The sequence below is a fragment of the Anabrus simplex genome, chromosome 1 (genome assembly GCF_040414725.1).
Source record: "Anabrus simplex isolate iqAnaSimp1 chromosome 1, ASM4041472v1, whole genome shotgun sequence".
Taxonomy (NCBI): Eukaryota; Metazoa; Arthropoda; class Insecta; order Orthoptera; family Tettigoniidae; genus Anabrus; species Anabrus simplex.
Window position 1 is genome coordinate 176,778,830 of NC_090265.1, and position 144,179 is coordinate 176,923,008.

Genomic DNA, 144,179 nt, shown 5'->3' on the forward strand with positions numbered 1-144,179 from the left:
GGACAAGTGAGGATGAAAAGAAAGGAAACTCCGACTGCGTAATGCTGGAGAATGTCTGATCTGCCAATAGATTTTTTTAGAATCGTCTAAAGTTGTGAAAATTTTCTGTTTGACGATGTTTAGGCTCAGTCCACATCACCAAGTATTCAGCACTAAGAATCAATTAAACTTAATCAGTTTTGAAGGTGGCAATAAATTAAACTCGAAACCAAGGCCTTGAAAGTTTTCATAGCATGCCATCACTCAACATGCCGAAACAGGCCGAGTATTAAAGTTTCCAAAAACAAGTTTAGTAAATGATATGTTTAGCTCACCAAAGTCCTTTCAGAATAATTCCATCAGCTCGTAGGGAAGAAAATGGCGCAGCACACGGCAAGCCGTGCGAGGTCCGTAGTCCCTCCACACACACACACACACTATTTACAAAGGATGATGCCAGTCTGCCGAAGACGGGCCAAGCAGTCCAATATATACACGCCCGGAAGCGAAGACTAGTTCATTCGAGAAAGATCAAATGACGTAGCAGATGACGTAGTAGGTGCGAGGCAGACAGAAAAACAGCGGTCAGTGTGTCGAGAAAAGTCGGAGGGTAACGACAGGTGAGCAAAGTAAGGTAATTCTGATGATAGGAAGAAGTATTGATAACCAAAGCAGACAATAATAATAGCATTATAGTCTTGTAGAAACCAGTGGCGGCGCGTGACTTTCATCACTGGGGGTTCAAAAGAAGAAAAAATTGCCTCCCCCCCAACCTCTCCTCTTCCCATCTCCGCCAGCTTCTCTTCCATCGTGGGCCGTAACCTCCTAAACTAAGATGCCGTAAGTTCTAGAAAGTGATCAAATACAAGAGGAGCAGAAAATACGGTAGGCCTACATGCCGAGTTTTACCACATGCGAAATAAGAAATAACTGCTTCATTGAAGTCCGCAGAGTCTCGAACAAAGTTCCTTTCAATTGACAACATAGCAAGAGCAATAAGTCTATCCTCGGCCATTGTGCTGCGCTAGAAAGTTTTTATTCTCTTCAGGGTAGAGAAACACCTTTCTGCTTCCAATGTCATGGGAATAGTAACAACTATATTTTAAAGTTTTCATTGGTATTACCTTGCCGCTATTCTTTGCCTCAATGATTTTTGAGTTAAGTTCCTCTCCAAAAGGTAATTATTCCAAAGAAGCCAAATTAATAGGTGTTTAGTAAGTAATAATATATTTGGGACAAGATATTAATTAGAATTTGACAGTTTAATGCGACTTTTGGTAGTAACGATGCTTTTCAACACTAGCGCTAGTTACGTGTTCTAATCTCTGTTGCCTAGTCAAATTCCCGTAAGGCCAACAGATGGCAGGCACATACCCCAACCCCAACAACACGACTAGCTAGTCTTGAGACAGTGGCCTATTGCGCATGCGTAAAGAACAGAGATCCGTTTCTGCGATATCCTGGTCTTGCCTTAGTGCTGGCTTTCGTCCCCCCGCACCTCGCCACTCCCTTCGCCTATGTACGGACGGAGAGATCGTCTTTGCAAGGGGGTTCATTCCAGACAAGTATCCAGCCACAGACCTTGCGCAGCTCACATGAATTGAAAGCCAGTACGAGTATATTACGGATAGAGGGACTTAGCAAGAGCTTCGAGATTGACAAGGGAGTTATGAAAATTACGTAGCTGAGTACAATTTGATATAAACTGGAGGTTCATTGCTCCATTGCGCTATACCAGAAACCGCCACTGGTAGAAACATAAACTTGTAGAGTATGTGGAGATGTACATGCGACGAAGTTTGCAGAAACTCGTAGAACGTCGATGGAGAGGTTATGGTAGTAGCACGTTACAACTACTAGGACAATTGAACAATGGAAAATAGATAGATGTGGCTTTTCTAGTACTGTATATCTCACCAGCCACCATCATCATCATCATTTCTTCGCTCCAGCAAGCCGGGTGTGGTTGTGTACGAGCCTCCTCCAGTTTGTTCTATCCATCCACAAATGCTGCTCATATATGCGACACCAGTTCGCATCTCTAATTTCAAGGTCCTTCATTATCTGTCTTTCCCAAACATCACGAGGTCTTCCTCTTGGTCTCTTCCCAGGAACATTGTAGTCAAAGTATGTTCGAGGAGTCCTATGAGGGTTCATTCTTTTCATGTGACCATACCATTACAATCTCTTCACTTCTAGAGTCTCCAGCAAGCTTCTTTCTAATCCAAGCTGTTGTCAGATATCCACATTCCTTATTTTATCCAATTTTTGTTTTTTGTAGACAAGAACGGAGAAACTTAATTTCTGTTGCCTGAAGATGACTCTTTGTTGGTTCAGTAAGTGTTGCTGCTTCCAGGCCATACACCAGTATAAGTACTAGATATATTTTGTACAAGCTGATCTTGGAAACTAACGGAAATGTTTGATCCCAAAGTATTTGACGTACAGCGTGATAGAATTTGGAAGCTTTCTGTATTCTGTTACTAATCTCTTGATGTATGGTATTGTCTGATGACAGAACACTATCTAAATACTGGAAGTTGTCTACAATATCCATTTCCTCATCTTCAATTCTTAGATGAACAGTTGGAGAGTTTCTACTCAACTGTCCTCCTTTTGCTGATTTTGAGACCAAAGGTTGTAAAAGCTTCATGCCAGAGATCTAGTCTAGTTTGTACTTCCGCTTCTGTCTCACCCCATACCATTACATCATCAGCAAAAACTAGGGCATTAGTTGTTGGATCCTTTCTCTTAACTGCTTTTAAAACTTCATCGATTATGATTATGAAGAGAAGTGGTGAAAGAAAACTTCCTTGCTGGACTCCACTCTTCGTTTCAAACCAACCTGACCTTCCATCCCAGACCTGGACACAACACTTGGTTTCATCATATAATCGTTGTACTCATGCTATGATGTCATCGGGCACTTTCTTACGTATCAAACATCCCCATATATGCCTGCGTGGTACATGGTCATATGCTTTCTCGATGTCCAGAAAAATAGTTATAAGTGTTTTACCTTTCTCCCAATACTTCTCATAGAGCATTCTAGTGGCAAAAATGAGGTCTATAGTTGATCTATGAGGTCTAAATCCATGTTGTTCCTCCTCAAGTGTAGGTTCAACATATTTTCTAATCCTGCTCTCAAGGATGGATGCGTAGATTTTGAGGCCATGTGACAGCAGAGTTATACCTCTGTAGTTGGTACATTTCTTTCTATCACCTTTTTTCAACAATGGGATGATGACTCCTTGCTTCCAGTCATGGGGTATTACATTCTCTTTCCAGATTCTATTTAGTACCCTGTACATCCACTGTTGTCCTACCTCTCCTAGTGCTTTGATCATCTCAACACTTAATTCATCTGATCCAGTTTATGTGTTGTTTTTCAACTTAGATATTGCTGTCTCTACTTCCAACCATGTCAGATTAGTGGTATTTGACTTCCAAAATCATAAGGTTCGTCGTCTAATGGGGTGACATTTTCATAACAGTTCAGCAAAGTTTCAAAGTGCCTTAGGAACTCCTGTAATATTTTGGTCTTATCCCTAGTCACCTCACCATTAGGAAGTTCTACAGATTGGATAGATTCATTTTGAGTTCTTCTATTCTTAACAATACTTTATAACAGTTTTTTATTTCCATCCTGCGTTATTTTGGTAGCCAGATCTTCCTTGCATTTCTGCTTTTCAGCTACAACCAACTGTTTGACATGTAATTTTTTCTTTCTTAATTATCTACAAGGTAGATCATTATTCACCTCTTTGATCATGTTAAAGGTTTTAAACGAAAAGTACTACTGTGGGAAAGTCAGTTCGTGAATAAAGGCAACACATTTACCCACTTTGACTGCAGAGTTGTGTCTAGCTCCAAACTATTCTGGTAAAACATAAGAAGAATATAAAGAGGTTTTAATGTCACTAGATGACAAATTTGAGAGCAGGTTTCATGATATTCAGGCATTAGAAAATAATCTGCAGGTGTTCACTATGCCCTTTTCAGTGGACGTGCAAACTCCTAGACCAGAATTGCAGCTGGAGCTGATTGACTTACAGTGCGATACTCAAATGAAATGTAAGTTTGCAAGCACAAACAGTTTGACTGAATTTTATGTTTGTTTTCCACGGGAGAGATTTCCTAGATAGCACAAATTTAATGCACATATTTTAAGTATATTTGCATCAACTTATTTATGTCAAAAGATGTTTTCATTAATGCAGATTTGTAAATCTAGACACAGAAGTCAGCTCACCAATGAAATATTGAAATGTGCTTTGCGACTTGCCAGTACGCAAACGATAGTGCCAAACATTGATACAATACTATCTAAATGAGCCCAAAGGTCCCGTGAAGGAGGAGTACACCAGCGATATGTTTTAGTTGGTGTGTTTAATTTGTTGTCATAGTCATAAATGCCATACAAATATTGAAATGTATGTTAATAAGAGTGCAAAGAATGTGTACAAATCACACAAATTGTATTTTCTTTCAGTAAATGTATGTGTCCCAAAGCTTCAGTTAATTGTGAAAATGTATTTATTCAGGGCATATTGCACACTGCCGTAAATTCCTTCATCAACAAATAATTTTCTTGTCCTGTTATACTGTGTAATCTGTGTCCTTTTCGACTCACATGATACATGTTCCAAATTATTATTATTATTATTATTATTATTATTATTATTATTATTATTATTATTATTATTATTATTATTATTATTAATATATTATATATTATTATTATTATTATTATTATTATTATTATTATTATTATTATTATTATTATTATTATTATTATAGCAGTAGTTGTTCACATGGTAACATTTCCGAGCGGGAAGTACAGTACGACCACAGTAGGCAACCCGCCTGACTGCTGCTCTCTTGTTACATGACAGACAGCCATCCAGAGCAGAGCAAGTAACACCTCCTCCCTAGAGCAACTACCTGATGACCAGTGCTATAACCTATAACAACAATAAATCAAATTTCTAACATTCCACGTGCCAGCTCACACAATGTCAGTATTCACCTTTTCTGATGATCGTCCCCTCATGAAGTCCCCACTCAGAGATCCGAATATGGGACTATTTTACTGTTTTACCTCCAGCATATCTTACCTTGGAGAAAGCTATCAGTAGTACAGTACATCATTCAATCACACAGAGAAAGCTGGATGTCCTCGGGAATTACAGCTGTTGTTTCCCTTTGCTTTCAGACATGTAGCAGTACCAACATAGCTAAGTCATGTCAAGTATTATTAAAAGGCCATATCATTCAATCATCCAGACTGCTGCCCTTGCAACTTCTGAAGGGCTGCTACTTCACTTTAGATGAACCATTCATTAGTTTGGTCTCTCAGTAGATATCCATCTTGTATGGTTTCACCTGCGACTCTGCTACCTGTTCCATTAGGAAGGACTGCTGCAAGGCCATGTGCTTCACAGGAGACATATATTTCAACAAATATATATTCTGTATTTATACAGCACTATTAAAAAACATAAGCAAAACATTTTACAGATTAATAAATTATAGTAGTCTGGAATGGTGGTGCAAAATTTATTATTTTACAAAATTTATGAACATATTGGAGACCATGTCTGAAGGCCAGGCAGACCGCCATATTTCGAAGGTTTTTAAAAAACTGTAGAAAATAGTACGTAGGTTGCAATTATAGCATGTATATATCATCAAAAAATTAAAATTATCTATTCTACAGATTAAAAAGTTGTTTTAAGATCTATTGAATACTTTTCAGATTACACATTTTCCAATGGTACGCCTTTTGCAGCAACAAAAAAAAGTCTGACAGCAAAGTCTTACACATGATGAGCTTAAGTGTAGAATAGTTTGAAGCATTCAGGGACACAAAGTGCTACAGAACACATTGTATACCACGAGCATGTCTCTTTTCTCATTACTTTTCCATTTTCCGCTCTTCCTTTATCTGCACAGGCTTTGTAAGTGCATCCAAATCACCAAAAGTACGCAGCGAATGTGAATCATCCCTACCTTTGAATCATCATCGCTTCCGCCACTTCATTCTAAATGAATCTCCAGTCATATGAAGATCATGAAACATTAGCTAAATAAACTATAAAGTGCAAAATCACACCTGGGTGAAATATGATAGAACAAGTTATAAATACCTTCATCACAACAAGAAGTTTGAAATCGGGGTCAAGATCTGAATCATCTATCTCTTCTTCTGAACCACTGTCATAAAAAATCTCTTCTAATCTCTACAATTCCACTTTCATTCAATGATCCAATCATGATAGCAGAAACAAAACACAGTCTAAACACTTCGCACGATGTAAACAAAACTCTGAAAGCGTGTGCCTTGAGCAGCTGGAAGCATGGAGTGTAGAAGCGAACTTGAGCAAAAATAAGCTGCTATAACTTTGAGAAAATAAAGACAGAGGACATGAGCGCACGGTATAGCTGTTATAAAAGTTCTTTAAAGTGGTATCTATAGTTTCCGCCCGATTCTCGTCCTGGCTGTGTTGACAATATAGCAAATACATGGGCCCGAGTTAGCCTCGGGCGCGGTCAGTCTGCGCTCTTACCCCACCCCGATACACACTCATGCTCAGTCTCCAATGTGTTAAAAACAAACAAACCATATATCTAATTAAAATTTAAAAATTTAGATTTTCAGAAAATTTGTTATCCATATTCATACAGAAAAATTTCCTACTTTTTATATGATAAATTCAATTGTTGTATTTTTCACATGCTTAATTTCATAATATTTTGGATTTAATGGGCTGAATTTTCAAAAACCCAAATGTGCCGTTGAAATCTAGCAAGTTTTTTTTTATTTCGGGGAGGGGGTAGGGTTGAACCACTGTGACACTCCCTGTAGGTACAACCTTATATGAGCGACAATATACATTTATTTGGCAATAAATACAAAAAGTCAATAGTGATTTTATCTGATACAAATGTTGACATTCAAAAAAAAAAAAAAAAAAAGATATCACTGATCATGCAAAAACACGATCAATAACACTAGAAAAGTTTTCATTAAACCTTGCTCGAGTTTTAATATCAGTACGAATAAGATTAGATTGCTCAGGAGCATTTTTAATCACAACAGTGAGACAATCCTCAACTAAATGAAGAACATCCTTGTGGACAGCATCTGATTCATTCCGGTTGACAATCTGGTTGGAATTACTAGTAATGTCATACAGCATTCTAAGCAGCATACTGATCAAAATATTGAAGTGGTGTGCTATTCGTGATTCACATTTCCTAAAGTAAACTTGTAGAGCCTGTAAACAGACGAACCAACAAGAGTAAACAACAGAACAGTATACAGTAATAATATCCTATACATATACATGTGTTAAAATGTGTGCCCAGGTGGCAGATTTCCTATCAGCTGTTTACTTAGCCTTTTCTTAAATGTTTTCAAAGAACTTTGAAGTTTATTGAACATTTCCCTTGATAAATTATTCCAATTCCTTATTTCTCATCCTATAAATGAATATTATTTATCTACACAGATCTTTCCCACTTTTAAGGTGACACTCCAGAGATAAAAAGATATTTTTACCTAATGCATGGATTTTCATGAAACTTTGTGGGAATGTCACCTACATAAAAGTAGAGATATCACAGACATTTCTTTCACATGTAATTAATAGTTTTTCCAAAATCTGTTTTTGAAATTTTTAATTCCATTTTTTTCATGAAAGTTAATCAACATGTTAATGTTAATTTGTAATTAGGTAGATAACACTTCTTTTAAAAGCACTACGTATCGATTTTTCTGTACATAATTTATATAGGAGGATATAATTCTGCAATCAAAAATTCCTTATGCAGGTTTCTTAATATAGCTGTGATACATATAGCATACCAATTTTGTTACATTTGGAAAAATATTACAAAAGGAAAACGTGATTTAAAAGTAAAATTACAAATTGCACTCAAAGCATTATTACAGTGATAAATTGTTTGAATTCAGCGAAATAACTTCCGTGACAAGAAAAAAAGAAACTCAATCCTTTCAATTTCAGTCATTAAAAAGCAATTCTCCAAAATGACCAAACTATTAATTTTTATCTAAAAAAAAAATCACTAATCATGCTAAAACACGATCAATAACACTAGAAAAGTTTTCATTAAACCTTGCTCGAGTTTTAATCTCTTTATCAATTATTTCAATTTTAACTGTTTTAATATCAGTACGAATAATATTAGATTGCTCAGGAGCATTTTTAATCACAACAGTGAAACAATCCTCAACTAAATGAAGAACATCTTTGTGGACAGCATCGGATTCCTTCCGGTTACAATATAATTATTAAAATTAATGTTGTAATTATCCACCTTTCAATACTGTAATATGCAATATTCTAAATGACATTAATTAGGGACTAGTTTTGGCCGGGGCTGGCCATCTTCAGCCTTAATGTAAAACATGTAAAACATCTTATAACTAAACAAATGTACACGCACACAATTGACAAATCAAATGAAACAAATATATACAAATTGACATTAAAAACTGGGATGAAATTATGAGTAAATTTGAAAACAACTAGGTTCTAAATTCTTGCATCTTGAGTATGCTCATCATCGACTCTTTCATGTATTAATATTCACAGAACTGTTAGTTGTAGTTCTAGAACTAGTTCTAGTGACGTGTACTTCTAATGAGAACTGAGCTGGTTGTTCCCTCAATGACTGAACAGCAACGACCTAATCCTGAAATGTGGTCACAGGAGAAGGATGCAAAGGAAACAGTACCACTAAATAATTGTGTTATACGGTTCATAAAATCATTATCAGGTAACACCATATGTTTAAGTACAACGTTAGCTTGATGTTGTAGAAAATAAACCAAACCATTGTGGCAACATGCATTAAAATATCCTTTCAACCACTTTCCAAGCAAAATGTTATGCTTGGCAGTGCATAGAGATTTTATTTAAGAACCCTACACCCAACAGTTCAATGGAAGTTTCATTGTAAATGTCCAGTTCCATGGTTAAAGGGTTAGCATGCTGGCCTTTGGTCACATGGGTCCTGGGTTCAATTCCTGGCAGGATGGGAATTTTAACAATAATTGGTTAATTCCCCTGGCAAGGGGACTGGGTGTATGTGTCATCTTTCATCATCATTTCATCCTCATCATGACGTGCAGGTCGCTATCGGGCATCAAATCAAATGACAAAAAATTATTAACTCAACGCCTAATTTGAGCTGGGACACTCGCAATGCTTTGTAAAACACCGCACCTTCTTGGACATCATCTCCTTGCAATAGAATTCATTTCACATTCCATGACAGAAAATCTAAAACCATACGTGTGCTCTCCAGAGCTAAAAATGACAAACAGGGTAATAATTAGGTTTCTGTTAGGTACCATATGCAGTTAAGGACCCATAAAAGCAGATTTTGTAGGATAGAAACATAGGTTAACCAATTACAAATAATTTGTCCTTTCATTAGAGCATCTGAAATGTACCAAAAACATAAATTTGCTCCTGAACACTATGAATGACAAACATGAGCAATAATTAGGATTCTGTTGGGTGAGTGAGGTCAGTTGTATGCAGCCAAGTAACCACAAAGAAAAGAATTTTCATTCCAATCATCCTCAACCTGCTCATTCATATGTTTTTATTAAATCTCAGCCATAGACGCCCAAGAGAGATCCGGTTTACTCTGTCTGCCATCTAGCGGACCTAGAGTAAAACGGAACATCGAAACTGTCGAGCAGACAGCCAGATGGCGTCAAATCGAAATGTCTGCACACGGTAGCTGAGGCCATACGATTATTATTATCACTAAAGTACTTATAGCCGTCTTATCTCTATGGAGATATTTGATACCTTTGGTGTACTTCGAGGTTGGCAGATTCTTTTTTCTCCCCAGGGAATACGAAAACTACTGCTTGTTTGAAACCTGTTATTGATCAAATTATCAGTAGAAGAGAACATTCAGTGTCATCTACTGTTGAATACAAATACATCACCCCAAGCACCATATTTTGTGAATAAATAATTATTTCTAGGTGACTTACTGAAAAAAATCTAACACTTCTGAGATGGAGACCTTTCTGCCGATGGATAATACATAGGGATTAGTATGCGGTTTTCTCAAAATTTTGTGTTGCACATTCAAATTGAAGGGGTCGGGGCAAAAGAGTGCCAAGCAACATTTTTGACAAAACTGAGCTGTCGGTGCCATTTGTTGAGGATTATGATAAGCTATCAGTAAACACTGGAAACTTGCATGGAAACACATTCAAGTGGCACTGGATGTGACTTTCATCTTGTTGCCCCCAACAGTTCTTAGAAACACTCGGAGAAAAACAGTGTCAAGCAACCAGGAGATCCAGATTACCATGGATTGTAGGAGGAAGCTTGTGTTTTCGAGTGATTCTGAAGAATATCTCAGTGATCCTGATGTAGACCCTGACTATCTTCCTCACATAGCATGTGAAATTTCCTCTCAAAGTGAAAGTTAGGTAAGTGTTGCTTGGCATTATTTTGACCATAACTAAAGTTTTCACCATTGTTGCTGGGGTTATGTAACTTATTAAGTCATTAGGTTATGTTTTAGGAACCGTTATAACACACTCTTGGATCTATAGTAAGTGGCTTTGTCAGTTCAAAGTTTACTCTGGTTAGTTTAAGGCCTTTTTGACCAACATTTGCAAATATGCATTGTGTGGCTTGGCACTATATTCTTCCAATTTTAAATCTGTTGCTGTCAGTCATCATTTTTCTCAAGAAAGGTTACATTGTCACTTGTAACCAGAGGTTTATACAAGGTAACAGAAAAATAGTGCATAATTTTGCAGCATTCTTGTTAAATTAATCGTTATTAGTTACATAACAGAGGATACAACATGGGTATTTCTCGTACTAAGACTTGGTGTTTTGCACTGTTTAGGATATCCTGCATCATTCAAGGACACCGTTACATTCGCCTGAGAAAGGCCCAAATTCTAGGAAGAGAAATAGACACATTAAGAAGATACAGATGAATAAGAATAGGCAAAGCGATGGAAGAGAATATGTAGCACGTAAGACCAGAAAAGTTGTTCCAGGAACAAAAGTTGGAGATCTATGTCGCTGTCCCCTGAGATGTTTTGAACTTGAAGAACAACAGATACTGTCAATATTTAATGGGTTTTAGGATCTCGCTGATTTTGATAAGCAAAATGCTTATTTATTTGGATGTATTGAAACTATTCCTGTAAAACAGAGATCCAGGACACCTGAAGGAGAGCCAAGCTATGGAAATTGTGGACATACAATGTAGGCATTCATGACTGTGGTAAAGACTTAGGGTGGGTGTTTTTGTGGGATGAGAGTATTGCAGGAAGAGGCAGTGACAAAATAGGTAGTGCAGTTTTGAAGTGTCTGAAAACAAACGCCATCGATGCTAAAAAGCTTGTGATTTTTTCTGATAACTGCGGGGGCCAGAATAAAAACTGGAATATAATGGCACTCTGGCCGTATTTTATTCATACTAAACGATTTAATGAGATCGAACACTGCTTTTTAACATCTGGCTACACATTCTTGCCATCAGATAGAGACTTTGGCAAAATTGAGAAGTACCAATGAAATCAACCGCAGTTGTACGACGCTGCCGACTAAAAACGTATCATTCAAGAATGTGGGAGAAAGAAGAAGTTCAGTGTAACAGACATGAAACAAGACGACTTTTATGACCTGGCAGCACTAAAAGTTGGACTCCTGGACACCAGTAAAAAAACATGTGTAAGTGGCATGGAAATTAAATTCACAGACGTAATTTGATCAAATCTGAAGCAAGTAATCCATGGTTTATCAAACTAAAATCAAGAGTGAATATGGATTTTGAAGACTGTAGCGTGCAAAAAAGTGGCAACACCACAACGTTGAGGCTGTAACGAAAGTACACTACTGTGCGAAAAATAAAGAAAAACAAACTGCAAGATGTGTTGAAACTCCTGGACTATGTCCCACCTGTCCATCATCAGTTTTATCTCAGCTTGATTCCTGAATCTGAAGACACTAATGAAGATGAAGAAGTGTAGGAAAGGAGCAGCTGATCCGTTCGTTTTAATGTTATGCATGTGCAGTTATAAGTTCCTAAATTCCATATTTTGAAAAGAACAACATAGTTAAAAGATACAGACCTTTTTCCGTGACGGATTTATGTTGATTTATTTAAATTTTTTTCAGTTGCCAGATCTACCCCGATTTCCACTGCTACCAATTCAAATATCATTGGTGGAAATGTTATTTTAATTGAAGATTGGTGTTAGTTTTCATTTCTGACTAAAATAGTTGAAATATCATTGTTTCATTATCATAAAATAATATTCCTAAGATAAGTGTCACTCCCATTGGGGCAATAAAATGCCAAGCCACAGTATTCTGTGATGTGGTATTAAAAGTATTGACTTTTGACCCTACAAATAGCAGTCCAAAAGAATTTATGCCTGCAAATCATATACAGTCGAACCTCCCTTCTGCGGACACCATCGGTTCTGAGGAAAAATGTCCGTTACGAGAGGTGTCCGCTAAAACAAGTTCGTAAAAATAATCGAACATTTTAACGGCAAAGAACATCCACCTTAAATATAAGCATGCATATCTTTACTTTTATTATTCTAAGTCATTTCTGTGTTAGTATTTCATAGAGAGTTGTTATAAGTGATTTTACATCATTTACAAACATTACAGCTTCGTGAAGTAATCCATTGTTACTCATATGTAACAGACAACTGAAATGCTACGGTATTTCTGTCTCACTAATTAGCGCCTGTACTGTCTCTTCCTTCTCAAATTGACTACCTGAGCTCGACCTTATCAGCGACAATAAGAGTTATGAATAGAATGATGCAAGAAGGGAAGAAAGTCCCCAGGTAACTTGTGAGTCAACAGTCTCTGGCAGCATTTCTGGGCAATTAGAATTCTCGGAAAAAGCCTGTACACCACTAGGTAGAACTGCATTCCGATGTACCTCCTCTCCCCTTGCTCTCGAAATAGTACAAACATTCAAAAGATATTTCCTTATGTCTGAAGAATGGTTTTAAAAGAAAGGATGACATGTGGTCCGGCGTAATAAATTGTCCGGCAACGTGTAAAGCGCCCGCTTAAGTCAAGTGGACGGGACAAATTATGATGTCCGGTGTCCGGAGTTCGAGGTGTCCGCTTAAATGAGGCCAATTTAACACTTGTCTTATGTAAAATAAAATCGGTTCCAAGGAAAATTGTCCGTATAGGGAGGTGTCCGCTGAATAAGGGTGTCCATTAGGGTACGTTCGACTGTACAATGAATATCACTGAACCTTTCAAAGCTATTAATACATCATTCCCGTGAATGGTACAATTTCAAGATTTGAACAAACTTTCTAATTGCTCTCCCTTAAAATTAAGAAAATGTTGCTTGGCACTCTTTTGCCCTGACCCCTTCAATTATACAAATATAAGACAGATGATACATGCTGATAGCAGATTTAAAATTTCGTGCTGGGCTGAGTGGATCAGATGGTTAAGATGCTGGGTTTTTTAAGCCCAAGTTGGCAGGTTCCATCCTGGCTCAGTTAGGTGGTAACTTATTTGAAAGTGATCAACTATGTCAACCCCATGTCAGTAGATTTACTGGCATGTTAACACATTGGAAGACGCTGCTCGTAGAAACTACGGGCAAGCCATTTCATTGCTGCTGACAGAGCTAGGAGAATTTATGGGCACGTTTTCACTATAGCTAAAAAATAGTAGCTGCCATTTCAGCAAGCTGTGACTTCACTAGAATACTGTTGAATGCTTCTATAAGCATACAACATGTACTAGTTATGAGCATAAGTTGGGAGCTCTTCTTTCAAGGCATTGATAACACAGCCACGTTCCTACATAACCTGGGGCTGTGTCATCGTTGACTCACAGCTGTGAAATGGGCGGGAAAGGACGTAGGGTACATGCGGACAGGAAGAGTGTGTGTTCCAGAGGCAGGATTTTTGTGTAATTCTTATGAATATTTAGCATGTCTAATTCAAGTGTACGAAATTTTGACAACAAATCCATTATGGATGTTCTTATGGAAGACATGAGTTCTGAAAATGAGGATGGGGATAACAATTACACACTAAGTAAACATGATGATTCTGGTGATTCAGGCAAGCAAATGTAGATAATGAGCTAATTTCAAATTGGTGTGAAGTGTAATGTAGTTTTATACTGCTTCCTGAAGTGGGTATTGTAATACTGTTTTATACCCCTTCCTAAAAATGTAGATGTTTCCCCGTGTACAGGTGACAACTTGCAACAACTCGATGCAACCCCGTTGTCAAACAAGGAACAGTGAGAAAGCAAATTCCTGGTTGTAAACAAGGATACCGGTGCCAGTTGAGCAATTAGGTTAGAATCTGTATTAGTGTGTTTCAGTAGATGTGTCCAAATTATTAGACAGATTTCGAAATATTAGCCGACAGGCATCCATAGCTGTGTCAGATTTTTTCTTTTTCGTTTGTAAAAGTTATTATCTTCATTAAGTGATATGTAAAAACTGCTGCACTATTATGATAATTAAAACTCATTTTTGTGTAGAAGAAACTGTGATCTTTCTAAATATTCCAAAAGTTGTTATAATCAGAAACCATTAAAAATAACGCAATTTCTGGAGGGTAGCACATTCAAATATGGCCATCTCCAATGTGTTAAAGAACTCCTGCGGGACAAGATTCCATCACCTTAGCATCTCCGAAAACCGTAAAAGTAGTTTGGGTCATAAAAACAATATTATTATTATTATTATTATTATTATTATTATTATTATTATTATTATTATTATTAAAATTTCATATCATCTCCACACTGAGTAAAATGAAGTCCTTGAGCCCTTTTGTCTGTCTGTCTGTCTGTCTGTCTGTCTGTCTGTCTGTCTGTCTGTGACGGCTAATCTCAAGAACCACTGGATGGATTTTGATGCGGATTTCACCACTCTATAAAGCATTTTTTGAGAAAGGTTTATATATAGAAACATTCTTCTATGACCAAAGTAAGCTGAGCAGTAATGATTTCAGTGAAGCAAGTTGAAGGAAAGAGGACTGTCCATGCGACCTTTTAGCCTACGCTGGCTAATCCATTGGAGATATATCTATGCCATGAGGCTAAGAATTTTTTGGCCTAAAAAATTCTAGAGAAAATTCTGCAAAAGCATATATCTGTCTTTAAAACATAGCCCAATATAAGGGTATTTATGTTACAGTTTGCAGTAAAAAACCAACGTCAAATTTAGAAACAAATTTTTTAATTAATCAATTAATAATCATCAAAACAAATTGTTTATTCACCTCAAGTATATAATGTAGCTTGAAATGACATTTACAGTATGTAATTTTCATCTATACTTTAGGAGATATCGTAGTTTTAAATTTTCCGCAGAATTTCAGTGAAGCAAGATGAAGAAAAACTGGGCATCCATGCATCTTTTTAGCTTATGCTGGCTAAACCGTCAAAGCTACATCTATACTATGTGGGAAAGAATTGTTCAGCATAATTTCTACGAGTAGTCCATGACAGCATGTATGTATCCTTAAGACATAGCCCACTAGCTGTTTTCATAAGTTAGGAGCGTGTAGCCATGAGCATACATTCGGGAGATAGTGGGTTCGAACCCCACTGTCAGATGCCCTGAAGAGGATTTTCTGTGGTTTCCCATTTTCATACACATCTTAAATAAGGCCATGGCTGCTTCCTTCCAACTCCCATCCCTTTCCTATCCCATCATCGCCATAAGACCTATCTGTTTTGGTGCAACATACAGCCAGTTGAAAGAAGGACTGTGTTTGTTACAGTTTGGAGTAAAAAAGTCAAATTTAAAAAGAATTTCTAAATTAAACAGTAAATTGTTATTAAAATAAATTGTTTAATCACTTCAAGTAACTAATGTGGATTAAAATTCCATTTACAGTACGTAATTTCCATCTATACTTTCGGAGCTATCAACGGCTTTGACCAGCAACAGTTGAGTAAAGACTTCAGAGAGGAGTGGATGTGTTGCGAGTTTTTGCTATTAATTCGGATCACACAGTCTTATCTGAATTCCATCTGTGAACAGTTTGTTCCACAGTTTGTTTGGAATTTCTGAGGTAATTTGATGCACCTTTGAACATTTCGTTCCACAGGCTATACAGTCGAGTTGATATTTGGGTGGATGTGGGGGTGTGTTTGGAAATTCCCTGGTAATTTGGTGTACCTCAGCATTTTTTCACTCTGTCTGTAAACATTTCCTTGCACAAGCTACACAGCTGAGTTGAGATTGGGGGGAGGGAGGGTATGTTTGGAGTTTTGCTGTTAATTTCATGCACCAGTGTTTTTTAAATTCTGTCAGTGAACATTTTGTTGCACATGCTATGATACAATAATTAATAGTTTTCCAATGACTTTTCGTTATATCTATATAAAATCTATAACAACGCACGTGGCCTCCAGAGAGGCCTGGTGCAAGTCTTTTGAGTTGACGCCCTACAGGTGACCTGTGCATCTGTTAGGATGGAGCCCTACCTAAAATGAATTTTAATCATGAAGATGGCACAAATACCCAGCCCCCGAGGCAGAGGAATTAACCAAGGAAAGATAAAATCCACATCCTGTCTGGGAATTGAACCCAGGACCCCTTGGACCAAAGGACAGCATGCTAACCATTTAGTCATGGAGCTGGATTATAAAATCTATAACAACCCATCATGCCAAAACAGAAAGTGAATATACAGGTAGGTCTTAGTACATTGCAGTCAAGAAAAGTGCATTTATCACGAAACAATGAAACTGACCAAGAAAGATAATCTTGATTGTCACAGGACAGCAGAAGAATGACTTCACAGAGACAAAGGGTGTTTTTTTTCCTTTTTCTTTACGTCGCAACGACAGATAGGTCTTATAGTGACGATGGGATGGGAAAGATCTAGGAATGGGAAGGAAGCGGCCGTGGCCTTAATTAAGGTACACTCCCAGCATTTGCCTGGTGTGAAAATGGGAAACCACGGAAAACCATCTTCAGGGCTGCCGACAGTGGGGTTCGAACCCACTATCTGCCGATTACTGGATACTGGCCGCACTTAAGCGACTGCAGCCATCGAGCTCGGTGACAAAGGGTGTAATATTTCTCCAAATTCACTGCCCAGGTTCAAATATATTACCCAGTTGACACAGTAGTTGATAGCGAAGAAGCTGTTCATTACCCTATAGAATTTCTAAATTCTTTACATTCTTCCAACCTGTCACCACACAAGCTGATTTTGAAGCAGGGGTGCCTGATATATTGTTACATAATCTATACCCACCAAAGTTATGCAATAGGATGTGACTGGTAGGGAAAAATTTTAAAAATTGTTTGATTGAAGCTAATATTTGAACTGGCTGTGGCACAGTAGAAACTGTTTTAATACCGGACCGAGAATCTCTATGATTCCTTCAGATTTGCTTTTCGATTTCAAACAACTCCAATTTCCAGTAAGAGTTTACTTTGGCATGATAATAAACAAAGCGTAGGGTCAGACACTTAGCATGGCTGGAGTTGATTTCAGTGGAGAACGTTTTTCTCCTGGACTGCTTTACGATTTCCTATCACGCGTTACACCAAAACAAAATCCTTTTATGTTCATTACCAGAGGAAAAACAACTAACAACGTCAAATACAAGGAAGTATTATAAGTTCTCAGTTAAAAGTACGCCTAACCTGTCGTCTTAAATTAATAACTGCTCCCGTGTGAAGCTGGGACAGGTAGCTAGTTACAAAATGAATCATCTCTCTACTCTGTCAAACTGTTGACCACAGTCGTTGGAACAGTGCTATGCATAAAAATTGGCAAAACCTGGTCTACACTTTGTAACTAGAAAACATAAGCCAGGTAAAAAAACTAACCAACAGCAGGATAAAAAAGTTAAGGAAGCAATGGAGAAGAGTAGCTTACCAAGTAAGAATAAGGAACTGATGATGGTGACTGCTGCTGTTTTTAAGGGGAAGACAATACATATAAAATTACGGTACATTTTTGGCTCAAAAAATATTTAGACTCTAAAAGACTCAGAATCAAACTTTATACACCTTGTCCCATAAAACTATACATACTGTATATACATTAGTCTAGCACAGGAAGTGTATTTTAAGACTTCTCACTTCTGCTCACAGGCCACAGGAATCTCCAAGCGAGCACCATATGGCTTGTGTCAAGCTAGGTGTGTGTCATATAGCTTGTGTTAAGCTTGGCGTGATTAGAGCTTTTGACAGCTGGCGCAGCAGGTCGCTAGTAACTATTGGACTTTTAATGTGTGTTGTGAGGTTCTTATCATGATGGTTAAGTAGGCTACACTACAGCGCAGATAATATTTTTGGAGTTTTATTTGCACAAAAAGAAGAAACCCATTAAAAAGTGCTTTAAAAAATTCCATAGACAGTTTCACAGTACTACAGTACCATCAAAACATTATGTACAACAGCTCATACACAAGTGCCATAGTACTGGTTCCATACCTTATAAAAATAAAAAATACAGCAAAGAAGAACAGCTCTCACACAGGAGAGTTCAGAATATATACAGGCAAGACAAGTCAATCACTTCAGAGAGTAACACAGGACACTGGTATTTCACATTTGTCAGCATGTAATGCAACAAAATTATTACATTTATATTCTGGACTCATTCAGTCCATAACATACAGTCTACAGATTTAATTGCAGGAATAAGATTTGCAATTGGCTAAGGAACAATGTTCACGATAGTATAGTGGATCCGAATATTCTTTTTATGAATGACAAAGCATGGTTTCATTTGAGTGGATATGTCAATTCACAGAACAATAGGATTTGGGATAGAGAACCCACACATTTTACAGCCGATACCTCTGCACGATGTGAAGGTGGGTGTATTGTGCGCTATTGGTGCCAGACGATTTATCGCTCCATAATTTTTTTAAGACACGATTACTTCCGACCATTGTATTTACAACATTATCGAACCATTTTTTGCTGAACTGACTGCAGAAGAAAAAACATACGGCTATTTCCAGCAAGATGGTATGATAACCTATATGGCGCATAGCTCTATAATACATTGCGGGTAGTGTTCGAAGATAATCAGATCATCAGTAAGGCTTATGCCCCCACCCCCCTCATTTGCCTGATTTAAGCACCTGCAACTTTTATCTATGGGGAAATCTCAAAAGAAAATTTTACAGGAATAATCCTCGAACTGGAGAAGAATTAAAAATCAAAATTAGGAACATTGTGCTTTCAATCGGTGTTCATGAATTGCAAAGTGTGTTTCAAAATATCATAACAAGATGTGAAGCTTGCATCGCAGCTCTAGGAGATCACTTTTAACATCTTCTGTAAACACTGGTGAATTTAGTTCCATTTACTACTTTATTTGTTTGCTTTATTTATTTATTTACAGTATTTATTTATTTATTTATTTATTTATTTATTTATTTATTTATTTATTTATTTATTTATTTATTTATTTATTTATTTGTCCTGAGCATGTGTATAGCGGGTGAGTTCAGTTTTATTTAGTTTCTACAGGTGTAATCATGCCGCTTCTTCGAGAAGATTACGTCCGCTCACCATAGCGGGCACTGCGCTCGCCATCACTGCTTCTCTGCACTCCCATACCTCAGTACTCCACTATGGTCTTAAATTATACTCCCAGTACAAGGCTACTTCACCAATGAACTTGCATATTCTTTTGTGTCTAGAATCTGACAAGCAGCATTTAGGGGCAATTTATTTCAAATGTTATCTCATACTGTTCTAAAAGCAAGGAAGTGCATTTATTATAGGTCAAGTGTCTATAAATATTTGTGTATTAGCCAAGAAATTTCTGTGATAATGTGCTCCTTCCTTTCAGTCATGTTTGTACTCAGCTGATCTTTTTTTTTTTTTTCCAGGAAGAGAACATACTGCAACATTTAAAAAAAATTTTTTTTAAAAATCACAAAGAATGTCATATCATATTTCCAAAACTTACCAAAAGAGCATATTTGGCTGTATTCATGTCAGAATAGGCAGCAACCTCCAAGTATTCTTGAATTACACGCAGTAGACGTTTACTCCATCGGACTAGGTTTAGTCCCATGGATTCAAGAAGTAGTGGAAGTGATTCAATATATGCCAATCTTAGATCACAGCGTTGTTCCAGTTCCATAGTTTGTAAGATGATAAAAAGTGTATCATCAAACCTTGACCACTGCAACAAAATATTTTGATATAATTCATATATTGAACAAATAAACAAACAATTCTTGAGGGTATAGTTGAGACCCTATGGAAACCCTATAGGTGGGAGGAAGTGCTGTTGTTCCATAAAAATAAAGTACAAACAGAAAATGAAGGGTATCACAACTGAGTTCATGTATGTTGTTTATATTATTAGTATCACAGTTCAGGATATTATTATATAATGTTAGTATTAATTCTGTCCACTATCTGAAGCATAATACTACTGTCCATCTCTCTGAATTAATAAAATCCTCTACATTCACTTAGAGATAATTTCCTACAGCTCATGTCACATATTAGAATCTAGATGTTTTGCTGACATCTGTGGAGCAGTTATACAATCTTTCTCTATTGAAACTGAAAACCTACAACCTGTTTTCCAGTCATTGACCGGGTCAGGGATGGAAATGAATGAAGCAGATATAGGCTATTAGTACGATGGGGTCGCCACTCCCAAAGTGATTTATTAATGACTGATAGATGCTATGAAATGAGAATGGAGAGTGTTGCTGGAATGAAAGATGACAGGGAAAACCGGAGTACCCGGAGAAAAACCTGTCCTGCCTCCGCTTTGTCCAGCACAAATCTCACATGGAGTGACCGGGATTTGAACCACGGTATCCAGTGGTGAGAGGCCGATGCACTGCCGTCTGAGCCACGGAGGCTCTCTTTCTCTATTATAAAACTAATATCCACTTAATGGAAACAAATTACAACAGTCACTGTGGCCAGCAACTTCTATGATGCACTGAAGATCTGCATGACCTCTAAAATTTTAGCGATGATATCAAAGTCAAGAGAAAAGATGCCATACTGTTCACAAGTTGTGATCTGCACTAGAGAATTGTGAAATAGACCGCATAACCAGAGTATGCCCGACCGGTCAGGGAGTGACCGGCAAGTTCACAGATCCGGTCAAATAGTCGAGCTTCCAGTCTTACCGTTGTGCAGGATATTAGCAGTTGCATGAACTCTTCTCCCCTTTAATAGTGAGAGACACTAGGAGGAAATACATGTTTCAACGTTTGAAGTGGTTATATTACATGACACGAGTGCTGAGATACACCAGCATATTTTATTTTCATTTCATACCTATGTTTTTGGGCTTAAAAGATGCGAGAAAGAGTTCATATCCACAATTCTATGCTTTTCTATGTAGCTGAGTTATAACAACGTATCGATAACACTACTGACCTAGTGTACATAGATTATGAACACTAGTTGCAATAGTTACAATGATGTAGGGAAATTGATGACACTAATTCCAGACAGACCCCTAGCCCAAAACCACATCCATGTTAATTCACTTTGCCACACTAACAATGCTACTTAGAAATTAACCCTTTTAGCATAGAACATATGTATGTAGAGTCCTCAGCTCAAGACTAGTTGGAACCTCCTCAGTTCCACCATTAACTGTTGGAAGTAGTCTAGATGTCAATAAAGCAGCACATGAGAGAAATGAAGAATGAGGTTGTTTCCTGTTGCTTTCCTCATTGGGCTAGAAGGTGATGTTATGTATCAGTCTGCCAAGCCTACTGAAATGTATACACCAACCAACTCATGAACAACACTTTCCATACATCACAGGGACTAGCTGCATAAGGAATGACACTACCACCATTGTTCATGTCGCCAAAGCCAAGGATGAGACCAAGACAGAAAAATGAAAGTAACAAATTTGATCTATCCCATACCAGGAGCCACACTATTGTCTGCACACTGTACCTCACCAGAAATGGATATAAGCAGATACAACATATAGCAAAATAACATACAAAATGCCTTAGTATTTGCTCCAGGCAAAACATTTACTTAAAAGATTTACTGAAAAGAATAAAAACATTTTAACACAACATTCTCAACATCATTAGATAATATCAAATATTGCAATATATTTCAAGATATACCTTTATATGGAGGGAATGGATTTTTATGTAAATATATATCAATTTAGGAAACTAACATTATTTATATTTTGTATTATCATTGAAAACTTCAGCATTTATTTTTCCATATTTTGGAGCTTAGTACTTATTCTCCATATTCTTAGTCATTAAAATCAATATAGTCTAGGATAACCAGACATCCCGTTTTTAACGAGATTGTCCCTTCTTTCAGTAGTCGGTCCCGTTGTCTTGACAAATCTTTGACGGAACACAAAATGTCCCGTTTTTTACACATTCGTCCCAATATATCCCATTTTCTTGAGATATTTTAATTCGTGAGCAATTTTGCATACATGCTTACATTAGCAACGAGCTTCATTCTTCATGCTTAAATTATTAATTTCACTTGTTTTCTTGTTTTTCTGTAGTTCAAGATTGAAATGTTATATGAGAGATGGCGTCAGCAGAGTGACACTTTATAGGAAGTGTCGAAAATGGTTTTGAACCGGCAGCTTAACCTTTGCCAACCAACCAATACTATAATGCCCTTTTCTACGGAAAATCTGCAAATATATCTCTTTCCTAGGGTTAATTTCATAGGCTGTGATTAGCATTATACTGTACATGCCAAAGCATGAGGAGCAGCAAATTTGTAACATAACACTGTCAACGTTGCATGCAAGGAAAACTTGTATATATGGCAAATAATAGTGCTTGGTACACGAAAAAATGTTGAGATCCCTTCACATTTACAAGCACGCATCTTTCAGTACTCTTCTGTCCTTCACTGTAACGAGTTGTTCTGTACTTTTTTTTAAATCAGTGGTTGAGAATACCAAAATGAAAGAGTAATTTCACAGAAGCATAAAAGGAAAAATTTCCTATTCTTAAGGAAGATCAAGATAAGTATTGTGTACCTTATGCAAAGGTGTGTTTTCTATTGAGCATGGCAGTCGAACAGACATATCCAAACACATGCAAAAGAAGAAGCATAAAAAATGATAAATGGGTTAAGATCTTTAGTATTACGGACAGTGAAAACATTGAACAGAAATGCACTGTACCTTTGCTTTGATGATTCCAGGAACTAATGCAGCCTTTCAGTACAGAGCTTAGAGAGAGTGTTTTCAGTTATCAATTGTATGTGGTCAGATGAAAAGATCAGGCTCAATGTTGAAACTGTTAAAGCTATGATCATGACCAAGACATATTTCCGTGATGTATCTTGCAAAAGTTTCTAAATATTTTTGTTAGGACACCCAAACCTCTTGAAGGAAATTCATAACTTTTTAAAGTATGTATCAAAGAAAAACTGACCCAGATGCTGGACGTGAAGAGGTTTTCTTAGGCAAAGATTCAGTATAGATGTAATATTTTTTTAAATGTATTTGTTAAGTTGTATAATTTTTAGAATATGTTTGAGAGTGACTACTGTGATGTGATTTAAGAATTTGCAATATACCAAATCATACTTTAGTGATTAGTTTTCATTTTCAAAATCTGGTCACACTAATATAGTCCATATTTTGGCTAAAATGTGTTAAATGAACAGACTGTCTGTCCCATAATTTCATAACTTGGAAAATACAATTTATCAAAGTGTGCAAGTGGTTTCCCGATTATTTTGTAATTCGGACATTCCCTTTCATTGCTTCATACTTCCATCTACACTTACCACTCATTCACAGTTTGAATTAGCAGTGAGATGGATCATAGTGTACTTGTACATACCACTATATCTACAAGTACAGTGTATTCAGTTGTATATTGATATTCATTGAAGACCTACAATATGCCTAAAGTAGCACAGTCAACCAGTTTAAAATTAAAAGTTACATATCGGAATTTAAAAATAATGCTTTGTCAACTGACAGTAAGATATTATTTTTGTAATTTGTATCCGTACATAGTGACATCTACTCAAAGGTTCCTGGTGCAAGAACACATTCCAACCAGTAAACATCAGGCTAACAAACAACAAAATTTCAAGCAGGGATAATTGTTTCTGACACAACCAACAACTTTGACTGTAATTTCCGAGTTCAACACCGATCTCTCCTGTGCTCTTAACTCTGCCGACATCCCTCTCTTCAAACTGAATAATCGGTGGTTCAGGGAATTCCTCGAGAAATATACTAAATGAACTACACCAGATAAGTCAACATTGAAAAAAATTAATTGTTCAGCCTTATACAATGAAACTGCTCAGATACTAAGACAATAAATTAAAGACGGTTCCAATTTGTATTTCCGTTGACGAAACCACAGACAAAGAAGGCAGGCTGCTCGGCAACTAACCATTGGTTTGTTAAGTGAAGGTTACTGCAAGTGGATACTTTTACACTGTGATATTCTAGAAAAATTAAATAACAAAACTACAGCAAAACTGTTCAATGAAGCTATGGGTTTCCTGTAGCCACAGGGCATTAAGAATGATAAAGTATTACTTTTTATTAGCGATGCTGCACCTTATATGATAAAATCTGAAGAAGCATTATTTGTTGTATATTCCAAGGAGACTCGTTTAACTTGTGTAGCACGTACCTTTCATCATATGGCAGAAGTGTTAAGAGGCAATTACCTCAAAGTAGATTTGTTGATTTCTTTAGTGAAAAAAGTTTTTTCCCTAAGCCTACAGGAGGGTTCATCTTTTGAAGGAAATGTACCCAGGAATTCCACTGCCACCTAAGCCAATTATAAACAGGTAGGGTACACTGCTTCAAGCGGATGAATAGGCCTATGGTGCTGAATATCACACTCTATTAAGAATGATTTACATTCTGTCAACTCAAAGATGCACCTCAATTAAAGCTGCAAAAACAGTTGTCTGCATCACAAGTGTGCAGAATGACTTAAGATACATTCAGCATAATTTTTCATGTACTCAAAGGCTCCAAAACTCTCATTTGACACCTTATGAAAGTTTCAAAATTGTGAATAATACGGTGGAACAACTGGATCATGCTGGAGGTAAAGTTGCAGATGTAGCAAAAATGAAGATGGACACTGTACTTTCAAAGAACCCTGGATATGAAGAAAATGGAAAGGTTGCTGCAATGTTGTGTGGAGATTTGAGTGTGAAGTTAACGATAGACTTAAAACCCAGTAGACATTGTGAAGTTCAAACATGCCTTCGTTACCTCTTCTGATGTTGAACACAGTGTCAGTCGATTTATAATAATGTTACTGTGTTTAGGTTCCACTTCCTACTTTTTTTATGATTTTTGGAAATGCCAAGGTACCAGAATTTAGTCCTCCAGGAGTTCTTTTACATGCCAGTAAAGCTACCGACACAAGGCTGACGTATTTGAACACCTTCAAATACCACCGGACTGAGGCAGGATTGAACCTGCCAAGTTGGAGTCAAAAGTTCAGCATCTTAATCGTCTGAGCCACAGTCAATTTAAATCTGTCCTCAGACAGTAGATAATTCACTTTCCAGCACTTAAAGAACATTTTGTAATTCATTATTTTGGTAACAGAGAATAAAAGATTGTGTATTCTTCGAAGTTCATATTAAATTGAGAAATGCGCCATTATGTTTCATATAGATGTACAGTACTTTGTTCAGCTTCACTGAACTTTAATATTAAACAGAATGGTTGTCTTTTGTAATTTTAAGTCTATATATAATTCCTATTTAAATAAAAATCACTAAATATACAGGGACATTATTTTATCCATTCGGGGGATTCTAACTCACCCGGTTGCCTGTCTTCCAGCAAGCACTTTGCTGTAATGCAGCCAGCGCATGTTGTCACACAAGATTTCCTGTACTTTATGAAGATGATATGTATAAATACATGCTCACTTAATGAAAATGGCATTGGAACAACACACTGAGCATTAAACCTGTGAACACTTGACTAAACTGAACCATACACTGATAAAGCTCTCAGCAGACTGCATAGGAGGAGAGCTTGTGGCACCGAGAAGCACATAACGGCAAATGGCTTGGCGGGAGACAGGCTCGTAGCGCAGGTGAGCGGGCGAGTGAGAATCTCCCGAATGGATAAAATTAGGTTCCTGTACATGTACCTATTTCATTAATTATTAGTACATATAGTTATAAATACTTATAAATAACCGACTAACAAGACTACTGCCACACGGGGCAGAATGCTGGTAATTTTAAGATTGAAGAGGCCTAAAGAACTTAAATACTTTGACATTTGCAGTCGGTGAAATTAAATTATGGTTAACTTCTGGAAACTTAATTTTTGAAACAAATTTATGTTTAGAATATGCAGATCAAGTCTGAACAAACAATATAGGCTCCTGGCACTAAAAGGTTTAAATGACAGGCATACAAAATTGCTAGATAGACTAGGAATCTATTTCAATATTTCAAATTACAATGTATTTATAATAGATGATATTGAAATATATCTCTTGTTTCTATGCAAATTATTGGTGGATATCCTGCAATACATCATGATTTTCAGTGCACAATTTATCCAGAATTGCAAAAAGAATTGTGAAATACATAGATAATTTTAAAAAATTGCTATTTACATAAAAATTGGTGAAAAATTTGTAAAGTGACTCAATTCTGCAATATATTGTGACTGTAAAACAATCATAAATCATATAATTGACATAAAAAAATTACTTATATTGTTTCTACCTTACAGTTTATAAGAATTCATGAAAAACCATTTGCAAAAATAAGGGGCTCCTACTGATGATTCAAGTATCTGTTTATCTAGCTTTCTTCTTATCCAATTCATACCATCTCCAGACTCAAAATCTACAAAATGGACCTCTCTAGGAATACAGATGCCTGTCCCCCTGGTGAAGTGAGGAAATATTCAGAACTGAAAAGAAATGGATCTAGTAGAATTATAATTGACGGGATGAGAGTTCATCTGCAAGATGGCACGGAGTGAGGTGGTCGAGTCCATCACTGACTCTTTTTTCTGTTACTCTCTTCTCTCACATAGCCTAGCATTGTGCTTAACCTCTGTAAATGTCCTTTCTCTTAGTTTTCTCTCTGGTTGATACAAAGATGTTATGTTGCATGAACTCACCTGAATCTTTTTATCTTCATTATGGTAGCCTCCTTCAACTTTGTCCAAAACTGTTGCCATACATCTAATAAGCGGACGCACCTGAGCCACTTCTCTTACATAAAGAATAGGTTCCAAAGCCTTGTAAATGACATCTCCTTGCCCATACCAGCCTAATGATGCTCTTGACTGGAATGAGGAAACAAAATTAAAACAACATATTCTGCTGAAAAACAATGATCAATAGAAATAAAATACTTCGAGCGATAAAAGGGTCAAAACTATTTCAAAGAAAACTACATATACCAGAATTATTTCCCACATTTTTACACTAATCAAATAATAACACAAGTTTTCAATGTACCATATAACATTTTTCGTTTAATGACCTGCTCAGTGATTTCCTAACATTCCTGACAGGGTGATCTCAGAAAAATTTCATTTTATAAAAATCAGGTAATGGTCAATGTTTCCAAAACTGTACCATGTCTTAACTCCAATAATAATAATAATAATAATAATAATAATAATAATAATAATAATAATAATAATAATAATAATAATAATAATAATAATAATAATAATAACAACAACAACAACAACAACAAAAAGAATTATGAATCAGAAGAAACCTACACAGAAATATAGTTTCCTTTATTCATAAGAGTGCCAATGGTAACATACAGTATATATTTCATCCATTAAAAGAACATTATTAATGCCATACACTGATGTGTTTCAAGTTGTGAATATGTTCCTGCCTGATACAAATTTGGGAATGCAGCCATTTATGAAAGAGAACATTCTCAAAAACTTAGTTTGATTTGAAGTCTTATATGTGTATGAGTTTTCTCACAACAGCAATAATTAAGAACACAATGAACACAAAATATCTCATCAATTACATTTTCTGTGTTTTACATTTCTGTTGCATACATTGTATTAATTTGTTTCTAGTCTAACGAGAAGTGAAGAAACTGTACCCCATATAATTATACTTTGGTACTTTGTGATTATCCATCTATGTGGATTTATCGCTAAAATGAATATCACTTTCATACTTAACTGTGTTAGAAGGGAGATATTTTACTCATCATCATCATCGTTGACCATCTCCAGTTGCCTGGGTGTGGTGTATGAGCCCCCTCCATCTTTGTACATGAACCACTCTTCTCTTGTAATCTTCTCCCAATCTTGTCCTCTCTCCTTGACATCTTTCTTCACCAGATCGTTCCATTTTCCTCTGGGTCTGTCCACTGGTCTTTTTTTCTTTTACTTCTCAGTCATATTCTCTTCTTGCAGTCCTGCTTGCACTCATCCTTCTTACATTGCCAAACCACTTCAGACTTGCTTTCTGGATCCTCTGTAGTAGGAAGTCTCCTATTCCTACCTCCTCTCGGACTTTTTCATTCCTGAATTTCCTGGTCCTTCCTAATCTTCTGTGTCATGTTGCATAGGAATTTTATTTCTGCAGCTTGGAGTTTCGAGTTGTCTTGCCTCATTATATTATATATCAATAAGAATAAATTTCCACCTATTTAATACTATATATTTGCTTTAACCCACCAGTGGTCGCTATATGAGCAAAATGCTCACAATGATTAAAATCATTTGCTCTTTTATACAGCATGTAGTTTTGAACTTGAGCCCTGATGTACCTTCACACTGCAGTTTTGAGAGAAGGGCGGATGCACTGAAACGAACATCTGTGACCTTGAGAAGGGACAGGGAGGGAGGAATTATCAGTGACCATCAATGGTGAACATTTTGCTTCACGCACAACCAGTCACGTTGGCGCTAATGTCTGTGTGTGTTATAGTTTCGCTATTGTTGTACGTTGTTTCATAGTTGAAACAGGTTTTTGCAACTTATTGCATTAATGTGTTGTGTAATTAATGCATGACGATGGCTTCAAGTCATGACATTTTAGCTTGGTTTGATGAAATTTCTAGTGATCAACTCAAGAGCGAAAACAGTTACTCGGACTATGAAAGTGAACACAGTAAACATAATATGGATACTGAACAGTCTGAGCCAGAAGAACGTGCTAATGGAACCATACCTGGAGAACAATCTGTAGCTGGCAAACAACATATGTTGGAGGTACATGAGAATTTCATGTTTAGTGACAATGTTTTTATAGGGAAAGATAAGGTGACAAAATGGGGCAGACACTCACCACAAAGAAATCCACGCTCACGTACTTGTGCTGAAAATATAGGGTCGATTGCAGAAACGATGACTAGTTTTAAGCCTTAGACAACAACTACCTAAACAACGTTCGGTTCGAACCCCACAGTCGGCAAGCCTGAAGATGGTTTTCCGTGGTTTCCCATTTTTGAACCATGCAAATGCAGGGACTGTACCTTTATCAAGACCATGCCAGCTTCCTTCCCACACCTAGCCCTTTTCTATCCCATCATCACCATAAGAACTATCTGTGTCGATGCGATGTAAAACAACTTGTAAAAAAGTCTATGTTACGCACGATGTTCCATTGCATGAACAATATTCAGCCAGTGTTTAGCTAGATGTCCTTTCAAGTTTCAATATTGGTTTGAAAATGGAAATAGAAGTATCTTCCATGCAACTCTTTGCTTGTCGTAACCAATGACATTCGTCGGTGCGCGGCCCAAACGTTAGTCAGTTGTCATCTTCCTACACATTACACAAATATGGCTAAACATGAGCATGACTTGCCCACAGAGAAGAATATCGCTTTCAGTGGAAATGTAATTTCATAATATTATCGAGACTAAAGTGACACGCCACTGTACGAGGAAGTGTAGCATTGATTATAGTATTATTATGGTAAGTGTAATCTAAATAGCATCGGCAAAAGGAACATGAAACTATAGTACTGTTTAACCGAATGAGTTGTATAGAGTCCATATAGATCTAGCTTGCATTCTGGAGATCGCAGATTTGAAACACATACGTCATGGTTTGAAACACACCATCGCCAGCCCTGAAGATTGTTTTCTGTAGTTTACCCACGTTTACACCAGGCAAATACTGGGACTGTTATTATGGCCACGGCTCTTCCTCCCCAGACCTTGACTTTTCCTAAAAAAATAAAAAAAAATCTACATGCTATTGTGTGCTTACTTGTTGGTAAATACAATGTAACTGAATTCCTCTAGGCTAATGTATGTGACAACCCTCTGACAATCGGGACAAGTTTTCCGAATTGAATATAGTGGATATGATCTGTTATTCCAGGGAAATTATCCCAAATATAATAACATACATCGGTTGCCAAGAACTGTAGTCAAGTTGACAGTTACTGGACTGTCCCTTGTGTAGCCTCATCAATCAAGTCCCTTATGTTATCTCTTGAGAAGCGAGATCGTATTTTATACTATATCTCCCCCGTATATTTCAAATGAATTGCTGTGATTTCATAGCGGACGACCCACAGGTGGCCGTCGGACTAACCTTCCTTCCCGGAATCGTCTTAACGTGATAAAATGAATTATATGTTTCATGGAAAATAAACTATCATTCATAGTTTAAGACATACAGACCACAACATAAACACACGAGCCGCAACCCCATTACATAACAGCGCGGGCAAGCCCCCACTACCTGGCTGTGACACATACTTTCCAGAATACTCACGAGACAGCCAGGGCTTACGTCAGCCAGAAAGGCTAGGATATAAAAGGCCAAGATCAGGGCCACTCTAGTAGTGTAATTTCTGCCTGGGAGACTGATTACCTCGGATCGAGTAGGGGTATTTCAGTCGCCTTGACAAAGAATACTGCAATGTATTCGAAATGTTGGCAAACTGTACGTGATGTGCAGACAAGTACAACATGGTTCAACCCGAAAATTAAATTAAATAATTCTTCACACCATGGAAGCTTCACTTCTAAGAAACTCTCATTGTGATTCACTCTTAAAATTTGAGGTTAAACCGTGTCCTCGGCAGTGTTTAAACAAGGCCGGATGAACAACAGCTTTAGACAGTGTCTAAGTGATAAGTAACGTCTCTGCAATGCGGCAGCCATACTCAAACATTGTTTAACCATAAGTGGTGGTGGTGGTGGTGGTGGTGATGATTATTGTTTTAAGAAGACGTACAACTAGGCAACCATCCTCTATATAACACTAATCAGAGAGAAAAATGGAAGGGATCCAACACTTCAAAAAATGAAGGTATCGGCCAAAGGAAGACAAGGGCCATGAAGGGTGTGAAAATGAAAGACTCCCTAGGCCTCCATATGTAATACCGTCGGGGTCAGAAAGGAACAAGAGTTGACCAAGGGAGGTCAGATAGGACAGATGAAAGTGAGGAGCCTGGCACAAGTAAGTGGAAGCAATGCCAGGTCTCAGCTAAGGGCCTCGTGGTCGCCAACCTACACTCCAAATTTCAGAGCCCCTGGGTCCCCTTTTAGTCATCTCTTATGACAGGCAGGGGATACCGTGGGTTATTCTACCACCTGCACTAAATACCGTCTCTGCAATCAGCCAATAGTAACCCATCCTCCTTGTGTAAAGGGCATTGTGAAAGATGCACTCACTATTTCAGAAAGTTGGGAATTGTTTTTACCAGATACAATTATAACCATTTGAGATTTATTACCATTTGTAATTTTATTTGTAATTTTTAGTGTTCTTTATAACCATTTGAGATTTATTCTTATGTTCATTTAATGTGTTCATTTACGCTTGAAATCAGTTGGTATTTATTATGTAAACACGTCATATCATACCGTGAGCATTTTGCACAACACGCGACCACTCGCGTTACTTTCATCCTAGCGACCACTGGCGGGTTAAGCAAATTAATTATTTGTAGTAAACGTTTCATTCTTTAGGAACACCTTCAGCTATATTACTTTGCATAGGCCTTGGTGAAATTACAAGGAATTTCCTCTTCTCAAAAAACATCTTAAAAAGAACCTTGTTATGCTTAAAACAATATTAATTCAAAAAAGATGAAAATTATTAAAATATATTAGGAGGGTTGAATGAAGTGGTGAAGTGAGAACTTATGTTCTAACCTAATTTAAAAAAATTTCTATTCACTTGAACAGGTGTTAAAAAAAGATGTCTTTGTAATTTAACCTAGGCCTATGCAAAGTAATGTACCTGAAGATGTTCTTAAGAAATGAAACATGTACTACAAATAATTAATTTGCTTGAAGCAAATATATAGTCTCAAACAGGTGGAAATTTACTCTTATTGATTTAATGTAAATACGATTTGATACAAGAAATGAAGCTGATTTCTTTCAAATGAGGTAGTTTCCAAGTTATACGGGAGGATGGATGTATAATATATATTTTTTTTTAAATCAAACCCCATGGCACTTAACACCCTTGGCCTTCCCAGCGACCGCTGCTCAGCCTGATGGCCTTCAGATTACGAGGGGCCGTGTGGTCAGCATGACGCGTCCTCTCGGCCGTTATTCTGGGTTTTCGAGACTGGGGCCGCCATATCACCATCAGATAGCTCCAGTGTTGCCAACTTATATTTTCAAGATCCGCTAAATACTACTAAAAATCCGCTAAAATTCCGCAAACAAATCCGATCTCAAATAATGGTAATGGGCAATAATGACAACAATAATAATAATAATAATAATAATAATAATAATAATAATAATAATATAATCTGAGGAAAATTCTCGGCCCCCGAAAAACAGAAGATGGATATAGACTGAGGTCACGCAAAGTGACAGAAGAGCTTTCCAACATTGCAGCAGACATCCGCAAAAAGACGTCTGAAATGTTATGGGCACGTCCGCAGACTGCCGGCAAGTAGAGTGACACACAAAATTCTCACCTACATAGAACATCTAAAAATTATTCCATGGGTACTGGAAGTGAAGAAGGATGTGGAAAAAGCCCAGATGAACTCAAATGACACCGCGGACAGAAACCTCTATAGGAAAAAATTAATGGATGGAAAGTGCAAACAGAGAACGAAGTTAAAAAGAAGACTAGGCAAAGTGGACAGAAGAATGAAAAAGGATCCACGGAGAAAGGATGAGAGCTGTTTGGCAACTCAGAAAACAGAATCGAGAGCTTTGCGTGATCCATTGGGTCCATACACAAATGATGATGATGATGATGATGATGGTAAATGTTTGTACTCACCTGATCTGTGAGTTCCACTGGGATTAACCCCCTGCCTGCAAGCCGGCGAGCTAAAACTTGTAGGCGTTTTAGTACCGGGGGGGCAAACTAGGTGAATCCACTACCTCAAGCGCCACACACAGAACAGACCAGTTCATTAAATGGTCTTCCTTCATAGCATAAATATAAATGCTACTTTCTCACAGTTTCATTATCTGTCGACTTTCGTCAGCTAAGAGTTAAGTACCCTTTCCCCAAGCATTACAAATTTATGATACCATGATCTCATAACAACAAATCCAAATAACATGTTTTCCTCGTGTGACTGCTAGCTCCTGACAAGAAATACGGAATAGCTCAGAGACAGACTGGAGTACATTTTTTTTAAAAGTAAAATGGATAAAACGCTAAATTCCGCTATAATAAATCTAGAATTCCGCCAAAAAATCTGCTGTCTGCTTAATAAGAATGTGATACACCCCAAGTTATTGCAGAGTAAATCACTGATTTCAGAGGATAGTTTATATTGTCTCGCGTCTAGTTAAATTTTGGAAAGACTATTTATTCCCATGTAAATTTTTAGCGAGGAGGTTATCATTTCTCTACATGCGTTTGAAATGTTTTCATGATACATATACGGTTAGGTTAGCCAACGCCGTTTGAAGAAGAAAACTTAAATGTTTGCCAGAGAAGCCTCTGGAGTGATACTGCAGAGATGCCAACTTTCAAGAAAGGCAATTCGTAATGCACCCGCTAGGGCACGGGGGGGGGGCAGCCGTTTAATTTTTTCCCGAGATCTTACTAATTTACATATCATTGAAAAATCAATGAAAAACATACAATTCTACCAGATGTAACAATTTAAAGACTGGCATATAAAGAGTGTATGATTCTTGCTAAAGTAAAATGCGATCTGTAGTACATATCTGAGTGGAGGCTGAAGGATCATTTCTTTGTTGAGTACTGCACTTGCTCTTTCTTTTGATATCATGTGCATCCTCTGCACTAACACAGCACTTAGCAGTTCAGAGTTCATACTAGCATGGAATTCAGTCTTGTTCTTCATCACGCGCATCTGAAAAATCGCAGCTACACACACTACAAAACACGTGCGAATGAGATTTTGAGAAACGCAATAAACAGCGCCATACATTCGAGTATTCCTCCCTAAATTTTTTAACTACTTTTGGTTTATTACCGTACTAGTGTCACTAGTCATGGTAACGTCATTACAACGTATTTTCCTGCATAAGAAATTGCTTCATTATTTCAAACCTTTTGTATTTTGTAACATTAGCATATCTAGAAGAGAAATATATGTAAATTTGGCAAGCAAAATCGCAATAAATACTTCTTCAACAGTCACGCACACAGTATTCACAAAGAAACTGAGTTTGTCACCACTTTGACGCCAAAACAAACACAAAAGAACTCGCATACTTTGTATTATGTCTGATCATGTGACGAACAAAGACAACAACTCCGCACTTCACAGGTGCCTATTTTTTCGGTACTAGAAGCACACACTGCGTTCGGTGCGTGGAAACTCGAAATATTCTTAAACGAGGGACACAAAGGGGTTTAAATGATTACTGAGAAATCCGAAAAGAATATTCTGAGAATTTCAAGCTGTAATGGCATTCCTTGTGTATCCTTTTGAACACTTCATACAGTTAGATTTAAAAATCAACAAAAAATCGTAATTTGTGGTATGTGATTCGTACAGATGTAATTATGGTGGGTGAATCGTAATTATTACGGTTGAATCGTAATAGTTGGCATCTCTGATTTACTGTACTGTATTTCTCCGAATCCAAGATGACGTCTTTTTCTCAGAATCTCGTGAAAATCACGGGCCGTCTTGAATTCGCGGCCTAACAGTAATGAACACCACTGGCAACAAAGACTGGCACCTATTGCAATAACGACGCTGCTTCTTTTCACCCCTGCGTGCGCGTAGACAAGACTCACTAACGAACACCCACCTTTAATAGCCACGGCAACTGATTTTACAGTGCCTCTGTGTAACGTCACTGGATCTTGGGAAATGGTGAAAAGAGAATGACATTCTATCAGACTCTGCAAAAACGTTTCACAAATCTGCATAATGGCATCAAAACATGCGAGCCTTCGAATTCTTAGAAAGGCCATGGCTCAGTGGCAGAGTTATAATGCGTCTACTGTAGACCTAGCTGACGCTTAGTAAAATTCAGTTTTAAAGACATAGGGATATTTTATGATGGATCGTCGTATTGTAAATATACGTGGAATAGGTAGCCTATTGCTGGCAAATTTTCAACGGATTCTCGTCGATATTATGATGCCAAGTTTCAGGTGATGTTTATTAAACATTTAAAATCTGTATATTTTGTATTGAAAAGGTGGACTTTAATAATACATTAGTTTAACTCTATTGTATTAAACACTCGGAAATGTAGAATAATTGTGGGGCCGCAAGAAATACGGCATAGGCCTAACGAAAGCCAATATTCTGCATTAGCGTGAAGACAAAGATAACTAAAACATGCATACTGATGCATTCAGTGGCCCGCAACAAGGACGCTTTAAAGAAGTCGAAGATGAAATTGTGAGGTATGTGCTCGAAAAACGCAAGGGCCACACCACGGCGCAGTAAACTTGTTTGTTGACCTTCAACGCCCGCAATTAGGCCTATATATCGCTAGCCGCTGAAGTTGGCCGAACCTAGCTGACGTTGAGTAAAAGTAACAGTTTTATAGACAGCAAGAATATTTTCCTGATGGATCGTCATATTGTAGAGACGTGTGGAATAGATATTGCCGGCAAATTTTCAACGGATGCTCTTCGATAATATGATGCCAATTTTAAGTTAATGGTTATTAAATCCGCGGAAATAAAGAATAATTATGCAGCCGCAAAAAAATATGGCATAACTGAAGCCAGTGTTCGGTGTTGGCGTGAAGACAAAGATAGTCTAAAAATGCGTACTGAACAAGAAAGGCATTCATATGACTTACGAAGTAATTTTCAAGCCTGATTAAATTTTTTTTTAAGGGAAAAGTGGGGGTCGTATTGCATTCAGGGTCGTCTTGGATGAAATTAAACATACACTTTCACGTAGTATCGGATTTCGGAAAATAACAAACAAGGAAGCCATATTGTGGATATCATCCGCAAAAACTCTAGTTTAGAACAAACTGATTACCACTTCATAGCGATTTTAATGTGTATGGGTTTTTTCCCCGACTTTTACAAAAAATCGCATATAACGACAATCCGCTATAGTGAGTAAATTTTCCGCTGTTATGAATTAGCTATAGCGGACTTCTACTGTACCTATAAAGGCCACATGTGGTCAATTTGACTGCTGCCGCTTACTGATATATATCTAGCATCTAGGATCTGGAAAACGTGAATGTTCAATATTTAACTTTAAAACAACTTAGTTAACCACTGGGATGTATTGTATAGAGACCAATATATTGTTAAATATTAATAATTGTTCATATTCTCTTACTTCTACTAGATAACATTGAAATATTTTGGCAGACTTGCTATTGTATGCCCTTGTAAAAATTTATGATAAAAATAAGTCTCTATTTGTTCATAAGCCAATTCAGGCACTTGACAAGAAATTTATGGAAGTGATTACATTACATGAACATCTTCCACAAACTACTTTGTTGCACGAAAACAGGTGTCAGAGGTTTTGTTCTGTTTACAATTGGAGTTCACTTGACATTGTCGTCGCTTACGACTGGCACACTGGACCTGGGTCTGAGGCACAGGCTGAAGTGTAGAGAGTTCAATCAAATCAAAATCAGATCTTAGTTCTTATATTACTTCAAGAATATAATCATGCCGAGAGATCAAAATCAAAATCTCTTTATTTGCAAATGAGGTGTCTACCTCGGTGGCAAATGGTACACTAAAATACATTATTGTCAAGCACTAATATTAAATTAACAAGAGAAGAAAATTTTCCTATAATACAATATTATACAATTTATGCTAACAATGTTTTCTTTTTTTTTTTTTTTGCTAAGGGCTTTACGTCGCACCGACACAGATGTCTTATGGCGACGATGGGATAGGAAAGGCCTAGGAGTTGGAAGGAAGCGTCCATGGCCTTAATTAAGGTACAGCCCCAGCATTTGCCTGGTGTGAAAATGGGAAACCACGGAAAACCATCTTCAGGGCTGTCGATAGTGGGATTCGAACCTCCTATCTCCCGGATGCAAGCTCACAGCCGCGCGCCTCTACGCGCACGGCCAACTCGCCCGGTAACAATGTTTTCTATTAAACACACAGCTCATCCTTAATAAATTTATAATGTTTACAAAATTCTACTTATAATATCTCCTGTACTACTTACAAATATAGTCAACTGATATACAGTATGTGGAATTACTTCAAATGATACTATACAACTGGTATAAGATTAATATTTACATTGCATTTATTTATTTACCTTTTTTTTTTTTTTACCCGTTCTGGATCCTAAGTAGCATAACGACCTGCTGCGCCTTAACCATAGCCCCTTTTGCCACCACTTTTCAGAGTTCCTGAAGGGCCTTCACAGCTACCGTAGTGGTCCCAGGGCCCTCGAAGTCCCCACTGTACTTCACCCCTACAGGCAGTCTCCTACTTTGGCTGTCCAAACTCCTTAGACCAGGGGATGGAATTAATTTATTCACACATTTTTTTTTTTATTTACAATAACCTGCACTGGTCGAATGCCCTCTAACACTTCATTTATTTTCTCTGTTGCTGTTTATACTCTTCTTGAATATCTGTACAGATTTTGGAAAAGGATCAAACACTACCCCTGGTAAACTGTTCCACTCCTTCACATCCTTCCCAATGAATGAAAATTTACCCCAATCGCTTCTGCTAAAATTCCTTCTAATTTTATATTTGTGGTCAGTCCTGCCGATATAATTATTTTCCAACTGAAGCCTCTCACGGATATCTCCCCATGCTTCTTCTCCTGTACAGGCTCTATATAATCCTATAAGTCTGGTTTTCTCCCTTCTCTTACTTAAAGTTTCCCACCCAAGTTCCTTTAACATTTCTGATACACTACTCTTTCTCCTGAAATCCCCTGTTACAAATCTTGCTGCTTTCCTCTGCACACTATCTATTTCTTTTATTAAGTATTCTTGGTGAGGATCCCAAACACTGTTTGCATATTCCAATAATGGACGAACCATACTCAAGTAACTTTTTTCTTTTAATTCTTTGTTGCATCCTTTAAGTAGCCTCATTATGACATGTAACGATCTGTATGCTTTTCCAACAATGTCATCAATATGACCCTTCCAGTGCAAATTACTTTCAAATCTCACACCTAAGTATTTGCACTTGCCATCTTTTGGGATAACTACCTCATCCAAAGTATATTCAAATTCAGTTTTAAAGCTCCTGTTTGTAAAAGTTGTAACAGTTGATTCTCTGTCCCTTAACTTTCTTGTAGACTATCCATGAATTTATTGCTGCTAGATATAGAACATTGTAAAATCCAGCCCTAGTGGTGTATTTACACGCCATTTGATCAGCTACAAGCACACCATACTGTGTTCAGCTATAAAATTCAGTAGTACTAAGGAACTTCTTGTTGTCATCACTGACTTGAATGCTCGGGTATAGAGTGCTTAGCAGAAGCACATTCTTGTTCACTTTTCCTTGATATACTGTGAGAGTAGTGTGATCTTCCTTCTGAAGTATAACAGCCTCATACATATTCATAAATGCATTTTTTGACTCCGCGATTTCCTTCCTCACTCGAGTGATTGTTCCAACTATACAAGTTTCCTTCTGTTTCAGTCTCTCAGCCAACTTTACCTATGTAAAAAAGTTATCAGTGGTCACGTTATGTCCTTTCATTAGGTATGGGTCCATAAGTTTCATGATATTTTCAGGCAGTGACTTATTGGCAGATCGCATTTCGTCTTTCCCAAAATAAGGAAGCCCACTGCATACATACTTAGAATCAATGTCTACTAGTAGCCAGAATATTATGCCAAATTTATCTGACTTGTTGGCCTTGTACTGCGTGAACCTGCACCAAGCTTCGCTGGGGAAGAGTTGTTCATCAGCTCTGACAGTCGCTCCTGGTTTATAGCATGCATAACAATTCTCAATAAATCTATTCCAAATAGCAGACGCCAAAGCAAATTTATATGTATGCAAATGAGTGGACCGAGTTTTACGGAGATCAAAGCCCAAATACCTTAGTATTTCTTTGAACCTGTTTCTTGCCATGGTGTTAGTGAAAACCAGGAGACCCCATGATGAAGACCACATATGATCTACGGCTAGACTAGTTAAGTTTATAAGCTCCACGGGCGTATAACAAAGCAATACATCTAATTCTTCCAAAGAAATAGACCAGTTATTATCCATTGTCTGTTTACGAGCTTTGGTCTCTGTGCACATCCTTATAAGCAGTGATTTAGTTGGAACAAAATATTTACAGGAACTCACCTTATTAATTCAGCAATTTCCAAATGGACTCATATTGGGTGTCAAAATCAGCGGCCTCATGTTTCCGACAAGTTGTTTCATCAGCTGAACGTCTCCCCTTTCGTAGTCATGACTTGACATATGGTTGTGGGTTAAATATATGCACAGGAGGTCCAATGCTGCTTATGAAAATAAGTCCGCTTGATCTTGCAACCAGCAGCCTATTTCTCTTTTCGGTGTGGATCTCATTCATGGTACTGAAAGCTCTTTCAGCTTCTGCTGAAGAGATGGAAATGGTCTGCACAGTCTCAATTAAAGGCATCAGCTCCATTGGAATTTCCTTGGTCTTGACATACTTTCTAAAAGCATTAATGTACCTCCCCTTGTCTGACATGTGGAAAAAGTCACAAAGGTTGCCAACACTCTCATCACCATAGCAGATATCAAAGTAGAAGTGGAGGGCCAATTATTTTTGTATAGTACCTTTGAATCACTGATAACTTTTGTCATTCTCTCATGTCTCTGCTGACTAGAGCTGGAACCAAGATGAGATGATGTGGACAATTTTCCATAAGCCTCTTATTTAATTTGTTCACAAGACTTCTGAAAAACTGCTTTCTGTCAATTTTTACAACTTTTTAGAATCACGTAATCCTATGTTTCTAAACTTTTTGTTTTCTTCTGCTTTAAGAAATGCTCTGTAGTATTCTCCAGAAGCTGAGTTACACATAGATTCAAACACTTTTATAGAGCGCTTGACTGCATTTTGAGCCTCTGTCAGACTTGTCTCTCTTTTCTGCAACTCTAATGACAAATCAGTTAACTCAACAAGAGCATCATACATAATTGCAATATTTTCTAGAAATTCTACACATGTTAACATATTTTCTAGACCTTGGAATTTTTCCCTTTCTTTGGAGTCTCTCTGGTGGTCATTTCTGAGTGATAGCTTAAGTCCTGCCCCTTTAGAAACTTCTAATCCTAATTCACTTTCCTCTTTACATATATTTCAGCCTAAATTTTTATTTTCTGCAAATAACCACTTGTTCCATCAGTCTGGAAAATCTTGTTTTCAGTAGCTGGGTCCTTGAATTTCACAGTCGATGGTAGAAGGTGTAGAACCATAACCTAGATTCTCCCTTGAATCTGCATCACACGTTTCAGCAACATTTAATCCAGGCTCTGTCTTTATACTCACGTCTTTAATGAAACTAATGTTCCCGGAACGCCATTTAGTTTCGTTTTCACTTGAGCCATCTCACACCTTTTTAGTATTCTTTGATTCTTCATCATCATCCCCAGCACATTTTTTTGAAGCCAGCCAGTTCAGTAAACTCATGGTCACACTCACAACTCACTTTCACAGCCACTGGAAAACTTGGAAGGTACTACGGGGCTACTGATGTTCATTAACTGCATCATTAACAGCATCAGATTCCATAATATTTGCTTCATAGCAACACACTGAGCAAAACATAAAATAAAACTTGGATTCACACAAACCTAACGAGTGGAAGAAAGTTGTGCTCACTTCCCACTCTCCAAATCCAATAGCAGTGTAGCCAACCTTAGAGAACCAGAAAACCGCCCAAGAGTGTAAAAGCCACCGTATCTTATGAACATAAAACCGTTAGGTTCGATATTAGTCCGCTAGAGTACACCCATGATGTTTCAGTGCTATGTACAGATTATAAGATTTTCTTACTGAATGTAAAAATGTTACATCATTCTAAAGCGGGAAAATATAACGGTGTTCCGGCCCGTTCCGGTCCAACTAAACCACTGCTTATAAGCTTCAACCTGGATGTGTCAATGAATAAACGCCAGGCACTAACCTTGCTATTAGTCCCTATGTTATGCTTAGCGTGAGAAGTAGTCCCTGCTGCCTCTTTCAGTACATTCTGAGCAGCCATCCTTCCAGGGGGGTTCCCACTACTGTCGATGGCAGTCCAAACAGTTGTTCCATACTTACCATATAACTGATCCCCTGGTGCAAACGAAGAAGACTTTACCAGTTCATGACATCTCACACCTCGTCCCCTTCCTCTTCGAACAGGCTGCCCGCTGCTAAGATTGCTAAGACTGCTGCAAGACTGATCACGGCTGGTTGTAGGAGTAACTGCGTCTATTGTAGGTATGAAGTCCACTGTATGCATATTTTCTTTAGCCAAATCACTATCTCTATCTGACATTTTACCACACTGTTGAGATATAAAATCCTCATCGTCACTCATTGTGGCTATATCTGATAATGTATCTTCGACACTGATTCGTCTTCTTCTAGCTTGTCAAGTTCTGCTAATAATTGAACACGAGTAAGTTTTCTCTGCCGAGCCATTATTACGCACTATACTATACAAGGGACAGGCACTAACTCGTCCACTCGCAACCACTGCTAGAGGCATATTATTTACTTATATCATGCGCCCCTCTAGTGCCACTTTTAAATATTTCACAGGAAGCAAGCAGTGAGCAGAATAGAGCTCTCCATATCAAGGAAGTGAAGCGGTCAAAATGACCGCTTATGGCATTCCTAGGTATAAAGGACAATATCGCTGTTAACTTATCATCCACAGATGTAATTTTTGGCGTGAATGTACATAACCCTAAAAGATTAAAAGTCACAAAAGCACAACCTCGTGCGTGAAAAAGTACGAGCGTGGAAACACCTCAAAACTGGCTAACGGTCAAAAAGACCGCTCTGGCCGTTCTAGTGTTAAGCTCCAATTAAGATGTTCTATCACACCGTGTGTGCATGAGAAGTAACATAGAGGACATAGACGAATCAGAGACGAATGTGGTAGAAGAACTAAATAGAAACTAATAAAGTAAAATAAAATGCAACGAAAGACACCAGGATAGAATAGAACAGAGCTGAAGAATGAAAAGAAAGTATGTGGAGAAAACCAGAAGATGAATAATGTGAGACAGTGTGGGAGGGGGGCATAACCAGTGTACACACATATGAAAGTATGACACTTAATACATAGCTTGGAATGAACCAACTGGTGATCACGAACGTGCGAATTCGGAAAACACGCAAATGAAATAACAATATACAAAGGACAGGTAAGAAAACTACCAACGTAAATTCTTAACGGCTGGCAACCACGTATTACTTAATTGATAGCCAGTGTCCCTGTTGAAGTTGTTAGGATTTTTACGTATTTCCACAGCTTCCCATATAATCCTAGACCTGTAGTGTTCAGGGCCGCTTCACACTAGGTGACTGGAAATGGCGATCAGCTGCCCGTGTTTGTGAAACATTTTTTTAAATGGAGCCCTTCACACTGGGCTACTCAGCAGCCGAGCTACAGAAAGAAGCCCGGCGACCGACCTTGCAGTAGCTCACTCCTGCTATCGATAGCTGAGGCAGATTCCACAACCCCGGCTGGTGATATCTGGTGAACCATTGTTTTGTACCGAGGTCTTCACACTAGGCTACTGTGTAGCCCAGCTACTCGTCCTCTTTGTGTTCCATTCAGAACACCCTTCAGTGTCATTGAGCATTTCAAGTTCTATCTCGTTACGTATTCCATTTCAGAATATTATAAACTCTACTAAATAAATACGGCGTAGAGCTAACCACTCTACCCCATCAGTGCCGAGGTTAACAATGGTGGAAGCCTTTACCTTCCACTCCTCCAATGGCCTTCATGGCCTGTACGGAGGTGACTTTGCTTACTAAATAAATATATTACATTTAGTATGAATGATTTAATTATACAAACTGTGCAGTGTCCATCTGGAACTTAAACTGTGACGAGTAGGCTATAGTAATAAAGCTGAGAACAGAAATGATTAGTATGAAGTAAATTAATGACACAGGTTTTCAGTGACTTTAAAGAAAGAACATCCCAAGAAAGAAATGAGCTTGGTAATTATATTACTAATGTAAGCGATATCACTTTTGATAATTGTTCAATATAACTGAGATTTTGCTGTCCGATTCGTTTCGCTGTATGCTCAGCACAGCGTCCTTACGTCCAGAGGGTCCTGGGTTCAATTCCCGAACGAGTCTGGGATTTCTTTTTTTTACAATTTGCTTTAGGTAGCACCGACACAAATACGTCTTATGGTGACGAGGGTGTAGGAAAGGGATAAAAGCGGGAGGGAAGCGACTGTGTCCTTAATTAATGTACAGCCCCAGCATTTGCCTGGTGTGAAAATGGGAAACCATGGAAAACTATCTTCAGGACTGCCGACAGTGGAGTTTGAAATCACTGTCTTCTGAACGCAAGATGATAGCTACGTGGCCCAAACAGCGCGGCCGTTTGCTCGGTCGGGGATTTTAATCTTGTATGATTAATGCCACTGCCTCAGGCACTGGGTGCTTTTGTTTGTCTATACACACAACACACCACACTATCAACCATATCAGATACATGCAATAGTGAAAACATCACTCCGTAAAACTGATACAGATTCACATAAGGCACCGGCCTCAACTGATTGGGAAAAGGTCAGGCAGAATAAGAAGATATGGAGATTTTGCCCAATTAAGTTGTGGAGAGAACCATATTTAAGGCACCTTGTTGCGGGCGTTCTTGACTTTTACTTTAAAAAAGAGGGATGAAGGGAATCAGCCAATAATTTTCAAAATGCAGCTGTGTGTACGAACAACTCTACAGTACCATCTTCTCAGTAGTCTACAGAGAAAAATGATATACCAGTAACTAAAAGGTTTGGTACCATCACCACATAAATCATTAGATAGTTTATAGAAAAGTCCTTTATAGGCTGTGAATGAAACCTAAGAAACTTTCATTCTTTCTTTTCGACAATAAGGAAAGCAGCTAGAGACACTCCACTGCCTGAGAAATCATGATGAAAACTGACACTAGGCTGGGGAAGGCGGTTAAGTAGCGCGGCCAGCTACTGCGCGGCAACACAGAATTCCCGAGCTACTCTGTAAGCGATTCTGGTCGCCAATTCCAGTCATCTAGTGCAAAGTGGCCCTTAGTGCGGGTAAGAATTCAAACATCTTGAAACATGACATCACGACCTGACAATAGGGCATGCTCAGCTATTGTTGACTTGCCTGGCTGGTTGAGATGGATATTTCTTTGGTGTTCCTCGATGCAAGTCCCAATGGACCGGCATGTTTGGCCACTGTATACCTTGCTGCAAGTACAGGGAATTTTGTACACCCCACAGTGTAATAGAGGGGACAATTTATCCTTGCTTTTACCTAAACAGTGACCAATTTCATTGACGGTGTCAAACACTGTTGTACTTGCGGAGAACCTTGGCAATTTGGTCTGTGGTCTTGTAAATGTAAGGCAGGTAGGTAGTTCCCTTCACTTCTTTCCGTGAGCTTTGCTTAGTTGTTCCTCCTTTAACCTCACTAATCCTCACACATGTTGACTATGTTAGCCCAGTAACTGTACTGAGCTTTCCAACACAAGGTCCCATACTTAAGCTCTAACCTTTGCCTTGAACCTCAAGCATGATGTCAAAATGTAAACCTTTATTAACCTCCATTTAAATAACAAATCATCATGATTTTTTTTTTTTTTTTTTTTTACATGTTACTTTACGTCTCACTGTTACAGATAGGTCTTATGGTGACAATGGGACAGGAAAGGGCTAGGAGTGGGAAGGAAGCAGCCATGGCCTTAATTGAGGCACAGCCCCAGCATTTGCCTGGTGTGAAAATGTGAAACCATGGAAAACCATCTTCAGGGCTGCCGAGAGTGGGGTTCGAACCGACTATCTCCCGAATACTGGATACTGGCCGCACTTAAGCGACTGCAGCTATCGAGCTCGATTCATCATGAATTAGTACCAATAAGCCAGGTAGGATGATTTAGAATGATGTGCCTCCATTTGTTACGTCTTGGTATGCTTCTTCTCTCTCTAGGCTATCCCATGTTTCTTCTCTGTTCTCTAGGTCTTCTCTTATCTGGTCTAACCACCTTTTTCCAGAGCATCCAATTGGTCTTTGTCTCGTAGCGATCTTCTCAAAATACTTGCTTGGAGTTCGAGTCACCGGCATCCACGTAACGTGTCCTAGTCACTTCAACCTTGCAACACTCAGCCTTCCTTATTGGGAGTGCCATGTGCGACACCTATCCGTTGACCCACACTAACCTTCATTAAAAAAACTTCAACTTCGTTGGATAATGACGTCAACCCAATAACCTCAACTGGCCTGTAACCTTGGCAGATTGGCCTTTGGCAATTGACGTTAGATCCCAACCTCTGACTATTAACATTTGAGCTTTGATTTTTGACCTATACAGATTTTTGCACACCAACCCCCTCATCTAACAGTTACCTAGAACATACATAGCCTACCTACTGACAGACTATAGTCTTTAACAGATAATCAAAATTTAGCTTACCACATTATCCACAATATGATGAATGCATTCAATACCACAAATTCTGTTCTCAGGCACGTAATCATCTAAAATAATTAAAGCTGTTGGTAAGATGATATTCAGGTGGTCACTCAGATGTGGACTCTGAAAAAAATAACAAATGAATTTCAATCAGCATCTTATTAAGTATAACAACTTCCCCAATTTATTTTTAAATAACAGATCTTAAAGAAAGCAAAGAAAAAGTTATGCTATAAGAAAAGAGATTTGCTATGCACAAAAGACTAGCAAAAAATCATATTTAACAATAAATGTTCAAGATTACTGAAAGAAATAAATAAAAGTACATAATTCATATGTTGCACGCCTAGTGGCCATGATCTTTAAGGCACCAGGTCCATATGGCCTGACACCGTGGTTAACAGGTTCAAGTCCCATTGGTTGAAAAAATTTCACCATCAGAATGTTAGCCAGCACAGTAGGCAAGGTGGTGGTATACAATTCCTAATTACTAGATTGCATTCCAAAAACCTGGATTCAACTCCAAACCTCTCTGCAGTGTTTGTATGGTGTAAGGGCATGATGCTGTTGGTGGACATTCATCCATTGGATGGGGACATTAAGCCTTGAGCAGACCCCTTCGGTGCTACCGTATTCAACAGGACTAGGCTATGTGCCAGGGTCAGGTTTCACGCTCTCCCTTCCTACTATTTTACATCACGTCATTCATTTCATCTCACTAACTCCTCTGATGAGATTGCCAGTTCAAAAACTCGCTAGAGAGATTCATCTCACTTCATACCCAACATTGTAGAGAAATGGAATAATGGTTGGACACACGCATGTTATGGCAACCTCAACTACTGTAGGCTAATACATACATGGTGACATTCACAAATCCATTTACAAATGAAAACCAGTTCACATTCTAATTTTTCATCACATTTTGTATTAGCCTTCTCACCTATTCTGGACCAACCACCAATTAAGAGTCTTATCCAGGAAGAAGGAAACTTCATTCTAGAGTCTTTTTCCTGCTACTTCTAATAAAATACAGATACAGTACTTTAATTTAATCTTAAACATAACCATGTTTTTATGTAGACCTTGTCCACGATTGTGAATTAACTATTTATGAAATAATAACTGTCACCATACACAAGCTTCATTAAATTATTTACTCCACTACATGTTTCAGAGACTTTGCTCCATTTCTAGAACGTAATCATCATTTTCATTTCCCCTTGTCCAGCTCCTGCCAGGTCGGGGTTGAGACGCTCCTGCTTCTCTGTCTGTATTTATTTTCAGTTTCACACATGTTTCATTAATGTTACAAAATCTTTGCTTTCTTTCTGTACTGGTAATCTTCCACTTGATAGTTTATCGTACTGTCACAAAATGGCAATAGTGTCCCCTCTCGTACCTTTGACTTTTCTACCTTCTTGATTTTAAGTCTATTAATTATATTTTTTCTTTGAACTTTGGAGAAAGGCAAAATGGAGTCCAGAATCACAATGCTGGCCTTCTTACTATATTATAATATTTTTAATAGATTCAAATGATGATACGCTGGAGATTCGCGCAGAATCTATAATTTCTTATTTTTACTTAACTTGGTAAGTTTGTGACTATGCCCACTTTATCTTGATTAATTTCTGTGGCTTTTTTACCCTGCTTTATTGGTCGCAGTTTTGTTACTGTTCGGCCGAACATTAAGCCTTGATGGTATTGCCATATTATTTCACCCTCTGCTTGGGTTTCGCCTATTTTCGACGTCTAGCCACATTATGTGGGTGTTTCTTACCTTATTTGTATTACTTCAATGTTGTGGCACGATACAGGCTATTCCAATATTGTTGGTGTGATTGACATTTTTGTTTATACGTGCCTGGTATTTTGGATATCTTGTCGGGGATTTCATTGATGTCTTATGCTTGGCCCGTTTTAAGGTCTCTAAGTCTGCTCTGTAAATGCTTATGTGGCATTTATCATCAAAGCTGTTTTCTTGAGACGTTGTGGTGGTTATGTAGTCCGGTTTTGTACATATCTAGTCTGGTAATTAGGGCCTATCTAAGGTATTAACTCAGTACTATCATGTTGAGTGACTTTGCATTTCAGTGCATTTCTACATGGCACTTTGGATCTGTAAGATGCCCTATTCTGTATGTTTGTCGTGCGGCTGAGTGGAATAGATCATATTTAGTTACACAATGAAAGAGAAAGATTTATTTCACTTATAGTTTTTATTTTACTCTCGATTAATGTTTTATTTTGCTGACTCATCTTACATCCCATTATTGTGTGACCTAGCGGTAACCTCATCCTTTCTTATGGGTCCTGTTAGAGACAGCCATTTTATTTTCTGCGCGAATCCTTTAATTTGACACCCGTACACATGTGACGCATTTTTGGCCTATTTTATTTTCTTTTTTGCCCTAAGTCATTATTGAGGAGCCTTTTCCTCTGGGGTCTGTACCTTCTCTGTGGTGCGTTATACATTAATATGAAACAAGTTGTTAATATCGGAAATATTTCTTCTCCGAGATAAACGTGATATTATGCGAAGAGTTTTTCTGCTGATGAAAGAATGAGTGGGGGCCCTAGCCCATCTCTGGTACTGAAGAAATGTACACAAATTGTATTATCTTATGAAGGTCGCTGACAATCTTCACAAGCAAGCACTTGTAAGTAGGTACCAACTAAAAGAATGTATGATCTGTGTTTTATTTTCTTGCTATGAATTTATTTATCTTCCATTTGAACCTTTTTAATAAATGTATGTTTAAGTACAGCCATAGTAAGGTTGGTTTAGTTGGATAAATAGGACAAAAGAAGCCCAACTTCAAACAGTTTCTTGTTTGCTCCGATTGATGATTTTCGGACCTGATTACTTTTCCACCACATTTCCCCTCTAGTATTAGACTCTTGCCCTCTTTCCTTCTATTTTAGCCTTGAACACTTGTTTTCGTATCCTTTCCTCCTCCATCCTCATCCAAACCACCTCGATTTATTCTTCTCCATCCTATCACTCAGTTTCTCTACCCCTATCTTTTTCCTGGCCTCAACATTTCTTACTCTGTCTCTCCTTGTCCTCCCTACTGTACTCCTCACGAACTACATCTCACTGGCCAAGTCTCTGATACATATGTTAATATAGGGGTAGAGTACATCTTGTTCATTATCTCTCTACATTTCATAGGAATGTCTCTGTTCCACACCAGGTTCCTTACATTCTGGTAGAACGTATTTCCCGCTTGTACCCTTCACCTGATCTCCATATCCATACTTGCATCTTGCATTATTTCACTTCCAATATATTTGAAGCATTCAACATCCTCAAAGTTTTGTCTCCTGACACTAATGATTCGCTTCCATCTCTTTCTCCTCTTGTTATCACCACTGTTTTGCTCTTCTCCACACTGATTTTCATACCATATTTCTCAATACTGTCATTTAAAGCCTCTAGTTAGCTTTGCACTTCTGTACTGTTGACTCCTCAGATCACTATGTCATCTGCAAACAACATTTTTATATCCCCTCCATATCTTGAGTTTGTTTCCTTTAAAATTTCATTCATAACCATTATAAACATAAGTAAAGACAATAAAGTTTCCTGTCTTAGTCCAGTTCTGTTCTCCGCACTGGAGTCTGGACACAACTAGAACAATTCGTATACATTGCTTTCATTAGTTCCCTTGATTGCCTGCCACATCCTTTTCTTCCCAAGGTTTCCCACACCTTTTCTCTATTAACACTATAATATGCCTTCTCTAGATCAAGAAATTCTATCACCAAACCTCAAGAAGATGTCAACTTTCTTTAAGACCTGAAGATTGATCCCCAGCACAACAAAAACTGAAGTCTCTTGTTTCCATCTAGCAAATCGTGCTGCAAACTACAAACCAACAGACGAAAGCTGAGGTACAATCCTTTCCCAAAATATCTTGGAGTCACTTTACACAGAACCCTGAGCTACAAAGAGCACATCACTAAGCTTTCTCATAAAGTTGCCGCAAGAAACAACATACTGCATAAGCTCTCTGGTACCTCCTGGGGAGCCTCTGCTGATCGTCTACGTTTAACTGGCATCAGCCTTGTCTACTCGGCTGCTGAGTACTGTGCTCCTGTCTGGTTGGAAAGTGTACATATGAAGAAAGTAGACACAAAATTGAACGATACAATGCGTTGCATTACTGGTACCATCAAATCAACTCCATGTCACTGGTTACCTGTGCTGAGTCATATCCCTCCACCTCACTTAAGGTGGAAGCAAGCTCTACTAAGGGAAGCTAAGAAAATCTTTGCATCACCTTCTTTGCCACTGCACCAAGAATTCTGCCATCCGTCACAGCGGCGACTGCAATCAAGAAGACCTGTAAGTGTCACTGCAGGGCAACTCATTGTGGATGGATTTGACCTAAATGAAAGCTGGAAGCATGAGTGGTCAACAAAAACATAGGGAACAAGTGCCCACCATCTTAATCCCACAAAGAAGCCAAATGGTTCTGACCTACCAAGGAACCTCTGGTGCCGTATCAACAGGTTAAGGACTGGACATGGTTGTTGCAATTATTTCAGGCACAAGTGGGCTTGGATCAGTTCACCAATGTGAGATTGTAACCTGGAAGCATAGGCGATTGAGCACCTGGTCAAATGCTGTCCTCTTCATTTGTACCCTGGCATTCCTGATAATTTGTTCGCTCTCACACCCTGTTTATCTGAATGGCTGAGAAGGATGGACTTTAAAGTTTGATTTTGCCTTGTATATACAGTGTATATAATCACCATACGATTAAATAAATAACCAGATCTTTTCCATATTCCCACTGTTTTTCCATCAGTAATCTCATGGTAAATATAAGGTCTATCTTTAACCTGCCCTATCGAAATCCATACTGCTTGTCTTCTAACTTTCTTTCCACACTTCCTCCCGCCCTCCTTTCTATTATTCTCTCCAATATTTTGGCTACTTGTAACAACAGTGTAATTCCTCGATAATTGTCACACACCTTCTTGACACCTTTCTTAAATACTGGTATTATTACACCTTTACACCCAGCATCACCCAGCATCAGGTACTTGCCTTTTCCTCCATATACACCTCAGCAGCCTATATAATCAACCGGTCCTGCTGCCCTTTATCATTTCCACACATATTTCATCCATTCCTGCTGCTTTTCCTGTTTTTATTTGTTTAACAGCCATTTCCACCTCTGTCATTGAAATATCACTCTTAATTTCTGGATCATCCTGCTTTACCACTACACACTCTTCTGCATCATTTCTTACATTCAGAGTTTATTGAAATAATCTTTCCACCTATTTCTAATCTCCTCTGGGTCTATTATATCATTTCCCCTCACTTCCTTCACTTATTTTGTGCAGATTTTCTGAAATGTGTAGTGGAATACATAATTTAATAAAACTTGTGACTGAAAACAATTATTATTTCATAAAGAAATTGAGTTTAAATTACAGTATACCTTGGTCTCAAAAAGAGAATTTTAGTGTCTATGTCTACATCAATGATTTTCCATGTGCCCTAGTCCTGGACTGCCTGACATATACAGTAACTAACCACAGCCTAAGCGACCAACAAGCGCGGACGTGTTGAGTGGAAGGTCCCAGTAGAGTGAGAGGGGAGCGCAGGAGTGGAGTGCAGGAAAGAAGTGAAGAGTTTACAGATAATGACTGGTGTGGAGCAATACAGGGCAATCATAGGAAGATGGCAGGAAAGAAAGAAAAAAGAAGATGTGAAACCAGGAGGGTGTAGAATGCAAATGGGAATGAAGGGAGAGATAATCCTGACAGCGGCGGTGATTATAGTAATGCTATGGATTGGGGGAGTTGAATTGAACCCAGGTCCGACTTCCAGTGGAAGCATGAGTTGGGAAGATGTGGAAGTAATCAGAAGGGTAGTAAAAGAGGTAGCTGAAGAAGTCTGCCTTCGAGCAACTCAAAAATATGATTCAAGAGCAAACGAGGGAGTTCGACAAAATGAAGAAATGGTTCCGAGAAAGGGCAGCGACACAACATCCCAAGTGAGGAACAATGCCGAAGAAGTTGCAACATTAAGGGAGAAAATAGGACGATTAGAAGAGGAGGCGCTGAAACTTAAAGCAGAAGTGGAAGCCAGTATTAAGAATCGCAGAAAGAAATGTCTATTTATATATGGTGTACATGAGGAGAAGAGAGAGGACAAAGTGCTCACAATTTACGAACTGGTGGACTTAATTCAGGGGAAAATGAAAATCAATTTTAGCAAAGTTTACATAGCCAATGTGCAGAGAATAGGGGAAGTTAAAGGTAACAGGCCTATTAAAGTTCAACTATTATCCACTTTGATGGCCGATATTGTGACTGGAAATGCGGGTAACATCCAGAGGGAGAAAATATGGATTAAGATGGACGTGGGAAGTAAAGAGATCAGGAATACAAAAATTCTCAAGAAATATATGGTACAAGCTAGACACCAAGGTTTGAGAGCATTTATCAGGGGACAGGAACTAGTAGTGACAAATGGCAGCTGGAGTAGAACTTGGCCTGTGACTAAACTGATGGACCTAGAAGAAAAGATGAAACAAGAGTAAGTAACAGAGAGGAGTATAGTGATTAGTGGGGAAGATAAACAAGTTATAGACAGTAATGTTGGACAAGACGGGGAAAGTGGTAAGCAAAATATCAAAAGAAACAGTAAGCCAAGTGAAGAAAGGCAGGGAGAGGTGCTAAGTGTGATCATAAACAGTGATAAGGAAGAAGTAGTGGATAATGGGGCAAGAATAGGAAAGTCTAGGGATACAGCTATAGACACAGCCAGAGACAAGGGAAGTCAGAGAAGTGGGTGCAGTGAAGAAACGGAGGCACAGAGGAAAAAGGAATGGACAGAGGCAACCGTGAAGAGAATAGAGCTGTATATGAACGGAGGGAGGAACAGAAGCTTAAGGGTCATGTGGGGAATAAGAAGAAATTATGAGAGTATTGTAACAAGAAGCAAAAACGCTAATAAAGTTAGAAGTAAGTGAATAGTCGCCGAAGGCAGGGTGGCAACATAAGGAGTGAGAGTGCTGTCTTTATATTAGTAGTGTCAGTTGTAATTGGTTTGTAGGGTGTAAGTTGAAATTAGAAAGCTGTATTTGGTTGGTACTGTGTGTGTTAAATTATTATAGTAGTTGTAATGGAAATAAGAGTATGGTATTTGAGTGAATATGGTTTTGAGTTCGGAGATATATAGTGTGGTTTGTATTTGTATGGTGAAATTATTGGTGAATGTTTGGTATAGCAGGTATAACAAATTGATGGAGTAAGTTGCAATAGGTAAGTAGCATGTATAATTAGTATAGTAGTTGTAACAGAAATGTATAAGGAGGCAGTATTGGGGTGTGGAGTTGGAGTTTTAAAGTAATGGTAAAATGTATTTTGGGGGTGTGTATACAGCCATAAGAAGGGTATGGTATTTGAGGGAATATGGTTTTGAGTCCGGAGTTTAATGTATATTGGAGGTGTGTTTACGGTTATAGCTTAAAGAGTATATCGTGGCATGTGAAGAAGCTATAGGGGAGGAGAGGATGTGATACGGTCAAAAGAAGGGTATGGTATTCCAGTGAATATGGTTTTGAGTCTGGAGATACATTGTGGTTTGTGTTTGTATAGTGAAATTATTGGTGAGAGGTATTTTGGAGGTATGTTTGAGGCCAGAGAGAGGACAAGAATGAGGTGGAGCTGATGTTTGTAATGAAAATGGTTCAAGTCGGGAGATGCATTGTGGTTTGTGTTGGCATGGTGAAATCATTGGTGAAATGTATTTTGGAGGTAAGAATGAAGGTGGTTCGGAGTTCGGACATACACTGATTTATAGTGGAGAAGGTAGATTTTAGCATGGAGGATAATTACGAGAAAGTTGTATTGAAGAATATCTAGTTGGTGAGCTAGAGGAAAATGTGAATTATGCAGTGCGTGTTTGGTTTATTATGTAAGGTGGAATAGGGAAAGAATTTAAATGATTAGAGAATTGCCCTGACTAAGCAATTAAGCCAGTGCACTCAGCGGGAAACGTGACCTCGCCACTGTTTGCTAGGAGTAGTGCTGAATAGCTAGACTGGCAGACCCAAGCAAAATGAATCTGGGACAAGGTTGAATGTCGTATACAGTTATCGTACACCTTAGTGCAGTTTCTTACCAGATTCATGTGCGCAGTGGGCATTTCCTGATTGACCTATGGTGTTACGGGTAGTAGCCTTGCTGTACCAGGCCCTGCCTGCATGAGGGATACACAATCTGATCATAGCTGTACAGTAATCATATGGGTAGATGTGAGTCATTCACAGGGCCAGCGGCACTCCAGTAGTGTATAGACTGTTGGCCATTTATTCCCAGTATATTATAATCCTCTTTTCTTTCAATTTCTGTATGGTGTTGGTGGCTCAAACTATGATGTTATGAACTCTGTATTGGGCCAAGGCCTGTTTGGGTTCAATAAATGTAAATGTGTCAATGTAACTAACCAGGAAATATCTTTGCCCTCTAAGAACTAATTCTTCTTGCCAGTATTCCCCAAGCATATCTTCCCAAGTTATCTTTGGGTGTTCTTAAGCTGCTTAATGCAACATCCTTGGCATCAATCACAAATGTATGAGCAGCATGGACTAATTAATGCTTTATTCATAGACTTGCATTGCCATTCCTTTCAGGTTAACCTTCTTGCTAAAATTTCTCACTGCTCTTATTACTATGAGAAGCATTTTGCAACCACATCTGGTGTATAACTACTGGAGTCCAAATATATTGAAGATACCTTTCTTTATAGTTTAACAGCACAAAAAGATGTAAATGTACAGAAATTAAATTCCTGATCTATGAAGTATCATGGAAAAAGCTTCTGCTTCTTTTGTACTTTTTGCTTATTTCATACCATTCAGTATACTGTTACCAGTACCTCCTTTTGTAAGGGATTAAAATTATTTTTTTACTTTTAGATTATTCTGTATTGTAGTTTAGAGCTTTATTGGCAGAAATAAAAAATGACTGTTCTAACGCAGCTGCTTTAGTGCCTCTGAACAGTGCTTAGAATTGCTTTGTTAGATATCTTATGTGCTCTTAGTCGACCAGTATAGGTTGTCATCATGTCATAAACTTTCACAGAGAATGTCAACTTAAAATATTACTAGAATTTCCAGTAGGACCCTTCATTAGACTGGATTAGGGAAATGCTCTCCTTCCACAATGTGCACATTGTTAAAAGACATTGAGGAGAAAATGAACATCTCATAGTTAGAAAGGAGCTACTCCAAGAAAAAATGCAACAATACTAGGCAAAGATCAAAGCCAAACAGTTGAACATGCATGGTCCCAAGTAGGTCTATTTGAAAGAAGAAGAAGAAAATAATGATGATGATGATGATGATGATGATGATGATGATGATGATGACTGGAGTGACAAATATCAAAGAAGGTACAAGAGAGAATTTGCATAGTGCAGTCATATTATGACTTGTGCCTTTCAGAGGAAGGGAGACAATGACAAAGGAGGCCAAAGAAAACATGGTAGAATTGCATCAGGAATAGAATAAAATTCTGCTATAACTGTCCTAAAAGCCTTGGATGAAAGTTATATGGGGGAGGAAGTTGTGTAAGTAAATACAATACTTATACGAAATAGTATTATTAGTTAATATATCCAGAGAAGGTGAGGTAATTACTGACAATCTACAGTAGTTATAACTAATGAATTAAGTTAAATGACTGGTATGGTATAAAAATTTAAAAAATTTAATATGTGCCTGCCATCCATTCCATTGTCATACAATTTGAGAGAAGTCAAAGAACTGGAATTCCAATATGTAAGAGTTCTACATGCCAGTAAATCTGCAGCCATGGGTCGCTCACGTTTAAGCACTCTTAGGTAGAGCTTAGCAGAGGTTCTCTAGGCCCTAATTAAATTACTGCATGATACAGGCGTAATAAGATTTTAGCGTGTGCGCGCGCACACACACGCACGCACGCACGCACGCACGCACACACACACACAGTAGCAATTCACCCATGGTGTACCATTTGGGCTCATTAGCTGGACTGGCACGCCTTTCCAAGACTCTACGTAACTGTGGCTGACATCTAACAATCTCACCACATTAGGAAATAAGGACTGTTAACCTTCTAAATGAAGAAATATTGTCTATTATCAAAATTTTGTCCCACCACCACTGAAGTACAATGAAAATGAAGGCTTTCATGACTGTATTCTATTTTTTTTCTAACTGTGGCCAAAAAAGAAAGTTGCTAATGATAAATATATGAACGCTATATTTCTTTTGGGAGAAAAGGGTTAAAACATCTCTATAATCATGTTAGGAAAAGGAAAGAAACCAGCCATGATACGTTATCCAGAGAGAGTGAGGAGCTAATGATTTAAATGTTTGGTATGTTTATGTATTTAATGAGCAGAATAGCTTGGTGATGGATATTAAAAGTAACACTGAGTGTTCTCTCTTCCAAATTAGCTGCAGAGAAATTCAGGTAAGAATTAACCTGTGGTACCAGTGCATACTACTAACAATTTTATCCTAATTATCAAAATGGGTGCCATAATTATGGAAACATTGCACATCGAATGAAAGACAAACCTTTTAAGAATCATTCAATACAGTTAGCATCTGAGTTATGTGCCACGTTTATTCAAGAGTGATCTGAATTGGCGCATTCTCAATATGAAATAACAGGACAACATGCAATATTGTCTATTGACTATGGCTGCTTGTCTGAGGTAAGTAGAATTACTGATTGTATAAGAAAGTATACACAAACGTTTCAATGAATTAAACGTGTTTGTAATAGATGAAAGGAATGTTGGAAATACCAATGAATACTGTAACTTCCCATTAGCTTGATCTGGGAGCAGAAGAAACTTGCTGGTACTGTATAGTACCGCATATCCTTTACAATATTACATGTTCTCCTGTTATTTCTTTATTTTTATACTATGAAGTGGATTATTAAGAGGATTTAGCAGACATTCTTAAGCAGGGAGCACACTGCATCCATCCCGCTTGGTTCAGTTCAGTTTACCGCGTATCGATTTGCATCAGTTCGTCTGCCGCACATTCCTTCCGTCTCTTTAGGTAGCTGTCAGTTGACCCGGCTTGGAACAGCATCTGTAGTAATGTCGAGCTCTTTGTCCGAATACAGAGAAATTATAGACTGCGAAGAGGAAGAAGAAGAGAGAAAAGAGAAGATTTTGTATACATGAAATACATTCAAAAAGGGAACACTGTGGTGAATATTACCTTCACTTTCCGGACTTGCTACTTGACGAGCACAACTTCTTTAAATATTTCAGAATATTACTCTCTCAAGTTTTTGAGTTGCTAAGCGTTCTACCTCAAAAAAATTTCAGAAAACCAATTTCACCTTTTGAGCGACTAGCAGTAACAATGGCGTAACTATTGATTTCCTTTCATATTTTATTTAACAATACTATATGGTCAAAGTAATTAGAATTGTATAATACTACAAGTCAGTGTACAGTCTGTCATATTCTGTCAGTAGAGTACCTAGTTATTTTAGATTTAAATTCAATTTGTAGCAGAGGACTAAAATATCTCACTGTTTATTCCACGGTTTCATAAAACATTTTGCCGGCAATCCGCAGGCTTTCTATCCACTTTTGCATATTTGTCAGTTAATAAATTGTCCAACTACTTGGCCACAGAGGTAAGTAAGTCTCTTTCTTTGCATAGAAACCGTGGACAGAGTTGCTGCCTCATTATCACTTCTTGCCGATTGACTTGATCTTCTCCTTGCCATATCATGATATCAGGATGTCATTTTACAACTTCAGTCAGCAGTTCTTCATTGATCATACTCATCGAACTCAAATAAAAAACTTCGCCAGAGGCTCGCAAGGTGGGGTCTACCTTCCGTCTTCCGTTAACTTTGCTTGTGAGGGCAACCTCGACTGAACGGATGGTGGGGAGAAATGCTGAAGCGTAAGGAACTGAAGCAGTAGGCGGCTGGACATTTGGTTACACGAGAACCAAATTTCCAAGGTCAACTGAACTGAACAGAATGGAAGCAGTGTGCTCCCTGCTTTACATGTTGGCAGCTGCATGCACTAACCAAAATAGTTTTCAGCCATGAGCATGATAAACAGCGCAATATTCCTATTGAGGAGGATTTCCTGACAAATAACCGGCCAAAAAATGCCCCGAGTACCCTCAATATTGAACCAGGATGACCTCCAGAAGGAATCCTTCCAGTTTCCAAAATCAGAATATTTCTCACTCTGGGAGTAGTCCAGGTAATAAACCATAGGTGACCTAGAAAAATTCATGGCAGTTCTGGAAATTGGCTTACTTTATGATTTTTGGGTCGCTGAATCAGATTTTTAAATTTTCCATCAAAAATACCTCCCACAACGCCCAAGATTTTGAGAAAACTCACCAAAATGTGGACTTTTGAAAAAAATCCTTTTTTGTGTATATTTTTGGGAAATAATACCTAGAAATACGTAAAGTAGACAAAATTTGCAACGAAAAACATCCTATGATATCTTGATATAGGATGAACAGATGGTGTGTGCGAACCTCGGAATATGAGACTCCACACCGTGGGACTGCATGCTCTTATGTTACGCAACAACCACTTAACCACTCGTTCCATTTACGTTCGCTGTCCAGTCTCCACCCACCCACAACTTCAAAACTCACCTTCCCCACCCCCTTCTTTTCAGCATCTGGAAGTCCCCCAAAAGACATAAAAAGACAAAGAGGGAGGAGTATTTTCCATTTTAAAACCTTGGAAATAAGATATTTTTCAGTCAAACTTAATGGTTGAAAGTATGATATTTACAATAAAAATCGAGAAAATACATAGGCTACGTGCAACAATCTTACAAGGCAGTTGAAATAGTACAGAACCTACAGTAGGTTTATGCTCATCTAACTGAAGAGGAGAAAAACAGAGAACAGAGATGCATTTGATGTTCGTATTATTTATTTAATTTGTACAGGTCAGGACCCCATTTTTGTGGAAAATGAAAACTTTTTCTCTTAAAATTAGAAACATACAACGTTATGACATATACTGAAAAAAAAAAAACCTTCCCCGATTAATGAAACATTTTTAAAAAAGAAAGGAAATTTGTTACAAATCCAAGTATGTTTTTTGGGATAAGTTTAAATTACTCTTCTTTGTTTGACTGCAGCCAAGAACCCAGATTCATCTATGTCAATTTGATGATTATCAGATCCATCTAATGTTGCTTCGTGGGTTTCGCCCAAGTCTGAAACATACAGAAGATACCCGTCCTGTGTGAAGCTGGGCATTATCAGCTGGACAATCTTATTGTCCAGCTGCACCAGGAAGGGAAGCACAGAGTATTGCACAATTTCCTGGATGTATCTCTTTACTAGTGGTTTAAGGTCACACTAACACATTAAAAGGTTTTTGGCGATGCAAGGATGGGAATTGGCTAGGATTGGGAAGGTAATGGCCATGGCCTTCATTAAAGTACATCCCCTGCCTGGATGTATCACCTTGACATCATGGTTCCTTCAATCACCACCAGGGGGGAGCAGAAATATGAGGGGCATTCAATATATAATGCAACACATTTTATTTCTCGACCAATTTCGCTTTTTAAAAATTGGAATTCTGTTTGCAACATCTTTGAATATTCCTGCTTTGTCTTGTAGAGTTTCATTAATTTCTGATAGCGGCAGCGTTGTAACTAGCCTTCAAAATGGCACCCGTAATGGAGGTGCATACCAAACAGAGAGTAGTTATAGAGTTTCTTTTGGCAGAAAACCAGGGCATCACAGATATTCATAGGCACTTGCAGAATGTCAACGGAGACCTGGCAGTGGATAAAAGCATAGCAAGTCGTTGGGCGAGGCATGTTTCATCATCACAACAAGGTCGAACAAACCTGTCTGACCTCCCACGTGCCAGTGATCGACAGATCACAGTCAAACACCTTGCTGCTGAAGTTGACATCTCTGTTGGTAGTGCTGACACACTTATCCACCAGGTGGAGTATTCAAAGCTTTGTTCCCGCTGAGTTCCTCGACACCCAACGGAAGCAAATTTCATGTCTGATCCGTATTGAAATGTATATCAGTTTTAAAAAATTACTAAAATTTATTAGGATCAATCTATTCAATACAGTTGAGTTCCTAAAGTTAGGATTTATATCTTAAATTTTAGTATAATAAGATGTAAATATTTTTTTAACTGACCAAACGGAAGACCATAAAGAGTAAAGAAGAAACATTTATGCGGAACTGCTTGCTCATTACAAGGCTGAAAGTGACAATTTCTTGTCAAACATTGTCACAAGCAATGAAACATGGATTCTTTCCTTCGAACCGGAAAAAAACTGCAATCCATGGAGTGGTGCCACACCACAAAGAAAAGTTCAAAACCGTACCCTCAGTTGGTAAAGTCATGGCTACGGTCTTCTGAGACCCGGAAGGGGTTAACCTGCATAAAATAAATTTCAATGCAAAGCCTGTATTGTCGTTCGCATACTTTTACAGAAGGTATAGTGAAAGGTTCCACATTTAAAATACTAAAAGGTTTTTTTATTTAATTAACAATTTAACAGATATTGGTACATGTTTCATCCATCTTGTGGACATCATCAGCTGAAAAATTGTAAGAATAATTACAATAGACAAAGACAAAAACACATTAATGATTCGGATTACCGAATACATCAGTTAAGATAAATGTTTACAAAATTTTGTTTGGAGAATGTTCTGGAGGACAAATATCTGATTCTATGAATATAAAGATATTAAACACATGTGATAGTTCAATGAATTATGGTGATCGAGCTCTTCTTAGCATGATGATGTTCTATTAAAATATGATTCGGATTACCAAATACGTCAATTAAAATGCATGTTAAAATATTTGGAGAATGTTCCAGAGCACAAATGTTTGGCTCTATTAAAATTAAGATATAAAGATATTAAATACATGTGATAGTTACAATAAAAATTGATAATCAGGCTCTTCTTGGTGTGATGGTTGACAATTCTTAGTTATAAGACAGGAGGAATATTTGACTGTAATTTCATACATGGAGAAATTGTGTTGTTGTTGATTATCTCTGGAATGAAAATGGGGGCTATTAGCAACGATAAAAGTAGGCAAGGCTGAAGCATCCTATAATTACAAATGAAATTGAAATAATATGCGACACATCTGACTACTTACGTCCTTGCCTGCCCAACAGTGGTTAGCTCGATATATGTGTTAATGTTGACAGCTGACTGAAGGTGAACTGTGGAGACCGTGTGTGATGAAAGCTAGTTTGTAGAGAGGGCAGGGGAGGGTTGAATCCAGTGGGCGGCGAGTGAGAGTGTAAAAGTTCGTTGTGAGGCTTGTTCAAAGAGAAACTGTCGAGTAATGCCTCAAAAAGCACATTCACAGTTTCCAAAATTTAATTTAAATTGTGAGCAGGATTGCATTTTTAGTGTATATTAATGAAGAGGTTTTCTTAGTTGGTAAGTAACTTGCCCTTATTATTAAAGCAAAGAACTTTTAAGACCTGCTTTATGGAGGTGAAGGAGTCATTAGACTCTGTTATGTGAATACTCATGGCGAAATATTTGTTATGTCTGGAGGCGTTGACGTGTTCTTTATATCAAAAAAAAAGGTTTCTTCCCGCTTGACCAACATAACTTGCTGGACATTGGTTACAATTTAACATGTATATACCTGACTAGCAAGATACCCGTGCTTCACTACGGTATTATACTGACATTTATAATTGAATGCTTAACGTTTTATATATAATCCACCAAAAGTCATGATCTGACTTGTTTTCTGAAAGATTACAGCAAAGTTCCTCCCATTTATCTTTCTTCCCAGGAAACTATTTCATACTTCCCGGGCTAGGTCCAGGTATTCCACCCCGTCAGTTGGGTCCCTAAATCTTTGCCATCTTTTCCTATAAGCATTTTTAATATGTATCAAATCCTTGAGGAGATCCGGCGTGGTGTTGTCTTGGGTGCCCTGGTGATACTGAACCCGTGGCCGAACTGCATTCGTAGTTATTACCCGGCCAGGACCTATTTCCAGCGCGGTCCGAACTTTTTGACGAGGGTCCAAAACATTATTGTTATTATTATTAGGGTGGCTGATATTAGTTGAATATAGGTTATTATTTTTATTATTGTTCTGGTCCCCGCAGCAAGATGCAAGACCGCTACTTGGTGGTAAATTAAATCTGCTGCCACAGTCATTGCTGACAATGTGACCTGTTTTTCTATTTGCTTTACGTCACACCGACACAGATAAGTTTTATGGCGATGATGGGACAAGAAAGGCCTAGGAATGTGAAGGAAGCGGCCGTGGCCTTAATTAAGGTACAGCCCCAGCATTTGCCTGGTGTGAAAATGGGAAACCATGGAAAACCATCTTCAGGGCTGCCGACAGTGGAGTTCGAACTCACTATCTCCCAGATGCGAGCTCACAGCTGTGCGCTCCTAACCGCACGGCCAACTCGCCCAGTAGCACCATTCACAATGAAGTATTTATTTATTTTCCACCTAGTCGATACAATGATTGCCTAAGGCAATTTTTATTGGTCAAAAGTGGTACATGTTAATTTCAAGGACACTTCCTCTAAAGCATTACTTTGTCAATTTTATATTTTTCATCTAAACTGTGTTATGTGGCTGAAGATGTTGATAATATACGAAACATGTACCACTTTTGACCAATAAAAATTGCCTTAGGCAATCATTGTATCGACTAGGTGGAAAATAAATAAATACTTCATTGTGAATCTATTGAAGTGCGATACGGACCATGAAGCTGATTTTATGTAATCAGTAGCACCATTGTCGTGCGTAGGCAAGTGCGTAGGCAAGTGCGCGGGATTTCTGGTGATACTAATGATATACTTCCGTGCATTATTGACCTTATTATAGAGGTGAACAATTGCATGGTCAATATCATTCTTGTCGTTTATTGTGTTTAAATTCTTATTTATGTGCCAGGAGAATCTACTGTAATCTAACTTCAGGTACTCCAAATGAAAAGATGGCTCCTGGAAACGAACCCAGGAAAGATTAAAAATGATCGGTTTATGATCAGCATCAAGTACATTATGAAGAGTAAAATCAATTGGGAACATGCATCATTTTCAAAAATATTTTTTTTTGAAAAGTACACCAATGAAATAGTACGTAAACGTATTACATTGTGGTATGTTGCCTTGTTCTCTACCATTAAAAAAATATTTAATAGTGCCTTTCCGCAAGGCGAGTGAAACGGCCTCTGACGTAAGCGGCGCGCTGTGACGTCACGATCCAGTACCGCATGGAGCACTACCAGCCGTTGTGCATCAGCCGTTGATAAAAGCCGATTGTTTATTATTCATGATCGCGAATAACTTCGAAATGACAGAAGAAACGTTCAAAACAGCACAGTCAGACAATCTACCATGTGTAGATGTCATCATTGTTGAAAAATGTGACTTTTGTGGCCGCAGAAATTCGCGGATAACAAGCAAGTTTGTAAGTGGCGTCTTTTATATAAGTGCAATGTACTGTAACCCATAGTATTAGGATAACAACGAACCTGGATAGATATCACATCACTTTCAACATTTCCTGCTAGACTGATTCCCCTATTAAAGAATAACATTACATTTTCGGGCTTTCAGCATTAGTAAAGTAAGAAATCGGATTTCAGCACTAACATAAATATATAGGTAGCATTATAGTACTAGTCCGCTTCTGTGGTGTAGTGGTTAATGTGTGCCACTCCCGGAGGCCCGGTTTCGATTCCCGGCTCTGCCATGAAAGTTGAAAACAAATAGTACGAGGGCTGGAAAGGGCTCTACTCAGCCTCGGGAGGTCAACTGAGTAGAACGGTTTCGAATCCCACCTCAGCCATCCTCGAAGTGGTTTTTCGTATTTTCCTACTTCTCCTCCAGGCACCTAAGGCCACGGCCGTTTCCTTCCCTCTTCCTTGTCTATCCCTTCCGATCCTCCCATCCTCCAACAAGGCCCCTGTTGAGCATAACAGGTGAGGCCGCCTGGGCGAGGTAATGGCCCTCCTCATCAGTTGCATCACCATACTCAAAGTCTCATGTCCAGGACACTGCCCTTGAAGTGGTAGAGGTGAAATCCCTCGCTGAGTCCGAGAGAAAACCAACCCTGAAGGATAAACTGATTAAGAAAGAAAGAAAGAAGGAAAGAAAGAAAGATCATAGTACTATAGGGCTATAATCTATCATTCCAAAAAAATATATATATTTATGGTTGGGACAACTGGCCTACCCACTTCCGGGGCCCATGAAAGAGAATTAAATATCTTTGTGGAGGGAAAAAATTAAACATGATAAAGATAAATATGACTTCATCTAGTTTTCACAAGTCGGGCCGAGTGGTTCAGACGGTTGAGGTGCTGGCCTTCTGACCCCAACTTGGCAGGTTCGATCCTGGTTCAGTCCGGTGTAGTTGAAGGTGCTCAAATACGTCAGCCTCGTGTCGGTAGATTTACTGGCACGTAAAAGAACTCCTGCAGGACTAAATTCCTGCACATCGGCGTCTCCCAAAAATCGTAGAAGTAGTTAGCGGGGCATGAAGCCAATAACATTAATTACATTTGGCTTTTAACAAGCTGAGCATATCAGGAAAGAAAAGTGTCCTGGTGACATTTTAGTCGCTCAATACAGGAATGTCTTTGGGTGCTGAGACTTTTACATTTTTTTTTTTTTTTTGCTTTACGTCACACCGTCACATATAGGTCTTATGGCGACAATGGGACAGGAAAGGCCTAGGAATGGGACCAAAGCGGCCGTGGCCTTAGGTACAGCCTCAGCATTTGCCTGGTGTGAAAATGGGAAACCACGGAAAATCATCTTCAGGGCTGCCGGCAGTGGGGTTCAAAAGCCACTATCTCCCGGATGCGAGCTCACACCTGCGCGCTCCTAACCGCACGGCCAACTCGCGCGGTATTTTTACCTTTCGGTTTATTGACTTGGCTTGTATAACCTAAAACTTCGGCTAAGTTGGATAATATTTTAAACACCTACATCACTATTTTCACCTGTGTGCAATTATGTTATTTATTTCATTAATATTATGATAATTATTATAATTGAGCATTGTTAACTTATAAGACCCCAACAGACAAGCATTGGTTTTGTGTAGAGTTATACATTTGTTAAATTCACGTTGTTTCCTTTCATGATGTACACGCCTATTCTTTGTTCGATTATACAGTATTTAGATATAGCCTAAATTTCTTTACCAATTAAGCTCTTCAATACAGACATACATAACTGTCCCATGCCAAGATATATTGGTAGAATTAGAGCTGTCAAAATGGTTCATAACCCCTTTGATTTATTATCTTGACATGGATCACCCAAAACATACGTTAGGTTTGGAGAATACTTTAATAATCAGCATTATTTAACGCACTGTTTATTACTTTCATATAATCCAAGATGTAATTGAAGCATTTAAATAAAGCATCATACATTAAAATTTAAAGTTTTACCACTAGAACAGCTGACATGGAAAAGTGATTTGAAAATTCAAACAAATTCATCTTACGTTAAAATCTTCAAATAATAAACTATAGACTTTTCCGATAGGGTGGCGTGCACCATCTTGGAGTAAATTACTACGGAAGTAGCGTTTACTAAAGAAGTCCATACTACAGAAGTAAATTACTACGGGAGTCATTTACTCCGGAAGTAACGTCGGAGAGTTGAAGTACAATTTACTCTTTTAGTTACTACTACAGAAGTAACGTTCGTTACTCGCGGAGTAGTGCTGTGTTCGTGTATCTTCTTTAAAGAAATCCAAATAGATAAGGTTATGTGCGTTAGGAAACGGGGGAAAAATGTAAGCGAAAAATATAAATGCTTGTTAATAGAGATAATGACCATCTATGCAAAGGATATAAGGTGTAAGAAACACAACATAAAGATGCTGGATAAGAAAGGAAAGTCGTGACGAAAGAATTCAATGCTTCGAGTGACGGAAAACGCAGTGAAAAGCAAGTTAAGATTCTGTAGAAGGACTTAAAAGCAAAGCAGAAAGTCATGGACACGCGGGAAAAATTAAAACTGTTGGCGGTTTCTTCATACAGATGGCCTACATCCACAGCGAAATTTTCCCATTTTCACACCAGGCAAATGCTGGGTCTGTAGGCCCTACCTTAAGGCCACGGTCGCTTCCCAATCCCTAGGCCTTTCCTGCCCTATCGTTGCCATAAGACCTATCTGTGTCGGTGTGACATTAAGCAAATTTAAAAAAAAAAACCCTCTTCCGATTTCTGAAAAGTTCACCGTTGTCACCGAGAGGGCAATAAATGGGAATATGCGCGCAGTCACAGTCAATTGCACCCACGACGTGTGGAAACCTGCCAACGTGAACAATATCCTTTTATTTTCCGAACGATCATCATCATTTGCAGGCGTACCACCCTCTTAGCCTCAACTACTGCTTTAACTACGCGATGAAAGATACGGCTAGCAGTTGTGCGGTAAACGTTAATTAGATCACCGGCAACTGTACCGTACTGAAATGTTCCGGTACGAAACACTCGTAGGGCACACAGCAACTGTAATTTTAGAGATACAACAAAACAAGAATTCAGCTGCAAGCGATCTCCAAGTAGATTTAGAAGGAAAGTAAAGGATTCCTTCCTAAGACCAAAAACGTTCCTGAAACTCGCCGTGTTCACATTACACGGCTATCGCCTTTCACGCACTGTAGGCCTACGCACTATTACATTTCCCATCGTTTACTGCGTCGAGATCGTCAATATAATCTAAGTAATCCATAAACACGTTTGAAACGTCTTTCCTCTCATATACGGCACGATATTATCATTAGTCAACAAGTCTAAACTTAGCTTACTCCATGCACGACGTGAGAGTAAATTCTAACCTATATTCGTACGTTATTTACTTCTTTAGTAATATACTACAAGATGGTGCTCTTCAACATTTTACTCTTGTAGTAATTTAGTCCAGGAGTATCTGAGAGGACTAAAATACTTCGGAAGTAATTTACTCTCGTATGGAAGTCGCCGAATGCTGACTTCAAGAGTACTTTACTACGGAAGTAGAACTTACTCTTGGTTGGTGCACGCCATGTGTTATTTCGTCTGCTAATTCAGTCAACCTGTACGATGACGTCAGACCAATGAGATCGCGTACTTGCGTGACGTGACATTTTCGTAGATTTTTATCATGTTTGGAGTTATTTGTACATTCTGATCACATTTTTGAATTCTGAATGAAATTTTGAATCAGATTAGCATATTTTTAATTAAAACCCCGGATCATGCATGTTCCCTATTGGTCTCAACTCCTTTTCCACCCCGCCGCCCTCAAGTTGATTCCCCCCCACCACACAGAAATGAGGCGTGTTTCTTTATGCTTAAAGGAGATTCCAAATACCAATGTTCACGTCTGTTACCTTCAGTTTTGCGATATAAGTTACACCATTAAAAAAATTCACTTTTTTCGCTTCCTTTCATATTACCCCCCCCCCCCCAATTAAGTGAATTTTCCAGAAAAATACTTGTTTCTTTATTAGTAAAGGATCTTCTAAATACCAACTATCACGCTGTAACATTTTGAGATGTGTGTCCCCCATAAAAGGAATTCATCTCCTTTTCATCCCTGCCCCCCCCCCCCCCCCCCAGGATGACTTCCCCCAAAAATGCATTTTTCTTTGTTTTTAAAGGCGATCCAAATACGTCTGTAACAACTTTAGTTTTTATTAGATGTAATTATCCTCATAATACAATTAATTCGATTAATTTTTCAAATCCTTCACCACCACACACACCCCCCCATTGGATTTTCCGAAATCAAAGGAATACGTGTTTTTTTTTACTTTTAAAGCAGATTCCAAATACCAATTTTCACATCTGCAACATCTTTCGTTTTTGAGATAATAGTATCTTCATACAAATAATGAAAATAATTTTTCAATCCTACCCCCCACCCCCCTTTGATTTCCGAAAACAAAAAAAGTTTAATTATTTTTGAAGGAGATTCCAAATACCAAATTTCAGGTCTATAACATCTTCAGTTTTTGAGATATCAGTATCCTAATAAAAAGAATTCAACCCTATTTTCAGTCATTTATACCACCCACCCAAATGGTTTTTACGAAAACAAAAAATACTTGTTTCTTTATTTTAATAGAGGTTTAAAAAATACCATTTTTCACTTCTGCAACATGTTAAGTTTTTGAGATATACTGTAGACATGCTCATTTTTAAAATTCACCCCCCTTTTTAGTTCCCCTTAAGTGGAGTTTCCAAAAACGAATCACCTATTTTTCTTTACTTCTACAGGAGATTCCAAATAGCAATTTTTACATCTGTAACATTTTACGTTTCTGAGGTATACTGTAGATATAGCCTTTCAAAAAAATTCACCCCATTTGTCACTCCTGCTTAACCCCCATTAATTGGATTTGGATTTCCCAAAAAAAAAAAAGTGATTATTTTAACGGAGATTGCAAGTACCAATTTGCAGGTCTGTAATATCTTCAGTTTCTGAGATATAAGTATCCTCATTAAAGGCATTCAACCCCTTTTTCACCCCTTCTAATGGGATTTTCCTAAAACAAAAAAACACATGTTTCGTCATTTTTTTTAAAGGAGATTCTAAATACCAATTTTTACATCTGTAAACTTTTAAAGTTTTGAGATATAGATACACTCATTTTAAAAATTCACCCCTCTTTTCACCCCCTTAGCGATGGAATATCCAAAAATCCTCCCTTAGCGAGCACCTACGTTGTAATATAAATGTATCCTCAGAATTTCATTTCGTTATGTCCACTAGTTTTGGCTCAGCGATGATGAGTCAGTCAGTCAGGACATGTTCTTGTGGTATTTGTTACTGATGTTATTTACTTTGTACTGGTTATCGAAAAGATTAGCATTGTTATTGATTGTTTTGAAAGCAATGTTGACATTATGTTTCTTAAGAATATTTTTGATTTTGTAAATATTTCTATTGGTGTAAGTAAAGGTGGCATAGTAATCTGCTTTCTTTTTCATCTCTCTCAGCAGAGTTGAGGTGGATTTGTTTACAATTTTACTGACAATCCTGTCTATGAAATGCTTGCCAAAACCTTTTTTTTTTTTTTTTCCTCACAATAAAGTACATGGTATTGAGTTCTCTCCTTCGATCGGCGTCAGATAAAGGGACATGAAAAGCTCTATAAATTAGGCTATAAAATGTTGCTCTTTTTTAAGAGTGCAGGTGCATAGAATCTTGATGATGATGATGCTTGTAGTTTTAAGGGGCCTAACATCGAAAGTCATCAGCCCCTACACAGAATCTTGATGAATGGTGTTTACGGTTTGGGTAGGCTTTCTATAGATATTATAAGAAAGTTTGTTCGAGCTGCTATTAGTGGTGAGATCTAAAAAGTTTAAAGAGTTATTGGTTTTAGCTTTGGATGTAAACTTAATCCATGGGTCAACTGCATTTAATTGTTCAAGGATGATATCGCTATGGTGGTGACGTGATCTATTAAAGCAAACGTACTGTCAACATAGCGCGTCCAGAACACAATTCCTTTGATTTTGTTATGAATCTTGGTATTTTCCAAATGGTCCAAATAAATTTCTGCCATTATTCCTGAAGCTTGGGTGCCCATAGGAAGACTGTCTTGCTTATAGATTTTACCATTAAAAGTGAAGTAACTGTTAGAAAATACAAATTCTGAAATGTTTAAGAACTCTTCAATTTCCTGTGTGGTTAATTTACTAGTATGTTTTCGAAAATTATCTTTGATTATCTTTAAGGTTTTTGCGACCAGTATGTTGGAATGGGTTATTCTGTTCGATGTCCTCCCCTGTGGTGAAACGATCAACTCTGAAGTGTATTGTGCTACTCGAAGGAAATTGAAGAAACAACTTCAGCGTGTTCTTTTTTTTTTTTTGCTAGGGGCTTTACGTCGCACCGACACAGATAGGTCTTATGGCAACGATGGGATAGGAAAGGCTTAGGAGTTGGAAGGAAGCGGCCGTGGCCTTAATTAAGGTACAGCCCCAGCATTTGCCTGGTGTGAAAATGGGAAACCACGGAAAACCATTTTCAGGGCTGCCGATAGTGGGATTCGAACCTACTATCTCCCGGATGCAAGCTCACAGCCGCGCGCCTCTACGCGCATGGCCAACTCGCCCGGTTTCAGCGTGTTCGCAGCCACAAAAATGTAAATGAACTTCTCCATGACAACGCGAAGACCTCACACGAGTCTATGCACCCGAAGGAGCTAACAAACCTCAGTGGGCTGTTCGTCCTCATCCACCCTAAACCCCGGATCTCGCGCCTTCTGACTTCCATCTGTTTGGCCCAATGAAGGATGCACTCCGTGGGAAGCAGTATAAGGATGACAAGGAAGTTATTGTTGCAGCACGATGTTGGTTCTGCCATCGACTAGTTGAGTGGTGATATAGATGTTGATTCTGATAGGGAACCTGAAATCTACATCTATATCATCTGACGGCAAGGCAGGCATCAATTTTTGGTAATGAGACAAAGACTCTCATAGTGCATTGGCACTGCCGGTGGCTCCAAGTAGCCTCCATGGTATGCAGTAGAGATGCATCTTGGTGGGTGTGCTATTTACCAACTGATGAGCCCAAATTAGCACAATGAGGTGAAACGCTGGCAACCAGGAATGAATTAGCTGGAAAATTTATAATGTCCAATAAGGGACCATTCGAGTGGTAATATGCATTTATTACAAGTTCTGATGACCTCCATTTTTATCAAAGGAGTCTCCAAAGAACTTTTATTTGTGCTTATTGTCATAATGTTTTTCTTTTCAGTTCTTTATTTATACAGCTGAAGAGGACCACTAAGTGGTCGAAACATGTCCTGTAAGTCTTAATTTTATTCAATTTTGCCTGAGGCATTAATAAAGTATCGATTAGGTGGTTATTAATACTTACTTCTTGGTAATATGCAAGCATACAGGCCCTCACATTATGGTGGTGTAAGGCCGTAGCATTGAACAGAGGTTATGTTGAAAAATAGAGTATTGTAACAGAAGGATTGGGAATAACATGGTGTATTTGAATACCGGTACTCAATAAAACCAACCTGCTTTTAGAAAAAAAAATGTGTTGCATTATATATTTAATTCTCTTCGTAGTAGATAATGTAACCCCACACCACGACACCTCTTGCTGGGATAGAGCGCCATTTTACAATGAAGCAGTGATCACTCTGCTGGCCAGGGTATCGACAGACTCAAATTCGTCGGTCATCTGTACTGTTGGGAGATCAGAAGAATGCACATGCCTGGTGAGGCACGGGGCGAAGGGGTTTTCACCAGCTGAACTAGTGACGCAATGGTTACTATAGCAACTCCACTACTACCCAGGCGACTTTATATTATCTTCTACTGGCAGCTCTTCGCTCTTGTCAGTTGTAATCCAGCAAACTGCAAAGTGTGAGTCAATGTTTTCATGTAGCCTATAAGAGCAGATAAGAGCCGATTTGTCTGGGCAGAACAGGAAGTTTGTGCTTGCAGGCTACATTCCTCATTCTTGCATTCTTCTCATCTCTACACAGTATCTAAATTCGTAATCTGTGATTCATTGTTGACCATGACCCATCACCAATCCACAAGCTGCCATACTGCTTGTTCTTGGCAGAAGTTCAAACATGCTCACTTACCGATATGCTGCTCTGCTAACCGCCAGTATATGGCATTGGTGAACACAGGCGTACCCCTGCTGCCGTGACATGTCTCTGCCTGCTGCACCTCGAAATGATCCTCCCACCAGTTGGTCTGCCAGGGTCAACCCAAGCATACTCGACGCGTGTGTACCTTTAAGTTCCCTCTGTGTCCAATACCAATGCAGAGTATAGTCAGAACATTTCAAGTGGCGTGCAATGTGCCACAACATCCAAACTTAGTCCGACAATGCGGCCTCTCTCAAACTTATCTAGCTGGTCAAAGGCTTGTCAAATGTGCAACCAGGCCGTGCTGCATCTTCATTCAACTTGACTCTGAGGTTCACAATGCTCACACTGCTACTGAGGCCCTATTCAGGGTCTTGCATTTACAAATGAGGGAGGGACAGGTACCCCTCTAGAGGCACTTTCACACAAGCAATCAGTATTAAACCGAAATGGGATGCATGTCAGCCTATGATAATTCTGTGCAACAACCTTCAATGTACTTGGGTGATTCGTTCATAGTGCACAATTCTTATCACAAATTATTATACGCTTTTAGTACATTAGCTACCTCTGTGGATCAGTGGTAGAGTGTCGGCCTCCGGATACCAAGATAGTGGGTTAGTGGGTTCGAACCCGGCAGAGGTAGCAGGATTTTTGAAGGACGGAATAAAGTTCATTCGACACTCCATGTTGTATGTCGACATATAAAACATCTCTGGTGAAATATTTGGTGTTTACCCAACAAAATTCATTAAAACACTGTCACTAATGCCCAAGACAGGTTCGGTTTACTCTGGCATCTAGTAGGCCTAGAATAAAACAGAATGTTGAAACTGACGAGCAGATGGTGTCAAATTAAATTGTTTGCACAAGGTAAATGAGGCCATACAAGTATTAGCAGCAACAGCAGCAACTTTTGACGATACTGTAGGATTTTTTAATTATGGACACTCGAGTTTAGGCTTTAATTACTGACGAACTGATAGGCCTATTGCAAAACAAGTTACGCCAATTTTTCCTTCTTTGATTCGGCATTAAAACACATAAGACAAACTGTTTTGGAAGTTCATTAATTCTTTTTTATTTGTGGTTGTAGTAAATATTGTCCAGGTCTTTTGCTTCTTCACTTAAAAATATATACGTGGAAAACTACTTATCTGATGATAATGAAATGTTTATACGCTATAGCCACACGTAATCCTAATGTAATATTCAAGTTACATTTTTTCAACCACCCCAAAGAAAGTTCTTATCATTTTTCTACAGCAAAGTTTTCTCAGGCCAAGATAAACGTACAACAGAAAACGTGCGCGTGTTTTCAAGCACTCAGTCGTGGTTAACAGAAACTATAACCACTACAACCATACAGTGTGATAATGAATTTAAGAAGAGTTATATTGATGGAAGTTGTGTGCGCGCCGGACATGCGATTAACAGCAGGTGGGGTGGTGAAATCGGATTCAGCATTGCCACATTCAGTTGTTCCTTGCACAGCACGCAACTAACACAGCGTTTTGTTTACTTTCAACATTTGATTTTATTTCCTCGTACAAATTCCACATCCTATCACCTTTTCTCATATGAACTTTGGGCGTTCAATTGCAGGTTCACAAATAGTTGGCTTCCTAATTCAGAAATGTCACACTGCACAATTTTTACAAGGGAAATTTACATTAAATAATATCTTTACGATATTTAATTCTATCTATTGTAACTTTCCTAACTGTCTGACAAAATTTTCAAATATTATAAATCTGCATTTTACTTGAAAAATATGAAATATCTGCATTTAGAATGGAAATTCTGAAAATTAACATTCATTAAATAAAATACACACTCGTCGGACCTTGTACTCACACTTACTTGTTACCTGCTTACTTGAACATACGTTATTTGAAGGGCGCCAGCTGTCACTCAGTGCAGCAATAATAGAATGAGACTCTTGACTATCTCTAGGGTGTGGGGTAATAAGCTTACTTTTGACAACATACCATGTAAGTTCTGGGAAAAGGAGATTGGCGTTCGGTTTCCCCATTAATTTTGAGGTTAAGATATTTTACTGTCAATGAAATAAAACTATGCATTCGTTTGATAGTACAATATATATTCTTTAAATAATATATAAAAAATAGTGAGTCTTGTTGCGATAAAACAGATGAGAATATAAAATTATGACATTGCAACTGAAAGAAACTAGGCATGAATTTGAATTCTTCTTGACCAGACATTTAACAATTTATACGAAATATTTCCCTCACTGATTCACTTGACTGTACCTTCAACACTTTGAGTGTAATTACGACGTATTCCTTTGATCTGGTGTTTACTGTAGATGTGTCACGCCTAACTTGGTGATACATCCTTGTGACTGCTTCTTCTCCATACCATCTGACTTCTTTGTAAGTCAATATGGTATTACCTCTTGGCAGGTCCAGGGTTGCCCTCTCTGACTCCATGGTAAGCCTTGCGTCCGTGTCTTCAACTGAGTGAGCGACCAACCTTTTGGTCTCACTCTCTCAGTGACCAATAATTAATGGCTCACTAAGTCTTCACCATCTCTCGTTCACACTCGTTGACTGACCAACTAAGGCCTCTTGATCTAGTAGACTTCTTCACTGTACTGCATCCGTATAACTAATGACTGACGCTACAATATGCACCCACCTTTTATAGACGTTGGTTGACACAGCTACGTAATCTCCAGAAATAACAATGACATACTCCCACCTACGCGACAGATATTACATACAGTGGTGAAATAGCCCGGGGCGGCTGACTCTCTGAGCGCATATTCTAATAGCTCACGATGACGTAGCCATGACTTGGCAATGACTTGGCAGAATCGCCACCAATCTTGCACAATGTACCAACGTCACATCCAATCTCTGATATATACAACAATTCTCACTGTACAGGTATTGAGTGTTACTCTACACACACGTATATATGCATACTTCTAAGTACAATCTTGCAAGCAACAGGCATTGCAAAATCGAATTGAATAAAACTGATAATTACAATAATAGTAACAATATCACAGATAACATAATAATAATACGGACATAATAATAATAATACAGATAAAATAATAAAAATGCAGATATCATCTTGTAATGGGATTTTAACCATTACAATTCGCCTCCCTCATAAATAAATCGAAGAACAAAGAATCGATTGATTTATGAACAAAATTATATATATAACACTGACACAGATAAACACTTTAAATGAGTATACAACAATAATTTTCTTTTTCAACATCCATACATTTTATAAAATATCAAAGGTATGAGAATTTTTCTCGCACATTGTCATCGCAGATAACTGTCCAGTGTCCCATTCTCATACAATACACAAGAGCATAGCCCTTAATTTAACACATACAAATAATTTTCAATCAATATACAACATTCTTCTCCTTTTTTCTTTAACATATCAAAATATTTTGTGAAAATTCACTTATATGAGAACTTTTCTCGCATATTGTTATCGCAGTTAACTGTTCAATGTCTTGTTCTCCGCCTTTTGCCACACAACACATGACAATGTAGCACTTATTCTTCCAATATACCAATACGACACTTGGTTCACACGCAAATCGCAGATGTTAGTTTTATTTTGCCAGTTTCTCACAAAATTTAATCATCTTACTCTTATTTCAACAAATCTCACGTGAAGTACTTCTTCAAATTCCTAATGTTATAAGTACCGACAATCTTCCCTTCCTGATCTTTTAAGGAATATGCACACTTCCCGATACGGTTCACAATAGTGAAATACCCCTGATACAAAAGAATAACTTCAACATATTTCCCGCCTCTGCAGATGATGAAAATGGAACTCTGAGTAGCACTCTGTCACTCAAACTGAATTCATCCAAGTTTGCCCTTATTAACTTACATATCTCAATAGATCACATCCTCCTTGGCAACAATAATTAAAGGATCAATACCGTGACAACAAGATGTTTCAATTATTCCGTAATCCAGCATAATGTTTATATGTTCTTAGACTTCACTAGCATTTTTAAGTTGAATGGGGTACTTACCTCCCACAAACGATCAATGGTCATTTACTACCAATTTATGTTCATATACGTGTTCTTCCTCACTTACCACTAAATACATCTCGATGCTTACCTAACATTGAACACAATTACTCCTCCTGTAATTCACTCAAATTACCTCACGTCACTCCCTCATACCGACTATCCCTCGGATACTGGTCGTACAGGCACGTAACACACCCAACACATTTCCTCTCACTAGGAACAACTTCATCTCACCTCTCATATATCTTCAAAGAACACACGTTACCCAAACACTTACCTCAGACCATCATAATTAACACGTCCTTCTTTGCTAGTTTACTCCCAGAACAAACACACACTACCTAAATTAAAGTCTACTCTACTTCCATGATTTGCAACCAAGTCAGCCCCTAAAACAACTGAATACACAAGTTTTGGTACAACAAGGCATGGTTTAAACTTACAATTATCTTTACTTATGATCGGTACCGCTATCATTTTATTTACTCACTTTGACTCACCCAACGGCTGTTATAAGATCTGATAGTACCTTCACTTACCTTCTTCATATCACAATTTCCATCATCGAAGTTACTACCTCACTACTTACGTCATATTCTCGGCATTACAAGTACTTACATCACTTAACAGAACACTTCTTACATCGAACTTACTACTACCATTAATTACTTCATTATCTACGACCATGTCACTACTTAAATATCTCACTTAACATTACTTAGGTCACAATCACACTACTCTTAAATCTACTTTCACTACATAACTACTTATACTAAATACCTGTTCATCTTCTTCCTTCAGCCTGCCCACTTAACTTACCCGATTCCCTGTGAATATGAGATACTCTGGCTCGATAACACCACCTTGATAACCTTCATATTCGGCTTATCATAATCCCTCTAATAACTCAAATCCGTATGCCTCCCATCTTCCGATTCTCTCTGATTACTCCTCTGCTCCTCTCCTTCGTAACTCAAATTCATACGCCTCCCATCTTCCGATTCTCTCTGGTTACTCCTCTGACTCCTCTCACTATCGACACAACTATTAATCCTCTGCTCATCATGACTGTTACCTCTCCTCTGATAATTATCTGACCTGTTTCCCGCTCCCTCTACAGTTCTACTTTCCCCAGCCATCATGCGCTCTCTCTCCCTCGCGCGCCCTTCCACACATTCCTTCCAAAGCCAGTCAATGAACACTTTAAACTCCCCTAAATTAGACATATTATTCCAGTATACTCGAAACCATATTCTACTTTCACCGATAAAAACATTCGACAAGATTTCCAGTACGTATTCCCATTCAGTATTATTATTCCTCAACTTCCTTGCAAATCTTTTCTCAACTATTTTCACAAACTCTATAGGATTAAACTGTTTTCCAGAAAACCTGGTTAAATCACGATCCCTACTGAACAAACCACTCGCTACTATTACCTCACCCGCCGTATTACCTGTACCTTCTTGCCGTATCACTTCCTGGCAACTCAACATTTCTTCTTCCGCTCCTCTCTCAGCATTTTCTTCCACTATTCTCACTTCTTCCTGCAATTCTTCCTCTCTCTCTCTCACCTGCTGTGATAGCGTTTCCTGTCGTTCCGTAGTTCACTGACCTCCACAAGTTTGCTTTCAATTTGTTCAATTCTACTAATCTGTTCCCTTGTATCTTTTCCAACTGCATTGCAAATCTTGTCCAATCTCTTCTCGACTACCTCATGAATTTCTTCCCGATTACTAGAACTTTTATCACTTAATTCTTTGATATTCTCTGTACAAGTTCCTTTGACATGCTCAATTTGAGTATGAATATTGCTCCGATCCAATTCTATTTCACCTTCCATTTCAACACACTTTTCATTTGACTTACTTTCTAACTTAGATGTTTGATTATTTATCTCTAATATCTTAGTATCTATATTACTAATGATCACATTACAATTTTGGTAATTGCTGCTAATTAATTGATCCATTTTGCTACTCACAGAGTTAATCAGTATATTAAAATTTTCATTACTAGTATCAAACTTTTCCTCCATTCGTTTCTGACTATTTTCGCTACTCATATCAATCTTTTCCTCCATACGTTTCTGACTTTTTTCACTACTACTACTAATCATTTCTTCCATCTGGTTCTTATTAACCATTTGTTTCCTGAGCTATGTCATTTCGGCCATGAACAAATTAAAAAAATCTTGGTTCATTCCCCCCGCGATTTGAGTTTCAGTGTGCTTCTCAATTTCTGCACTTTCCTGAATTATCTCAGAAACTTCCATCGTATTCACCTGTTCCCTACTCTGAATTTCACCTTGGATGTCCGCAGAAGCAATGACCTCGTCGTCACATGACTTGTTATTGTCTTCCTTGTCCATCTTTGGTTCACTAGTGATAGCACGCGATCTCAAATTAATTTCCCTCTCCAAATCCCTTGACATATCCCCAAAATACAAATATATATCAAAAAATTACACTCCTGACATTTACCGGTAATAATTTCCGTTGGCTTAAATGCGCATACTCTCCCAAAATGAACCTATGATATGCTGTCATTCAGAACAAATTCTGAATTTATTCGAGCACCACGTTGCGGAGCCAAATTGTAACTTTCCTTACTGTCTGACAAAATTTACAAATATTATAAATCTGCATTTTACTTGAAAAATATGAAATATCTGCATTTAGAATGGAAATTCTGAAAATTAACATTCATTAAATAAAATACACACTCGTCGGACCTTGTACTCACACTTACTTGTTACCTGCTTACTTACACATAGGTTATTTGAAGGGCGCCAGCTACCACTCAGTGCAGCAATAATAGAATGAGACTCTTGACTATCTCTAGGGTGTGGGGTAATAAGCTTACTTTTGACAACATACCATGTAAGTTCTGGGAAAAGGAGATTGGCGTTCGGTTTCCCCATTAATTTTGAGGTTAAGATATTTTACTGTCAATGAAATAAAACTATGCATTTGTTTGATAGAACAATATATATTCTTTAAATAATATATAAAAAATAGTGAGTCTTGTTGCGATAAAACAGATGAGAATATGAAATTATGACATTGCAACTGAAAGAAACTAGGCATGAATTTGAATTCTTCTTGACCAGACATTTAACAATTTATACGAAATATTTCCCTCACTGATTCACTTGACTGTACCTTCAACACTTTGAGTGTAATTACGACGTATTCCTTTGATCTGGTGTTTACTGTAGATGTGTCACGCCTAACTTGGTGATACATCCTTGTGACCGCTTCTTCTCCATACCGTCTGACTTCTTTGTAAGTCAATATGGTATTACCTCTTGGCAGGTCCAGGGTTGCCCTCTTTGACTCCATGGTAAGCCTTGCGTCCGTGTCTTCAACTGAGTGAGCGACCAACCTTTTGGTCTCACTCTCTCAGTGACCAATAATTAATGGCTCACTAAGTCTTCACCATCTCTCGTTCACACTCGTTGACTGACCAACTAAGGCCTCTTGATCTAGTAGACTTCTTCACTGTACTGCATCCGTATAACTAATGACTGATGCTACAATATGCACCCACCTTTTATAGACGTTGGTTGACACAGCTACGTAATCTCCAGAAATAACAATGACATACTCCCACCTACGCGACAGATATTACATACAGTGGTGAAATAGCCCGGGGCGGCTGACTCTCTGAGCGCATATTCTAATAGCTCACGATGACGTAGCCATGACTTGGCAATGACTTGGCAGAATCACCACCAATCTTGCACAATGTACCAACGTCACATCCAATCTCTGATATATACAACAATTCTCACTGTACAGGTATTGAGTGTTACTCTACACACACGTATATATGCATACTTCTAAGTACAATCTTGCAAGCAACAGGCATTGCAAAATCGAATTGAATAAAACTGATAATTACAATAATAGTAACAATATCACAGATAACATAATAATAATACGGACATAATAATAATAATAATAATAATAATAATAATAATAATAATAATAATAATAATACAGATAAAATAATAAAAAAGCAGATATCATCTTGTAACGGGATTTTAACCGTTACACTATAGGCCTATTCTTCGTCTGAAAAATCACTATGTTCCGATGAATCGGAACTGCTGCCATTCATGTTGATTATGACTGGCTCGAATAGAGGGACATTTTCAGACAGTCCGTCTTTCTCCCAGTGGGGTGGGTTTTTTTTTAGGCTATTTGTTCGGGGCGTCGACCCATGTGGATCTTTTGCCCCTACTGGCACCATATTGTATGAACCTGCATGTAATTGGAATGTTGTATGCGAGGAAAGGAAGATTAAGGACATTACAAACAGCCAGTCCCCAGGCCAGGGATATTAATCATTACAAATAAAAAACCCTGGCCCAGCCGGGAATCGAATCCGGGGCCGCCGGGTGACAGACGGACGCGTTGCCCCCTATACCACGGGGCCGGTTCTCCCAGTGGTAGTCTTCCATTTTCTTAGCATGTGTTTTTACATTGTTTCTAGAGTTTCCAAAGCATAGAAATTGACATACCAGTAAAATCCCTCATATTCCAACAGTTTCAGGCAGAGGCTATTATTGTGGGGAATTCCTTATCCATGTAACTTGCACCGTGACCAACATGAAATCATCAAGTTGGTTTCTTGGCTTCAAACACTGCTTCTTTCTTAACCTAGATGATATATTTCTAATCATGCTGCTTTGAAGCGGTTCCTACTCTCTTCATTGACGACAACGATAATCCAAGACAATCTGCCACAGGGAACCTATGTTCCCTACATTTCCCCCTCACTTTGAAAGAGACAAACAGAATGTAACAAAGGCTTTTCAGTCTGTCAAACATACAGCAAATATAATGTAAAATTATAACACTATAAACATACCTGTAAAATACACACTAACATACAAAGAATGACATGTTTCTTTCTACAAGAACATCCTCAGATTCTATCAAATCACTTAAAAACAAGCTTATATATGTAGAGTATTGTTTACGTAGCGTAAACTTGTCAATGATAGAGAGTTTAGTGATAACATGAAACTGTAATGACAAAAATAAATATATACAAGTATTAATATAATGAAATATATATTTATTTTTGTCATTACTGTTTCATGTTATCACTAAACTCTCTATCATTGACAAGTTTACTCTACGTAAACAATACTGCACATATATAAGCTTGTTTTTAAGTGATCTGATAGAATCTGAGGGTGTTCTTGTAGAACGAAACATGTCATTCTTTGTATGTTAGTGTGTAGTTTACAGGTATGTTTATAGTGTTATAATTTTACATTGTATTTGCTGTGTGTTTGACAGACTGAAAAGCCTTTGTTACATTTAACTAAGTCAACACTGGAAAACATGGCTTCATTCTTAACAGACAAACAGAACTCAAAACTCTTGCAAGTTCACTTCTCGGAGGCATCTTGAAGTCATGTGGTTAATATACCCAAACCCCTTGGCACTACAGCCCTTGAAGGGCCTTGGCCTACCAAGCGACCGCTGCTCAACCCGAAGGCCTGCAGATTACGAGGTGCTGTGTGGTCAGCACGACAAACCCTCTCGGCCGTTATTCTTGGCTTTCTAGACCGGGGCCGCCATCTCACCGTCAGATAGCCCCTCAATTCTAATCACGTAGGCTGAGTAGACCTTGAACCAGCCCTCAGGTCCAGGTAAAATTCCCTGACCTGGCCGGGAATCGAACCCGGGGCCTCCGGGTAAGAGGCAGGCATGCTACCCCTACACCACGGGGTCGGCATGTGGTTAATATGCAGAACACAGGCAGATTGCCCGAGACGACTGTACATGGCACGGCAACCCTGCACCCGGTTTCACCACCCCGCACACTGTTAATTGCATGGTCCAGCGTGCACACAACTTCCCATCAATATAACACTTCTTAAATTCAGTATCATATTATACGGTTACAGTGGTTGTAGTTACTGATAACCACTTGTATGTTTATCCTGGGCTGAGAAAATGCTGCTTTAGAAAAATGACAAGAACATTTTTTGGTGTGGTTGAAAGAAATTGTAACTTGAGTATAACACTACAAATACATGTGGCTATAACATATGAAAATTTCATTACCATCAGACAAGTACCGTAGTTCTCCAGATATATATTTTTAAGTGAGCGGCTCCTAGAGAAGAAGCCAAAAACCCAGACAATATTTACTACAACCACAAATAAACAAGAAAAAACCCAGACTATATTTACTACAACCGCAAATAAACAAGAATTAATGAACTTCAAAAATGTTTGTTTTAGACAAGGAAAATATCGATATAAATCATTTTTCAGTAAGCCTATCAGTTCATTTGTAATTAACACCTAAACTCGAGTGTCCATAATAAAAAATCCAACAGTAGTCACCCCTGAATATAATTACATTCAAAAATTTCCCATGCATTAATTACAACATGATCTTCTGTTTGTAAAGAAAAGATACCTACTCAAATAGGAAAGTAGTTCCATATAAAGTATTTCAGACAAAAATATCATAATTATTCATTATCAATGCAGCTGAAAATGAGCTGTCAGTAACTTCACAAGATTGAAAACTTAATATTCAAACAAATTTAGAATATAACTGCTAAATTATAGCCACCTTTGTACCCAGGCTTATGAAATTGTAATTCCCAATCAGTTACAGTTACTTTAACCCTGTAATGGTAATCATCTAACTACAAAGGACTCTAAATAAGAATATCAATCACTAATAGAAATTAATAGAGAATAGAAGATCGTTATTAGAGCTGTTGCCTCAGATCAGACAATATCATGCAGATGGTGGAGCTGTTCTAAGTAGCATGTACATTCCCTAACAACAATGTTTAGTATGCCACAAGAGATATCACAATTCACTTTCAATCAAGGTTTCACCTTTGGATTCTCAATGTACGGTAAAATCTCTCTTTAGTCTGATATATGGGAAGGGTCTTTGTCGGATTACAGAGATCTGTCCGATTATTGGAGGTTCAATGAAAAAACAGAGTTAATTAAATGAAAGCATTTAATTTATTGAAAAATGAATCAATGCTGTGTAGGCCTACTGATAAGAGTACATAATAAAAGAAAAAGTACCTACATGTTAATATGAGAAACTTGGATCTTCACTGGGGTAATCACATAAATGCGATTGTAAATAAAGGGTATGGTTATGAGGAAATTTAGGGGTTGTAGTAAGGATGTAAAGGAGAGGGCATATAAGTCTCTGGTAAGACCCCAACTAGAATATGGTCCCAGTATATGGGACCGTCACCAGGATTACTTTATTCAAGAACTGGGAAAAATCCAAAGAAAAACAGCGTGATTTGTTACAAAAATGTTGCAAAGTTTGGGCTGGGAAGATTTGGGAAAAAGGAGACAAGCAGCTCGACTAAGTGATATGTGATAAAGATGTTGATTCCCATAGGGAACCTGAAATATTTGTTCCGAATGAGTAAATTGATAATGTCCAATAACGGACCAACTATATTGGTATTATAAGTGATATGTTTCGAGCTGTCAGTGGAGGGATGGTGTGGAATGGCATTAGTAGACGAATAAGTTTGAGTTGGGACTTTAAAAGTAAGAATGATCACAATATGAAGATAAAGTTGGAATTCAAGACAAAAACTTGGGGAAAATATTCATTTATAGGTAGGGGAGTCAGGGATTGGAATAACTTACCAAGGGAGATGTTCAATAAATTTCCAATTTCTCTTCAATCAAGAAAAAAGCTAGGAGAACAACAGATAGGGAATCTGCCACCTGGGTGACTGCCCTAAATGCAGATCAGAAGTGAGTGATTTCTAGAGAGACACCATATCAATTTGGCATTATATCTAAATTGTCTGGACTAAAAATCTCATTCTTATACATCTGCTTACCTTCATCTGTAGCAACAACCACTTATAACAAGCCACAGCTGATGGATAACTTTTCCATGTTTCCTTCAGAAGTTTTGGGCGTAAAGCAAGCAAAGCTGGCTTAAACATTGGAGCAAGGTCTGTTGTATCATTCACAGATTCCCCTATTAAAAGGTGTCCAGCTGATCGATAACCACATAAACAACACAACAATTCCAAGATCTCATTACTCAGAATTACTGTCTTACTAGTAGTCCACAAACCACCATAACAATGTTCACCACATAATACTAACAGAGATAACACAAAACTTTTCCGTACTTTTTTGCTACTAGACACGGCTGTAAGCTTCAAAAGAACATTCTTCAGAGTTTGAAAAGTGTTTTCAGCAACTGGTTTGTAATGCTCAAAATCAGCTTCCTCACAAGGCCTATCATTGCCATCATTAACCTTTGGAGCATAGATTGTTGAAATACATTCTTCACATCTGGACCAGACAAATTCTAACTCTTCATTCTCCTGTATATGATTTAACTGAGCCAAAACTTCATCCATACTGCTCTTATTTTCAAAAGCATCTGTAAAATAAGAGAACCTAATTTAAATTCATGAATCAGAAATAACCTGCATAAATAATTTCTACAAATTCATCTCTGCAATACACTATTATCCTGTTAACACTTGAATATCATAGGAAACAAATAAGAGTAAATCTAGAACATTCTTTATAGATTAGAAGAGGAGATATGTCTCAATTCAGCAAGAGGGGAGATCACCACTGAGTCCATCCCCTCTACAATGCTCTCTTAAACAGAACATGTAGGACAGCATTTAAACGGTCATCATATAAGAAATGGAGGAGACATATATTATTGACACTGTTTATCTACCTCTTAGTCCCATTTCTTGGTATGAGGTCGGGGATGAGTTGAGATGAATTTATATAGCATGTTTCTATAGCTGGATGCCCTTCCTGACACAAACCTTAGTTGGCGAGCTAATGAAAATGAAATGAATAATGGTGAATGGAATGGGTAAGGAGTTGGAAGGAATCTGCTGTGGCCTATGAATTGGAACTGTTCTGGCATTTGCCTGTAAGTAAAAATAAGAAACCACTCTCAGGACAGCTAACGGATGGGTTCAATTCTATGCACTTCCTGAATGTAGAGCTTGGAAGTATTACTGACATGTTGGTGTTTGAGTCATCAGTCCATATACCGGTTTGATGGAGCTCTCCATGCCATCCTATCAGGTGTCAACCTTTTCATTTCTACATAAAAACTGCATCCTACACCTGCCCTAATCTGCTTGTCATATTCATACCTTGGCATACCCCTACCGTTCTTATCACCTACACTTCCCTCAGAAACCAACTGCACAAGTCCTGGGTGTCTTAAGATGTGTCCTATCATTCTATCTCTTCTTCTGGTCAAATTTAGGCAAATCTATCTCCTCTCACCAATTCGATTCGGTATCTCTTCATTCGTGATTCGATCTATCCATCGCACCTTCAGCATTCTTCCATAACACCATATTTCAAAAGCTTCTATCCTCCTCCTTTCTGAGCTAGTTATCGTCCAGGTTTCACTTCCATACAATGCCACACTCCAAAAGAATGTCTTCAAAAACATCTTTCTAATTCCTATATCAATGTTCGAAGTGAAGAAATTTCTTTTCTTACCCCTCAACCCGAAAGATCGGTCTGTCAGGCCGCTAGATAATTTTATTTCTACGATATTGGCAACAATGGTAAATGTTTTACATTTTCCTTCGAGCTATGTGTTCTTTGACCTTTCGTCTAATAAGCTACAGCGTGTTTGTTGTCTCAAAACTGTTTAGTGCATTGTTATCAGGGTTATTTGTCAAGTGTGTCATTGTTCCGTGCTAATCTTGGCAGTCTTACAGACCGGTATGTCGTATAACGTAGAATTTACCAAATACAACATAGCTGTAAGTTCTATTTCAGGGAGATTTCTCTTATGTAATTGTACTTATTACATTCCACAGAGATGGAAAATGTCTCTCGCCGTATTGCAATGGCAATGAGGCCAACTGATGTTGATTTTCGCGCAAGATTGGGAGAATGGTTGGAAGACGATAATGATGAGGTGGAAGATTCGGAGATTGATGATTCTGACCAAGATCCAGATTTCATCATCAGCAATACAGGTGAGAGTGTAACATCTGATTCAGACACCGAGGTGTTAGAAGAAGAAATGCTGAACCCTGACGAAGCCAGCCGTGAAGATGAAAATATAACAACCACAACCGCTTCACCTGACACTGCTACAACCAATGATGTCTATCTAGGTAAAAACAAATTTGTTTGGTACAGCCAGCCGCAAACTCAATCTAGAAAAACACCTGCACACAATATTATTCGAGGTCTGCCTGGTCTTACTGCCGCTGCTAAAGCCTTGGGTAATAAAGCAGCTCCTACAGATATCTGCAACCTTCTTTTGGATGATTATATGATTATTGAAATTGTTCTATGGACAAACCAAAAACTATCAAACGTACGGGGTAAAATTCAAAATCCATCAAATCTTTCTAATTACAGGGACACCAATTCTGTCGAAATTAAAGCTCTAGACTATAGACTTCCAAGACAGTCACGAGAGACTGTTCGTCTTGGGAGAAAACGTTTGCGTCGACGAGATGCTTATACCTTTCAGGGGTAGATGTCCGTTTAAAGTATACATGCCAAAGAAACCAGAAAAATATGGAATAAAGGTAGTGTGCTTAACAGATGCTAAATGTTCGTACCTTTATGCCTATATTTATACAGGTAAAGATTCTGATGCGATAGGCCTTACAGGTGAAGAACGTAAATTAGGAAAGCCAACGCAGTCCGTCTTGAGAGTTACAAAGGTTGTGCAGAAAAGCAATCGCAATATAACAGGTGACAAATGGTTTTCATCTGTGGAATTGGCAAACGTTTTAAAAAATCGGGGACTATCATACGTGGGAACTGTGAGGAAAAACAAAAGAGAGATTCCTAAGGAATTCCAGCCATCACCTTAAAGAAAGGTTAACTCCGCTATGTATGGATTTACTAAGGACTTGACACTGTTGTCTATTGTTCCAAAGAAGAATAGAGCTGTAATCTTTATTTCATCAATGCATCATAGCAGATGTGAAGATGAAAATGGAATGCAAGAAATCAACAGTTACTACAATGCAACTAAATCTGGTGTGGATACACTTGACATGAAGTGCGCAAATTATTCATCTAACAGAAGAACCCGGCGATGGCCCATGGCAGTATTCTTTTCTTTGTTCAATATAGCTATGGTCAATAGCTATATTCTATACTTGTGCTACTCAGGGAACAAAATTGTGAGAAGGTTTGACTTTGTTCATGAACTTGGAATGGAAATGGTGAAACCTCATCTTGCCGAACGAGTTTCCATACCAAACTTCCCACTTAAATTGAGGAACAGTATTCGAGAAGTCCTTAACCTCGAAGATGACCTTCCTATTGCAGAACGCACTATAACTGACAGACTTGAGAAGAGGAAGTCTTGCAGCACGTGTCCATACCAGAAAAAGAGGAAAACGGCATACAAGTGCATTAGATGTGCAAAAGCAATGTGTTTGGAATGTTCTTTCAAAATCAGCCGATCTTGTTCATAAGATCTAGGTAACTGTTGTCAGTTACAGTGCTAATTGTGTAGGAGTGAAAGGATAATATCACCTTAAAAATAATTTGTAAAATAACACTGTACTTTTCCAGTAATCTTGAGCTTGAAGTTTGCAATATTGACCATTTTCTCTACCTGTTAATACCTTAGAGTGTACTAATTGATTGTAAAATGTGCTTTTTATGGTTTATAATATATATTCATCAACTAAACGTACATGGATTTTACGTGGTGTCAGTAGTTAAATAAGCCCGGTCTCCGAGACCGGTCTTACTCTAAGTGTTATTTAGAGAGGTCTTTCGAGTAGAGGGTTAAGAAAGGCCTTCTTTACTTGTGCTAGTCTGCATTTTATGTCTTCCTTACTTCTGCCATCGTTAGTTATTTTACTACACTAATAACAGTATTCATCCACTTCCCTCAAGACTTCATTTCCTAATCAAATATTTTCTGCATCACCTGACTTCCTTCGACTGCACTCCATTACTTTTGTTTTGGACTTGTTTATTTTCATCTTGTACTTCTTACCCAAGACACTGTCCATACCATTCAGCAATTTCTCCAAATCTCAGATAAAATAACGTCATCAGCAAATCTCAGGGTTTTGTTTTCCTCTCCTTGGACTGTGATTCCCTTCCCAAATTCCTCTTTGATTTCCTTTATTGCCTGTTCTATATAAACACTGAAAAGAAGGGGGGACAAACCACAACCTTACCTCACTCCTTTTGGACTGCTGGTTCTTTTTCAAAGCCCTCGATTCATATCACTGCAGACTGATTTTTATACACATTGTAGATCATTTTTCGTTCTCGGTACCTGACCCTGATCACCTTCAGAATCTCAAATAGCTTGATCCAATCAACATTATCAAATGTCGTTTCAAGACCTACGAATGCCATGTACATGGGCTTGTCCTTCTTAATTTGATCTCTAAGATCAGACATAAAGTCAGGGTTCCTCCACGTGTTCCTACATTTCTTCTGAAGCCAAATTGATCTCCTCCCAACTCAGTTTCAACTTGTTTTTCCGTTCTTCTGGATATAATACGCAGGCGTGAGATACTAAACTAATGGTGCAGTAGTTTTCACACTTGTCAGCACCAGATTTCTTGGGAATAGGTATAACAACATTCTGCCAAAAATCGGATGGCACTTCTCCTGTCTCATACATCTTACACACTAAATGGAATAACCTCGCCATGCTGATTTCTCTTAAGGCAGTCAGTAATTCAGAAGGAATGTCAACGATTCCAGGTGCCTTGTTCCTGTTTAGGTCTCTCAAAGCTCTGTCAAATTCTGACCTCCGACTGGGTCTCCCATTTCATCAGCATCAACAGCCTCTTCTTGTTCCAGAACCATATCATCTATGTCTTTACCTTGATACAACTGTTGGACATGTTCCTGCCATCTTTCTGCCTTGTCTTCTTTCCCTAGAAGTGGTTTTCCATCTGAGCTTTTAATATTCATACACCTAGTTTTCCTTTCTCCAAAAGTTTCCTTGATTTTCCTGTATGCAGCATCTACCTTCCCTAGGACCATATAACCTTCAACATCCTTGCACTTCTCCTTCAGCCATTCTTCCCTAGCTGCCCTGCACTTCCTATCCACTTCATTCCTTAATCGCCTGTATTCCTTTCTACTCTCTTCATTTCTTGCATTCTTGTACTTTCATCATTCATCAATCAGGTCTAGTATCTCCTGAGTTATCCATTGATTCCTAGTTGATCTTTCCTTTCTTCCTAACATTTCTTCGGCAGCCCCAGAGACCTCATTTTTCATTACTCTCCACTCTTCCTGTATAGTGTTTCCTTCAGCTTTTTCATTTAGTCTTTGTGCAACATGTTCCTTAAAACAGTCCCTCACATACTTTTTGTTCAATTTGTTTAGATACCATCTCCTTGCATTCCTTCCTTTCTCCAATTTCTTCAACTTCAGATGACATTTCATGACCAGCAAGTTGTGGTCAGAGACCACGTCTGCTCCTGGGAAGGTTTTGCAATCCAACACCTGGTTTCTGAATCTCTGCCTAATCATAATGAAGTCTATTTGATACCTCCCAGTGTCTCCACGTCTCATCCATGTATATAGCCATCGTTCGTGGTGTTTGAACCAAGTATTAGCAAGAACTAAATTATGATTGGTGCAGAATTCAACCAGCTGACTTCCTCTTTCATTCCTTGGCCCAATCCGAAATCTCCGAATGTATTACCTTCTCTTCTTTGGCCTACCACTGCATTCCAGTTTCCCATCACAATTAGATTCTCGTCACCTTTTACATACTGTATTAAATCTTCTATCTCTTCTCATATTCTTTCGATTTCTTCATCATCTGTTGAACTAGTAGGCATATAGACCTGTACTATTGTGGTGGGCATTGGTTTAGTGTCTATCTTGACAACAATAATCCTTTCACTATTTTGGTCATAGTAGCTTACCCGCTGACCTATTTTCTTATTCATTAGTAACCCATTGCCTTGCAATGACGGATAATTCCGTCATTGTCCGCGGGTTCCCATAAATGCAATGACGGAAATTTCCGTCCACTCTCTTTATTGCTTTTGTTGAGGTCTCCATGGATTCATATCGATATTTCTTTGCAATCCCAACATGTCTACGAGATGTTGATAATCATATTTCAGCTATCTTTGCCCTTCAGCTTCGTATTTTGCCGCCAGAGGGTCTAAATATGGTCGAGTAAATTGCCGCGTAAAGCTTTAGTGAAGGTAAAGTCAACGTCATGGCCGAGTCAGATGAAGGTCAAATATTACGTTTTTTTGGAGGAAAGCAATGTCAGTGACGGTTTTTCCGATGAAAGTGATCCTGAATTACCTTCCAGTGGCGTTAGCATTAGTAGTTTCGAAGAATTAGATGACATTATTGGAGAAAATGAAGACGGGGACACAGGTGAACGTGTGTATAACCTAGAAGACTGGAAGTGGACACAAACAGACAATGTGCCAACTAATATGCGGTGTATTGTAGATGGAGAACTGAACTTTGTGGTAGCAAGAAGATTAGGCGAGAATCCAGGGAAGGCTAAAGTGCTAGGTGAGTTTCTGACTGACAAATTTTGGGAACTTGTAAAGAATGAAACTAACGCGAATGCAGCAAAATGTCTTCGCAATAATGAAAGTTACCCTACAAAAAAGAAAACTTATGATGAGAAGAACTGGTTTCCTGTGACAAAGGCTCACCTACTCATTTCAGGGAACTGATAATGAAAAATACCAATGCCATTGGAACTGTACGTCCAAACCGGAAATTCATGCCACCCCATTTTGCAGCAACGAACCTCAAGATAGGAGAACTGACCTTTGCCTCAGCAAATGGCATCCTTGCCACAAAATGGGTGGATAAAAAGAATGTACATCTTCTATCAACAGTGCATCAAAGACCAGATTTTGTGGAAACTAAAAACAAAAGGGGCAAACTTGTTCTGAAACCAAACATGGTTGTGGACTATAATTCTGGAATGGGTGGTGTTGATTCACATGACCAACGCCTTGCATCATACCCCCTAATGAGACGATATGCCAAAGGGTATAAGAAAATATACTTCTATATGCTCGACATGGCAATGCAAAATGCTAGCGTCGTTCATCACATGCTGAATTCTGCAAAAAGGAGTCCCTGCTTTTCTAGTTTCAGGGTTGATGTTGCGGAGCAAATTTTGGAGTGTGTTGTTCTGCCTGATTATCGAACCAGAGGCTGGCCCAGTGCAGGAAGTACACCAGCGAGGTTACAAGGAAAACACTTCGGTCACTTCCCTGTCAAAATAACAGCAAGCAAGGCATCTCCATCCAGAAGGTGCAAGGTCTGCTATGACTGCAGAGGAAAAAATCCCAAGGGAAAGAACAGGGGTGAATCCTGTTATGAATGTGATAAGTGTAAGGTAAACTAGTCCCCCATTCGGATCTCCGGGTGGGGACTACACGAGAGGGGGCGATCATCAGGAAGATGGATACTGACATTCTGCGAGTCGGAGCGTGGAATGTTAGAAGTTTGAATCGTTGTGGTAGGTTAGAGAATCTGAAAAGGGAGATGGATAGGCTAAAGTTAGATGTAGTTGGTATAAGTGAAGTACGTTGGCAGGAAGAACAGGATTTTTGGTCAGGCGACTACCGAATTATCAACACGAAATCAAACAGGGGTAATGCAGGAGTTGGTTTAATAATGAATAAGAAAATAGGGCAGCGGATAAGCTACTACGACCAGCATAGTGAAAGAATTATTGTCGCCAAGATAGACACCAAACCAATGCCCACCACAATAGTGCAGGTCTATATGCCTACTAGTTCAGCGGATGATGAAGAAATCGAAAGAATATATGAGGAGATAGAAGATTTAATACAATATGTCAAAGGTGATGAGAATCTAATTGTGATGGGAGACTGGAACGCAGCGGTAGGCCAAGGAAGAGAAGGTAGCACAGTAGGAGAATTTGGATTGGGACAAAGGAACGAAAGAGGAAGTCGGCTGGTTGAATTCTGCACTGACCATAATTTAGTCCTCGCCAATACTTGGTTCAAACACCACAAACGACGGCTGTATACGTGGACGAGACCTGGAGACACTGGAAGGTATCAAATAGACTTCATTATGATTAGGCAGAGATTCAGAAACCAGGTGTTGGATTGCAAAACTTTCCCAGGAGCAGACGTGGACTCTGACCACAACTTGTTGGTCATGAAATGCCATCTGAAGTTGAAGAAATTGAAGAAAGGAAAGAATGCAAAAAGATGGGATCTAGACAAGTTGAAAGAAAAGAGTGTGATGGATTGTTTCAAGGAACATGTTGCACAAGGACTAAATGAAAAGGCCGAAGGAAACACAGTAGAGGAAGAGTGGATAGTCATGAAAAATGAAGTCAGTAGGGCAGCTGAAGAAATGTTAGGAAGGAAGAAAAGATCAACTAAGAATCAGTGGATAACTCAGGAGATACTAGACCTGATTGATGAACGACGAAAATACAAGAATGCTAGAAATGAAGAGGGCAGAAAAGAATACAGGCGATTAAAGAATGAAGTGGATAGAAAGTGCAAGGTAGCTAAGGAAGAATGGCTGAAGGAGAAGTGCAAGGATGTCGAAGGCTGTATGGTCCTGGGAAAGGTAGATGCTGCATACAGGAAAATCAAGGAAACCTTTGGAGAAAGGAAATCTAGGTGCATGAATATTAAGAGCTCAGATGGAAAGCCACTTCTAGGGAAAGAAGACAAAGCAGAAAGATGGCAGGAGCATATCCAACAGTTGTATCAAGGTAACGATGTAGATAATTTCGTTCTGGAACATGAAGGGGCTGTTGATGCTGATGAAATGGGAGACCCAATTTTGAGGTCAGAGTTTGACAGAGCTGTGAGTGACCTAAATAGGAACAAGGCACCTGGAATTGATGATATTCCCTCTGAATTACTGACTGCCTTAGGAGAAACCAGCATGGTAAGGTTATTTCATTTAGTGTGCAAGATGTATGAGACAGGAGAAGTCCCATCCGATTTTCGGCAGAATGTTGTTATACCTATTCCCAAGAAAGCCGGTGCTGACAGGTGTGAAAACTACCGCACTATTAGTTTAGTATCTCATGCCTGCAAAATTTTAACACGTATTATTTACAGAAGAATGGAAAAACAAGTTGAAGCTGAGTTGGGGGAAGATCAGTTTGGCTTCAGAAGAAATGTAGGAACTCGTGAAGCAATCCTGACTTTACGTCTGATCTTAGAGGATCGAATCAAGAAGGACAAGCCCACGTACATGGCATTCGTAGATCTAGAAAAGGCATTCGATAATGTTGATTGGACCAGGCTATTTATGATTCTGAAGATGATAGGGATCAGATACCGAGAACGAAGAATTATCTACAACCTGTATAAAAATCAGTCTGCAGTGATAAGAATCGAGGGCTTTGAAAAAGAAGCAGCAATCCAGAAAGGAGTGAGGCAAGGCTGCAGTTTGTCCCCTCACCTTTTCAATGTTTACATAGAACAGGCAGTAAAGGAAATCAAAGAGAAATTTGGAAAGGGAATCACAGTCCAAGGAGAGAAAATCAAAACCTTGAGATTTGCGGATGATATTGTTATTTTATCTGAGACTGCAGAAGATCTCGAGAAGTTGCTGAATGGTATGGATGAATTCTTAGGTAAGGAGTACAAGATGAAAATAAATAAGTCCAAAACAAAAGTAATGGAGTGCAGTCGAACGAAGGCAGGTGATGTAGGAAATATTAGATTAGGAAACGAAGTCTTAAAGGAAGTAGATGAATATTGTTACTTGGGTAGTAAAATAACCAACGATGGCAGAAGTAAGGAGGACATAAAATGCAGACTAGCACAAGCAAGGAAGAGCTTTCTTAAGAAAAGAAATTTGCTCACTTCAAACATTGATATCGGAATTAGAAAGATGTTTTTGAAGACTTTTGTGTGGAGCGTGGCATTGTATGGAAGTGAAACATGGACGATAACTAGCTCAGAAAAAAAGAGAATAGAAGCTTTTGAAATGTGGTGTTACAGAAGAATGCTGAAGGTGAGATGGATAGATCGAATCACGAATGAAGAGATACTGAATCGAATTGGTGAGAGGAGATCGATTTGGCTAAATTTGACGAGAAGAAGAGATAGAATGATAGGCCACATCTTAAGACACCCAGGACTTGTTCAGTTAGTTTTTGAAGGAAGTGTAGGTGGCAAGAACGGTAGGGGTAGACCAAGGTATGAATATGACAAACAGATTAGAGCAGATGTAGGATGCAATAGTTACGTAGAAATGAAAAGGTTAGCACAGGATAGGGTGGCATGGAGGGCTGCATCAAACCAGTCTATGGACTGATGACTCAAACAACAACAAGTGTAAGGTGGCACTGCATGTAGAAGAGTGTTTTAAGATCTACCACACTGTGTTGAACTACTGTTAGGATGTGAAATGTGTTTCAGTGTGTTAACTTGCTGTAGCAAAAGTGTTCTCTTTTAAGCTAGATTAAATCGCAATCAGTGTATATTTATTTTCAAGAAAAATTGCAGTTCAATGGGTTAAACCAACTCCTGCATTTCCCCTGTTTTATTTTGTATTGATAATTCTGTACTCACCTGACTCCTGCTCTTCCTGCCAACGTACTTCACTTATACCAATTACATCTAACTTTAGTCTATCCATCTCGCTTTTCAGATTCTCTAATCTACCACAATGATTCAAACTTCTAACATTCCACGCTCCGAATCACAGAATGTCAGTATCCACCTTTCATGTAGTCCCCACCCGCAGATCCGAATGGGGGACTATTTTCCCTCCGGAATATTTTACCCGGGAGAAAGCCATCATCAGTACATCATTCATACAGAGAGATCTGCATGTCCTCGGGAGGTAGTTACTGCTGTAGTTTCCTGTTGCTTTCAGCCGTGTAGCAGTATCAACACAGCTAAGCCATGGTGAGCATTATTACAAGGCCATATCAGTCAATCGTACAGACTGCCGCCCTTGCAACTTCTGAAAGGCTGCTATCCTTCTTTCAACGAACCATTCATTAGTCTGGTCTCTCGACAGATATCCATCCAATATGGTTGCACCTGCAGCTCCGCTATCTGCTTCACTGGGACATGCAACCCTCCCCAACATGGCAAGGTCACATGGTTCGCAGGGGAGGATTACTGACACAGCAAGGTATAATATTTTTTAGCAAAGTATGGTAACAGAGTATCAGAAGAGTGCCAAAGATATTTTAGTTACTGAAAGCCTATATTTTTATTCGCTTTGTGATTGTGGGGCTCAGTGAACAGCACATTACTGATTTACGATGGCAAGAGACGAATGATGAGCATTAGCCTCAGCTGATCCAGCATTCCACATAGAGGTTTCACATAACTTTATCCTCACCGAGGCAAAGTTTGCCAAGGCGTTATTCATTATTAATTTCACATCAAAACCTAAAATTCTATTGGCCACCATAGGTTACAGATACCTATAAATAGTCCAGCTCCATCGTTAAATGGTTAGCATGCTGGCCTTTGGTTACAGGGGTCCTAGGTTTGATTCCCGGCAGGGTCGGAAATTTTAACCATCATTGGTTAATTTCGCTGGCATGGGGGCTGGGTGTATGTGTCGTCTTCGCCATCATTTCATCCTCATCACGACGCGTAGGTCGTCTACGGTCGTCAAATCAAAAGACCTGCACCTGGTGAGCCGAATATGTCCTCGGACACTCCCGGCACTAGAGGCCAATGCCATTTCATTTTCACCTATAAATAACCACTGTTTAAGGACTAGGATTTCGTATATGGGTACTTGCAACTACGATATTGGGTACGGATTAATGTAGCACAGTCTTTTCTTAGTTCAGTCCTGCTTTCAGTCAAATTTTTAAACAATTTTAACCTCATGACTGTCCAGCCTCGTGGTGTAGGGGGCAACGCGTCCACCTGTCACCCGACGGGCCCCCATTTGATTCCTGGCCAGGTCAGGGGTTTTTAGTTGTAAATGATTGATATCCCTGGCCTGGGGACTGGGTGTTTGTGTCGTCCTTAATGTTCCTTTCTTCACATTTAACACTTAACACTTCTGCCATTTACAAAATACAAGCAGGTTCCTCACATATGGTGCAAGTAGGGGCAAAAGATCTTTCTAGGTTGACACCCCGAACAAATAGCATTTTTTTAACCCTCATCACTGGTTACTGAGGTGGGTTCCTGTAGTCGCATCCTAGTTCATGAACCATAGGCAATAGCTGCGTGGCCCAGTAAGTGGTCTTGAGAGTCAGATACCAGTTGCTATGAGGAACAGGAGAGGGCACCTTTGAAATACTCTGAGCCACGGTCCTCCGTGTGCCCGGGTGGCTAGGATTAGGCAATCCTCCATGGTTCCTAAATTGTTAGAGGAGAAATTCTCACTGGTACTACAATACATAATACCAACATAATGGTCCGTTATTGGACATTATAAATTTTCCAGCTAACTCATTCTTGGTTGCCTGCGTTTCGCCCCCGTGTGCTAAGTTGGGCTCATCAGTTGGTACTTAGCACACCTACCAAGACGCAAGGCTAGTGCATACCGTGGCGGCCACTGCCTAAGCTACTTGAAGCCACCAGCAGTGCCACTGCACTATGAGAGACTTTGTCTCGCTTCCAAAAATTGATGCCTGCCTGGCCATCAGATGATATCGATGTTGATTCCCATAGGGAGTTATAAATTATAAATTTGGTATTATAAATTTACTCATTCAGGACAAATATTTCACGTTCCCTATGGGAATCAACATCTATATCATCTGATGGCCAGGCAGGCATCAATTTTTGGAAGCAAGACAAAGTCTCTCATAGTGCATTGGCACTGCTGGTGGCTTCAAGTAACTTAGGCAGTAGCCTCCACGGTATGCACTAGCCTTGCGTCTTGGTAGGTGTGCTAAGTACCAACTGATGAGCCCAACTTAGCACACGAGGGCGAAACGCAGGCAACCAAGAATGAGTTAGCTGGAAAATTTATAATGTCCAATAACGGACCATTATGTTGGTATTATAAATTTACTCATTCAGGACAAATATTTCATCTTCCCTATGGGAATCAACATCTATCAACTACAATACATGTAAGTAAGGTTAGCACACTACTTCACAGAAATTAATTGAGCATGCTCAGAATGTTTCAAGCAAGTCTTGGACCTATGAAAGTGATTTGACAGACAGGGAATCCTTGGAATCTCCTCAGCGAATGTAATGGAGTTTGATAAGTTGCAATCAATACTGATGTGACTTACAGAAGAACGAAAGTAGATCTGAGTGAATCGACAGAGAAGCTGTGTCTGAATGTGTTCAGAAGTTAATGACATTCAGATAAGGAGAGATAAGGAAGAGAGAGAGATATTATAAGGTGTTCTTAACAGGTACTGAAAAACAAAGGGCAGAGTTTGAAGTGGGATTGATCATTATCATCAGAAAAATCATAGCATGCAACATACTTTCTGTCAGACAACTAGATGATGATAATTGTTTAAAGGTGCCTAACACCTAGGTCATCGACCCCTAATGGTACGAAATGTAATGACAATTTAAAAGTTCAATCAGTCAATCAAACAATCAATCAGTCAACCAATCAATCAATCAATCAATCAATACTGATCTGCATTTAGGGCATTCGCCCAGGTGGCAGATTCCCTATCTTTGTTTTCCTAGCTTTTCCTAAATGATTTCAAAGAAATTGGAAATTTATTGAACATCTCCCTTGGTAAGTTACTCCAATCCCTAACTCCCCTTCCTATAAATGAATATTTGCCCCAGTTTGCTCTTGAATTCCAACATTATCTTCATATTGTGATCTTTCCTACTTTTATAAACACCACTCAAACTTATTCGTCTACAGATGTCATTCTACGCCATCTCTCCACTCACAGCTCGGAACATACCACTTGGTCTAGCAGCTCTCCTTCTTTCTCTCAATTCTTCCCAGCCCAAACTTTGCAACATTTTTGTAACGCTACTCTTTTGTCAGAAATCACCCAGAACAAATCGAGCTGCTTTTCTTTGGATTTTTTCCAGTTCTTGAATCAGGTAATCCTGGTGAGGGTCACATACACTGGAACCATACTCTAGTTGGGGTCTTACCAGAGACTTATATGCCCTCTCCTTTACATCCTTACTACAACCCCTAAACACCCTCATAACCATGTGCAGAGATCTGTACCCTTTATTTACAATCCCATTTATGTGATTACCCCAATGAAGACCTTTCCTTATATTAACACCTAGATACTTACAATGATCCCCACAAGGAACTTTCACCCCATCAACACAATAATTAAAACTGAGAGGACTTTTCCTATTTGTGAAACTCACAACCTGACTTTTAACCCCGTTTATCAACATACCATTGCCTGCTGTCCATCTCACAACATTATCGAGGTCACGTTGCAGTTGCTCACAATCTTGTAACTTATTTATTACTCTATACAGAATAACATCATCCGCAAAAAAGCCTTACCTCCGATTCCACTCCTTTACTCATATCATTTATATATATATAAGAAAACATAAAGGTCCAATAATACTGCCTTGAGGAATTCCCCTCTTAATTATTACAGGGTCAGATAAAGCTTCACCTACTCTAATTCTCTGAGATCTATTTTCTAGAAATATAGCCACCCATTCAGTCACTCTTTTGCCTAGTCCAATTGCACTCATTTTTGCCAGTAGTCTCCCTTGATCCACTCTATCAAATGCTTTAGACAGGTCAATCGCGATACAGTCTATTTGACCTCCTGAATCCAAGATCCTACAAGTTGAGCTTCAGTGGAATAACCTTTCCTAAAACCGAACTGCCTTCTAACGAACTAGTTATTAATTTCACAAACATGTCTAATATAATCAGAAAGAATGCCTTCCCAAAGCTTACATACAATGCATGTCAAACTTACTGGCCTGTAATTTTCAGCTTTATGTCTATCACCCTTTCCTTTATACACAGGCACTACTATAGCAACTCTCCACTCATCTGGTATAGCTCCTCCGACCAAACAATAATCAAATAAGTACTTCAGATATGGTACTATATCCCAAATCATTGTCTTTAGTATATCCCCAGAAATCTTATCAATTCCAGCCGCTTTTCTGGTTTTCAACTTTTGTATCTTATTGCAAATGTCCTTGTTATCATATGTAAATTTTAATACTTCTTTAGCCTTTGTCTCCTCCTCTATCTGGACATTATCCTTGTAACCAACAATCTTTACATACTGCTGACTGAATACTTCTGCCTTTTGAAGATCCTCACATACACATTCCCCTTGTTCATTAATTATTCCTGGAATGTCCTTCTTGGAACTTGTTTCTGCCTTAAAATACCTATACATACCCTTCCATTTTTCACTAAAATTCGTATGACTGCCAATTATGCTTGCCATCATGTTATCCTTAGCTGCCTTCTTTGCTAGATTCAATTTTCTAGTAAGTTCCTTCAATTTCTCCTTACTTCCACAGCCATTTCTAACTCTCTTTCTTTCCAATCTGCACCTCCTTCTTAGTCTCTTTACTTCTCTATTATAATAAGGTGGGTCTTTACCATTCCCTACCTCCCTTAAAGGTACAAACCTGTTTTCGCATTCCTCAACAATTTCTTTAAACCATCCCAGAGTCTGTTTACATTTTTATTTACCGTTTTCCAGCGATCATAGTTACTTTTTAGAAACTGCCTCATGCCTGCTTTATCAGTCATATCATGACGAATATAATAAGAAGTGTGATGACTGAACCGTTATAGCGTGGTAGTTTGTGGACCCGCCACTGGGAGCACTGCGAACGATGGTGTTCAACACGTGCTTCAGTAGACCGGCAAACCATGTGTAGGAAAGTGCTGGAGATGTTATTGTGCGAGATATTTCAAGTCAGTAAGTTGAATTTTCTTTGCTTTCAGTTCCTAAACTCAGTTCATTGTGTGTTGTGCACTTAAAGCACGTGTGTTATGTGGCTTGATTAAATTAATAGTTCAACATGCCGTACTGTTTTGTGTCTGGCTATGTCAGGCTATGGTGGAGTAGTTAATGGTATTAAGATTCTTTTCACCACTGAAGGATATAAATAAATTTGAAAAATGGGCCAAAGCTGTTCCACGAAAGGATACTGTGTTAATGCTTAACAGTAAAATTTGTCAAGTTCATTTCTCTGATGATTTCATAGTAAAATCAGATAATTTTATAATGAATGGTGAAAAAGTGGTTATGTCTCCTGTGAGATGGAAATTACGTCCAGGAGCGGTGTCTCACATTTTCCCTAATTTTCCGAAATACCTTTCAAGTGTGATTAAAGTCCTATGAAACTTCCAACAGGAAAAAGAATCTAGACACCACTAGGAAAAGAAGGAACAAGGTTGAAGATGGGAGTGCATCAGCTAATGGAGAATTAAAAGGTCAATCTAATGTTGAACAAAATTTGAGTTATCCTATTGTGCTTTCTGATGCCCAAAAGACCTTTTCATCACCATTCGTTTTAGATTCTAGTCGATACATTTTGAAAGTATTAATTTTAATTTGCATTTTGTTGCACCTCGTACCATTAAGGGCCGATGACCTAGCGGTTATGCCCCTTTAAACAACAATCATCATCTTTCTAATACCTATTTCAGTGTTCGAAGTGAGTAAATTTCTTTTCATAAGAAAGGTCTTCCTTGCTCATGCTAGACTGCATGTTATTTTGTCCTTCTGCCATCGTTAGTTATTATTTTACTACCCAAGTAACAATATTCATATACTTCCTTCTAAGTTTATTAAGTGTTCGCCCTGTGCCCATTCTCTACGTGACAATAATCAAAGTACATTTTCAGTTCTCTCCGAAGTAACAGACTACGGTTCAAGCAATAATGAAGTGTTTTTAACACGCCCTTCAAAAAGTATATGCGACATTCTTTTCCAAGCCGAGAAAATAATTCGTGAAAAACTGAACTCAAAATCGATGTGGGGCGAAATATTTTTTGATTGTATCAATTCTATAGACAAAATTTCAGTTGATCCTTCAGGAGTTCGCTGTTGTCTTCAACATGTTATGCATATAATCCCCACTTGTTTATCATTATCTGAAGTGCCGAGTTTTCTTCAGTATGAAAGAAATCCGGTGATATTTACAATCTCGAACATCCGCCAAATATTCACGCAAGCTTTCGAAAGTCCATTAACCGAAAAACTGAGTTGGTGTTTGTTTTAATATGCTGGGAGTTGTGTGTTATTATTGTATACGTACACTCGAGTAACTTGTGCTTTTCGCATCATGTGATGAAGGTCGTAGATCTTTATTTCCGTGTATGATATTTCTGCATTGTTCTCTGCCGTGGTATTTTAATTGTAATCTCTCAATTTTTTAATAAAATACAGTGTATATACTTATCAGTTACGGGGTAATACGTTTCCTGTGTCACCATTCCTAAGACCAGCTGATCGGTTATGTGGAGCTACCACACTCTAGCGCTGCCTGGCGGGGCACACTTGAACTCGTTGAGTCATCACACTTGGTTCTTATATTCGTCATGGTCATATGGTACTACCTAACAGTCCTACTTTTAAGACCTTCCTTTCTATCATTTATTTTTAACTACGACAAAAACAGCTTCATGATCACTAATACCATCTATTACTTCAGTTTCTCTATAGAGCTCATCTGGTTTTATCAGTACCACATCCAGGATATTTTTCCCTCTGGTTGGTACCATCACTTTCTGAATCAGCTGTCCTTCCCATATTAACTTATTTGCCATTTGTTGGTCATGCTTCCTGTCGTTCGCATTTCCTTCCCAGTTGACATCTGGTAAATTCAGATCTCCCGCTACAATCATATTTCTTTCCCTGTCGCCTCCCACATAGCTGACTATCCTGTCAAATAATTCTGAATCCGTGTCAGTGCTACCCTTTCCCGGTCTGTACACTCCAAATATATAAAGTTGCCTATTATCTTTAGAAATAAGCCTTACGCCTAGAATTTCATGTGTCACATCTTTAACTTTTTCGTAGCTTACAAATTCTTCTCTCACCAGAATGAATACTCCCCCTCACACCATTCCTATCCTATCTCTACGATACACACTCCAGTTGATGTAGATGTTGATTCCCATGGGGAACCTAAATTATTTGTCCCAAATGAGTAAATTTATAATACCAATATAATGGTCCGTTATTGGACATTTAGGTTCCCCATGGGAATCAACATCTACATCATATGATGGCCAGGCAGGCATCTATTTTTGGAAATGAGACATAGCTCTCATAGTGCATTGGCACTGCTGGTGGCTTCAAATAGCCTATGCAGTGGCCTCCACGGTATGCACTAGCCTTGCGTCTTGGGTGGTGTGCTAAGTCCCAACTGACGAGCCTAACTTAGCACACGAGGGCGAAACGCAGGCAACCAAGAATGAGTTAGCTGGAAAATTTATAATGTCCAATAACGGACCATTATATTGGTATTATAAATTTACTCATTCGGGACAAATAATTTAGGTTCCCCATGGGAATCAACATCTACATCATATGATGGCCAGGCAGGCATCTATTTTTGGAAATGAGACATAGCTCTCATAGTGCATTGGCACTGCTGGTGGCTTCAAATAGCCTATGCAGTGGCCTCCACGGTATGCACTAGCCTTGCGTCTTGGGTGGTGTGCTAAGTCCCAACTGACGAGCCTAACTTAGCACACGAGGGCGAAACGCAGGCAACCAAGAATGAGTTAGCTGGAAAATTTATAATGTCCAATAACGGACCATTATATTGGTATTACACACTCCAGTACCGTGAAAATCATCCACTTACCAGAATTTAAAAAATGTGATGAATGAATGGATGGATGGATATGAATTTAAAACCATCAGTGGATCCGACCCAGAAACTATCATAAACAATAGTATTACTGATCAAGGGACTGCTTCTAAAAACCCAATCCTGAATCAAGGATGCTTGTTGTCTAAAGGGGTCCAAAATCCAGGTCAAACGACCCCTCATAATGGTACTTATCGCTAGAAAAGTAGAACCATGGATTTGTCATGTTGCGGTACTCATAAAAAATAGCGTAGGCTCACGGTGTCCACACATTATGGTACTACTCACAAGTATTGTATGTCGCACAGGTAACGTAGACCTATGGTGTTTCTCACATAATGGTGCAAATCATAGGCAATGCAAACCCATGGTGTTCCTCACCTGAGTGTACTAATCACGGGCGCCGGTATTCCAGTGGTGTTCCTCATATAGAGGTACTAATCACAAGCAACGCCCAGACCCGTGGTGTTCCTCACAATGGTACTAATCACGGGTACTGGAAACCCACAGTGAACTACACTCTGCTGCTAATAATCACAAACCTATTGTGTACCTAACATAGTGGTACTATTCGCAAGTAAAGGTTTCATGGTTCTAATACAATCATCCATTGGTCACCCCTTACAACAGGCAGGGGATACCATAGGTGTATTCTTCGTCTGCATCCCCCACCCACAGGGGGTGACAACTAAATGAACAAGTGACATGGATAGATTTAGTGGTTGTAGGAATTAGACTGAGAATTGTCTCAGTGTATTCACCATGTACAGGAGCAGGTGAGAAGAAAATAGACAAGTTCTGTGTTAATGAACGATTTCAATGTGAGAATTAGATATAGTACTGAAGAATATGAGAAAGTGATAGGTAAATGTGACTGAAGATATTGAAGTTAAAAGGAACCGGAAGCATTTACTGGATTTCTGTGCTAGTAAGGGATTAGCAGTCACAAGTGTGTTCTTCAAGCAGAAGGCTATTAACTGTTACAAATAAGAGAATAAAGGCACCAGATTCATAATAGACTATAATGTAAATGACTTTGAATTCAGAAAATCTAACAGGAATAACCCTACATGAGTATTCTTGGGATTCTTTGACATACAGATCATTATAAATTCTGCAGTGAACTATGTATCACTGGGCCAAGAACAGAGAAAATGAATACTGTATGCAGATAACTAATGGTAGAAAATCTTCAGAGCGAGGAAACTAGACAGGATATAGTGAAAATTCAAAAAAGAAAATAGACAATAAGCAGGTTCGGGATATGCAAAGAGAATGGGTGGCATACAGGGATGTTTTAATAGAAAAGTCAAGGAAGTGCCTAGGAACAACAGTGTTTAAAGATAACAAAAAATTTAACTTCTTGGTGGAATGAAGGAATCAGGGCAGCGCTCTTCAGTATGTTGAGGAAGATAGAGGAGAGATGGACAAAATCGAAAGGAGATGAAAGAAAGCCAGCAGAGGATGATAAAGATGGAAGAAGGCCAGCAGAGGATGATAAAGAAGGCTATAAGATGGAAGAAAGCCAGAAGATGATACTAGGAAGCCAGGTGAGATAAAGGAAATTTGCAGAAAGCCAGAAGAGGATAGCAGAAAACAGAAGAGGTTGATAAAGGAGAAAAGAGAGGGCCAAAAGAAGACAGAAAACAACCAGAAAAAGATGGTAGACTGCCAGAAGAAGTTGGAAGACCATCACATGGTCTGAAAGAGACAGATGATGACCAGAAAAAGGAGGAAGATGGCAAGGAGACGAACGACAACCGAAAGAATACCGAAGACGATCACAATAAGATGAAGGACGGCCAGAAGAAATCCCGAAGACCTTGTACAGAAGACTGCAAGTTTTGTTGCAGGAGGGAGGCCGAGCAAGTTCTCTGCCTAACAACCACCGTGGTGTGCGAAGGAAACTTGAGCTGTGACGCCTGGATGGAAACGCAGAGGGGCAGGGATTGTCACCTTCCACTGGTCCCCCTGGCTTACCAATCTGCAGTGCATGAAGCCACAGGATCTGCACCAGCAAGGATGTCATGTGAAAAAGAGCTGCGCCTTCTGCTCGATTTATCATTCGAACGTCCTGTCCCAACCGAGCAGTAATGCCTGGATCTGACAAGGATACCAAATGGTGTACACGCCGCTGTAAAGAAGAGTTCAAGCACAGGGTGCAACCAATTGAAGGCACGGTACAACCAATGAGCGGACACCACCAGACATCATGAGATCGACCTGGGATGGCTGTATAACCCCGTAAGGAGGAATTGTCTCTGAAGCTCCAGAGGACATAGAAAGACCCTTATCGCATTCTGATGGGATTAAATTACATCAGCTACTGAGTATGATAGAGGCCAAGATGCAAGATGGAGGCGGTACATAGAGAACGAAAGGCGCCATACCGAGGAACAGCTGAGAAGATAACTGATTGGGATCATCAGTACTTTCTGGAAGGGGCTAGTGACTTTGCAAATAAGAAGTCTTATATAATCCTCCTTTTCAATACAAAAAATCCCGAAGACCTTGTACAGAAGACTGCAAGTTCTGTTCTTTTTTTTTTTTTTTTGTATTAGAAAAGGAGGATTATGTAAGACTTCTTATTTGTAAAGAGATAACAGACAATACGGAATGAGATTTATAACATGCAGGAGCTAGTGATTTACATGACCAGAGAGCTTCCAGTCTGGAGGATGGGGCCGACCTTTCTGTGTATTGTTCTCTTTGGTTGGTTTACCCGCGACTTCATGGGAGATGCAACAAGAACATTCCGTCTCTAGCCACATTGCGAATATTCCAGTACATGTCACACAAGCTATTAAAAAAGGAGACTAGTCCCAGGCAGTAGTCAGTGTTGAATTCTGTGGTAAAGCAGTATTAAGAATCAGTGTGGGACTCTGTGGTGGAGTCAGTATGGGACTCAGTGCGCTGGGATTGGTGGCTGGGGGATGAGGGCAGCAGTGGTGAGGGTTGTTGATAGTGTCTCACCGGAGTCTGAACGAGGAGTAGTTGCTGCGTCAGTGCTGAGTATGTAGCTGGACTGAAGACGGCTGACTGACTGCCGTCATCAGGGTATCGTCGGGTACAGGACGGAGTAGAGAGAGAGTGCATGTGTGTGTGTGTCTGTCGACTGAGGTCTGCCGTAGAATCAGCAATTGGAGCAGCTAGCGTGAGTGTAATTGGAACATATTTAATGGACATGGCTGTGAGAAGTAACCATTGTTGGTAGCTACTGAGTAAATGGCAAATTGAATACTGTTCATTTCACGTTTTGAGCACAATGTGGAGGATCTATTATAGCTTTACAAATGGCATGAGTAGATTGATACGAAGCGAGAGATGAACTGTGTGAAGTGCGGAATTCTTTTTATTAAAATTTATTAACTTTTTTTTTACAATGTACTTTACGACGCACCGACACAAGACAAACCTTATGGCAACGATGGGATAGGAAAGGGCTAGAAGTGGGAAGGAAGCAACAGAGCCCTTAATTAAGGTACAGTCCCAGCATTTGCTTGGTGTGAAAATGAGAAACCATGGAAAAACATAATAACAGTCTCTGGCAGCATTTCTGGGCAATTAGAATTCCCGGAATAGGTCTATACACCACTAAGTAGAACTGCATTCCGATGTACCTTCTCTCCCCTTGCACTCGAAATAGTACAAACATTCAAAAGGGATTTCCATATGTCTGAAGAATGGTTTTAAAAGAAAGGGTGACGTGGTCCGCCGTCCGGAGTTAGAGAGGTCCACTTAAATGAGGCCAATTTAACACCTGTTATGTAAAATGAAATCGGTTCCGAGGAAAATTGTCCGTATACGGTGGTGTCCGCTGAATAAGGGTGTCCGTTAGGGCAGGTTTCGACTGTATTTAATACTAGCCTCCGTGGCTCAGACAGCAACGCACTGGCCTCTCACCACTGGGTTCTGTGGTTCAAATCCCGGTCACTCCATGTAAGAGATTTGTGCTGTACAAAGCGGAGGCGGGACAGGTTTATCTCCGGGTAATCTGGTTTTCCCTGTCATCTTTCAGCAACACTCTCCAATATCATTTCATTTGTCAGTCATTACCCTAATCATTGCCCCAGAGGAGTCCGACAGGCTTCAGCGGCCAGCACAATTCTTATTCTTGCCAGTAAATGGGGGATTTGGATTTTCACTAGAAATTCTAACATAATATGGACCTATCCAGTATGAACAGTAACATGAGCACCAAAGGAAATAACAGGCTTAGCATTACTGTACAGCTGAATATTTACTCTAAAATTTTATGAGATACCATTACTTCCAGTGAACATAGGCTTCAGCTCTACAACTGTTTTAAATTCAAGAGGATCAATTCTACCAACACAAAATGGAGTGGCATAGACATATAGAATTTGAAAAATTAAAAGTGGTCTTCTGGGATTCGGCATTAGACAGAATATGTAGCTCACCAACCTCCATACTAATGCTGATATCTAGCAAGAAATTAACATTCATCAGTTTACTGATAAAGCCAACAAAATAGCGTAACTTAATTTTTGACTCTTTATGTTAATTCTGAATGTAATACTGGGCCTAAACCCAAGAAGATGCTAGGCCTACAGGAAAAAATTTCACAGAACCCCTCTTGCCAGAAAAAGACCTTTGGGGAGCAGGTTTTATTTCCAACGTGAAACTACTGTTTTATATAACACAGATAGATGAAACTCTCGTACAGTGCCTTTGGTATACAGAGGTAAAGATTTAATTTACGTGTATTTACAAACACTGTTCTGTTTATAGCATATATGCCAAGCGTGTAGGTCAATTTATCATCATTCACTGGATAAAAGAGGTTAGACTTCGCCCAAGTGTGTATACATTTAAATTACCGTTGCCGAGGAAAATAGCCAAGGGTTACAACCACCTTCCCACAGAAATAGTATAACATGTTTCTACCGCACACACGTCGGGCATAACCTCACAAGCAGTGTATTTACATTATCACAACGCATACAATCACCGTGTATACAATACAAAAGTTGGTATGTTATATCTTCTGATAAGGATAGACAGGGCGATCTTACCACTCATAATATTCATAACCTAAAGATCAGATAAGAACTTCAGTCCATCTCACGCAACATTAGTACCACGGTAGTACCATGGTTACCGCTTGCATCGGCAATATCTACGCGCGGTATGACTGTCCTATGTTTTTCTCTCGCAGACGACTCGCACGACTCGCCGATGCTACCAACCACTGTACTTAGGAACTAGTCCATCTGTTAGCAAAGAATGTCTGGGAGCGTAAGCCCCCAGTCTGAAGTCGCGAACAGCATGCAAAGGGGGTCTGCAGGGCATGGATAATACCATTGGTCTGGATTGGTTATGGTACTGAGCCCTGGACCACAATTACATTTGAAGACTCCGCGGGAAAAACGGGGTAAGTCACATTTTGTAAATTTTTCAGGAGAGCAAATTTAAACTTTCAACATTAAAAGAAATACTTACAACATCCCAATTAAATTTAAGCAATATAGTTATTTTGCCAAATTTATTTCTTATAAAGGAAGTACATTTTAAAAAAACTACCAAAGTGAAGTTATTAAAAAAAGTAAAAATTCACTGCCACTGAAAGAACGTGATAAGTCCACCAATGTCTGAATATTAATGTATCTTAATGCAATAGGCCTTGAACAATGAGTACTAAAAATAAGGTATTCACAACAAATCAGGATTACAAATAATAAATAATAAGAATAATAAATAATAATGTATTAAATCAACTTTTGAACGTAAATGTTTAATATGTTCACATTGTTTTGTTCATGGTATTCCACTTTTTGGTAGGTTTTTTTCTGTCTTCAAGTTTTTTCGTTTTTGTAATTTGGTTTGGTTGGTTTTGGGTTCCTTATGAGGTAGATTGGAATAGAAATCCTTTGCTTCCTTGCCACAAAACTGTTGAAGTACTTGTAGATCTGCATATTTCTCATAAGATATTGGCAGGAGCTCTGAAAATATACCACTAGACATAGTTATTTGCATAACATTAATTTTGGTTTGCCCTATAAAAATTAGTATCATATTACAGAACACTTACCATTATATGCTCGCTGAGGCCATAAGAATTCTTCAGGTTCATGTGGTTGATACTCAGGTTCCATGTCCACTTGTAAATCACCAGAATGTTCCAAATCTACATATTCAAAGGCTCCGTTGAAAGTAGTCCTGTATTTGAAGAGCTTATCTTCCATCTCAACCAGAGCTTCTCTGAGTGGTCGTGTCTTGAAAGAGCACTTTGGTTTGTAATGGCATTTTTAAAAAGTTCATCAAATCACGTATAATCTCCTGTTCAACAGGAATTAAGGCCTTGGATTGACTCTTGCGGTTTCGAAAGCATTAACCCAGTCTTCTGGTACCTCTGCAACAGTTTACTTTTTTTATCAAACCGAAGTTCTTATCGCATTCCATATACGAGTGTCCTCTTATTGGAAATACAATTTTGACACTGTCTAATCTCTTAATGGTGTGAACAACATAGTGAAGATATAAAAACATTGCGTAGTTCTTATTCTCTCCCGGGCAGGAATCACAGAATATTACAAGAACCCTGACTTTTGGATCAAGGACCTCACTCACATAATTATGCAGAAAACTAATAACTTAATTCGCTCCTTTATTTCCTACATCTTCAGTGTAAGTATAAAATACTGCATCATGGTCGGACAGTCGATGAATATTGAAACTGTAGAAAGACAGTTGACGCTTGTAATAGACATAATTAGTGCTGATGTTAGGCAGGGGTAAGTTCTTTTGATAGTCCATGCAAACTGCTTCCATTCCAGCTGTCTTTTTACCTTGTATCCTTGCTATTCGCTTTCTCGTATAAAACGTAATAGCTCTTAACTAATGAACCTGATTTTCCGTAGTAAGTAATTTAATTGTATCTCTAATCTCTTGTTTTTCTTGTTCAGGGACATTTTGTGAAAGTTTTGTATTCAAAGTCTTTAATTCTGCTTGAAATTTATCACATGCCGAACAGGTATCGGTACATGGGTACCCCAATGACAAGTTAAATTTGCTGTTAAATATTCTGTAGGTCTCATATGAAACTAAAAGTTCAGGGTATGCTTCTTTATATAATTCATAGCATTTCTTAATTGATAGTTCTTCTGGAAGGTAAATTTTTTCTGTCTTTCCATTGCCATAGTGGCTCTTCCTTCCCTTAAATGAACCTATGTGGTTTATAACAGCTTCCTCCTTTTCTTTGGATATTTTCCATGTCCGATTACCATGTGTGCCTCTTTTATCCTTAGGAGATTTTCCTGTTTCCTTCATACTCGACTGTATTGTCGCCAATCTGCGCTTTGTTATTCCATGCAAAGCAATGAAGGCCTTTTGACAAGCAGGAATTTCCTTCATGGGGCCATTTCGTTTGATTCTTACTATGTAACAGAAAGAGCAATCTCTTGCATTGGAATCATAATGCCTAGGCCTTCTACGAGCAATTAATGTCACAGAAATTAAGCTGGTTTAGTAAGAAGATTGATCTTCCAGTTACATAGCAAATTAAAGTTCCTGATAAGTTCTGCTCTTTCGTGGGGTTCGATTATTTTAATACACTCAAACAAAGAACATTTGCAGTCACTGCCTAACACATGCGACATTGCCCTCAGGTCCCTACAAACTGTACTCATTCTACCATAACTTTTTCTCTTTTTAGCTGCTTGCTGAACAGATGGCTTCTCACCTTCATCTTCCGAAGATCCACTCATTTTAGAGATCCCACACAAACCACACTACTCTCAAATTTAACAGTAAACACTTTCATAAGAAAGAAGAACACAGAATAACTTCAACCACAACTTATCACGTGCGCGCTCACAACTCAACTGACCCAACTGCTGTAAGCAGCTGTGGAACAAAACGCGCTTGGACTTGCCCCGTTCTTTCCGTGAGGAGGAGGACTTGGGATGTTCTTCCCGTTTCCACTAAAATTATAAACCTCTGTATCTCGGAGACTTGCCGCGTTATTTGAAATTAATTTCAACAGATCTGTAGTCATGATGGCTGGCCAACAGAATGCGCCATAAACTCATTTTCGAGAAAAATGGACTTACCCCGTTCTTTCCGTGGGGTCTTCATTTGTCTTCACATGTTAGGGCAGTTAGCCCTGGACCACAATTACGTTTCTTTTCACATGTTACGGTACTTAACCCTGGACCACAATCACGTTTCTCTTCACATTAATATACCACGATATTCTATGTCGATTACTGGTCACGAAATGATAGGATTGATAACAGCAAACCCTACTACTTCTTTCTTCGTGCATAGCGCATCCAGTGCATCTGTCCATTGTTGATACAGAAAACATATCTAATTATATTGACATGCCATCGTGCGATGGATGTGTTATTAATGTAACAAGTTTTTCAGCGAATTACAAGAACAACTTCAGTGATTTAGTTCAATTCTATGTACGTCACAATTTTATTTTAAATGGCAGAGTATGTAAAAGGTTTGGCCGTGACGTTAAATTATTAGTGAATGAGAAGTTCAATCGTGTTGTTTTTTCATGTCGTCGCCAATCCTCCACTACATTAAGGTTGGTTCCATTTACAAACATTCTTATTGTCTATTATACATTGTTTAACATTCACGTTCCATTTCCTTGTGTTTTTTTCTTCCGGTGTCGGGAACGCTACGTACTACTAATAATTAGGCCTCTATTTCTTTTTAAAATTCAATCATAAGTCGCCGCGGATTTAAGCCTCTAATTTATATTCATATTTAAGCATAACTAGCGCAATGTATGGTTTCTAGTGTTTAGAATCATAATTACTGCATCGAAACGTCTCAACTATTTCATCACGTTCTTATATAATCGTGGCTGGCGTTGGCACGAATGGACTCTGCCATCGCCTAAAGATTTGCCCTATGAAATGTCGCTACCATACTTCAACATAGCCAGACATTGTTACTCTCATTTGTTTCATATGGTTATTCTTTGACATTGCCTCACTCTTCGGCCTTTTCATCGCGTAAGTTGGTCATAACTTCTGTCAGTATTGAATTATGGGAACGATATTTCATTGAACTAGCCTTCAACCAATGGCAGTGTCCATTCGCCCACCGTCAGCCATGATTACTATAATACAAACTTGCGTAAGTAAGACCAAAGCCTACTAGATACTAAAAGGCCTGGACAGAAAGCCAATTTCTTGCATTAAAAGCGGGTTAATAGTTTTTCTCTTTTCCACCGCTAGGTTCGCGTTTATGTTCTATTGTTTGGCGTGAATTCTATGATGATGTGTGTTACTGCAACATGTTTTATAAGAAGAAATAATATATTAAACTTTATTTTATACGGTAAGGCCTTATCTAACGTGAAATATGAAGAGTTTTGTCGTTTTTAATTTATTTGGTCTCACGATTTGCAATATATGGATGGTTGCTGAGATGCATTTACAGTAACATTTGTTTAGTTATGTGCTTCCAAATTATCGTCAACGTGGTGGTGGTGATTATTGTTTTAAGAGGAAGTACAACTAGGCAACCATCCTCTAAATAACACTAATCAGAGAGAAAAACTGGAAGGGGTCCGACACTTCGAAAAATGAAAGTATCGGCCAAAGGAAGACAAGGGCCAGGAAGGGCGTGAAAATAAAAGACTCCCTAGCCCTCGGAAACCTAACAGCGTAGGGGTCGGCAAAGAACTAGAGTTGACCAAGGAAGGTCGAATAGGATATATGAAAGTCAGGAGCCTGGCACAAGTAAGTGGAAGAAATGCCAGGACTCAGTTAAGGGCCCCGTGGTTGCCAACACACGTTCAAAATTTCAGACCCCTGGGGCCAATTACCGTCAAGTTTCTCTTTCCATTCTGTAGGTTAAGATGGTTTATTGCCGGGCTGAGTGAGTCAGACGGTTGAGGCGCTGGCCTTCCGACCCCAACTTGGCAGGTTCGATCCTGGCTCAATCCGGTGGTATTTGAAGGTGCTCAAATACGTCAGCCTCCTGCCGGTAGATTTACTGGCACGTAAAAAGAACTCCTGCGGGACAAAATTCCGGCACCTCGGCGTCTCCGAAAACCGAAAAAGTAGTTAGTGGGACGTAAAGCCAATAACATTATTTATTATTAACATTATTAAGATGGTTAATTTTGCGTGCCTAACTGCACATCTGACACAGCGAAGAAATATACACAAATATAAATTTTCATCTTTTTCCTAAAGATCCGAGTTTACGGGAGAAATGGAGGCCTGCTATTTCTGGACAGGGCAGCAGAAAAGTATCTCTTCCGGCTCCTAATGATAACTCTAGAACATGTAGCTTGCACTTTGTCGAATCAGATTACGGTGTAAGTACTGTGAGGGGAATTCTGCCGTTGCAAATTCTTCATATTAAAAATGTATTAATATTTACAACGCGGGCGTTAGGATATCTCGGAAAATGTAAACTTGTCCGAAAGCTGAAATTCCTTACCGCTCCAAAGTTTAAAAAGACGTTTCAGTGCCGCGACTGTGATCAAGCACACATCACATACGTTATACTTACATTTTTCAGGCCTGTTCTTGATAATAACGCAAAGAAAGTGACTAATGACTGTGATTTATTAAACAAATTCAAGAGCAAGCCTCTGAGCAGAAAAGTGTTGAAATTATAGAATTAGGGAAAAATCGGGTCAGTACTTCTATTTAGGCCTATTTCCCTATTCTTTACTCCTTTGTGATAAACAAGTGCAAAATCAAAGAACTCTATGAAGTGTAATGTGTTCTAAGTTGTTTTGTATATTTATATCTCATTCACACGGGACATAATGATAATAAAAATGTATTATTTCGCGTTATTGTACGAATATTCAATATAAGGATATAGACAGAACATGAGAACAATAGAACATAAACGCCATCCAAGCGGCCATTGCCTGAACTACATCGTTCGCCCAGAAATGTGTCGGCTTGTCCAGGCCTTCTATTATAGCGTAGGCAACGGTAAGACTGAAGTTTTACCAAGATCAGTCGTAGTGCTTGCGCAGAAATAATCATAAAATGCATTTTTCTTCTTCTTTAATTTTTGAATGTCATAGTAAAAGTAGAACGCTACGTCCTGTCACTGGCTTGCGGGTTAGTTACATCAAACACAGTAGACTCTGGGTATTTGGTTACATTCTACTGGAGGTCCCAACTTAGAGAAAACATAGGTGCCCAACATACGGGAAGGGATGCCTGTTTTTTTATTGGGTTTTATTTCACAGTGGCATATGACTGCACTAGCTAATTAATATTTTAAAAGGGTTATATTATCCGGACATTGCACAGAACACTGGGAAACATGGTTCTAAGTCTTCACGTCTTTGTGATCCGTTACGACGGCTTACTACAAAATAAATAGACCGGAACACAAATAAGGAATGGGATGTTGCTGTACATACATTGTGTGAAAGGAAAATTTTACAATCGGATGTTACATGCACTAAATTGGTTATTAATTCTGCAATGTGAACTGTCGGATTGTATACCAAACATGAAGCATATAAAGGAAATTGGTAGCCTGATTTGAGTAGGTTGGTTATGGACTCACGCCGTTGATGTTCGCATGTCTGGCATTGAAAGCATACACATATATGTGTAGGCTCATGCGCGCCCGCAGGATCTTTTCCAGGGGGGGGGGGCACATTAACAATTTTCTTGAATATAAAACCAATATAACGTCAGCAACATTAAATTGTTTACAGAAATTTCCAGTTATAACAGATGCTAGATGACTGTCAGTAAGTTCAGTTTATGAAATAATCTGGTATGATATTAAACAATTGAACATCAACATTTTTAGAGTTCCAGGGGGGGGGGCCAAGTGTCCCCCCTCCCCCCTTGCGGGCGCCCATGTGTAGGCTCGAAGATTGAAAGATGTGACTTATAATACCAAATACAGTAGAGTACTGTATTTGATCAAAGCCTACTAGATACTAGAAGGCCTGGACAGAAAGCCAATTTCTTGCATTAAAAGCGGGGTAATACACTGACTGACAGAGCAAATGCAACACCAAGAAGGAGTGGTCAGAACTTTATGCCAATTGCAGGGTAGACTGACGTCACTGAGGTATGCTCATGATGTGAAATGCGCCGCTGTGCTGCGCAAGTAGCGAACGATAAATGGGACACGGCGTTGGCGAATTGCCCACTTCGTACCGTGATTTCTCAGCCGACAGTCATTGTAGAACGTGTTGTCGTGTGCCACAGGACACGTGTATAGCTAAAAATGCCAGGCCGCCGTCAACGGAGGCATTTCCAGCAGACAGACGACTTTGCGAGGGGTATGGTGATCGGGCTGAGAAGGGCAGGTTGGTCGCTTCGTCAAATCGCAGCCGATATCCATAGGGATGTGTCCACGGTGCAGCGCCTGTGGCGAAGATGGTTGGCGCAGGGACATGTGGCACGTGCGAGGGGTCCAGGCGCAGCCCGAGTGACGTCAGCACGCGAGGATCAGCGCATCCGCCGCCAAGCGGTGGCAGCCCCGCACGCCACGTCAACCGCCATTCTTCAGCATGTGCAAGACACCCTGGCTGTTCCAATATCGACCAGAACCATTTCCCGTCGATTGGTTGAAGGAGGTCTGCACTCCCGGCGTCCGCTCAGAAGACTACCATTGAGTCCACAGCATAGACGTGCACGCCTGGCATGGTGCCGGGCTAGAGCGACTTGGATGAGGGAATGGCGGAACGTCGTGTTCTCCGATGAGTCACGCTTCTGTTCTGTCAGTGATAGTCACCGCAGACGAGTGTGGCGTCGGCGTGGAGAAAGGTCAAATCCGGCAGTAACTGTGGAGCGCCCTACCGCTAGACAACGCGGCATCATGGTTTGGGGCGCTATTGCGTATGATTCCACAACACCTCTAGTGCGTATTCAAGGCACGTTAAATGCCCACCGCTACGTGCAGCATGTGCAGCGGTCGGTGGCACTCCCGTACCTTCAGGGGCTGCCCAATGCTGTTTCAGCAGGATAATGCCCGCCCACACTCTGCTCGCATCTCCCAACAGGCTCTACGAGGAGTACAGATGCTTCCGTGGCCAGCGTACTCTCCGGATCTCTCACCAATCGAACACGTGTGGGATCTCATTGGACGCCGTTTGCAAACTCTGCCCCAGCCTCGTACGGACGACCAACTGTGGCAAATGGTTGACAGAGAATGGAGAACCATCCCTCAGGACACCATCCGCACTCTTATTGACTCTGTACCTCGACGTGTTTCTGCGTGCATCGCCGCTCGCGGTGGTCCTACATCCTACTGAGTCGATGCCGTGCGCATTGTGTAACCTGCATATCGGTTTGAAATAAACATCGATTATTCGTCCGTGCCGTCTCTGTTTTTTCCCCAACTTTCATCCCTTTCGAACCACTCCTTCTTGGTGTTGCATTTGCTCTGTCAGTCAGTGTATCTGCAGTGACGTGTTCTGTCTTAAATGCTGGAATTATTAGTACGAGCTTAGGAACGAGTCAAAGTTAGGCCTGCCTGTTTTATTAAACATCAGCCTGTATGGAAGGGTGATATGCCGCAGACGGAGGTGACTATGATGATGCAGCGCACTTCGTAATTACTGCTTTCGCTGCTCAAATTTCAGACTCCAACCTCGTGGGCCCAACTATAAATACATACGTACACACACATGTAGAGGAAAGTCGCCGAATATGGGGAGGTCTCGTATTTTATCTATTTATTTATTCCGTTCACGAAGCACTAGATACAGCTACGCTGAGCAAATTTCGCTTGCACTGTCAACAGACAAATTAACAAATGTAAACTTTCACGATAAAATATAACAAAATTAACAAAAGCCTACTAATAACGACTGTCCGAATCGAAAATCATGAGAATGTCCAGGTTCATAGCCAAGTCGTCGTGGGTAAAAATGACGATATAACCTCTTCACAATCAATTTATCCTTAGGAGACTGTTTACACCCGTCCCGAACATACTTTTACTTGATGCTATATCAAGCTCTTGTCTCCTATTAATAGTGTTAATAGTTAATAGTGTTGGGAGGCGGATTAGGAAAGATCGTTGAAGTATTGAGGGCTGAGTGTGGGGAATGTGGAGAAGTCCTTTGGTTCTGGTGGAACGGGAAGGAACACGGAGAGAGAAGAGTGAGACAAAATGTTCCGAGCGGTAATGCCCATTTAAGATCCCGTGGAGGAAACTCAGGTCAACTACCTGTAGCATGATGTGCAGCGGTAATACATTTATTGCCCTTAATACCTCCTACGTAGATGGATTTCTGAGCTTTGGACTTCTGTTCCTAACAATTGCAGCAAATAAGGATACCGTTCTGTCTAACTGGTTAATATTGGAGGGGGAGGCTGTGTCCAAATCGGAGAGCAGTAGTTCAAGAGAGGTTGAATGAACGTGAGAAAGAAGTGACGAAGAACAATGGGATCAGAAATTTCTGTGAAACTGTAGAGAATGCCTGGTAATTTCATAGCCTTGGTTGTATATGTTTCTATGTGGTTCTTAAATTGTAATTATGTATCGAATATTACACCTAAGTCAAGCTGTTGCTTAACTACAGTGATGGGCTTGTCGAGTAGGTAATATGATGTTTGTAGAGTAGATTTACGTAGTGTTCTGGTCATGTGGCTGCATTTTTGTGTGGATTGGGGATAAGTTTCCAAGTACGGCACCAGTTCGAGGGGGCGTCGAGTGAGGACTGTAGCAGAGCTGCATCTGCTGGGTTCCTGATCTCACTAAATATCTTGCAGTTGTCAGCAAAAAGTAGGGTATTTGCTGTTTCGTTGAGTTCGGACGGCAGATCTTCCATAAACAAGGAAAACAGCAAGGGGCCAAGAGCCCTGCCTTGAGGGTCACGGGAGCTGACTGGTAACCATGAGGATGAAGTGCCTGATATTACCACTCTCTGCCATCGGTTAATTAGGGAGCCAGCAAGAAGGGCCAGAATACCTCCATGTATATTATATCGTTCGGAGAGTTTATGGAGGAGCAGAGTATGGTCTCCAGAATCGAAAGCTTTCGAAATGTCTGCGTAGCAGATAACCGCATTTTATCATCCAGTAGGTGGTGTCACTTGTAGGTGAGTAGGTCAACTTGACGTTCATGTGTTGCGTAGGTAATGTTTCAGTTAGTTGTGTACCACAGCCATTTTGTGTGTAAAGATAGTTGTTGTTATTGAATTATTGAAAGTACTGTAATCTGTGTCAGTGCGACGTAAAGCCCCTAGCAAAAAAAAGTATTGTAGGGGAAGTGAATAACAGCCAACGTGCTCTTGTAACCAAACTTTACTGGATGGTGGTGCCATCTCTACGGATTTTGTGCAAACTCATACTTCTTTGAAAAACAATAGTCTTTGTTTTAGACTTCAGTATTCCGCAATATTCTACTCTTCGGTATCTCGCGGTATTTCAGCTGGTGAGAACTAGTTTGAATTATTCTTATTGTGTAATGTAATTATCATTTTGTATATACTGTCTGTAATCGCGTCTGTCAATTGAGTTTTCATATAGATTTATTATTTTGATAGATTCAGTATCAAAATGTTTATATATCTTTACATTTCAACAGCACAGTTAGGCGAGTGAGGAGTATTTTGCTTAATACGATACTATTACTGTTAAATTTAATGAACACCCAATTTTCTGTATGACGAGCCGTCACTGAACTTAATTAAAAATAGTCCTGATCTTTAAAAAGACCACAGATATATTCATACCACCTCTTCCGTATTCACTACACTTTTAGAGTCACTATCTATTTTCAGTTGAGTTCTTTCCCTTTCAGGCATAATTCTGCTAACATGTTTTCTTTAATCAGGTAGTTTCTAAATTTATTAATTATTCATAAATTAGTTTCGACAGACTGAAGAATTTGACAGTTATACATTAGCAAATATTTCTCAGAGGATACTTCCTTGCACCCGTACTACCTACACGATGTAAATCTACACCCTGAAGATAAGAGACTCAGTACAGGATGAATTTCATTAACTCACGATGAGCAGCAAAAGTGGAGATGTCAGCCGAAGTGATCTAGTTTCGAGATGTATTTATGTCTGCCTCACTCCACACATTCAGGTGAAGTACAATTTTAGTAAAAGATGATGCCTATTACTTCCCTGTTCAAGGAGTTTTATATGTAAACTAAGACTTCTCTAGTGCTAAAAGCTTTCTTCAGACCAAGTTTTGTATCTCACACAATTTCCATAAATTCTTTCTTGAATGGCCGTCTTGAATTGTCGTAAGAAATTGTTTCAATGTGTGTGTGTATATACAGAGTGTCCAAAAACGCACCGACAGAGACTAGTAGGTTGTGCGGGAAGACAAACTGATCCGTTTTCAAGCGGGAACCCATATCCAGAAACGCACGGCTTGGACGCTGTATCGCATCGAAGTGTGAGATGGGTGTGCGTGCCACATGGCGTCAATAAACCCAACATGAGTAGCACACTGGGCTCATTATAAAAGGGGTTTGATATGTGTACCTCCTACGTCATTGCAGAGCCTACATCGGCGGTGCTGAGACTCACGCACATGGCCCAATACGTGCGTTGTCTTTGAAGAATTCCAATTGCTCCATGGAGTTGAGCAATAAGGTCCTCCGCTGACGTTACAGGAGTGTCATACACTATACTCTTCATACTACCTATGTGGAACTGTCCGGCTTCTCTTAGTCATCTCTTGATTGCCGCAAACGTGGAATGATGTGGGGTACATCTGTTTGGAAAACGTTCTGCATACAATATACCATTACAATCCGCTTTGCCGTATGCAAGCACTATATCTGTCACTCCCACAGCTGTATACTGCTATATGTCGCACTGCTGTTAACAACCTTACTGCACTGGCAGACTACAGTACACAAGTAATGAAGTAGGAAACGCATCAAGAACTGTGTGGAGGAAAGTAGCTCATGCGCAGGAAGGTTATTAGGCTGAAGTCGTCCATCCGCAGTACACAGATTGCTAAAGAGTCGCATACCTTCCGTACTAAGGCACCAAATCGGAATGAATTGTCACAACACTTCTCAGATTTCGACGCTCTCCAGCACCCAAACCGTACTTTTCCGACAGGGTTTACTTCTTGAAAACCGATCAGTCCGCCGTCCCGCAGAACATACTAAGCCTTGTCTGTGTTTTTTGAGGACATTCTGTATATCATTGAAACTATAGTGCGGATATCTTCACATTTTCTTGTGCACCACGTTTCTTTGGAATAGGAGTGAAAACTGTATTTTATTCAATCTTGAGAAGTAGTGCCAGATTAAAACATTATTTTGACAAGTTTTGGAATATTGTGCATTTGATCTTCCTGAATACATTTCTGAATTTCCATTGCGACCTCATATGTCCCTTATGCTTTCTTTAATTTTGGTAGATATATTGCAGGAATATTGTTATCGCTGATAAATGTTGGTCTTGTAGGGGTTTCTTCCACAGTTTGCTTGTAGTGCTGATCTTTTAAAAGACCTTAGCTATATTCATACCGTCTACCCTTACGTACTCAATATACTTTTTGTGTCAAAATTCCGGTGTTTATTCTTTTCAACATACTTCTGATACTTTTACTGCTATATGCAAATTTAAGGTGTCATGATTCTTGTCTAGTATATCGACTTACGCGCATTTTAAGTTCAATCAAGCATATATTACTTCCTTCTTTATGCATCTCCTTTTATACGTCCCCATTATTATTTTTGAAATTTTTATCCTCCTCCATGAGCTTGAAGACTTAATGTGTCATCCATATTTTAAGTGTTCTTCGCTCATCTTGCTGAAAATTACCTGTTATTCACGGCAATTTTATCTGTAATCGAAGGTCAACCTCTCCGCATGTTACTATTTGACTCTACCCCTTGGGTTTCTTCTGAAGTTCTTTTTGTATTGTTGCTTGCATCGCTTCATTGTATAGCAGATCGTTATCTATTTTCATTTTGCTCTGTCTTCTTATCATCTTTTTCATTCGGATTTCAGTAGTATAATTGGACAGTTCTGCGGCTACCACCTCCTCCGGCTCCCAGAGGCCTCCTCCACCATCACCACAGCCAGAGGCCTCCCAGAGGCCCCCTCCACCACCACCACCACAGCCAGAGGCCTCCCAGAGGCCTCCTCCACCACCCGCGGGAAATTTGAATTGGTAAACAAAGCCACGTGATTTTTGACAGCTATTATCGACAACAACGCATCGCAAACCTCACTGCTGCCATCTTGACGGGCCTAAACCTCAGTAGTACCAACTTAACCTAACTAGCGCGAGATTTGAATTGGTAAACAAATCCACGTGCCTTTTTTATAGCCACGTGCTTTTTAACAGACAACAACGCATCGCTAACCTCACTGCTGCCATCTTGACGGGCTTAAACCTCAGTAGTACCAACTTAACCTCACAAGCGCGAGATAAACAAAGCAGCGTGCTTTTTGACAGCCACGTGCTTTTTTGACAGCTGTCATCGACAACAACGCATCGCTAAACTCAGTGCTGCCATCTTGGGGGGCCTAAACCTCAGTGGTACCAACTTAACCTAACTAGCGCGAGGTAAACAAATCAACGTGGTTTTTTGACAGCCACGTGCTTTTTGACAGACAACAACGCATCGCTAACCTTACTGCTGCCATCTTGACGAACTTAAACCTCAGTAGTACCAACTTAACCTCACAAGCGCGAGATAAACAAAGCCACGTGCTTTTTGACAGCCACGTGCTTTTTTGACAGCTGTCATCCGCCATCTTTAAACTACAGAGCACCGTGCTGCCCTCTTTATCGCAGTAGCTGCAAATTCGTCACCTGTCATCGGCAGTGCTACCATCTTGACGGGTCTAAACCTCAGTAGTACCAACTTAACCTCACAAACGCGATATAAAGAAAGCCATGTGCTTTTTGACAGCCACGTGCTTTTTGACGGCTGTCATCGACAACAACGCATCGCTAACCTCAGTGCTGCCATCTTGGCGGGCCTAAACCTCAGTGGTACCAACTTAACCTAACTAGCGCGAGGTGAACAATTCCACGTGTTTTTTGACAGCCACGTGCTTTTTGACAGACAACAACGCATCGCTAACCTCACTGCTGCCATCTTGACGGGCCTAAACCTCAGTAGTACCAACTTAACCTCACAAGCGCGAGATTTGAATAGATAAACAAATCCACGTGTTTTTTGACAGCCATGTGCTTTTTGACAGACAACAACGGATCGCAAACCTCAGTGCAGCCATGTTGACGGACCTAAACATTAGTGGTAACAACGTAACCTCACTAGCGCGAGATTTGAATCGGTAAACAAATCCACGTGCTTTTTGACAGCTGTCATCCACCATCTTTAAACTACAGAGCACCGTGCTGCCCTCTTTATCGCAGTAGCTGCAAATTCGTCACCTGTCATCCGCAGTGCTGCCATCTTGACGGACCTAAACCTTAGTGCTACCAACTTAACCTCACTAGCGCGAGATTTGAATTTGTAAACAAAGCCACGTGAATTTTTTGACAGCTGTATCCGCCATCTTTAATCAAGAGAGCGCCGTGCTGCACTCTGTGTGGTGACGGCAAATTCGAAGTGCTTTACAAACTCACGTGCTTTTGTCATCCGCCATCTTTAATCCAGAGAGGACCGTGCTGTCCTCTTAGTGGCGGTGGCAAATTACACGTGCTCTTGTTTTGAAACAAACTCACGTGTTTTTTTCTGACAGCTGTCATCCGCCATTTTCAATCTATAGAGCACAGTGCTGCCCTCCTTAGCTACTTACCTTTGAAATGTGGTGGCGGCAAATTCCACGTGCTCTTGTTTGGAAACAAAGCCACATGCTTTTTTGACAGCTGTCACCCGCCATCTTTAACCAACAGAGCACTATGCTACTATCATGCGGGCAATTTCGTTAGCTGTCATCCGCCATCTTTAATGAAAAGATCACCGTGCTGCCCTCATGCGGGGCAAATTCGTTAGCTGTTATCCGCCATCTTTAATGAACAGAGCACCGTGCTGCCCTCATGCGGGGCAATTTCGTTAGCTGTCATCCGCCATCTTTAATGAACAGAGCACCGTGCTGCCCTCATGCGGGGCAATTTCGTTAGCTGTCATCCGCCATCTTTAATGAACAGAGCACCGTGCTGCCATCTTTGTGTTGGCATCTTTATTCTTTGATATGTGGTGGCGGCAAATTCTACATCCACAATCTGAGAGCACCGTGACGTACTCTTCGTTGTGGCGGACAATTTAAAAAGAACATGTCGAGGAATACCTTTGTTCTAAAAGAAAACAAGACTACGGTTCTGAATGGCTTGCGTAAGATAGCGATTGTTATAACCTCCTTTTCCCTGCTCTGTTGAGGCATAGCTTTATCGAATACTTGAAGATTATATTACAAAATAAGTGATTAAGAATATAATCGATACAACATATTGTGACCGTACCGGCACAATTAGTATTTATTTCAAGTGATATGATTGGTTAGAAAGCAGGCAGCTAGCTCTCTTTGTGTGGATGTTGGGAGTATCATCAGGTTGTGCAATAAGACGCCCGCCAGAGAGGCGCCTTCACCCGCCCACTGGGTGGCTTAAAGAATTCCCGAACTAGGCACACGTCATAGAAGAAGCAGGAGAAGAACACTATTTAGCGACTCCATATTGGAAAACAAATGCCAGCGTACAGCGATGCCAAAGCGATCGGGCTAAATTTAATGCATTTTCGGCGTAATAAGGCTTGATTAACAAAACTGCACCCGTCAGAGTCGTATGCTGAATTTTGGTGGAATTATAAAGTCAGGAGGTCTGATAGAAAATACTCTCCAAGCGAAAGGCGTTGGTAAACAACTTATATAACTCCGTTTGCGTACGTACGCCTAGTGAAAAACCAGATGCCTTCGGGGACTCCCCACTTCCCCTCCGAGCTGATAAATTAATTACTGCAGATCCGCCGAACATATTCAACTCCGCATATCATAGCGTTCTTGTGCATAACCAAGTCACACAGTCTAGCGTATTGCTAATTTCGACAGGCTGATTTATCCAGGAGCAGTCGAAATAAGAGTGGGGATGAGCTCACTAAACCGCCCCTACCACCGGGGCTAGTATAAGTTTTCTGCACTTCCAGGGAGCTTCAGCATTCGTTGAGGAGCTTTCGACGGGAAACGACGGTCGGTTCGCTATCGAATTACCGCTCCATTGTATACTGTGTGAACAAAGCGGGTGTGAAAATTTTCAGTTTTTCGCTTATAATTTGTGATAGGCAACAGACGATTACGGTAATGAGATGTACTTAAGATATCGGTTGCAAAATAGACTAAGACTGCGTGAAATATGAAGTAGGATTTTGTATAACAACTACTTGAAAGTACGCAGAATTTCTGTAGGAGAAAATAGAACTGTATAAATCCACTCTGCTTCTGAACAAAGCGCAGGTCAGATTATTAACTGATTAACATCTAGTGAGGAATGTTCCTGAACTATTAAACCATACAGAAGATAGGGATAGAGAGTTCTGCATCATACGGATGATGGGAATGTCCGGCTTAACAGAGCAATTCGGGTAGACTCGCTGAAAGTAGCCGGTATATTCATCTCCATGTAACTGGCAGTGGGTAGCCAAAGAAGTAATAGGAGTGAATGGAAACACGTGTGCAATAAATTGATAAATTGTGTAAATTACAATCTAATTTCAGTGATCCGTGTGCTATTAAAATGGATTATGCGAGACAAGATATGGAACTTCTGAACTCCAGGACTCCAGGATCCAACGCTATGGAGTAATCCAACATGGGTAGGCCTCCGGAACCTCCGGACCAGGCCGAAGACAGCAACCGTTGAGTACAAAGTTTTGTTTCTTCTCCAATGCTAGTATTTCCCTTTGTAAATAACAGTCATGAAGTATAGGGTTAAAAATAACATTATAAATAGGCTTAATCCGCCTGAGAATGGTCGGAAATCCTTTTATTCATTTTGGTTTTAATTAATTAGATATGGGAAGGGAGTGATCCTTTGTGTATGTATAGAATTTGGGACCCCTTTTAGTGGCTACATTTGCATGTTATCATATTTTGTTTATTTAGTGCTGAGAAGGAATTGAGGGGGGGAAAAGGAGTAGAATGCTATGTAGATTAATAATGTAGATCTCATCTGAGCAATTGCCTAAGTTACGCAGGGATTAGCGAGGTGACAGAGTCATCAACAAGTGCCCGTATAAAAAGGAAAGGCTTGGGCTAGAATCAGCACTATGTTCGTAAAGATATAGTTTGTTGCATGATAATATAAGTTGTGGCTGTACTGGAAGATGTTCAAGGATTGGAGTGCCGAGGTTTGAACCCCTGTCCCCCACTACACTAATGAGGCCTGTTAGTGTTTTTGGCAGGATTTAATAATTTTAATTAATTTTGATTATTATTATTATTATTATTATTATTATTATTATTATTATTATTATTATTATTATTATTATTATTATTTTCTTAATGTAACTTGATCAGTGTTTTGATACCGATACATTTCAAGCAAAAGGTTAGAGGATTATTATTATTATTATTATTATTATTATTATTATTATTATTATTATTATTATTATTATTATTATTATTATTATTATTATTTTCTTAATGTAACTTGATCAGTGTTTTGATACCGATACACTTCAAGCAAAAGGTTAGGGGATTATTATTATTATTATTATTATTATTATTATTATTATTATTATTATTATTATTATTATTATTATTAATTTTATATTTTATATTTTGATCGATGATTTCATGCCGATCCGTTTAAATGGCAAGTTAATGTTATGCCAGGTACACAATCTATACCCACACGGGTGAAATTAGGAGACGTTGTTCTTCGAGGAAAGGCGGTTGGAAGTGTGAATGAGGATACGATTGGAATGTAAGGGTTAAATTCCAATGGCTAGTATAATGAGGGAGTTTTTGATATAATCTGGTTGAATAATAAAAACAAATAGATAATTATTGGTCATAAGGATCGTAATGAGCTAATTTGAGCAGGTGACCCTGCATTAGCAAAATTGAATGATGTTATTGGCTCCTTGAAGGCCGCCTGGGAATGCGGTGAATTAGTCTCGCCGTGGTGCGAGAGGGGGGAACGGACTGGGGTCCTGATTTATGACCAGAGAGAAAAAGAACTCGCCTTGTTAAGAAAACGTCTTTGGTAGAATGTTGCGTTCTACTGTTTGAAAGAAGACACAAAATTTATGTAAATACTACACACTGTCCATTAGCCTTGATCCGTAAAACAATGTAGAGAGTAACTACTGCACGAGACATGATTAGCTTAGTTAGGGTTTTGCATTACAGCTCCCTGGATGGAGACGACCAGAGTCTCAGGTTCAAACCTCGTGTGGGCACAGCAGGGATCAACAGCTCGCGAAGACAGCGGGTTACAACGGGTTAATTACAGCTATTGTCTTTATTGATACATGTATTTGATATATTTCTTTTCCAGGAAGTGTTTTGTTTACTTATAATCGATGTCAAATTGAATCTAGACTTCGTGAAAGTCCACTGGTAGTGATTGCAAATGATAATTCGTTGTTCAAGTCTGTTTAATTTTATATGGAAGACTTGAGTTCATTGTTTTTTTATTTTTCTTCTCCGTGTTTTAGTGACGGATTTCTGATATGGTCAGAATGTTCGGATTAATTATGTTTTTAATATTTACTTTAATGATTTCTTAAGTTAGCCGACCATTCAAAAAGCGGACAGTTTTCTTTTGTGTAAATAGAGTAATGTGTAATGCGGGATTCAGTCCCATGGAATACTCGCATTGGGGGGGAACATGGCTTGTTTTGTTTTTGTGAATATGGTAGGGTCATTTTATTGTGTATGTCGTACTCAAGTGGTTTATGGTAACCGGGGGATAGAACGCACAAAAGAATCGCGATAATACACAAAACAATTTGTGTAGCATACATCCAAACTAATGTAATAGTTATGTAAGCAATATAGGACACAGGCAATTCAAAGTGATAGTATGTGAAAAAGTGAGATCATATTGATAACCCCTCGGTAATTCTCTGTTTTGGTAGAGAGGGATATGGATATTTACGTCTGTGTCTAAAAAGGAAAATTAATTGGATTAGAGAAAGTACCAGTTAACGTTGCCGTCCACATAGATTTTGGTCTGTGGAATGTGGAGGTAACATCTGATGTCAATGGCAGCCCGGATTTTTCAGCTGCTAAAATAGGTGATTACTTATATCAATTGTGTAAGAAGTATCAAGAGTGTATGTAAATTTTGTATATTTCACCGAGTGAATAGTAAATTGTTCTAAACGATTTCATGCCTATCTATACCGAAAAACATGCATCCAGAATCCTCTTCCGTTCATTGTAGGCCTTTAATATAGTTTATGTTTGATAGCCTCTATATGCCGCGAACGTTCTTCGGCCCTGAGGAGTCCGTGTTCAGACCTCAGGAACGGGAGAGTAGCTTTGACCTAGCTGAGTCGAATGGTCGATAACTTTTCATGTGAGTGGATTGAGTATACAATCCCAATGAGGATAAATCGGCACAGACTAAAAAGATCCCTTGACTATCGACTTCCGTGGAGCATGGTCCCATGTGTTCGTGACCCGAAAGGGTTGGTTTGTTGTCACATGGTCCCATGAGTCATGGGGGACGGTGGGAAAGGTCCCAATATGATCAGAACATTGAATGATGTGTTTGGGGTGCACTTTCGTTCTAAGAGAATCGAACCCGAGACTGCTGGGTGAGAGGCACGTACACTAAACCAAACCGTAGGAGCCGGCAATTCTCTTTCTATATAATAATTTCGTGTGGCTATTTCTAGTCAAGTGCAGTCTAAAAATAAATCCTAGAGTTGTTGTATCAGGAAGAGTAACTGGCTAAATCCTGGTCTTTCAGCGTCAGGAAGGGCAACCGGCCGTAAACAGATTCTTGCTTTTAAAATCTCATGTTAGGATGGGGCACTCGGCTGTAAAATATATTTTTAATCCCGGCCCTTTTACGTTAGGAACCACATCTAGCTGTAAAGCAGGAGCTCTAAACATTTACAGTGTTAAGCTTTAGTAGCATGCTATGGGTTACAGTTTTTTGTTCCACTGCTTTTTTGTTCCACAGTCTTTGAAGTTGTATCGGCGCAGTCAGTCTGAGCGAGGTGCGGAATGCTTGCGTCGACTGAAATTGTACACTCGTTTTCCGGCTGTACTAACCTTGAACGAGGACACTGCATGCTGATAAGCCACTTGTAACACACGGAACGTTTTCTTAGCCATGTAGCATTTAGCTCGTATAAGTTCCTAACATAAAATATTATGATTGTACGGAGAGGTTAAAACACAGAGCCAGCACATAGCCGAGCCCTATCGAAAAAGCCTGCACGGTGCCGGCATATAGACTACTCCTGTTGAAGGAGTCTGCACAAGGTTTAACGCCCCCATCAACAGCCCTTACTTAATGCTGGCTTTTTGCACGCCCTCGAAACTACCCAAGAATGTAATATAGTACAGTAGGGAGAGGGTAAAACCCAGTGCCGGCACATAGCCTACTCCTACCGAAGAAGCCTGCACACAGCTTATCACCTACATCCGACAGATGAATCACCATCAACATCTTATACTCACAATCATTTTAGAAGGAGTCTGCACAAGGTTTAACGCCCCCATCAACAGCCCTTACTTAATGCTAGCTTTTTGCACGCCCTCAGCCTGCACACAGCTTATTGCCTCCATCCGACAGATGAATCACCATCAACGTCTTGTACTCACAATCATTTTCGAAGGAGTCTGCAAAATGTTTAACGCCCCCATCAACAACCCTTACTTAATGCTGGCTTTTTGCACGCCCTCGAAACTACCTAAGAATGTAATATACTAGAGTAGGGAGAGGGTAAAACCCAGTGCCGGCACATAGCCTACTCCTACCGATGAAGCCTGCACACAGCTTATCGCCTCCATCCGACAGATGAATCGCCATCAACATCTTGTACTCACAATCATTTTCGAAGGAGTCTGCACAAGGTTTAACGTCCCCATCAACAGCCCTTACTTAATGCTGGCTTTTTGCACGCCCTCGAAACTACCTAAGAATGTAATATACTACAGTAGTGAGAGGGTAAAACCCATTGCCGGCACATAGCCTACTCCTGCCGAAAGAGCCTGCACAAGGCTTATCGCCTCCATCCGACTGATGAATCACCATCAACATCTTGTACTCACAATCATTTTCGAAGGAGTCTGCACAAGGTTTAACGTCCCCATCAACAGCCCTTACTTAATGCTGGTTTTTGCACGCCCTCGAAACTACCTGAGAATGTAATATGCAACAGTAGGATCGCCTCCATCCGACAAATGAATCACCCTCAACACTCTTGTACCCGCAATCATTCTCGCTACTTCGGGAGATAGCGGGTTCGAACTCCTACTGCCGGAAGCCGTAAAAAATAGCAAATGCTAGGCGAGGGACCTACGCGATCGTCATAACGTGTAATTACATGATCTAGCTAGATGTGGTTTTAGCTCAATACCTTTAAGTGCCGACAGGTAAGGAATACCGCGGATGTAGCTTAGTACCCTCCCGTTTAAGTCCAGAGGTCGAGGATCGCGCGCTAACTTTCCAAGGCTCGATCCGTTGCAGAACTCTTAAATTCTAACACCTCGGCATCAACAGCAGGTTCGATCCCGGCTTAAATACGTCAGCCTGCAGAACTCAGCGTAAGACACTCAGGAGAGCTCTTGTTGCATAAACATTTCGTTCCAACTGTACTGCAAACGTCTGCAATTCTTGATATCCGCTTGGTAACAAGGAGCATATTTACTCGCTGCAGTCTGCGTGAAGCTCTCACAGTTCTTTGTGTATGTCTATTACGTGCACATCCCCCATCTAAGTACTGTCCGCTGTGAATATTATTCTTCAGCCTTCAACTTAAGGTAAGCCTGAACTGTTAGTTACTGTTTGCAAAGCAACTTCTACGCTAGGTAATAAACATCTACATTCATATATGTTTGTTCTTTTCTTTTTAGGCACAACTAGAATATTATCATTCGAGTTACAGGCTTCAAAGTACGCATTTTATTCATCCGAGTAACAGTCTGCAGCACGTGCATTTTTAAGGTATGTTTTCGAACTTTGAGTTGTAAAGATAGCTAGGCTAGCTGATGTACCCTACACTACATTCATATATGTTTCTTCTTTTTTAGGTACGACCAGAATATTATCATTCAGTTTCAGGCTTGAACGCACGCATTTTATTCATCCGAGTAACAGTTTGCAGCGCGAAGATTTTAAGATATGTCTGAACTCTATACGTTGAAACTTGGTTTCTTCCGAACATCGTAACTTTAAGCTAATCATAAATAGTTGTTCTCTTCAATCCTCATGCTATAGACGAGGTTAATCTTATAATTTCAAACTCACAGCAATGTCCGACCTCTATACGTTGAAACTTGGTTTCTCCCGAACATCGTAACTTTAAGCTAATCATAAATAGTTGTTCTCTTCAATCCTCATGCTATAGACGAGGTTAATCTTATAATTTCAAACTCACAGCAATGTCCGAACTCTATACGTTGAAACTTGTTTTCTTCCGAACATCGTAACTTTAGTCTATTGATAAATAGTTATTTTCTTTAATATGCATGTCATAGAAGAGGTTAATCTTATAATTTCAAACTCACAGCAATGTCCGACCTCTATAGGTTGAAACTTGGTTTCTTTCGAACATAGCAACTTTCGCCTAATCTCTATTAGTTGTTCTCTTTTCAGATGTTCCCCTGCTGTGAGGAATGCAATGTAACGTTTACAAGGCGAGATAACTTCATGCACCATATGAAATCAAAACACCCTAGCATAACATCTGCTTTATGTAAAGTTTGTAGTGTGTATTTCGCTAACGTAGAGCGATACGAGGCTCACTTAGTAGAAGCGCATCAGGTATCTACTTGCCCTCAGGTAATAGGAGAAAAGCGTAAAAAACGGATGTAGCTGTAGAAAGTACTAGTAGTAAAAAACCTAGAAAAATCATGAACTTCAAACTATTCACTGCGAGCACTGTAACACTGATGTACCATCTTCACATTTTCAGGGACACTTACGGAGTAATGCGCATAAATATAATGCGTGTAGAAGTGGTAGTAACGCAAACATCGAGGAAATTAATACAGCATTTAAAAGTAGGATTTCTAGTTACAGAATTCGCACCAGTCAAATGTTTCAGAGCACTTCAAACTTTTTAAATTTTGTTCAACCGGACGTACAACAGCTTCTTGCTAAATCTTTGTCCAATCATAATTTATTTAAAGTTAATTTTGAACTTTTCGTCTTTTACATTAAAAGCATAGATGAATCCGAAATAACGGACATTAAATCATTTAATACGAAGAATTTTGTCATAAGTGAGTCGACTAATTTTGGTGATGTACTTAGGGATGTCTCTAACATTATTTCAACTAAGAGCGAGGAATTTCAGGAAAAGGAATCAGGGTGGGCTTTAGTTGAAATAATGTATCTAGAAGTTAACATCAATAAGTACAATCCTATGCGAGGTTCATCGTACATCGAGCTGCCGACATGGATTCAGCAAAGAAAAGCTGTTGTAAACATCCAAAACAATGACGAAGCATGTTTTGCATGGGCGGTGATGTCGGTTTTATATCCTGCGAAATCAGACGTAGTTAAGAGAATATCATCCTATCCACACTATTCAACGCAGCTAAATTTCGATAGTATAGAATTTCCTGTGCAGTTAAAAGATATTAAGCGCTTTGAAGAACTAAATAACATTAGCATTAATGTGTATGGTGTAGAGAAAAAGTCTGTAGTATGTCCTCTGTATTATACATGTCATAAGAAGAGTACTCATGTTAACTTACTCTATATCGAAAACAGTGAGAATAGCCACTTTTGCTGGATTAAAAATCTGAGTAGACTTGTTGGTAGTCAGTTGTCGAACAGGTGTAACAAAAAGTGGCTATGTGATGGATGCTTGCAGTATTTTAGAACTGAAGATCAGTTAACGAAGCATTCCAAGAATGACTGCAATCATGTACGTACAGAGATACCTACTACAGGCAATAATGTTTTAAAATTTACAAATTTTCACAAGCAGATGTGGGTATCTTTCGTGATTTATGCAGACTTTGAAGCCATCCTCACGCCATGCAACACATGCTCACCTAATCCTGACAACTCTTTCACTAATACTACGCACATGCATGTCCCGTTTAGCTTCGCGTATTACATCAAGTGTAGTTATGAAGGTACGCTTAACAAGTTAGAGCTGTATCGAGGACCTGATGCTGCTAAAGTATTTTTAGAAAGACTTGAAAGTGATGCAGTTCGTCTTGGTCGTATTCTAAATAGTAATATTCCTATGAAGCCACTCACCGAAATTCAGTTAAATGATCACGAACGTGCTACAAAGTGTAGCATTTGTAATGGGGAATTTTCCGAAAATGACCATAAAGTTTTTGAACATGATCATTTAACTGGTTTCTACAGATGTGCCGCTCATTATAGCTGCAATCTTAAGTACAGAGTTCCTAAATTTATCCCTGTAATTTTTCATAACTTATCTGGTTACGTCTCACATTTCATCATTTCACAATTTTGAGCTTCAGATGAAAAAGTAGATATAATCTCTCAGAATAAAGAGCGGTACATTGCGTTTGCAAAGTCTGTAAAAGTAGATGCGGAGCATTCTATAAAACTGAGATTCCTTGACTCGTTTCGCTTTATGGCGAGTAGCCTCGATAAACTTTCTAGTCATTTACAGCCAGAACAATTTACGGAAATTCGACGCGTTTTTCCCGAAGAAGCGCGGTTTAATTTACTTCGGCGTAAGGGTGTTTTTTGTTATGAATATCTTGACTGCTTAGAACGCCTCGAAGAACGTGCTTTACCATCGAAACAATCCTTTTACAGCTCGCTGAATTCAGCAGATATTAGTGATGATGACTATTTACATGCACAACATATCTGGGAGCAGTTCCACATTCAAACGCTGGGTGAATACTCGGATTTATATTTAAAGACGGATGTACTTTTGTTAGCTGATGTTTTTGAAAATTTTCGCTGTGCTTGCAAGAAAACCTACAGCCTTGATCCATGTCAGTATTTTACTGCACCTGGGTTAAGTTGGGATGCGATGTTAAAATACACGCAGGTGAATTTGGAACTGCTAACCGATATTGATATGGTGCACTTTATAAAATCATCTATTCGAGGCGGTCTAAGTCAGTGCAGCGGGCGGTATTCTAAAGCAAATAATAAGTACATGCCGAGTTTCGATTCTAGTCAGGAATCTCAGTATATCGTTTATCTCGATGCTAATAATCAGTATGGGTGGGCGATGAGTCAGCATCTACCGGTGAGTGGTTTCCGCTGGCTAACGCAGTGCGAAATTGATGCTTACAGCTGCACGCCCTAGGCCCTGAAAATATGAAGCCTCCGTACATCACATCAGCGACGAAAATGCTAATTGCTAATTTGTGTGATAAATCTAAGTATATCATTCATTACCGAAATTTAAAACAGTGTTTGCAGCATGGTTTGAAGTTATCCAAAATTCATCGCGTACTAGAATTTAATCAGTCACCGTGCCTAAAGCCATATATCGATCTGAACAATAATTTAAGAACGAATGCGGTTAACGAGTTTGAAAAAGATTTCTACAAGCTCATGAATAACAGTGTGTTTGGTAAGACTATGGAAAATGTTGACAAACGTGTTGATGTAAAATTGATTACAAACTGGGAAAATATTAAGAAAAGGTATGGTGCTAGCTATTTAATAAGTAAACCAAATTTCCACAGCTGCACCATCATACATGAGAATTTAGTTATTATACAGATGAATCGTGTTTAGGTTAAGTATGACAAACCTACCTACGTCGGCTTTGCAGTACTTGAATTGGCTAAAACACTCATGTATGAATTCCATTACGATTATATGATGAAGAAGTACGCTCATAATGCGCAATTGCTCTACACAGATACCGATTCGTTTATTTATCAAATCAAAACTGATGACTATTGCAATGATATAAAGCCAGACTTTGGTAGGTTTGATACAAGTAACTATCCTGCAAATAATCAATATCATCTACCGCTAGTGAACAAAAAGGTTCTAGGTAAAATGAAAGATGAATGTGCTGGGAATATTATCGATTCATTTGTAGGTACTAAATCCAAGTCATATTGCATAAAACTCTTAAATGAATTACAAATAAAGAGATTGAAGGGAGTTAAAAAGAATGTCGTTCAGAATCAGCTAAGTTTTGAAAGCTATAACAATTGCATTGAAAGTAATCCACCTGTTTTGCATAAGCAAATGTCCGTCATTAGAAGCAAGAAGCACCAGTTGTACACTCATTTAATTAGTAAGGTAGCCCTTAATAATGTTGATTGCAAACGGTTTGTCATTCCAAATTCTACCAACACTCTAGCCTGGGGGCATAGTAGTATTGATCGGTACTACTTTACATAAAACAGATGTGTGTAAACATTATGCTAGAGGTGTGTACTTTTTAATATATACGTTACGCTGTCTTACATTACAATTCACTGTACATATTGTATAAAGATAGGGAGAGGTACGCTGAGAGCGTAGTACGGCAAGTTTAAACTTGTACATACAAGAATTGCGTCGAGAATGGGAGAAGTACGCAAACATCACTAGGGTAAAATGATTCGAGATAAAACATGTACATACAGTCCCTGGCCAAATTAATATGACCACCTAAGGAAACCTAGGAAAATAAACTTTAAATTGCCTTTATGCATTTCATTCATGTTTAATTTATCTTAATTGTGTGAAATGTGACTAGACTTATACATATACACACAGAATAACACAACTAATCACAAAACTCAGATTTGAACACTCATTTAATTGTCAATACTAGTATTTTGTCAGTCCTACTTTTGCTGCAATAACGGCCTGCACTCTGCGAGGCATGCTATCTATGCATCGTAAGCTCATATCCTTCAATTGCTGGTTGTGGTTCCAGTGGAATATGATCCGTTCAAGTAAATGTATTCTCGTAGTGACGTTGTCTTTTGCCACTTCCCTCTTTAACAGTTCCCATACATTCTCAATTGGGTTGAGGCCGGGAGAATTACCTGGCCAGTCCAACAGAGGAACTTCCTTTTCCTTCAAGAATCTTTTGACAGTCTTTGCCGTATGGCAGGGCGCACCATCTTGCATACATATTTTCTTTTCATCTCCTTTGAACCAGTCCCGGAGTTGTGGAAGAAGTCGAGTTTGCAGAACATTGATGTACTGTTGTTGTTTCATCGTACCTTCAACGATGTACAGCCTACCCAGACCTCTGCCACTAATCACTGACCATATCATCACCGAAGTTGGATGTTTGATAGTCTTTATCACACAATCTTCACTGAATTTTTCCAATGGCCTTCTCTTAATAAACTGAGCCTTGTTCATTAAAATCTGGAAGGTGCTTTCGTCACTAAAGCATACCTGAAACACTAAAGCACTTTGTAAATTTTTAAAACTATGGATAATTTTCAAATCAAATGAAGAGTTGGAAAACATACTGATCTCCAGTCTTCTACAGTGAAGTGTTTGTGCGCCTTAGCCCATTCCAACCGTTGCTTCATCATCCTTGGATTAAGTCTGGGCTTGCGAGCAGGTCTGCAGCTTTTGTAGCCCAAGTCTGCCAGTCTCCGCCGAACTGTTCTGGTAGACACTGGAATTCCAGCATCGTTTAATTTCCTTCTTATGATGCTGTTCGTTGCTGCTCTATCTTCTATTACTATTTTTCTCAACATTCGTTCATCACGAGGTGACAGCACCTTTTTTCTGCCACACTTGCCCTTACGATTCGATGCCAGAGTGTTCTTTTCACGTAACCTACGACTGATATTAGCCACTGAAGTTTTTGAAACTCCAACCTTTTTTGCTATTTCTCGCTGTGAAAGATTAGTTTCAGTCAAAAGACCTTGAATCATTCCCCTTTTGTTTGGTGACAGGTCCTTTTCTAAGCCCATTTCTGAAAACATAATGATTTGAGGTTAGAATTGGAAAATGTTGTCAATTTTCCCCCAAAGGAGCATAAACTTATCGTGAACGGACATGAAATATACGTACATGCAAGCAGAAATGAAAATAATTGATTAGGTTTAACTTACCATTAGAATTTTACCTTTAAAAAGCAACTTGTGTGCAGAGAAAATGAATACAAGAGCGACACGCATTTCCCTCCATAAGTATAAATTGGCGCCAACACGTAAACAGTGTGACCAACATACAATATTTTTCACAATTCTTCGACTTAAATGTTTCCTTGATATATAAATGCACTTACAGTCTTCCTACAAACACTTTTCAGTGACGAAAATGGTTAAACGAATCCATAAAGAGAGAAAATATGAGGTGGTCATATTAATTTGGCCAGGGACTGTAGAAGATGTAAATAAATAATGTAGAATTGGTATATTCTTTTATTTTAGGTTAGGTATTACCTTCCTCCCGCTCCTTATCTGCAAGATAGAGTTTCGTTTATTACTCAAAGAAGAAAAGCAAGAAAGAAGGTGATGAGCAGATTCGTAAGTATGTTATTGTCTAGCTCATGTTGAGAAGAGAATTCTTTTTCTTTTTCTAAACAGTGTTTGATTGCAATGCAGTGTTCAACAACATCGAACTATAAACGGTAGTATGTGTTCAAGTCTAAACTTGCACACTCTTGCTTTTGCAATGCATGTTCGATAGAGATGTACCTTGACAGAGGAAGAAGAGCAGCTTAGTAAGTATGTTGAGAAGATATTTTGTTTTTCTTTCTAAACAGTGCTCGATTCTAGTTATGCAATGCAGTGTTCAACAACAGCGAACACTAGTATGCAGTTCAAGTTGTAATAAGTTTTGAACAGTAGTATGTGTGTTCAAGTCTAAACATGCATCACTGCGGGTATGCGAGCGGATGACAGCTAACGAAATTGCCCCGCATGAGGGTAGCACGGTGCTCTGTTCATTAAAGATGGCGGATAACAGCTAACGAAATTGCCCCGCATGAGGGCAGCACGGTGCTCTGTTCATTAAAGATGGCGGATGACAGCTAACGAAATTGCCCGCATGATAGTAGCATAGTGCTCTGTTGGTTAAAGATGGCGGGTGACAGCTGTCAAAAAAGCATGTGGCTTTGTTTCCAAACAAGAGCACGTGGAATTTGCCGCCACCACATTTCTAAGGTAAGTAGCTAAAGAGGGCAGCACTGTGCTCTATAGATTGAAAATGGCGGATGACAGCTGTCAGAAAAAAGCACGTGAGTTTGTTTCAAAACAAGAGCACGTGTAATTTGCCACCGCCACAAAGAGGACAGCACGGTCCTCTCTGGATTAAAGATGGCGGATGACAAAAGCACGTGAGTTTGTAAAGCACTTCGAATTTGCCGCCACCGCATAGAGTGCAGCACGGCGCTCTCCTGATTAAAGATGGCGGATGACAGCTGTCAAAAAATTCACGTGGCTTTGTTTACAAATTCAAATCTCGCGCTAGTGAGGTTAAGTTGGTAGCACTAAGGTTTAGGCCCGTCAAGATGGCAGCACTGAGGATGACAGGTGACGAATTTGCAGCTACTGCGATAAAGAGGGCAGCACGGTGCTCTGTAGTTTAAAGCTGGTGGATGACAGCTGTTAAAAAGCACGTGGATTTGTTTACCGATTCAAAGCTCGCGCTAGTGAGGTTAAGTTGGTACCACTAAGGTTTAGGTCCGTCAATATGGCTGCACTGAGGTTTGCGATACGTTGTTGTCTGTCAAAAAGCACATGGCTGTGAAAAAGCACGTGGATTTGTTTACCTATTCAAATCTCGCGCTTGTGAGGTTAAGTTGGTTCTACTGAGGTTTAGGCCCGTCAAGATGGCAGCAGTGAGGTTAGCGATGCGTTGTTGTCTGTCAAAAAGCACGTGGCTGTCAAAAAACACGTGGATTTGTTTACCTCGCGCTAGTTAGGTTAAGTTGGTACCACTGAGGTTTAGGCCCGCCAAGATGGCAGCACTGAGGTTAGCGATGCGTTGTTGTCGATGAGAGCTGTCAAAAAGCACGTGGCTGTCAAAAAGCACGTGGCTGTCAAAAAGCACGTGGCTTTGTTTATATCGCGCTTGTGAGGTTAAGTTGGTACTACTGAGGTTTAAACCCGTCAAGATGGTAGCACTGCCGATGACAGGTGACGAATTTGCAGCTACTGCGATAAAGAGAGCAGCACGGTGCTCTGTAGTTTAAAGATGGCGGATGGCAGCTGTCAAAAAAGCACGTGGCTGTCAAAAAGCACGTGGCTTTGTTTATCTCGCGCTTGTGAGGTTAAGTAGGTACTCTGAGTTTTAAGCCCGTCAAGATGGCAGTAGTGAGGTTAGCGATGCGTTGTTGTCTGTCAAAAAGCACGTGGCTATCAAAAAAACACGTGGATTTGTTTACCAATTCAAATTTCGCGCTAGTTAGGTTAAGTTGGTACTACTGAGGTTTAGGCCCGTCAAGATGGCAGCAGTGAGGTTAGCGATGCGTTGTTGTCGATGATAGCTGTCAAAAAAGCACGTGGCTTTGTTTACCAATTCAAATTTCCCGCGGGTGGTGGAGGAGGCCTCTGGGAGGCCTCTGGCTGTGGTGGTGTTGGAGGAGGCCTCTGGGAGCCGGAGGAGGTGGTGGCCGCAGAACTGTCCAATTATACTACTGATTTCATTTCACCCTACAGAAGGATTGTGGCCGAACATACTGTTAGCTCCCGGGTATGTCTTCACTGGAGTTATGGGATACCGTTTCTAAATCTTATATACCAGTTTAATTACGTACCATCACCGAGAAAATGGCTGTGTGCTTAGGGTCATGTAGCTATCAGCTTGAATTCAGGAGATGTGGGTTCGAACCCCACTGTCGGCATCCCTGAAGATGGTTTTCTGTGGTTTCCCATTTTAGCACCAGACAAATGCAGGGGATGTGCCACCGGGCGAGTTGGCCGTGCGCGTAGAGGCGCGCGGCTGTGAGCTTGCATCCGGGAGATAGTAGGTTCGAATCCCACTATCGGCAGCCCTGAAGATGGTTTTCGTGGTTTCCCATTTTCACACCAGGCAAATGCTGGGGCTGTACCTTAATTAAGGCCACGGCCGCTTCCTTCCAACTCCTAGGCCTTTCCTATCCCATCGTCGCTATAAGACCTATCTGTGTCGGTGCGACGTAAAGCCCCTAGCAGAAGGAGAGAGAGGGGGGGATGTACCTTAATTATGTCCTCGGTCACTTCCCACACCTGGCCATTTCCTATCCCATCGTCGCCATAACATCTACCTGCGTGCCTGTGCGACGTAAAGCGTATTGTACCATCCTTGACCATTGACACCTGGCGCACGCTATGTGTATAGCCTTCTAGATGGCAGCTCAAAGAACGTATTCACTGTGAAGAAATTTGCTCTGCTGAAATAAATCAACATGTGGCCAATTTCATTTCGTGTTTCTAACGCATATATCCCGGTAACTTTCTCCGCGCCCTCATTTCCTACTTTGGCCGTAAGATCTCCCAAGGTCACAGTAAAGCGTTCCATTTTTGTAAATTTCAATGTTGATCTGATTTCATCGTAAAACTTCTCTACTTCAACTACAATACAGGCATAGGAGCACCGAAGCCGGTTTGTGCGTACAGCTTCATCCATTCGAGTTCATTCCTAACTTAGCCTTTATCTCCTCATTCCGAGTACCCTTGTGCCATTGTTGCCATCTGAGGTTTCAGGATGCAGCTGTCCGTTCAATCCTAGGAGGTATTTCATTTTCATCCAACCATCCATACCTGAGAGGTACCGGCTATCCACCACCCTGGGAAGCCCCCTCTAGGGCGCCCCATTTTCACATCATTTTCGTCACTCGGAAGAAGAGAGAGATTAAGGATTATATTTCGTTTACGTATGTAGTCTTAAACACCCACCGTTGTTCTGTGATGAATAGGCTCTAGTGCCTCATTGACACTCAACATTTTACTGGGTTTGAGGAATATGATGCTACCAATTACAGTATTTTCCAGCAGAAAAATTTTTGGAGGTAAACGTGAAAAACTTATTAAATTCTCTATTGATCCAATTTCGTATTAATATTGAAAGGTATACTAAATATGCCGACCCCGTGGTGTAGGGATAGCGTGCCTGCCTCTTACCCGGAGGACCCGGGTTCGATTCCCGTCCAGGTCAGGGATTTTTACCTGGAACTGAGGGCTGGTTCGAGGTCCACTCAGCCTACGTGATTAGAATTGAGGAGCTATCTGACGGTGAGATAGCAGCCCCGGTCTAGAAAGTCAAGAATAACGTCCGAGATGATCCGTCGTGCTGACCACACGACACCTCGTAATATGCAGGCCTTCAAGGGCTGTAGTGCCATAGGGTTTGGTTTTTTATTCTAAATATACCATCGAATCAATTTCATTAGATAAGTGACAACTACAGATGTTGACTGAGAAATGAATTTTCTAAGAAAACGAATGAAAGAACCATACACGTAAGTTCCTTAAATGTAGGTTGTATTGTTTAGTCCTCAGACGAATCTCCCTTTGTTAGTTAGAATTTAAAAGGTAATAAATTAACCAAAGTAAGTTATAACCCGATGAAATATTATTTGTATAGGAACGAAATATGTTGGTTGTGGTGATTATTGAGAGGAAATAATAAATGGACAGCCATCCTCAACAAAACATGGGCCCACAAGGCTCAGGTAAATGCAGTATTCTGACTGACGGCATTTATTCAGAAAGTATCTTATTTATTTCATCCAGGCAAATGCTGAGGCTATTTCTTAATTGAAGGTCCGGTCTCTTCCTTCCGCTTCCTTGCCCTTTCCTGTTCCATCGTCGCCATAAGACCTATCTATATTAGTACGACGTAAAGAAAATTCTTAAACGTGTTTATATACGAGATATGAGATTAGGTGGTGGTCTTATGAATCTTCCCCAGTTTCTTGCTACTGAAAAATTGCAGGAGGTGTAAATATGTCTAAATAGTCACCAATAATATATACAACGCATTTGTTCTCTAGTTTTATTCTTGCTCTCAAATAACCACGTTTTAGGTTAAAAAAAATCAAAGCAAATTATAACAACGTAATCAAATATTCTGGATATTTTACATTTCTTAAATTCATTCATTTTTTACATGATCTAGATACCCTTAAGTGGAATATTCTGCACTTTTTCCCTTTATCATATTTTGTAGATAGAATATAGTTTTATTCTAAGTTATATCACACTTTCTTGAGTTTACAGTGTGTTGTGGGACAACAATCTGGATAGTTCGCATCGCGATCTTCAATTACTGTGCATTCTTCTTCTTCTCCATTCCTAGCTTCATGAATTTCACTGATTCCACACCTGAAGTACAAACACAATGTTAGACATAATAAAACTGTATCTGAGGACCCTCTTTAATTGTTAGTTTATATGGCAGTTATATACTCTTGTTCTAGTAGACATGGGGCAGTCTCAGTTAATGTACTGCCACCAAAAAAAAAAAAAAAAGATAGCCTTACACAAATCAACTGGATAGCGAACATCATTGTCGCCTGGTGGAAACAAATTCGAAAATTAAAACGTACAGTGGTGACCAATGAAGGTAATGAAGGCCATCCACCATGCTGGGAATGTAATCCTGAATCCTCTGAACTGAAAGTTCTTACGCTGAATATTCAGCCAAAAAGTATAACTTAAATATATTTTACTTAACTGTAAATCTCGATATTGCATGCTATGCACTTTACTCGTACTGACGGGTGTTATTCTATTTAAGTGGTCAATAGTATATACATTTCAATGTATCTATTTACAACCCTTTCTATCATATTATTGTTGTATACGTTCTTGTAGCTCTACTTCATATGTATTCTTCCTGTATTAAAATAAGTCCTCATTTTCATGATGACGATATTAGTAGCAGATTTTTCTTCATGTGGCGTATAGGAGTTTCCCTTGGTTATGTGAGACTGTGGGGATCTTCCATATTTTTTTAATCACGGGACTTCATTTCCTTTAGCCATTGCCTCCATTCTATAAGCAGTCAAATATTTTCTTCTTTCTCCTGTGATCAGTTTTAGTAGGAGCTTATTAACTTGTTACTTTGCCCATTGACACAGCCCTCACCATCAACATTTCCGCTCCCTGCATTGTTATTGTTACGGAGTTTTCCGTGGTAGTTAGAGGAGAAAGAAGGTGCGGGTGTGAACAGGTCTCAGACTACGAAATTAAAGTTAATTTAAAATTTAACAAGGTTATATTTTCTTTGCAAAATCAAGAAATAACAAGCATGGCAGGTACAGAGTAGCAAAGCCACTATTCGAGAATGTACAATTACAGAGTTACAGGATGGGCTCCGAGAGCCAAACCCACAAATACTTGAACAATTAGCCCAATTTTACAATATACAGAAATTCAACAAACGGGCAGAAGACCCCAATCATGCCCAGGAGCACTTGCTCCCAATTACACAGTAAAGCCTCCTCGAGGCTTGCAGAAAACACAATTTTATTTTGGAAAGGGCAACTAGCTCTCAAAGTTCCGGCCTATAAAAGACCACACCAAACTCGACTATCAAACTGTCCTCTAAGGACATAAACACAGGGGTAAGATACCCAACCTACTGAGGCCTATTAAGTGAGAAAAGGTTAATTACATGGCCTCTAAAATACCAATTTGAGAGGAGGTGATCTGCACTCCTAATACATTTTGTTTAAAACCTAATTGGCACTAGGCCGCTAATGCAAGGGCTATTCCCATACTAAAGAGGTGACTTATATAAGAAGACAATTTACATTACGTTAAGGAAGAATCGGTTATGAAAAATAAGTTCACCTCAAAACAATATGAGTGGGAGCTCGAGAGGGTTAAGCACTCTCTATCCCAATATGTAGCTTTAAAAGAGAATAGATGCTAAGAGTCTTTACACTTTAGGGAAAGTTACATGGTGGAAACGCTTCGGACCCGCCCCGAGAGTTAAACTGCTGAGCTAGCAAGAAAAGAAGTTATTAAACGGCCATTACCTTGTTGTTGAGCTGCTGCCCGAAGAAAGAGGTGCTTCCCGCCCCCTGCTACGTACTTTACACTTTGAAAGTTGGTACAGAAGTGGCGCAGAGACCCGAAAATCAGCAGTTTATATACTCTCGTGGAAGGTTCGAGGCGTTTCGGAAATGAGAACACCCGCCCACAAAAACTTTATTGGCTAGGGTTAAGCAAGATATTCAAGTTGGAGAAGATACATCAGATTGGTCAGAAATTAATTAAAGAAATTCGGGATTGGCTAAATACAAAGCAAGGGGAAAGAAAGGGGTATACAGCCAACTTAAATAATAACAGAAAGAAATTTAACAAGGAACAAACTTATGAATTCAAAATTTCTCCAAAAAAAACAGTTCTTTCACTTCGCACTAGGGTGCACTATTGTAGTTCTTCAGTAGTGTCCTCTAGAAGAGAAAGTACACACTTCTTACTACAGGAAAAAACAGAAATACGTCGAAAACGACCCAGTTCAGAAACTTCAAAATTTCCAAGTAGTGACATCTTCTGAGAAACTTGAAAATTAATACATTAGATAAAGTTCAGACTTCCTCCAGCAGAGGAGTTTCAACAGGCGCAAAGTTTGAATTAGCGGCGTGGAGGTGTACCGCCCGGTACAGTTATATTGAATTCCAAGTTCTAAAAACTGCATTATGTGCTCGCAAAGTATTGCAATAATTTTTTGTACTAAAAATTATCTGCCTGTCGTAATTTCTTGATGGACGCACTACTTTTGCTTCTGTCCCTTGACCTAGGCCAGAGAAAAATATAGCTTCCACCGAAGTACGAGTTTCATACATGGCCGTGGCAATAGGCATGGACTCTGCTGAGCTGTGCGTGGTGATGTGTAATGAAATTCAGAGCACGATTAGTGTATCTAGGTGTTCAGAAAGGCGTTATTCATAGGGTCAGTTTTTCTGCAATAGCAATTTTGTGTCCAATGTAGACAGCAGCCGGCAAAACTTCATTTCTTTCCTTGCTAGTACGCCAGATTTCGTCTATTCGCTATAACCGCATTGCCCCTGATGGTGCTATTTGAGTATCCAAAATGCCTGTGCGTTGATGTCTTGACAGACAGGCAGGCGGGCAGACAGACAGACAGACAGACAGACAGACAGACAGACAGACAGACAGACAGACCTGAAGAAATCCATGCCACTTTTTATCGAGCGTTAAATATTGATTTACGTTAGAAATACTGACATGCATTTGAAAACAGAATCAAATATCAGGTCATAAAATGTTTAGAAATTATTGTGAATACCTAGATATTTATTTAGTTTCAGTATACCTCAAAGTTCGAGATTTCTTCTTCACCTGGTAGTTTCAGTACTGACAGAGTGTGGACATCTGCAGAAGCGTAATTGCTTATAAATATGCCGCTGCATTAAGGAAAACATTCAAAATACCACGCCTAACAGCCTCTGCTTGTAACTCAACATAAGGAACGTAGTAATCAGTCAGGTAAGGCAAGGTTGTATTCTGCCCGAAAGCAGGTCCGAACTTCCGCAGAGGTGTGCGTGAGCCGGAGTTTACGTATGGTAGGGTGGCCAGTTCCTTTCCGCTCCTCCATTCCCTTAGCCCCACCAACAGCACGTGGCAACCCATCCAGGTCTTGACCACGCCCAATGTTGCTTAACTTCGGAGATCTCACGGGATCCGGTGTTTCAACACGGCTACGGCCGTTGGCGTTATCAGGGAAATTGGGAACAATTTCATTGCTGATGATGGTAAGGCGTGTTTAACACAGCAACTTAGC

At 39.2% G+C, this 144,179-nt stretch overlaps 1 protein-coding gene across 1 annotated transcript; it reads right to left on the minus strand.

Moving 5' to 3' along the window:
* Positions 1 to 6,817: 6,817 nt before the first annotated feature.
* Positions 6,818 to 107,654, minus strand: LOC136863601 (TELO2-interacting protein 2). The gene is made up of 6 exons (XM_068225765.1): positions 107,523 to 107,654; positions 83,605 to 84,161; positions 46,000 to 46,122; positions 27,143 to 27,310; positions 19,973 to 20,191; positions 6,818 to 7,259 (listed from the first exon to the last, which is right to left on the minus strand). The coding sequence occupies exons 1-6, from the start codon at positions 107,536 to 107,538 to the stop codon at positions 6,969 to 6,971; spliced, it is 1,374 nt and encodes a 457-aa protein (XP_068081866.1). The 5' UTR covers positions 107,539 to 107,654; the 3' UTR covers positions 6,818 to 6,968.
* Positions 107,655 to 144,179: the final 36,525 nt, after the last annotated feature.

What these genes read in the sequence shown, in the direction of transcription:
- LOC136863601 (XM_068225765.1), bottom strand. An exon ending in GGTTGTTGCTACAGATGAAG is followed by an intron (nt 46,123 to 83,604) that starts GTAAGCAGATGT and finishes TATTTTTTTCAG; the next exon opens with AGTCCACATCTGAGTGACCA. An exon ending in ATGAAGATAAAAAGATTCAG is followed by an intron (nt 20,192 to 27,142) that starts GTGAGTTCATGC and finishes ATTTTGTTGCAG; the next exon opens with TGGTCAAGGTTTGATGATAC.